The sequence below is a fragment of the Sander lucioperca genome, chromosome 2 (genome assembly GCF_008315115.2).
Source record: "Sander lucioperca isolate FBNREF2018 chromosome 2, SLUC_FBN_1.2, whole genome shotgun sequence".
Lineage (NCBI taxonomy): Eukaryota > Metazoa > Chordata > Actinopteri > Perciformes > Percidae > Sander > Sander lucioperca.
The window spans coordinates 39,021,891-39,163,802 of record NC_050174.1 but is presented as its reverse complement, the minus strand read 5'-3'; the positions used below and the strand labels follow the sequence as shown (position 1 = coordinate 39,163,802).

Sequence of the window (141,912 nt, the reverse complement as noted above, 5' to 3'; positions counted from 1 at the left end):
CCTTTAAGTAGAACTTTACAGATGTGGAATCAGTTCTTTGTGATGGTGTTCCTCAAGGAACATTGTGTGGTTTGCTGTGGTTTAAGTTTAAAGATCACATACTGTACTTCCTCAAAGCTCTTTTACATTTTAAGGTGTAGCAAGCAGGTTCATTACATTATAACAGATCCTTTTCAAGCTGCTTTATCTAAAACAAAAACAAACTGGGGAACAGAAGGGGAACATCAATTCATAAAAGTAATTTAATGAGTTAAAATCAGAAATGGTTTATTTTACAAATGTATGCCCTTGAACCAAAGTTCATTTTTGTCTTGTTATTATGAAATGTATTGACTGATTGATTTTATCCTATACCTGTATCAACAATATCTATGTAAAGTTAGCTGACATTGACTAACATTAGACCATAAGTTACTAATCATAACGGAAAAGAAAGGTTTTAGCAGCAGAACCCCTGCGTGTATTTAACTGAGCATGTTCTATTACTTAGAAATTCAACTTTTCATTAATTTATTATTGCTGTACATCTTTTAGAACTGTCTTGATTCCACCTCCTGACAACAGGTCTCTAATCCAAAAACCTGTCTTTACTTAAACGACACGACCTGCTTAAATAAAGACAAGTAATTATTTCAATAACTAATAACCTGTCATTCTTGGACTGCTGTTTCATCTTTCAGCAACAATACAGTATTCTGACTTAATGCCTTCAAGGATCCTCCAAAAAGGCTCCAGTTGGTCACAGACAGCCACTTCCTCCTGAGGCACAAATAAACCTTCCCTCACCTCCTGGAGGAGCATCTGTCTGGGCCTCCAGCCCTCAAGGACCGGACAAGATGGCGGCAGATGAGCAGGGAGATGCTCCATTTGCTGCCGACAGGATCCATTTTTAATGCTTGGGGGCAATTTAAAGCCCCTTTTAATTACATTTTGGTCCCAGTATACCAGGAGTCATGGATGGAGGGGATGGGAAGTGTTTGAGTCTCACTGGCCTCGTAGGTGCTTTGGTTCTGGTCTGGGGACCTTAGTGAGATGCTGGAGTTGACGGCTGATCTCGGCACTGTGAGTTCTTTATGAAGTCAAAAGTGCCAGAAGGGAGGATGAAATGGTCTCCACGTGTGTCTCTCAGGGACAGATACACTGACTGAACTGGCTGGAAAAGCACTTTCCTGCAATTATAGAGGCAGCAACAACTCACGCACGTCCCACCAGTGGATCACCATGATGGGTCAGGGCTGTAGACATGGAGAGATACTGACACGAGTGGATTGTTACCTCTCAGATGCTCACCTGAATGGATCCGGGTGCAGTAAAGTCATATAGAGCTGCTTAAGGTTTCAAATTAACAAATCATTGTGTAGGAAATGAAGGCAGCAATGACGTAAAACTTCAAAGAACTAGCTTTTGCATATGCGCCTGTTGAGTAACTTTTATTGGAATGAATGGATTGCAAATTTGGAACACGGTATTGAGTTCTCGTAATACATCCATGGTGTGTAATTTGGATTATCTTTTTAGTTGAGAGTATATTGGCCATTCATCTTGGTTTGTGCTGGGCAAAGAATATATTTCAGCCCTGTACGATGAAGACAGAAGGTGAATTATTCGATCAGTGCTGTGGATTGTACACAGCCTACACAACATCACAACAAGAAGACTCCAGTAGTTTAGTTTTGGAGGACTCACAAAAGAATGATCTAAAATTGAAGTAGCAGGGCCGATATATATCCTGACTTTTTAGACCTTAGTATAAGACAAGCACCAAAAACTACATTTCCCATAATGCAGTTCAAACTGATATATCCCTAATGACATGATCAGCGTTATTTTTTAAGACTTGACAAAGCTCCCTCCAGAACCATAGAGGACATCAAAAACTGTTTTCGCAGGCTGAGTAGTACTCCTCATAAACTGATCCGATCAAATTCCCCTTGACAACGAAAACTCCCATAGACTCCCAAAGACTGTTTGTTTGCTTTTGTTTGTTGAAGATTATTTTTATAAGTTTTAACCATCAATTCAGTTTTCTACTGACAGCATTTTTTTGATTTGTTTAATTGCTGAGATCTGTGGACATGGAATCTGTAGAGTGAGCAACACAAACAATCTCACAGGTTGTTAAAAAATGTTTTATTAAAACCACGTATTTAATAGGTGAATGTTAAATGTTTTATCTAAATCATTAAATGGGAACATGTATTTAGATTTCGCAGAGCTACTTCATGGTTCAACTCCCCATACCTACTGTGGCTGTATGCTCATGGAGTTTTTTTATTGCATCATTATTCACAACTGTACAGACACTTTGGGTGTTTTCACCTTTATTTTCTTTCATATAATTGTTTCATATACAGTAATATGGTTAATGGACAAATCTTAGAAGATACCCCCAGGTTGTAAAATGGCTGAATTTACCAAAAGACGTTTTAGACCAGAGAATTCTTCAGTGTGAGATAGTCAATGTTTTTGCTGTAGCCAGAAGACCTTTGAGTGCAGTGTCTGTTCAGCAGCATTATCCTTGATGCCATGCATCATCCTCTGTATCACAGCGTGTCTCTGTTTTTCTGCTCCCTCCCCTCGGCCTGCTGTATCTGAACTCTGGCCACTGTGATGCATCATGGCCTCTGTTTGATCAGAAGGGGTGCCGTGGGCCGAGGTTAGCCCAGGCTCAAACCAGGTCTTCTCAGTCTCTAGCCTCTGAGAACATCAGGGCGTTTAAGACAGTGATGAAGTCTTCCCTCTGGTGGATTGGGTCACGTTGGCGTGTCTGTCACTTAGCCCGGCTGACTCTCCCCTCTCTATCTCCTTCTCTGTCTGCCTGTCAGGATGGCAGATGACAGCGGGGGCCACCAGGGGACCGCTGGCTCCCGGTGAAGCATCATTTGCTGCCCTCCGTGGAGAATCCCCCCACCAGCTGTATTTCAAGACCGTCGCACTGCTGTCACGGCAAAGACTCCGGCAACAAGGCGAGGCCTCTCCCATAAAACATCAAAAGCGTCCGCTGCAATGAAAACACAAGCGAGGGGGGCCTTGTCAATCTTTACAGCCCCACTTCTAAGTGACTGTAGCCCACCACCACGACACACAGCTTCCACGCTATTCATTCATTTTTCATGCTGCGCGGTCGATGATCCAAAATGTGCCATCTATTCTGCAGCTGACATGTCCAAACGTCTGAGTTACCGTATAATGCCGCACATAACGGTGCTGTCTGTGAAAAGTTTTATGATATGGAAATATGCTAAAAGCCTCTGTGATGAATAGACCATGAATATACATTATGGGGCCAGAAATAACACTAACACAAGCTGAGTGAATGCTTTGTTGTGGACATTCAAAGCCTTTTTGACATTACACTAATATTTGAGTGATGTGCCCTCATATTGCTATACATGAAATACATCTTTAATAACTATGGCAAACATTTTTAAACCATCTTTACTCTTTGACATTGTAAGTAAGGGTCTGTAGCAAGACTTAGTTGTTGGCCTTTTTATTCTCAGGTCCAAATCATTCCCTTGTATACAACATTGATTCAATAAAGTAGCAACAGTGCATGTTTAAGTGTCCATGTTTACAGTTTTGTGTATCTTCATCCCACCAATTTGGGCTCCAGATCAGAAAAAAAGCTCATATGGTTGTTTCAGATTTCACTTCAATGAGGACTTGTTGATTTGTTAGTATGAAGACATTCGCACACACATTCACACACACACACACACACACACACACACACACACACACACACACACACACACACACACACACACAAGGTGGTAGTACTCACCACCACTGACCTTTATACCTTAAAAGCTAATCCAAATTTTGAAGCCCCCATGAACTGACATCTGTGCAGAATGATCACCCAAGAGGTGACATTGTTTCAGGATCACCATTTGAAGTCACCATTTGAAGGGTTCTTTAAACATCAACACTACATCAGCAGCACTGTATTCACGTTTCAATTACCCCAAGCCCAAGTTCTGACTCTAAAACAGCCATGTAAAGAACTGAGGAACATCCAAAACATCCTTTGTAAGCAAAAATATCTTCACTGTGAAGGTCTTCAAGTCCACCTGGTTCTCACAGAGATAGAGACATATACACACACACACACACACACACCACCCCCACAGAGATGAATCCTGTATGCATTATGTCCAGACTGACACGTAAAGAGGCCCTAGATTAACTGCTCCCCCCTCCAGACTCTTTTATCCCCTCCGTTCCAGGGGCCACGCTCATTTACATAAACAGATAATCCTTGATAAAAATTTCCATTAGACAAAGGTGAAATGGATCAATTTCTGCTGCCAAGATAAATCTCACGTTTTACACCGACAGGGTCATTACACAAGCCACATTTCAGGAATAATGTATTTAAAAAGTCCGCCGATAGCGGCCATTTCCCGCTTTCCAATTACCTTAAAGAAAAGCTTATTCTGTGGACAATAAAGCACATTACGGCACAATATGATACAGTCCATAAAGATCAGCGTGTTTGATGAGAGGTTAGCGAAAGCTCAGCATATTTCGGAGGGGATGTCACAACCCCATGGTTATCGCTGACACCTCGCTGTGCTCGCCATGCAAATGTCCTATTACGCCCAGTCCAAATAGATTAAGAGGCCTGTTCAGAAATAAACAGTTTTTTCCTGGTTTTTTTTCTCTCTCTCTCTCTCTCTCTCTCTCTCTCTCTCTTTCTCTCTCTCTGTGTGTGGTGAAGGTGGGAAGAGAAAAAGATGGGAGGGGAAGAAGATGGGTGGGTTGGTTGAGGTGGAGGGGGTGAGGTGGATTGACAGGACAGCGAGGTGATGCAAGCAGTACGGGGCAGGGAGAGAACGAAAAAACTCATTAGTTTGCTTCCACCCCAATTCGCCACTCTGCATTTGACCTCGAGACATCCACTCCTCTGCATGCCCTGCCCACTCACCCACACCATCCACCCCCTGTCTCTTATTTTAGGTGAATCACACTGCAGGGTTTGGATAGCCAGGGAGTCGGAGTGAGGGGGCCGCCAGACAACGGGAGCTGAATAAGGCTTCCTCCACACTGCAGACACAAACATCAACTGGTTTCAAGATTTTTCTAGAATCGTTTGTCTGTATCCTAAAATAATATACTCAGTGCTAGGGCTGCACAATATATCGTTCGCGAAAGGCTGCGACATATCGTGTTAGACACTCAAGAAAATATCAGTAGAAAACGTACTTTATAATGTAACTGTCATTCTTTTATTAGTGGGGCCTTTTATATTTAATTCCATGTTCAATTTGTTCAACTAAAGAATGTTGGAAATTATTTCTTTATATCTGTTTTAAATTCAACAAGCAATTTGTTGTATTTTAGCAGAATACTGAAAGTTGCAGAAATGCAGAACTTAGTACACTTTATTTGTTTATTTATCGCAAGTAATATCGTTATCGCTATATTCAACAACGTTATTGCATATCGCATATTTTCCTCATATCGTGCAGCCCTACTCAGTGCCTGAATTGGACCAAAAAAGGTGCCAGTACCCTAATTCAGCAGTTGCATTAGAGCTTTACAGTTCATTCTTGACCTCGTAAAAAGCAGTTGACCTGTAGTTTTCTCAATTGTCAGGGAAGGTGTTCCTGTTATGTGACCACCTGTTCTCACGTGACCAACATTTCAGGTCATGTGTGACCATGGCAACTGGGCAGACTTTATTTACCGAGAAAAGCTAAAAGATGTGGTTTACGAAGTTCGGAAACACTAATGCCTAGTTCACACTATACGACTTTAGCCCAGATTCTTTCTCAGACGCATCCGAGATATCTAGCGGGCTAAATATCTGATCCGGTCCTGTCGGGAGCTACAGCCAATGAGAGCGCAGGCACCAGTTGAGGGGAATCCTGGGGGAGGGGTCGCCTGTACCAATAGGAGTTTTACTGTATGTGTTGTATTTGCAACACAGGCAAAAGTTGTTGTTGCACTTAGAAAAACAGGCTATAAATAATAAAGACGTTAGGAAACAGGCTATTTTGTGAACATGCGTGCCAACAACATCAAAACTAGAGACCTTCATGGGATTACACCAGCTGCAACGCCAAATTAGGCCAGGGGCGTAAAGTGTGAGGGACACAGCCCCTTCCCCAATTCCTACTCCCCTACTTACGGCACCCTTGCTCGGACCACACCCATCTTTGAACTCAGCTTTTATTTTGATCTTAACTACACACCTGTAAAGTTTTGTGGCTGCATCTTGCACGGTTGTGACGCTACCGGCGTGACAAAATCTGGCCACAGACAAACAGACACATAAACACCTGGCAAAGTACTCAAATCCTCTTCTGTGGTAGTTACCGCTACAGTATGTGTCTCCAGGACCACATTTTGTCATTACACACACAGACACACACAGACTCACACCCACACACAGACTCACAAGTGGAAAACAATACCTGCGTCGCTGTCGCACCTGGTAACAAGCATGACTACATAGAAAGTTCTGCGGATTGCTAATGAAAAACTCCTGTCTCTCGCATGATATAACATCATTTCACATGTCACTTCTTGTGTCTGTTCTCTAACAAAACGTAGCAGACAGACTCATCAGGGATTTCTGGTGAAAGATCTTGTAGTGTGTGCCACAACGACTCTAAGACTCCCGATTACAAGACAGCAAGTTGTGTAGTGTGAAGAGCACAGCAATCTGGCAACTTTGAAAGTCCTGTAGTGTGAACTATTCTTTAGTAGGTGGACCTGGTGATAAGAATTCTTTGTTAAATAGCTAGAATGTTCCCACTGCACTGGCAGACATTTTTTACTTGTTGTAGGAAAATAAGGCTTTAAAGGGAAATTCAGGATTTTATCAGAGATACGCTTGGCCATGGAGTCTACTCATTTATAACGAAAAGATTGTGTTACAAACTGGAGGTGTGGAGTTTGAAAAACATCAACATTTACCAGGCAGGGAGGGTGCAATGAAAGACACTATCTAAGTTGACACTATCTATGCAACAACTAAGTTGCTTTATGGGAAATGTAGGATCCAGTAGGATGCCTCTTCAGGCAAAACATTTTTTTACTGTAGTACAATTGTGATTGCAGGATTGTTTATTTTAACGTGCCATGTTTACACTGTGGTATTCATAATTTTTTTTTAAGATTATTTTTTGAGCATTTCAGGCCTTTATTTTTATAGGACAGCTGAAGACATGAAAGGGGAGAGAGAGGGGGGAATGACATGCAGCAAAGGGCTGCAGGTCAGAGTCGAACCTGGGCCGACTGCGTCGAGGAGTAAACCTCTATATATGGGCGCCCGCTCTACCAACTGAGCTATCTGGGCGCCCTGGTATTTGTACTTTTACATGAGTGAGTAATGAAAGATTACATAGAGTGAATATGGCTCCCATGAACATACAAAGGTACCAAACTAGATCCAAAGGCACTCTGCATATATGTGAATGGTGTTACAATATTCAATTCTTAACAGGGAAGACATTTGATTGCAAAGCTGGAACCAAACTTAAGTTCATTTACTCAAGTACTGTATTGTAAGAACTATACTTTCACTTGAGTATTTTCATTTTGTGCAACTTTGTACTGTACTCATATATAATTCAAGGACGACATTTCAGAAGAAAATATCCTTTGTATTCTGTTAAATGTATTCGTAGTCACATTGCAGATTAAGTTTTTCACATGCTAAGTATGCAGTAAATTCACACATGATGCATTGCTTAATATTTCACAACAATACTAATATAGGAGTCTTTTTGCACCACCTATTGTGGACTAGCTGCAACATTAAAGTTCTGCTTACAGGTCAATGCATCAATAATCTATAACATTATTATTATTATTTTTTTTTAAAAGATTATTTTTTGGGGCTTTTCCCTTTATTATAGTGACAGCGGATAGACACAAAAGGGGGAAAGAGAGGGGGGATGACACACAGCAAAGGGCCGCAGGTCAGATTCAAACCCGGGCCACTGCAGGACTCAGCCAACATGGGGCGAACGCTCTTACTGGGTGAGCTAGAGGCCGCTCCAATAATCTATAACATTATGACTGACTAACATTATGTCAGTCAATCATGAGGACTTCTACTTTTGTTACTTTAGGGTACACTTTTCTGCTAATACTTCCGTCCTTATAGTATACTGTACCATACTGTAATAGAGTAATTATACATTGTCATATTCAGTTAAGTCAAATACTGTAACAGGATTGAGTTAGAAACAAAAGAAAGAAGTGTATGCAGTGTCCTGTATTATTGTTCATCTGGACTTTTTGACAGCACTGACAATATATTATTATTTAGTGATAGTTTACATCCGTACAAGTAAAATATGATTCCAAATTTGGAAATGATCATGGATGCTTTGGTATGAACACAGCCAGAGTGCCTGAAACAGATCCAACATGACCTCTCCTGCGGTGACAGGTTCAGGGCTAACCCCCCCCTCTCTCTCTCTCTCTCTCTCTCTCTCTGTTTCTCTCTTTCTCTCTTTCTCTCCATTATAGAGACAGAACAACCCTTCTGCTGTGAACAAATTTTCTTTCTTTTGTCCTTGCTGGCTGGAAACCCAAAATGTCCTCTTTGCCTCCAACCTGAGGACGCATCCTTAACTTCTGAGGTAATTATTTTGCATTAAGACGAGCAGTCATTTTTTTTCGTGGCAGCATGTGCTGTACCGTAGACTCGTAGGGTCGACATGCCTGCAGAGATGAGGGAGGAAACAAAAGAAATCAGCTGCAGAGATCTTCTCTGTCCCACCAACCCACACCCCCACCCACCCCCCAACGCCAGGAGACATGAAACCCATTATCTTGATGGGATCAGGCAGCATCCATCTTAATACTGGATTGCATATGATGACAATGATGATCCTCAGAGCAACATGCCACCAGCTAGAGAGCTTCTTGGTGGCAGGTTTGGAGCAAATCTCATGAAAAAAAATCCTACTTTTAAAAAAAAAAAAAAAAAACACTTACAAATAGGCCTGGCTTCTATCTCAATCTGGTTTAATCCAACTGTGAATTATTTATCAAATGATATATGTGTGGTAGTCTGTCCATCTACGCATCCATTTTTCATCGTCCAAGGGTCCCAATCCCGTCATTTCCTTAATCATAACTTCAATTATTGCCCCGATCTAATGCACTAACTTTTAATAAATCATACCAGTTAAAACAGCCCCCAATTGGTGTGCTATTTATTATTGGCCTGATGCAGGAGCCAGTTCTGGGGGTCTCACACACTTAAGCTCATGCAGGGAGTTGATGTCTCTGTGGAGGACCCAGACAGAGATACCATAGCGCCACCTGCTGCCTTGAGAGGGAAGTAGAGGTTTAATTTTCCTCTTGTCTCTGATTCATTGCTCGGCAGCTGTGAGTCTTTTGTTGCAGCCACACAGTGAAACAGCAAGTAACTGTGTTTAGTCTGTGATTTACTGTACATAAGTCACTTAGCAGCTAATTCAGACATTTATTCTTGCTTTGGGTGGTTTAGTGTTATTTTATTTGCTTTTAGATCATTTTGGGGGCATTTTAGGTCTTTATTTGATTTGTACATGGGGCACACGCTCAACCAGATGAGCTACCCAGGCGCCCCATTTTAATTGCTCTTAAATATAAAAAAGCACAGAATAAGTCAAATTATCCATGTAGCCAAGAGGATGATGAGGATGTTGATTAATTGAATTGCAAAATCTCTAGTTTGAGTCTGGTCATCTTTGTTACATTTGTCATTCCCCCTTTTTTCTCTCTTTCTATACTGTTAGCTAAAGTAAAAAATGATTTAAGAAAACACATAGCATATAAAAGAATATAAAGTGATAAAAAAAAATTAAAAAACACGAAAGAAATGTAAACATTGCAATTAATCATGCTGCATAATACTAAAAGGATGACTTGTTCTGCTCAGTGCTGAATGATGGGAAAGAAAAGTAATTTAGCATTTTTTGTATTCTCATTTTTTATTTGATCCCTCCGCAATCTAACTGAAAAAGTAAAAGGGGAAAGAAACTAGACAAACAATGAACAAATTACATACCTTTTTAATGCAAAATTACAAATGCTTGCTTGTGTCACATGTTTATATTTCTAATTTTGTATATTGCATATCGGAGGAGCCGACGAGCTGGATCAAATGTGCATATTTACGTGGAAATATTAATTCTAATGATGATAATATTTATCATTATATTTAAAGTGGCCACATACTGTACATGCAGTGTCTCTTCCTCAGTGACAGACAGATTTGATTTATCCGTTTAATGTTGTTTCATCTGAAGCAGCTCATGTTCAGTGGGTGGCCTTCTGCTGCTGGCCTTCTGCAGCAGGCACAGAGTGACCTCCACAGGACGCAAACTGAACTGCAGCCTGATGAGGCAAAACACCAAAATGATCATTGATGATTATCAACAGCCGCTCAAGTTCATTCATTTTTACTTCTTAGTTATTGCAGCAACAAAATCACAAGAATCACAGAGTTAATCAGAAAATAGTTTATGTGTAATGGATACGATGGAGTTGTCTATGCTTATGTGTTCTTGTTTTATGCTTATGTGTTGTATTGTTGTATCTTATCTAATGTTTTAAGCCATCAACCTGCTAGGGACTGCAGATGAAAATTAGCCTGCATGGCTAAATCTGGCACATTTACATGTTGGACTTTGTGCTCATGTTGATTAATGTGTGTTGTCCCTTTTAAAATAAAGAAAATCTATGAGTGGCACTGAATGAGAGTCTGTTAAAGCTATATTGCCTAGTTTCTGTCACCCCCCCATGAGGAATTTTAAATAATGACAACAAAATTGTATTGCCCCCTGCAATTAACGTCCATAAGTTTGATACATTTCACTGAAGAGGCTGCTGTTTATTGCCCACACCCAGAAAGTTAGATTCTCATTCTGGAAATGAATTCTCTCCACAGCAGCTGAGTGATAAATAAGAGACATTACAGATTACTGCAGTAGTTTCTAATGAATCTTCTTGTATAGTTTGACTAAATAGCTACAGAATGAAAACGGTTTTTACTTTTAACAGTGCAGTTCTGTGCTTTGATACTGAGGCATGTAGTGTTGTGGTGACAGAATATAATACATTTCTGTGAGAATGTTCAGCATAAATGCCAAATGCAGATGTTTGACTTCAGTGCTGCATGCTAACAGACTTAGTATACACTATGTCTCTCAAATGAATGAAATTAAGTCTTGTAACATCTCTTAGGCTCTAAAAATAGTATACATTTTGAATTACATGCAGCCAACCTCCTACGTATGTGCATCATTTTGCACAAACTAGGATTTAAAAAATAAATTACTATAAAGGTCCTAGCCATGATTTAAAAAAATACGGAGGTCATGAGTCCAAATTCTGACAATACAACCCCCAAGTCAAAAATCTTGTGTAAAAATATTCGGACAATATATGTTTTTCATATTTCATTACTGCTCAGTTATGATTCTCTAAATACTATATTTCCACACCACTAGGGATACAGTATAATTCTGACAGAGACAAAGTTCATCAATTCATTTGATTTGTTTGGATTTTTGCCTACAAAGAGATAGTCTTTTTTGACATGTTAACATATTAAGTCTAAAAAACATCAGAATGTAAATGCCTCCTCTGTTTTTGTCTATTTAAGGTATTTATTAATTGTTAATATTTTGCACCTTCATCCTAACCGTTTGGCACACTTATTTTATTATTGTCTTCATCTCATGTATTCTAATCCATGACAGAGGACGTTTTTAAGTGTATACACTATACAGAATGTATGTGTGAAGCCACAGACAAATTGCCAAGTGAGTGGACAATAAAGATGTCTAATCTACAGTAAAATTGAAAAGGCCTAAAAAGAGCTAACAACAGAGACAATGGAGTCATTTACCATAGTCTCATTAGTCTTATATTTGGCCAGAGTTAACAGTGTACTCAAATGAATGTCCTTCTGCAGGATAATTAAAGTTGTAACAAGTGGTGCAGAAAACATGAAAACTTTCTGTCTCATCTGTGTCTGAGCATGAGGGAAAGACAGCAAATATACGTGTTGTGATCTAAAGGTAATGTCTGCAAAAACGCAAACAAAAATCCAAATCCACATCATGTAAGAAACCTGCTCTCTCTGTCACTCACAGCACTTCATCTCAAATGTATTTGAGCAGCTGCAGGATTATGTGGCCCCAGCCTGAAACAAGTAGTTTTAAGTAATTTATTATTAAATGTGGAGAGGTAGATAAGTACAAGTAACAATCACCCCAAAAAAGTGTTTTTTGGTTTTGAAAAACACACCATTACATCATTTTTAAAATCTAAATCTTCTTTGGAAAACTCAAGAAAACCAATCTGCGCCCCATGTAGCCCTGCAGAAAGAGGATGACTAACAGCACATATGCAGGTCTAATCTACAGACAGTTGTATATTAAATGGTTTATTTTGGGATTGTTCTGGAAATAAAAATAATAAAGTACCCTGCATACATACTCTGTGTGTCAAAAAGCTTAAACAGTTTGAGTCTGAGTGGTGAGGATGGGCTTACATTTTCTGATCCATTAAGGATTACCATGAAGTTTCGTCCAGCTGCAAAAAAGTGCAACACATCGCAGCAGTTGTTGCTGTTCGGAGGCATTAATCTCATTCCCAGCAGCAGCTAAATGTCCTAAAACCACTACACTGCCCTCCTCCTTAATCCCTCCACTGTTGTAAAAATTGTTTTTGCTTTTCTTTGGGATCCAGGCAGGAATTACAAGATAGGGAACCAGATGTATCTTCTAAGACTTAAAAAAAAAAAAAAAAAAAAAAAAGTAAAAGGAAGCCCGGGATTTAGACTAATGCCTTTCAATATTGTTATACAGATGAAACTTGACCAAAAAAAAGAAGTACAAGGAGACTAAGTAACAATGCCATTTCATTCCCAGAAAGAGCTCAGTGGCCCAGATGCTACGAGGATAGATGCAGACATTATTGCTGGAACATTTGTTGATGCAACATTTCAGTTTTACTTCTTTTTTTCCCAGTTTGTGATGTATTGCTCTACATATGGCCTCCAAGCAGAACATGGTTTGTTTTTGTATGATATTTTGTGCCTAATAGCAGATGGTTGATATTTTATCTATTTATTATTTGATCATGTTTGTGGGCATCTCTGTCTTCCGGTCTCGTTAATCAGAACTGCGGAGAAAGCAATCGAAGGGGACACCCGTCCTATTCTGGAGATCACTGCATCATCAAAACTTTCCTGGCAAGACTTTGTTCTACATACAAGGTTTATGGTTTCTATTCATTGTACTGGCTTTATATCTTTAACAGTCAAAAACACTTCTTAGACTATATGTCTCTTATTTATATAGTCTCTTTCGGATGTTCATGGAATGCCAATGTTATCAGGCGTTGCGGATTTCGGTCCATTCACTTCATCTCCCAACAGACACACTTCTGGGCATAGTGATACATCAACATTTAATATGAAAAGTAATATATTTTGAACTCCCCAATTTTTTGTCTTATTTCTGGGCAGTGCAATTTCAGTTTTTAATTGAAGCAAAAATAAATAGTTTGTTTCTTCTTTTCACAATGAATCAGCAGCACTATATGAGCAAAGTTTTCTCTTATGCGCAACCTGACGGAAAACCATCACAAACTGTGTCTGTTTTCTGATGGATTTAGTGTAGTCACACATTTTAGAAAAAGAGAAACACCTGTTTCATGGATGAGCCATCATAGCCCTGTAAGAACTTAATGAAGGGGTTCCTCAGGGAGCCCAACGAGGCTCCATTGTGATCAGAATACCAATGAAATTCCTTCAAGTTAGAAGCATTTGTTTTTGATTTGGTGAAGTCTTGACATCAAGATTAAAACTTTTGTTTCAACATCATACAATTACTATATTTCAATGTAAAACAGGTCCTAACATGTAAACATATAGTCACTGTATTGCTGTTGTGTAATATAAAAATCTAAAAAAATATTTTTTATTTTCAGCTAAATTAAGGTAAATTTTAACCTAGTCTAGGCTGCAAAATATTATATATTAGTGTTCACAATCTGTATAGAGAAAAACCTGATTTTATATGGTTTTTGGTATTGTTTCCTCATAAAGATCTTTTTGTAATGGCGGGTTTCTCAGGTTGGTTCTTTTCAGGAACATGTGAATAGAGTATTTTCACACTGTGGCAGTCTGACTTCACCCCCCGCTGTGTAGGGAGAGCAAAGAGCTGTCCCCCACACTTTGTGTCAAGGCCTAAAGCACGGTCAGCCAGAGACATCCAGACGTTCTCGATGTGAAGAGAAGAGGACTGGAGAGGAAGAGAAACTCTGTGTGTCACAGAAGGGGGGAGGAAAAGGCAAGGCCGCATCAGACGACTGCCGAGCTACATCCAAGTGTCAGGGCCCCAAAATAGTGGCGAGCAACGACCAGACTGAAGACACCAAACAAACAACAGCTCTCAAATCGAGTAAACATCGGCTAACACACAAGACATGACAAACTGTGAAGCCTCCCTCTGTCTTCCGGTGTCGTTAATCAGAGCTGCAGAGAAAGCAATCGGAGGGGACACCCGTCCTATTAGAGGAGGCTGCAGCCGTCTCTCCCTTCCTCTGACCGGAGTCCTCGCAAACACTTTGCCTTCGAAAAACGTTGACAAGCTCCCTCTGTGTGGTGCTGTGTGGACACAGAGGACAGAGTCTCGTCTCCAGCAGATGTCTTGTGGCGCAGACTATAAATAAAGCCAATGAGACCAGCCGGCCGCTGACGAGCACAAGCCGCCGCGAGGCCGTGTTAGCTTTGCAAACGGCCTGTCTAGTCTTGGCACGGCAGGCGGGCTAACATTTGGCGGGCCCCGTGTTGAAGCCTGTGATGCCTGTGGGCTTTGTGTTTAGGGTTGGAGAGGAAAATAAAGATTCTAGCCCCTAAATTTGAGGTTTTATCAAAGTTGTTTTCCGTGTTGGGGCAGGTGGGAGAGGAAATGGTAGAAGCTGAGGTGCACAAAGCTCGATAGAGAGCATAGAGGTGCCTGGGGAAACGGAAACATGGATGCAGTGGAAAACATGTCATGCATTGTTAATTTCTCCTCTGTGCAGTAACAATTTAGCCAATTTAGCAAGTGTTTAACATCAGTGAGAAGAAGTATAACATCCAATGTATTCACCATAACGTAATGTGCCAAATGGGGTGCAACAGTCAGATAGGAGCGCACCAGTGTAGCCTTGTGTTTCATTGATGACCCTGACAATCCCAAAGGACATCGGTGGCCCGGGGGCCTGTCTGTCTCTATTTAAACCACTTTAACAGCCCCTTGTTTGGAAAGGAGAGACTTTCATTTGCCAAGACAGTGTAGGCACCCTCGATTAAGATGTAATGCAGTGCCGTTTTATTGCACATTTCATTGTAGGACGCACCCACAGTTAACGCTTTAAGAAGGAAAATGTCCCACGTCGTCCATAACATGGAACACTTACAGCATCTCTGTGATAATCAGCACAAATGGGATATTTTGACACTGATAAAATGGCCGATACACAAATCACCTCCTGCTTTTTTGAAGAAACATTCAGCGTATAAGCATGAGCACTTTAATTTCATGTTCCATTACACGCCATCTAAGCGCACAATTACATCGAGGCACATTTCTCTACGTCAAGTCTGACAGAAAAATGGAGGACAGAAATCAAAGACAAAAAAGGGCCAACGACAGATTGCCACAGTGAATCAGTGAGGAGTCAGGAAGAAGGTGGTGGGGCGGGAGACGAGGAGTCACCCTTATGAAAAACCTCCGTTAGAGTCCACAGTGCATGTGAGAGGTGTGTCCTCTATCATGAATGTACCAGGGTCTGGTTTGATGGCTGTAATTCACTGCAATAATAGGGGTGGGGGGGGGAAACTGTATATACAGATACAGCATATTGCGATATTTTCCGTGGCAATACTGTATCGATACACAGACGTCAAGTATCGATCTATTATTATAACACCATTGTGTAGCAAGAAAATTGAAGTGAGATGAATAAACAGAGACATTTATCTTTTTACAGATGTTGACAAAGTTTCCTTTTGGGGACATAATTTGAAATTGGGAAAAATTTGAATTTGGAAAGAAAAGTAATAAATTGCTAGTCTGGCTATCACCAGACCAAGCTCAATCTTTTAAGATTGAACATTAGTCTGGGGAGTCTGCTCTGTATTTTCTACTGCACAAGAGGCGTGATCAACGAGCATAGTTCAAATGACTCTGTACGCAATTGGAAAGTCCTTCAACCAATCAGACCAACGATCCGGGTGACATACTTGCCTTTGAAATCTTTTTAAACAGCAGCGACAGCGGCATCAACAAGTTGCTGCGCTTCGGTGGCCGCCATGTTGAATGTAAACAAAAAGCTGCTTGCTGTGGCTTCTCTATTGTCATCGTGTTAAACCCGCCAATAGCGCGCCAGGTGGATAAGCCAGTTTATGATTGGTCACCGCAGATTTGTAACAGAAGAAGGTTAGAAAAATGTACAGGTTTCCAGCCTGAGCTGCAGGGCGAAATCAAATCGCCGGCAGATTGGGCTGGGTTTACCCAGTCTAATAAATTGCAATATATTGCAGAATATTGCAATATGTTTAAAATCGCAATAATATGACATAAGTATCATGAGGCCTCTGGTGATTCCCACCCCTATGCGATAACCTAAAGGAAACACCCGGAAACTCGCCTATTAACCCTTTTTGACTTTTCTAAAAACTAATAAGAAAGAGGAGGTATTTACACAGAATGTGTATTCCTTATAGTCAAAGCTATAACCAGGAGAACTTAGACTGCATTGAATTTAATAGAAGAAAACTCTACCTTTCTCTTTATTGGAAAACATCAACATTTTGGTAAATATACGGATTATCTTTCTTGCCAAGAGTTAGATGAGAAGATCATTACTCAATGTGAGTTAAGATTGTTGCCGGAGCCAGGTGGCTATTAGCTAAGCATAAAGACAGTTATATTGTACATATTTCTTCTTTTCATCCATCACAGTTTATAGACAGTGCCCTGGCCAAACATCCAGCACATAATTGTGTGCACACATTTTATCTGTGCAGTGAGGAATTATTAGTAACTTTTTGGGTGTACTCATTTTTGGTTCTGGCAACAAAACTGTCTGATTGTCTGGTCATGTTTCATAACTCAGATCTTATTCAAATAAATTGTAATATACACTGGAATTATCCTTTAACTTGACTTTCTTTTTGTGTGTCATGGTGGGGGTTTTGAGAATCGCTGTCCAGTTAGAGGATATTAAAATTGTTGCTGCTTCCTTGTTGTATTAAAGCGTAACTCTCGCCAAAATGCAACCTAGGGTCTTTTTGTGAATGTACCTGAGTCAGACTTTCATTTAAAAGCATATTTAGGACGGAATCGCCACTTTTAAGATTTACCGTATTTTCGTTTTTCAGTCAAATGGCCTTTTGAATGGGAGTGCTAGGGACACTTTTATGCTAGCCTCAAAATAGCTATTTTTAAAACACTAAGAAGGCTCGACACAAACTTTGCTTGAAGTATCGCCAGGGTCTCTACACCTTAACGAAAGCATTGTCAACATTGTTTGTGTACCCAGAGTTTACTAAAAAGAAAGGTTTTAAGCAACTCACATTAGCAGTTGTTGTTTACACTATCCGCCATTTTCCCAGTCAAAAATAGGCAATCTCCGAATACGAATGAGAGGAAATGTCATTCCTATATGAGGCTCCTTTTTCAACTACAAGGTCAATATTGTGTTTCACTAACGACAAAACAACGAATTATCCGTGCATTTATATGGAACTAAGCTTTAGGAGCTTTCCATCTTTACTCTCCTCCCTCGACTATTTTTGACTGGCTCGATAGACGGCGACCGGAAGAACAACAGCTACAGTGAGTTGTTCAAAATCTTTCTTTTTAGTAAACTCTGGGTACACAAACAATGTTGTCAATGCTTTCGTTAAGGCGTAGAGACCCTGGTCATACTTCAAGCAAAGTTTAATATTGTGTCGAGCCTTCTTATTGTTTTAAAAATAGCTATTTTGAGGCTAGCATAAAAGTGCCCCTAGCACTCCCGTTCAAAAGGTCATTTGACCAAAAAACGAAAATACGGTAAATCTTAAAAGTGGCGATTCCGTCCTAAATATGCTTTTAAACGAAAGTTTGACTCGGGTACATTCACAAAAAGACCCTAGGTTGCATGTTGGTGAGAGTTACGCTTTAACTGAAAAACATGACAGCACAAGAAACACAAACACCAGGCTTTAAAACACCTAGAAACTTTTTTACTTTTGTTTTTGTATTGCCAGGGGCAAAAATAACTTAAGTCAGTGCGTTCAAAGTGTAAAATGGGTATGTGTTTTAAAACTGATCATTAATGTGGGGAAAAGTAAGTAAAAGGAAAATTAATATTGTACATTTTCCTCTATGTGTTGCCTCATTTGTATCAAACACTGTCAACTGTAAGCCTACAAAATCAATTAATAACTGAGCAGCGACTGCAGCAGCAGGAGATTCTTGTTGTTTTGCCCTTGCATGCATGAGTTACTATCTTAACTTGGCAGCTGACACTTTGCCAGAGTGGATGTGCTGAGAGGTGTATTAGAAGTGATAATAGAGAACACACTTCCAGTTGAGAATGAGGCAATTAAAGAGGGGTGTAAACAGCAGAGGGAGAACTGAGTGTGACTTCCCTCCTGAGGGAATCCTCCCAACATCTCTCACACCTGAGAGGTCTGCGGAAAACGCTCGCTCTGATGAGGATAGTGGATGACAGTTAGCGACAGGAGGATGTAACACGGTCGCACAGCGCAGCGGGATGACAGCCAGGAGACTGAGAGCGGGATTATGCAGGCCTATATTTAAAGACATTTCAACATACATTTATACATTTTTAGAGCAACGTGCAGGTGGAATTTTCTACTAAATTTATAAGTAAGCTTTCATGAAAATGACCATTTGAAAAGTTAATGCAGAAGATGCAGAACTTATTGGCAAAAATTCCGTTTTGGGCAATGCTCTCTAAAGCACTTTTTTTTTTTTTATCAACATTGCGTTATATTACGTAACATAAGAGAGTCTTGTCCCTGCACTGCCTCGGCAGAATGTGCAGTAGTATGTGGTAATGAGTTTGAGTGGTCGGGACTTGGTGTGTTAAGGCGCTGACACACCAACCTGATTATCAGCCATCGGACAGTCTGGCGAGGTCGGTGACACGAGTCTGTTTGGTGTGTTCCGTGCCGTCGTCAGTCGGAGGAGCCGTTGGCGTTCATTTGGGCCAATTTGACTTGTTGAATCGGCCAGCTGGCAGTCGGACTCAATGACCAATTACAGGAAATGACGAGCGGGATGAGCGTGACAAATGCCTCTCAAAATCTGATGAAAATCTTTTAAACTGACCTTTGTCGATCTGAAATGAAGACAGCAACTACATGGCCTATTTCTTGCTTAAAATGTTTTCAGAAACACGTTTCGGTGAACTATTCTCGTGAAATATGAGATTGTATTCTGAACGAGCCGCCATTATGGTCTGGCTTTGAAATTCAGGAGAAGCCAGACCCACGTGACGCATTCGTCCAATCAGCTGCCGGTTTTAATTTTTTGGGTGACAATACAGATTAGCACCGCCTGCTGTTATGGAGACGTATTACGTCTCGCGCACGCGCAGAACGTACGCTCAAGTCGGCGTCGCTTCGGTGTCTTCCGAGGCACTTTTTTGACCAACTCGGGGAGATGATCAGTCCGACTACCTTTTCTGCCGACGGTCGGTCGTCGGGTTGGTGTGTCAGAGCCTTTAGTCTTTTTTCTGTAGTTTTACATTGCATTTTACCATTTGTCAACATGGTGAATTATTGTAATTGTGCAAGCTACACCAGCCTGTCACGATGTGGAGTTTGAAGTTTACAGAAAAAGGTGAAATTACTTCACTGCTGCATCTGTAACGAAAAACGTGGCTCATTTTGGACAGGAGGATTATGTTCCCAGTGATAGGAGCCACACCTGCATATTCCAGCATACTTTTAGGTTTAATATTTTATAAATCATGAGACCTTGCAAGAAGCCTACAGGGCAAAACTTCAGGGGGTATGTAGCTGTTTTCACAGGCCGAGTTGCTGCTTGTGACAAATAGCCGAAGTTGAACTTAATATGTAAAATTGGTGGAGTGCACCTTTAAACCTTTAACACATACATTTCATTACACATAAATGTATTTTCTGGCAGGTCTCTGATGTATCCTGTCTAATAAATTCAAAAATGGCCCATAAACACCTAAGTAACACTAAAAGTAAGATGATCTGGATAAAGGTCATAGGTCACAAATAGTAATAATGCTACTATTTTTAAATTATATATATATATATATATATATATATATATATATATATATATATATATATTTTTTTTTTTTTTTTTTTGAAATAATGTAGTGTGCTTGTGAAGTCCTTTACCACAAAGGTTACAACAAACAGCAAGTTAAGAACATGACATCAAGCATTAGTGGACAAAAAAGTAAATTGAAATAATAAAACATGCAGATAGGCTACACTTGGAGGGCTTCTTATGTCCTGATATGTAGGCTAAATTATAATAAATTATTATAAACTGGCTATCAGGGTACAAAACTGGCAACATCCACCAGCCAAATGCTGGTAAAATATGCAAGTGGCTGGTAGATTTGGTTCACTTACCAGCCAAAAAATAAAAAAAACCAATGGCTGCTGGTAAACATTCAACATTTAGCTGAAAAAAAAGTTAATTTTGCACCCTGCTGGCAATTAGAGACCACCAACCAGTGTAGGGAACTGTTTTGTTTAATAACGTTTACATTGTTGCACTCACTATAATGCTTTTGACTCAATGCTTTTGACATGTTCTTTGAAACTATAGTTCGATAAGAAAATATCTTTACTTAAGAGTCCACGCACGTGCTTTATCCAGGGCTTTCAACAGCATCTCACAGTCTTCATCAGCGGAGTTTGCTTAGTTGACATAAGTAAAAACTATAGCTAACAAACTATGGTAAAGGTAAAAACGCTGCATGCTCTAGCCAGCTCATGAGCTCAAGAGCCACCTATGTCTGGGTCTGTTTTCTCGTCTTTTTATTCAGGCAGTCTTTTGGGACAGCGGAGGGGTCCGTTACTGATGACGTCTCTGGTGATTTGGAAGCTGTTGTAGCCGAAACTTGATACACTGCGTTGTATATTAAATTAATGTTAATACATTTAAACTAATGCATAGTACGTACTATAAGCCACAAAATGGAACAAATTGCACATATACAAAATTGAAAGGTGAGTTTGTTGTTAATTTCTTGGCTCTAAACAAAGCGGCATGTTAGCTAGCCTCTAGTAGCCTGTTCAGACAGACTCGAGCTGTAATTACCACTAGCTGCCAAACTGCTTAGAAAAGTCTTATTATTTTAAGATTGACTTGGTTAACGACAGTATTATTTACCACCTAAGGCTTAACCTAAAATGGTTTCTAGATCAGTTGTTTTTTTGGGTATAGTCGGCTGGTAATAATTTACAAAGCAGGCATGTTATATCAACAAAATCACAACTTGTCTTGATCGTTATAATCAGTGACACAATGGCATCTAACGTTAATGTGTCAACTGTATATTGGTATGGAAAGACTGGGAGTTAAATCGTTTCTAGAAATATAAACTTAATTAACAAGTGCTTGTTTCGGACAGTAATTGGATTAATGTTTGGACCCTGGGGCTTAGCACGTACAAAAATGCGATGGTACTGAACGGAGTTTGGTATTAGTTGTTCTCCATACAATTAGAGCGGTGGCTCCACCTTTTAAACCAGCCAATTTGTGTTAGCTTATATTAGCTCATCTAGGTTCTTTCATACAGAAAATATGGAGAGAATCAGCTTTCCCCTGATGATAGCTTTTGCTATGTTCTCCACTTAAATTTAGGAAATCACCAAAGATGCCCTTTAAATGAGTGTGTCACTTGTATTATTGCTCAACTGGACAGTAAAAACAACTCTTCCACCTGCCACTGGCTGGTAGAAAAGGTAAACTTACGAGCAAGCCACAGCCAAACATGTAACAGCATGTAATTGACTTTTCATGTAGGATGCAGCCTCCATTGGCTCTGATCTGACTTTTTGTTCTCAGTTTCAGGTCAGACTAAAACAGACTCCTACAGCCCAGCCATGCCTCAGAAACCCCAAAAGAGCGCCCAGACTTCACACTACATTGAGCTGGGAGGTTATCAGTACTGGCCTGTGCTGGTGCCTCGAGGTATCAGACTGTACACCTACGAACAGATCCCAGTGTTTCTGAGGGAGAATCCCTACATCACAGATGGATACAGAGCCTACCTGCCCTCCAGACTGTGCATCAAAAGGTAAGACGTAATGTTGCAATGCTTAAGTTGTGTTTTCTCTTGACTGCTGCTCAGGGAAGTCAAAGTGCAGAGTTAACTCTAGATGTTGGCTCAGGGATCTTTTAATCAGCTATCTGTTGCATAGAAGTGCTTCATTGCATTTTTGCAGTTAAATCAGAATTTTCGTCTTCTCAGACTACACTAAAACTGCAAAACTGTGTTTACATAATCATACATTTTAACAACAGATGAGGTGGATGATTTCTTTACAACTGCAAGAAAACAAACAATGTCTTTTTCTCCGTGGCCACTGTGGCTGGTGCGTTCCTCTATTGTTTTAATTGCCTTTCTTTATAAATATTTTGTAAAATTAGGTTGATACCCACATATATCCTACAGATAGGGTTTCCCATTTGCCTATTTAATAACAATATTTAAAGTAATAGTTCTGCTTTTTAAAGTGGGGTTGTATGAGATACTTATCAGTCCTTGCCGCCAGACAGCCATTTCCTCCAGTTTCCACAAAAGTTTCCCCTCTCCCTTTTTCGACAGTCTCAGTTCTTCTTCTGTATACTCCTATAAAGGGTATCCTCTTGTTTTCACAGTGACGTAATTTGCTTGTTGCTGTCATAATCACTCTTTTTTTTAGAAAACATTTTATTATTTACTTATACTTGTTGTCTCGGCACAGTTGTGCTTATGCGTAACAATACAGAAGTTCTATATAGCGTACACTTACACTGATATGTTTCCTTAGGTCGATCTTTTTTAGGGGGCTGAAATATGTTTTTCTGCTTGCCCCGTGCACAGCCTACATACCTTAGCTTCCATGCCTCTCCTTTCTTCTGCTTCTCCAAACAAGGGGCGTACCGACCCTAAGGTAATACTCTGACTATGGATAACTACCTCAAACGACCCCACATGAAAATAACCGAACTATCCTAACCCCTGACAGCGTGATTGGTTTTGATTCATTTTTATTCTGGGAAGTTTGTCAGTCAGTTTTAGCAGCTAATTACACTAAACTCATGTTAACCTTTGGGTTGACTTCCTGCATGTGCATACAGCATCACTATGTTGAATTTAAATACTGTGAGCTGTGCAGTTGAGATTACCTATCTCAGTCTGTAGTAAAAGATGATTTTGTGAGGAGAATAACACATTTTTTATCTGAATGATGACTGTTTTAACGTTCCTCTGTGCAGCCTCTTCATTCTGTCCAATGAGACGGTAAATATCTGGAGCCATCTGTTGGGCTTCCTGCTCTTCTTCTTTGTTGGGGTTTACAACATGGTCTCAGTGCTGCCGGCCATCGGCGCCTCTAAAGAGGACTACGTCATCTATTCCATCGGACTCTTCTGCTTTCAGGTACAGGACTATGTTTTCCAGTTCACTTTAGCAATGACAGTTGGTAGAACACAACTTTGTTGCCATTAAAACACCATATTGAAGACCTCACCCACACCCGATTTACGATTTTTAATCGATTTTAAAAATAAATCAATTGCATTTCTTTTTACCATTAACACTTGAAATGATAAAGGCAGTTGACGATTACAAGGTAGTACAAAATAAACATTGTCCTAAACGATAAGTAAGGGTTAATGCCCAACGAGGTGTCCGTTGTCAGGTATTAATGACAATGGCGAGGCGTGAACCGTCCGCCGAAGTCCATTAATACCTGACAGTGGACACCTCGAAGGGCATTAACCCGCTTATACCATGGTCACTTTTAAAACATTAGTTTATATTTTAATTTGTTTTACAACCGAAATCTAAAGTTTATCCAAACAATAACTGTTTCCCTGGTTACGCCTGAGGGTTGGACTAATAATAATAACTTGGATTTATATAGCGCCTTTCAAGGTACCCAAGGTCGCTTAACAAATAGGGGGGGAGGGGGGTTAGGGGTCAAAGAACTTAGTAAAAAGAAATGACTAATACCTGGAACAATCATTCCCATCCTATAAGGTTCTTATGCAATGCAAACGTTGTTCACTCCTCCAGGAAATAGGAAAGACCTTAGATACGACTTGCCTCCCTTAGCAACGGAAGTTATTTATAGTCCGCTCAGCTCGTAGAGCCCTTCAGATCAGCCAGAAAGCTAACGCTATGTTAGCAAGATCCAAAGTCAATAAAATTGTGTACAGTTGGCAATCAGTAAAAATAATCTGACAGTATGTTGAACAACAAGCTAGCTATCAGCCATGTCATTGTCCCCAAAACAATATAACGACTTTTAACGAACAATTTTATCCGCGATGTTTCGCTCTGAAACAAAGTCAGTTCAGAGGGGAAGTATAACTTACTTCTTGCAGCTTGTGTGTTAGTGCCATCCTGTGGTGTTCAGAGGACAACTTGGAAATAACTCCAATCAGAATTGAGTATTCACCCAGACTTTGATCAAATCAATTTTGAATCACTTTTTGAGGCTAATTATTTGCTCAATTAATACAAAATAAATAAGGATTAATTGCAAAAAGATATTTCAGGTTTCTGTCATTTTTACATTGAGCCAAGTTGACCTAGGCTGGGCTTGTTATGTTACAACCAGGTTTCTCCTTATGTTGAGCAATGTGGTGATTTCCAATTCCAAATATCCTGGAAACTGAATACGTGACAATTGCATGGTGTTACCTTAATCTCAATGGTTACAGAAATACATCAGAGCTTATCCAAAATATTAGCAGTTCTTCTCATCAAATGAAAAATAATCAGTCCAGCAGTTGGCTTGACCAGGCTTCACAACCAGAGTTTTCAAGTCCAATTTAAAAAAAAAAAAAAAAAAAAAAAAAAAAATATATATATATATATATATATATATATATAATCAGGGGTGTGATTCTTCCGGATAATTCCGGAAATCCGGCTTTTCTGACCTGAAAATGAAGCTCTCGTAAATCATGCAAATCCGCTTTGGGGGGGGGGTGTCGCAAGGCACAGGTCGGGGGTATTGGTAAACATACTCTGACTCATGTCTTCATATCACTCCGCAAGTGGTCCATTAATTTGTCACGATGTAACTTCATTCAAAGCAGAGCTTCACCAAAGAGCCTGCAATCGTTGCGGAAGGTTATTTGAATAAGAATTTTGGACGTGTGGGGGCGAACTATCTTCTTAGCTGAAGCCGACAACGGGACAATATTGTTGCATGTTGGCAATGCAAGCTGAAGCGATGTAGCAGATGACGTTGAGAAGTTGCAGTGAGGAATATTTTAGGAGCACCATTTTCGGCAGTGCAGAAAGGTAGTGGCCCACACTAACTTAGTGTTGAGCCGGGAAACATGGCTAAAAGAGCTCTACAGCGAAAAGATGTGCTGGGCGAGCCGTCAGTCGGTCGAAGCTAAAAGAAGCTAGCTGGCGTAAGCTGACAGCTGACCAACGCTACCAAGTGATCGGCGGAGACAGGGAGTACATGTATTTGAAAGAGTCCGGCAGTTGTGGTAGACGAAGTCGGGATATTGGATGGAGAGTCCACTGAAGTCCACTGCGGTCTGAAGGGCTAATCCTCGCTAGATCACTAGCTAGTCGGGAGGTTGACAGCTAACGTTAGCCAGCTGAAGCTAACGGTGAGTAACGTACGTTACACAGGCTGGCAGCAGCACAGAGTCCAGAGTTGATAAGTGTGTGTGTGTGGGGGGGGGGTAGAAAGGTGTTGAGAATGACCAACACCTAATCTTAAACTTAGTGTAGCTACTTAATTTGCTACGACCCGATCAGAGGTTACTTAAATTGAGACGTTCAGTCAAAATCAATCACGTCACCTTCAAACGGGATCTCTGTTTGCAGGGTTCAGGCTGGACCCTCCCGGTGATCATGCTGCTCTGGGGGACCGGCTGTACAGTGAGAAGCCGCTGCTGACCGGCGCAGAGCTCTACCGGAACTCCGACTGCTGTCTGTCCGCGCGGCCGTCTGACGGCATCAGTATTAAATTGAGACAGTTTCATTAGCGGTTAAAAACGTCTCGCGTTAAATAGTAGTCTAATTCGGTACAGTTGGTTTTAACGCCTGATGCAAAGTGTAGGCCTATTAGGAGTACACATGAAAACCCTGAACAAGCAGCGTCGCTCTGCTCTGTCTTTCTGCTGTGCCCCATTCACGTAGTAGTTTTACACTATGTAGATTAAACTCTGCAATTAATCCGCGGTTCACATGTATGTATGAACTGTGGTGGTCCGTTACACTCTTTTCAACACTCTATTCAACATCACTGATTAAGTAGCCTAAGTCAATCCAACAAACAACTGGACTTTAGGGTCAAGTGTTGTTGTATCCGGCCCATGTCCTGGATGTGAAAGCCTCCTTACTGGACTACTGAATATAATAATATTCCATTATATTTTGTATTTTGAATTGTTACCTGCCACCAGAATTTTGTGATTTCCTTGCAATAAATATTGACATTTTTACCATAAATTGGTGCCTAAAAATGTATCAGAATGCAGGAATTGAAGTCATTTACCCTCAGAATTTCCTGGGGGAGGACACCCAGACCCCCTCCCCCCCCTGCTTTGTGTGTTCCCGCAAAGACAAATTCTGAGCAAGGAAAAACCCTGAAGTATAATCACAGACAGCCATAAAAAACATTTAAATTGCAGAGTTAGAGTTATAACTTAATATGTACAGTGTCAACAGAGAAACACGGACAATTGAACAGACAGTGACAACATACATACTACATACCTACATACTGTAGAGAATGACAGTAACAGCATACAAACGGCATAAATAAAAATTTGTTATAAACGTGTGCTCTTTAAAAAGTAGAAAGCATTGTTTGCCAGTTACATTAAATGTTCAAAAATCCGTAAATGTCCGTGGGTGGGGCTGCATGGGCGTGGTAATGTGGGCTGGTGTGGGTGTGGGTGTGGGTGTGGTAGTAAGGAGAAAGAATAGGAGAAGAAAGTTTGTGTGATGTGGACCTGGTCACCACAGACCCAAATCTTCTCAGCTGTTGCTACTGTCATATGCTGCACTGTCTCTTCATGTGGCACTATTATTTATATTATAACAAGGTAATGCAATGTGTGATCAAGTGATGACTGATTAACAGTAATGTAAATGCTAAATGCCCTAATACCTACATATCATGTAAGACTCAATTTCTCCATTTCTTTGCACAAAACTCTCCAGAAAGTGCCATTTAATGGTTTATTTTTTTTTTTAAATGAGGGGGGGAGGGGGCTGTCGCAGCGTCATGGGTGCGCCGTATATTTTCCTGCTTTTTTGTCCTTTGCCAATCACACCTATGAGATATATATATATATATATCATAAAAAGGCACAATTTTGAGATGAAATAGTTAGGACTTGTCTTGTTAAATCATAATATTTTCCTACTTGTTATCTCGCGGTGTCACATCCTTTGCTGCAGTAATACTCTCCCCTTGTTTCTCACCATCCTCAGCTGTGTATGCTGTGTTCGGTGGGTTATCACCTGTTCTGTTGCCACCGCTCGGAGAAGACCAGCCGCCGCTGGATGGCGCTGGACTACGCGGGGGTTTCCATTGGCATTCTGGGCTGCTATGTCCCTGGAGTCTTTTACACCTTCTACTGCAATAATGTAAGTTCACCTGCAGCCTGCAAGTCACTTCTCTGGTTTATCTTGATTTGTTCTCTCTGATTTGTCTCTGTCCCACTTTCTCCCTCTGGAGCTGCATCCAGAGCTTCAGTTTTAAATCCTTTAAGGAAACAAAAAGCTAAATGTTAAAGCTGCTCTCCAATCCTCTGTGACTCAGTCACGCTCCGGCTCAGTTTAATTGTAAATGGCTTATTCTCCTTGTGGAGTCTAGATCATGCAGCAGATGACGGGCAGAGCAGACAAACTGCTCTACTGTTTCATATCTTGTTTCCATATATTTACCCTGTACCCGCTACTCCTTATCTTTTTTTTCTCACTCTTCAGGCTGCTGTGGTTTAGATTTTTCCTTTCTTTTGAAATGTTTTGCAACTTTTTACAATACTACAATACTGTTTTTTTAATATATTGAAAAAAAGCCAACATTCTCAAATATTTAATTTAGTCTAAATACGACTGGTAAAATTATCATATGGTCCATTCCATTATCTTGATCATCAGCCTGAATTCTGCCTGACATTGTGTTCCTGTTATCCAATTTTTTTGTGTTTGGGGGGGTTGTTTTGTTTTGATCTAACCAATCAGTAGTGGTCGATTCATCCGTCCTTCCAGAAGCTGTGGTAGCTGTTGTTGAAGCAGTTCAGTCAATGTTTTTCAGGGCAATCGAAATCTTCAAAGAGAGTTTTTATTTCATAAATTGACTCGCAACAACCTGTACTGCTCCATCCGTATCATCCATGCTTGTTTTTTTTTTGTTTTTTTTTTGTTTTTTTTTAGTCTTATTTCCTGAGTCAAAAATAAACTTTAAACGACAAATTGATGTCTTAGATTAGGGACTGTCTGATTAGAGAGTAGGTAAACAAGATTATGGGTCTGACCAGATATTTGATACTCGATCCTGCAGTACACAACTACATTTTGAGTATTAAGATTTGAGAAGAAGTGAGGCTTATTTACTCTTACACTCATTGCAGCTTCATGCACATCATAGATGATGTAAATATGTTTATGTGTGAGCGTCTTTGCACGGATCATCACTAAAACGTCTAACCACCGTCCTCCCTGGAGACTTTTAGCTCAACATCCTCGGCCTGAGATGGCGTAATTGAATAAAGCTGAAGTGAAGCCCACAGTCTGGCTTTGCCGATTGACTCATTGTTCTTGGTGAATAAGCAACACGACACCTTTGCTGCGCTCGTCGTTTGGAAAACAGCCTCTGATGACAGCCGCCCACAACCATGCTATTTTTTTTTCCTTTCCTTTGCTATTTTCTTTTTTTTTTTACTCCTGAAGTATTTGGCTGTGCTCTTTACTGTTCGCTTTCCCCCGCATATTGGAAGCGCCGGGTTATTTTGCCCCCAGAACGCAGCTGAAATCTGCTCCAGCCCAAACCAGATGGCTGCGTTCATGAAGCGGTCCATCACTCCTGTTCCCCACCATATGACGTTCGCAAGTCTGGGAGCTGTCTCAGCGTAGGGGCCCCCACCTGTCCTTGCCAAGAATGGGGCTCTGCTTCTGGGTGGCTCCACTCCTGTGGCACGCCAAGTCCCTACAGAAAAACCTGATTTTTATATTTAGCCAGTCAAACTCTTGTCTCGTCAGAGTGGTTTAGAAATGTAGATTTGGAGAAGAGAACGTGGTGTCTGTTTAGAGAAGAGCTTAAGAAATTTGGCTGGACCTGAGTTGGGCCTTGTTCCTGGTGCAAATTTATTCACTGTGAAATTCAGCAGGACTCGTCACATGAGGACGTGTGACTGGACGGAGGCCTACATCCATACAAATGGACAGAAGGGACTGAGACGAGGCTGTCCAGACTGTGCACAGTTACTTATAGAAGTTCAAGTAACAGTGAAGACTCTCTGTAGGTTTAAATATGATTTGAAAAGAGACCTTTGTTTTAAGCACCTACTAACATTAATTTTCACTGTTTTATCGAGGAAGTTTATTATCATATGCCTTTTGCAAATAAAATAAACCAACACGTAAAGATCGGACAATCTAAAGTGTTCATTTAAAAACAAAAAGATGGGTAATTACCAAGTGATTTGGATCACAGAAAACAGTTTATGGCATTAATAAACAATAATAATTGTTTTCATTCTTGGTCTTATTTTCAGTCCAACGATCAGAAAACGGTAAATCACAAGTTCTTTGAGCCCAAGGTGAAGTCTTACATTTTTTTTATTTTTTTCAACCAACAGTGTAAAACCCAAAGATATAAGATTTGAGAAGCTAGAGTGAGACAGAATATGGCATTTTTTGCTGGATGCATTATTGCTCTGTCAAATGATTGCTCTCTGTCACTCTTCTCTACTGTCACTAATTATAAAAAAAAATTGAACTCAAGATATAATGCTGATATAATAAGTACCTTGAAAAGTCAAAGATCCTCCCCGAAGCTTTAAAAATGTACCTTGAATACAGATCATGAAATGTATTGCAATCCTGTAAGAATGGGTTTCAAAGTTACAATCTCAAAGATCTCCGTTTCATTCTCTTTGGCGGCACCTATGGCGATAAACAAAATAGCAGCTGTGTTTTTGGATCTCACTTCCCAGAGATCCAAACAATGTGGCCACAGACACCCAGTACTGCAAATGCAAGGGCTTTCAACAGTGGGCTCTATCACTATTGTGTTGATAGTGACTTAACTGACATTTATTTAAATGAAAATCTTCAAGATTATTACTTTAATGCAGAACAGCATCAGCAGTCCAGTGTGCAAAACATCCACTACAGCATGTTGTACTCAACACAGAAACATTCTTATTTGGCTTACTTTCTGCTTTACTAGCTTTTTTTCTTTTTTCTTTTTGAAAGCTTAATTTTATTTTCTTGTATGTCTAAAAGGTTTTATTTTGACACAATCTAACACATGTAAATGAAACAGAAAAGCCTTAAAATGTACTCGCTTCATAGGAAATGTGAGAATGTCCTAATGAGAAGCATCAATGTGTGTACTGTGAACTGGAAGGGGGTGTGCGTAGCTGTGTACGTGGTGTGATTTGACCTTCCTGTCCCTGCAGTACTGGCGGCAGGTGTACCTGGTGACGGTCCTGGCCATGATCCTGGCGGCCTTCTTCGCTCAGATCCACCCTCATTACCTCAGCAAGCAGTGGAAGCAGCTGCGCTCGCTCATCTTCTGCGTGGTGGCCGGATACGGCCTCATCCCCACCGTCCACTGGATCTGCATCACTGGCGGCTTCTCTTCAGAGCTCGTCCAGGTGAGCACGCTCAGTGTTGTCACAGTAACCATAATCAGTTTATTTTGAGAGGTTAAAGGTGCACTATGAGTTCCTGCATGGTTTCAGCGCGATTTCATTTTTGTCTGAAATCGTAAGCGTCTCTTCTTGATCCGCTAGCTGCGTGTCCCCTGAATATACTGTGAAAAAGCCCGGTCTCAGGAGACAACACAGGGGTCGTAAATAGAGGGTGACACGGGAATCAATTGTCGCTCCCATCCCATCCCAAGCCCACGAAAATACTCCCGTCACATGCCGATCACGTGACTGCCCCCCCTCCCCCCACATAAAAAAAAAAATAAAAAATTGCAAAATCCCGAGAGAGACTCCCGAATCCCGTCCCACTCCCGTTTTGTTTGGTTAAATGAAACGTGTGGAAAATGTTATCTTTTATGTACAGACAAACTACACCCGGCACATGTGGCTACTGATAATAATAATGCTCTGAAAATTACCATAGTCCTTGGCTTGTGCCAGTGTTGCTCTGTCTCGGTGCAGCTAAGGACTGGGGGTACAGCAAGGAGGCGGAGCTGAGGGTAGGTCGTCTGAAAAAGGAGAGCCACGGTATGGTTGCAAAGTGCCTTGCCAGCAGCACACGAGCACACCGTCTCATACAGCTGCACTGGGGAAGAGTCTTCGAGGACACTTTCAATTGCAACAGCTTCTTTCCAGAATCCATTTTGCCGACTCTCGGTGTAGTACGAAATGCTTCGCAATCTTTGGGCGCACTCACCGCATTGCAGCGTCATTTTTTATTTAATCTCTGGCCCCGTTGATTTCTATGCTCTCTTCCATCCCTATCACGTTACCAACAGTGAAATTGACTCCCGTACCGCGGGACTCCCACGGGAATACCGTGACCCGCTGGAGTCCCGAAAAATTGTCACCCTCTAGTCGTAAACGTCAAACAAACACTAGGGGCACAGCTCGCTTGGAACCTCGACGGAGGTGATACTAAAAAAAGCAACTGTTAGCAGGTACCAAGGACTTTTTTTCGTAATGGAAAACCAAAAAAGGCGAGAGAGTCGAGGCGAGTCGAGCAGGTACCATGTAATGGAAAAACGCCATTAGTCATGACAGTTACGGAAACATGGGGGGAGGGGCGAGCTTGCTCTGTTTTGTTTGGTATTTACTTTGAACGTCAACAGAAGTGACGTCATGCAGGAACTGATAGTGCACCTTTTAAATTTGATGTTGAGCTGAGTGAACAACATATTTTCTAGCTGAAATCATTTGTTATAAAGAAATATGAATGACTAGTTTCTTTGTGGAGGTTGAAGGTTCTGGAGATGCATTGATGTATGCTGAACTTTCTTTATTGACTGATGTCAGCTGTGAAAAGTAATAACACCCTTAAAAGTCTTTGACTATAATAATTATGCAATTGTGGAATTGTTATTCTTGTCAAGTTTTCTTCCCAATTTCATTAGCGCTCGCACTTGAAAAGACAGCTCTTGCTAATATTTTGACTCAGACAACAGGGTGCTGAACCGTGCTTCTCTAATGTATTTTGTAGCTGTTGGTCCACCCATAGGTTATATACACATTTCTTCCCTTCAGGCTTTTGTTCCTCGAGTCCTGGGGATGTATTTCATCGCTGCATTAGCTCTCATTTTCTACGTTTCAAAAGTTCCTGAACGCTACTTCCCGGGTGAGACTACTTTTTGATTTTCTCTGTCACTTTGTTCTTCACTTCACAAATTGTAATGATTACAACTGTCTGGAACAATGTTGAGCTCCATAGATGATCAGGAATGATCAGTATTATCATACTAACCAGTGAATGTTAAAAAAGCTGCAAGGTTGTAGTTTTACTTTTGAGGGAAACCGTGTCCAACAGCTTTGCTAGACATGCTAGAGTCCTATTCGTAGACTTTAGTGCAGCTTTTAGTTCTATGAAGCTACACATTCTCCTGCAAAGACTAGCCAATATTAACATAGGCCTAGATAAGGGTCTGATTCTCTGGATCAGAGACTTTCTCTCCTGTCGCCCTCAGAGGATATGTGTAAATGGCATTTTGTCAGGAGTGCATACCATCAGTACAGGCTGCCCACAAGGCAGCGTTCTTTCCCCTTTGCTTTTCTCTCTATTCACAAATGAGCTTTCTATAAATAATAGCACCTTTAAATTGGCCTTAGTAGGCCTCTTACAAAAAACTGACCCCCTTGGTGAGGCCTCGTATCTAGCACGCATAAAGGCCCTAGAAGCATGGTGCAATGATAGCGAGCTAGAGATCAATGTGGCAAAGACAAACGAGTTTCTCTTTTGCAAAAAACAAGACCCAACAACAGAGCCAGTTTTACTTATTGGCCTAGCAGTTGAAACTATGGGAACGTTTAAGTACGTTTAGTAGGTACGGTTCTTGACAACCATCTGAGTTTTTTAGATAACATTATATGTATAAGAAATGCTCATGACTACTCAGTCTCCTCAGAAGACTGAGCTGTCTGGGCATCAGTGCTCAGATTACTGAGCTAGTATACACCACACACATTAAAAGTGTTTTAACCTTTCATCTCTCTGCTTGGTTTGGCCATTTAAGCTGCAAACTCAAGAACAAGCTTAACAGGATAGTGTCAATGGCTAGCAAAATAGTGGGGAAAACCCCAGAAACACCTGACCCAAATATACACTGACAGAATGAGGGAGAAAGCTAGGAAAATCACTGAAGATAGTACACACCCTCTTTCCAGCCAGTTTGAGTTCCTGAAGTCTGGGAGGTGCTTTCAGAGTGCCTCTGGCAAAAAGTGTATTTAAAAACATCCTTTATTCCAAATGCCATCAGTATCCTCAACCAAACCAAGTCACAACATCAAACTGAGCTGCTATTTTAATGTATTTAAGCATATTTATTCTTTTTTATCCTGATATTTTCTTTTCTTTCATTTCATCTTTTTATACTCCACTTACTATGTCTGAGATGTTGTCTGTGTGTTTATCTGTCTTGTATGTATGGTGAGCCAAAGAAAAATGTCTACCTTGGTGGACAATAAAAGATTTATTCTATTCTATTCTTTGAGCTTGACAAATAATGTCAAAGATTTTGTTTGTCGAGCATGTGTCGAGCAACAGTTGTGAAGGTTGATGATCAAATCATACTTCAGCTCAAGCCTTTTAACTCATTATTATATTTAAGTCTGTAAAAGTAACACTTTTATAAAAGACAAATGTTTAAGAACCTGTCTTTATATTCAGTATAGACAGTACTCTGTGTCAGCAATATGTAGCCAGAGTCAAATTGTCAGACACTGGTTTTATTTCCTGCTCTTTTCCACCTCTGTGATGCTGCTGCAGGTCAGCTGAACTACCTGGGCTCCAGTCACCAGGTGTGGCACCTGCTGCTGGTGCTGATGTTTTACTGGTGGCACCAGTCGTCGTGCTTTATCATGTCGTACAGACACAGCCAGCCCTGCCTCGACGCATCCCACCACGCCTAGGACGCTGCTCTCAACGCTGGGATCCCTGACTCTGTTAAACTGTAAGCAGCACTATTACTTTCAAGCTATAAAAAGATATTTTATACAGCATGTTCATGCGGTCTTAAAAAGTATTAAAAGATGATAAATCAATTTAGTGACAAATATGGCCCCTACCTGAGGTATAGAATTTTGTAGCTTGTTTTTAATATATCACTTTCTCCAAAGATGTTGTATGCTAAAGTTTGCTATACAAGACTTTGACATAAAAATATAAAAGTCATAGTATAGTATAACATACTATACTATGACTTTTTCATGACTATTTATGACATACTATACTGACTTTTTATAACTTTTTATGACATACTATACTATGACTTTCAAACATACTATACTATGACTTTCAAACATACTATACAATGACTTTTTATGACATGCTATACTATGACCTTTTTGACATACAATGACTTTTTATACATTTTTATGACATATTATACTATGACTTCTTTGACATACTCGTGACTTTTTATACATTTTTATGACATACTATTCTATGACTTTTTATGACATGCTTTACTTTGATTTTTTTTAATACATTTTTGACATGCTATACCATGACCTTTTATGGCGTACTATACTATCACTTTTTTACATGCTATAGTCAGACTTTTTATGGATTTTTATGACATACTATACTATCACTTCTTATGACATGCTATACTTTTACTTTTTTTGACATACTATGACTTTTTATGGCATACTATACTATCTTCTCTTTACATGCTATACTATGACTTTTTATGAATTTTAATGACATGCCATACTATGACTTTTATGACATACTATACTATGACTTTTTATGAAATGCTATACTATGACTTTTTATGAAATGCTATACTATGACTTTTTATGAAATGCTATACTATGACTTTTTATGAAATGCTATACTATGACTTTTTATGAAATGCCATTCTATGACTTTTAATGACATTCTATACTATGACTTTTTATGAGTTGTTTTGAAATACTATACTATTGACATTTTATGATAATTGCATCCTTTAATTCTTTAATTGTTTAAACCATTGTTTTCTCTCTTTAGGGTGGTGAATGGCTGCAGTATATTCCAGCATGCACAGGTACAAGGCGAGGAGACACCATGGACAGGCCTTCAGTCGTTCTCCGTGTCCCCACAGATGGACACATTGGTACCTGTCTTCAGTCCACCTGACCTGTGGAGGAAACCATTAGACCGTGACCGCCGGGATGTGAGGTGACACATGTTGAGTTTGTTTAAAGATAAAACAGGACCTCTGGCTGAAACAAGCACATTTTTACCATCTTATCACCAGAAACTCAACTCAAACTACAAAATCTCCCGAATTTTCACTGCATCCAAATTTACATAACTTTAAAAGCAGCTTTCATCACAGATGCAGCGGCAAAAAACAAGACTCAAATCAGTAGCATTTCCTTTTTTTTATAAGAGATAATGTTTTCTCTAAGTGCCTGTTAGTGAAACATCATGTAAGTCTTGTTATGTAAAGGTTTGCTCTGAAGGCCAATATCTCAACTAAGTCACTCATTTTTTTTAAAGGTTTATAAACAGTGGTTCTCAATCTGAGAAAAAAAAAGAAATTTAAAAAAATAATCTATTTTGAATATAGTTCCACTTTATGATGCTTTTAAAAGTTGTTCTGCCTGTAGGCTTCCTTCATTAAGTAATCAAGTAAAATGACCTTAAAAGGGAAACTTAAATGTTTTAATGTCAACCCTCTGCACAGATGTTCAAAGTATGTGTGGAAATCTTTTTACAGTGTTAAGAGCTGTGGAGCTCGACCCAAATCCTTTCCAATAGATTCATTTTATTTCCAAACTACTAGTTGTACAAGTTGTTTGTGGTGAAACTGTTAGGTATTTCCTAATGAGAACAAGCAAAAACTAAGCAGTTTTAATTCATGTTTAGATAGGAAAACCAAAGACTGCTGTGGAGCAAAGCTCAATATGTTCATCAGTTTACATTACATTTTGATTGTTCATTTTGTCCATTAGTGTGCACAGTATTATGTTTCTCACTGCTGAGAGACAACAGATTGTTTTAATCCCAGGGTGGTGAAATGTACTTATTCTAAATACAGGTACTACACAGAATCATGAACTGTACAAGTACCTGGTCCTCCAGAATGTAATGTTTTTCTTTTCATGTATTGGGCTGCAATGCCTCAGTTCATCCTGGCATTTATATCACTTCTGCACAGGATGTTTGAGGGGAACAGCCTCACTGTTCACTACTGGAATGTTTTCTTTGAGAAGTCCAGTTTATTAAAAACTGCGCTGAATCCCCTACGAGATAAAATTGTTTCTAATTTCTCGCTCTCATATCTTAATTTTATTATTTTTCAGCACTAACCGGTGAAAGTTAAGGCTTATTAAAATGGTGAGTGGTCAGCACGGCGTCTAGGGGCTGCTATTAAGACTTTTAGGCCTTTTTAAACTGTGTCCCAGTTCTAAACTAATACTTATGTCTACACATGTTGACAGTGCATTACTTAGCAGTTTGTACAAAAAAGTACATTTATTTCTTGAACACTAAAAGATACTGTATCGTTTAGTCTACGTAACATACTGTATATGCAACTGACAAAAAGCCCGACATTTCAGTTGCCTATATGTATCAGTGTTTAGCCACCTGCACTACACTGTCTCTACATGTGCATTGTATACAAGGCTTCGGACAATTTCAAATCACTTTTTTTGAGCGGTCTGGGGATGTAGCACCACTCACAATTTTCTACTTTTCTTTACAGCAGTGAGAACATCCTTTCCATTTAAAGAATGCTCAAAAGTCAATTGACATATTCTATGTATTCTTGCATGTTACTGTAATTACTGTCAAGTAAGAATTTGTTTGAAGTTAGGACACAGTTTTGTTTTTAAAGATTAAAAGCACGGATTTAACATTTTTAAAATCTGTATCCACGTGCATTGTAGTTCATATTTCAATGACTACTTTTCTCCACACTGTACATTCAGATGACTTTACTTTTTCTCTCTATAGTTTAGTACTGTAGTAACAACTGCTTTTTCTGCCTGAACTGAACTTTCGTTCAGACACAGTAAACCCCACAGTCTTTCTCCAGCTCACTTAGGGTGATGTGCAATGTTAAAGGTCAACTGTTTTGTTGTTTAATTGCTTCATTCCAAAATGCAACACAACCATGGTGGATAGTCATATTTTAACTTAAACGCTCAGAATTTCAAAAAAATAAATGTTTAAATGATCTCAAATGTTAGTTTTGTACTTTTGACTCTTAATGTTCATGCATTTCTGCTTGCCATTGTTTAATTACAATATCCAGTTAAATGGTAGCTGTCTCATTTTGGAATGAAAGTCATTTGTTTTGTGTGTAATATTCAATGTTTGTTTAAGTTTTAGGCTGAGACAAATGTTCTCTAGTGTTAAGATTTCAGATTGCTTTTGTTGTTCTGTATTTAAATTATTCATTATGAACCTGCTCTGTACTGTTTGTAAACATGTTTTCTTTGATAAGCTCTAAAAGACATCAGCTGTGTGTCTAAGACTCGTTTTGTAGCAGCGGAAATTTTGTATCTTGTCTTTTCATACCTGAGCAATCAAACTGCTGAACTTGTAAAATAAATAAAATTAACCATGTACTGTTTAAAACGTGTTTGTTTTAAATTCCACTTTACATCATCCACCTCAAGCACTGAGAGGACTCTTTTTTTTATTGCATCAAACAGCAGTATAGCATGATAAATACAATATCAGATTTAACCTTGTGAAGAAAAAACAAAGTTGTATCAAACGGTTCCACTGGTGAAAACACGGCAACCTGCAGGTTTAATTTAAACAAATGGTTGTGGAGGTAAATGCAGTGCTTAAAGCCGTCGACGTAGAGCACACAGAGAACTAGTTCATGGGAAAATTCAATGCCGAAAAGTGCATTCATGAATACTAATAACCTGATGACACATCACAGATTTCTCAGTGGGTGTTGAATTTTGTTTCGCTTTATGAATACGCCAATTCACATTCTGCGTTAAAGAATAACCGGTCGTATTCCTTATTGTTATTGTCAACAAATAACAGGAAAAGACCAAAAGTAGTAAACTACTTTCTGATCCTACTAACGAGCCTGTGTATCCAGCCTGATATTCCTCTTTCTACTTTATTTTGACTCAATCCCGCATACACCGTCCTGCTGCCCCAAATACTCACTAGAGCACCAAATGTAGATTAATCCGCTGCTGAAAGTAGTCCCCAACCAATGCACTATTTAGTCCTGTTTGAAAAACATTTGATTAAAAACTATAGTGCCCAACTCTTTTAGAAACAACTGAACCTTTTGTTAATCAAATTATATATTTGTAGTGTTTTTTTTAAAGGAATAGATTTGACATGTTTGGGGGGGAAAAAAATGTATATGCTTCCTTACTGAGAGTTTGATGGGATGATCGATACTCTCACATCTATCCCTTTCATTGTGAAGCCTGAGCCGGCAGCAGCTTAGCTTAGCATAAAGACTGGAAGGACGGGGGAATCAGCTAGCCTGGCTCTGTCAAAGGTAACAAAATCCACCAGCACCTTTCATGGCCGAGTCTTAACGTGACCATGAAGTTTCCAGGAAACCAGAGGGACCCGAGGATGTCGCTACTCCAGGCCAAGAAATAGTCTCTTACATAACCCCCTGTAAAAACAACACCACTTTACACTGATTACTAAGCTTTACATGTGCTGGCGGGCAGATTTTGGTACAGTTGGATACAGCCAGGCTAGCCATGTTCCCCGTTTCCAGTCTTTATGCTAAGCTAAGCTACCAGTCTCTTGACTGTAGCTTTACAGATATAAGAGTGGTACCAATCTTCGAAACCATCCCTCAGCAAGAAAGTGAATAACTATATTTCACAAAACATCGAACCATTCCTTTAAAAATGTGCTTATTCAATGGGAACCAATGTGCTTGGGGTGCCACAGACAGGAAGTCAGAAAATGTTGGTTTTGGTCTTTTCCTGGGATTTGTTAAGAAAAACAAAGTATATACAATACGGCCAGCCTTTTCCTTTAACTAATCGTACGATTCCCATTTATTCTTAAGCATAAATTATTCTGAAAATGTTAGGAGCACTTCAGCCGTGTTTCCATCGGTATATTTAAACTCATACAGACATGTACCTAATAATTAGATCTGTTTTGCGTTTCCACCGCAGACAGTATTCTTACAGTATATGTAGGCATTGTTGTTACCAGATGGTTACAGACGCATCAACCCTGGAAGTAGCGCGTTATTTATAGTTTTTACATTTCCTCACTGCTCCATCGCTGTATTTCCTCTTTACCAGTGATGCAGAGGAACATCTGCACCAATCAATGGACTGCAGTTTTACTAGCTACACCTTTTAGTATTGGATCATCGTGCTTGATTTGTTAACAAAAGGGCAACGATAAAAATGGGGCAGTAAGGAGCGATTCTATTGGTACCATCCCCAACATTTGATAATGGAGACGCAAAAATAACCATTTTAATGTGTAACGAACTGAACTGGACTGTTTGGAGGAAACACGGCTTTACATTGCTGAGAAAATGGCGGTACAGCTTGTGAGTTTTTGAAGGGGTCAAAATCTGGTGATCTAAATTTGGCTTTGTGTTTATTTTCTTATTTCTAACAGAATGTGTTGAGTTAAAACTTAACAAAATAGAAAATTAACATTTCTTACCTAGATGTTTACTGTACTGAAAAAAAGTTAAAACAGGTCAGAGCCTAAAATTAAACCATACCCAATTAACAACTTTTAAAGGAAGTACAATAATTTGATCCCTTCTAGTATTTAAAGTGTAATGCAACACATATCACAGCCACATTTGGTTGCGTAAAGACTACTGTGAAATGATGTATAGAGAAAGAACTAGAGAAAGATCTAATAAGGATAAAACAAAGTGGTTAAGGTCAACTCCCGAACGATTCCGCGGACATGAAAGGCCAACTGGGCCGCCTGTGTCGTGGTTTCCGAGGTACTGTGCAGCAAGGCAGAGCCCAGCTCAGGTAAGGCTTTGTGGTGCTAAAAAACATATTGGTAGATCAGAAGGCAAGCCATAAAGAGCTTTTTGCAGCGAGTCAAGCGGTCAAACATTAAGCTTATAATCACAGTACGATTTGAGTGAGTTTTCCGTTCCGGTTCAAATGTCTTTACAAGCGTTAAGATGCAGCATAAAAGGCTTCTCAGCAAACAGGTACAGCTAAAAGATATGTGGAAACATCACTCACACTCCACAGGATTTAGGTTTTTAGGTATTCAAACAGAGAGATGTATTAAAATGTTCTTTAAAAAAAGAAGTGTTAGGACATCGTTAGCTCGTTGATTGGTTGAAGATGAAAAAAAAGCTCAGGGGTTATTAATCAGCAACTGGCAGAGTGAGAAGACACAAGAAAAAAAGTCACTGCTTTGTGGGAAAAGGTGCAGCTCCAAACGGGTCGAGGTCCACCGGCTGTGAGGGCGTTGGTGGCTGTTGCTGCTGAGGTCCCCTGTGGCTGACCGTTTCTGTGAAGGGCACCGCCCCGAAATCATCCATGCTGCTGGTTCCTAGAGCGCCGTGAAGGGGGCCGGTCCAGGACTTGCCATTGGCTGTGCCCAACTCACTCTTGCCGTCAGCGAGTCCTTGATACTGGCCGTGTCGGCTGCCATCGAGAGGATGGAAAGGTTTGGCTCCAAACGGGTCTAAAAGGGCCTCTTCTACCGGCAGGGAAGCACCTTTGTCTTTCCCTTCAGCCATGGTTATATCAACACTGATGTTCTCTTTAGAGTCAGAGGTGCTAAGGAACTCGTTGCTGCTCTGCGAGTCTCTCCGGCCAACCTTCTTGTGTCTGCGGACTCGCTCAGGTGTGCGGTAAGTTGGCTTGTTGGTCTTGCGGCCTCCGGTCGGCGTACTGTGGTGGCGTTTGCCATTGCTGCCGCCTGCTGTGGCCTCCTGCTTGGTTTTTCTCTGGCGTGATGACAGCTTCTGGAGGCTGCGCTGTTTCAGCCTCTGCTGCTGAGGGCTGGCCGACTCCTCAAAAAACGGCTGAAAGATGTCTTCTGCACTTCTAGACGTGGTGGGAGGCGGTGCGGTGGGGCCCGGCTGAAAGGGAGAGAAGCCAAAAATGTCAATGCCCTCAGGGGAAATGGGCGGTGTTTGGCCCATGGGAACATCACTGCCACTCCTGCCCGACTTGGAGAGGTTCCGGTTGAATGGCGCTTTGGTAAAAACATCGAACTCGCCCGTAGCTTGCTGCTCATGGCTGACTTGCCTGAAAGGCGCTTTGGCAAAGATGTCCGAGCTTTCTGAAGGCCCGACAGGCGAGGTTCCTCCGAGGAAGGGAACAGAACCAAAAACATCGACAGATCCCACAGCTGGAGCAGCTCTCGCTCCGCTGGGAGACTCAGGAGGGGTGATCAGAGTCATGGCCGAATCCTTCTGAGGACTCCTCCTGGTGGCGGCTGAAGCTGCTTTAGTGGCCAGAGCTTTCTTTGAGCGGTTCTTGACCCTGCTGGGGTCGTAGTCTGAGTCAGAGCTGTGCTTGTCTTCATCCTCCTCTCCCTCTTCCTCAGAGTCCATCAGCAGAGGCCTCTGTCCTAAATTCTCTGGCTCAGTGTCTTCACTGTGCTCACTGTTCAGGCCTTCTTCTTCCTCCGGCTCTTCGTCCTCGCTGCTTTTTGGCGAAGGTGGGTCAGACTCGAAGTCGCTGTCAGAATCTTCACCTGGTCTGCAGTTGCTCTTTTTGCCCAGTTTGTGCTCCTTGGCCACCGCCGGCTGCAGATCCTCTGCAGTGGCAGGGATGAGGGCAGGAATGCTGACTTCCTCATTGGTCTGCTCAGCCTTTATCTCATCGGTACCTGCAGAAGCAAGACACAAATGAGTTAAACCGGGCTTTCTGTATTTTTAATATTCTATGTGCATTTCAAGTTTTAACCTCATAAATTAACAAAACGACTGACAGAAGGAGAATCTTGGTGCCAGAAGTACAAGTTTTCATTTCCTATGTATGCAATATGTGGCATTACTGAAACAAGAATTGGTTTAGGTTTGGAAGTCCACAAATACAAATTCCAACAGTTTGTCCAATACTGAAGCAGAAGGAGCAGCGGAGGCGAAATCATAAAACTCAATATGGTCTAAAAGCTGCTCTGACTTCTCTACCCTGATCCTGCAATAAGAAGAGCTTAGAGGCAGAAGAAATGAGACGCCCAAGATTCACAGTTGCTTTCAAATTTAAAATCTCTGGGTGAAAAGATTCAAGCTGCCAGTCACTTCCTTCAGAGTTAAAAAAATAAAGCTTTGTTTTGCAATTACTACTCCTTACTTCTGCATTTCTATAAATCCGTACGCATTTTTGGCATTTGCTAGAAAAACTTGTGCCTTGTGTAAAATTATTTCCAAGAGTTTGCATAATGATAATTTAGAAATTAGCCTAATTAGCGAGTGGATAGTCTCCAATTATATTGAAAATAAATTGTGCCATACACAATGAGCCAATTTATTGTTCCCTATTAGTGGAAGCACTATATTAGAAAGCAGAGAAAGGACCCCCCGCTGTGAACACGAGAATGTAAACCTCTTCACGTCTTCCAAACTGGCAGGACGTGATGACAGATTAGCCAAAAGCTGTGTTGTTGATAAATGAAACAAGGCAGCAATCAAAGTTAAAAGTAATAAAACATATTAACGCAGGAAGCAGGGGGTGCTCTGCATCTGTCCGCTCCACCCGACTGCTCCCAGATTATAGCTTGTAATCACCTCTCGGAGGGAGACAATCTCACAATAGAAACATCTTTAATCACCAGAAAAGATGTCAGACTGACACACAGATTTGTTTTGTCGATGTTCCTTTGAGTGGAAAGCTGAAGGATTACATGCTGCGTCTGATCTTTTAAAGACACCAATAAGTGGTGAAAACATGCATGCGATTGTTCTCTTGTCTGATGGAAGATAAAATCTGTTAGAGACGTCTGACAGCAGGAGCTTAGAGAAGTCTCTTCTCTCACGCAACAACTCCCACTGATCCTAGATTGATTTGATGAAGGTGCAGAGAGGCGAACATTTACAAGGCCGAGTGACTCGGATTACATAATTTCTCAAAATACTGAGAGATGAAGAAATGAGGACACTGATCAGCAGAAAGTAAAATAATAAACGTCTCTTGGATCAGCTTGTATCTTTTTCTTCTCTTTTATGTCGTTGCATTGTTGTAAAACGGTCGTTGAATACCTGAAGGTGTTGGTCTTATTTCACTTAGATTCAACAGTATATCATTAGTTGTTCAATTGTGCCATTGTGGCTGGAATTCACCTACATTCAAAAATTAAAACACATACTTAATACTGTATAGCACATTTCCCATCACATCCACACTGAATGCAAATGCTTCTTCAGTTTTAGAGAACTGATCTGGGACTAAGGATCTAATTACTGTGATTTTTTTTACTAACAACCCACTGGGGAAAATCACAGTCACTTTTAAAAATTTAGGTTAATTTGTTTTTACTTCAACACAGGATTTGTGTTTTTGAGAGGAATGAATGGAAGGTCAAATTGTACTCGGTCATACTGTTTATGTAAAATGGTTGAGATAGTTCTAGATTTTTACAAATTGAATTTTTGTCACGTCACTGCAGAGGATTTATACTTCTACAAAAGGAAAGAAACATTTCAATTACACCCCACAGTGTATCAGAAAATGAACTAAATCAGAGGATCCATTTCTAAGCCGACTTGTTTACTGCTTGTATGTTATTGTATAGCGAGCTGCTCTGTACATTTAATCAAATAACAGCTCAGCTCAATTATTCCCCGATTGTTGCCTTAAATTCATGAAATTTTTTTTGTTTTTGTCACATGCCTCCACGGTGAACTAAGAATCCAAAAAGAATCAAATATAATATAAATAAAATAAAATATATGATGAATTGTAGTAATAGAGGGCCACATGTACTGAACAAAGGTTTCTTCAAGAATTAGAGGTAACACAGGGAGTAATACAAATGATCATTTTGAGGGTGAAGTATTCCTTTAATCTTATTATTCTAATGGAAATTCAATTTCAAAATGAGAATGTAAAATATTTAAATTTGCTTCAATCCTTTTATGGAAATATTTCTAAGCCCAAATAGTAATTCTTTGCTGCATAAATAAAGTTGTACTTGCATACAGGACATTTTAGCCAAAATCAGTTGGGGAACATAAAATGCTATCTTACAAATAGCTACGGAGTTCTTTGCTATCTTAGGAAGACATTCTGATGTTTCTACTTGAATGAGCAATCTTTAACTGATCGTGTATTGCAAATTTTGCAACAGCACAAGTGAAATAACACTACAGACAGGAGACAATGAAGTGTACAATTACAGGCAAACACGAAGAAACCTGCAACTGGGCCCTTCTGGAGGGGGAAAACAGTCCAATTGAGGCAGGGAACAAATGTTAAACTTTAATTTACCACACTGAAGTTGAACCTGAACGATGCATGCCATGCATCTCAAACCGTGAACTGCTTATGTTTTAAAGTGCTCATATTATGCTCATTTTCAGGTTCATAATTTTATTTAGAGGTTATATCAGAATAGGTTTACATGGTTTAATTTTCTAAAAACACCATATTTTTGTTGTACTGCACATTGCTGCAGCTCCTCTTTTCACCCTGTGTGTTGCACTCTCCGTTTTAGCTACAGAGTGAGGCATCACACTCTGTTCCATCTTTGTTGGGAGTCGCACATGTGCTGTACCTAGATAAGGACTACTAACCATTCAGAAGCAGACTATGAGGGCGTGCCACGCACATTATAACGTGTGACGCACGTTTGTCACAGAAGTAAAGGCTGGACTACAATAGAGCTGTTTGGAGCAGTTTGTGAACAGTGTTTTCTGTTGGAGATGGCAAGTCCCTTTGGGGTGGCTTTTTCACTTTGTAAACCTATAACATGCAAAAAAAGATATAACACAATAAAGGGAAAAAGCCAAAAAGCATAATATGAGCACTCTAATGTTTCACACACCTGTTTGTGCAGACAAACCATCACCATCATCTGCCTCGGTGTACATTTAGTTTGCGTTTGATTGGACGAGAGAGAGCTCAAACAAAGACAGCCATGTTAAAACAGGAACATCTTGCACATGGTGTAGTGGTGGAGAGACTAAACTTTCCAATACTTTAAAGAGCTATAAAAAAAAGAACCAAGGTGAATATTGATTTTCAATGTTTTTTTTTTATTTATCAGTAACATTATATAAAGAAATACATTCACACTCACAGTATGATACAGGACCTTTTACATAGTCTGTTGCAAAAACAAGATATGTATAAGACAACTTATTGATCTATAGTTTGTATTCTTTCTGCAGGAGAGCAGCAGCTTCTAATGAGGAGGAATTTAAATGGAAAAGTTCCCAAAGTTTTAGTGATCTGTTGTGGGGCTTCTAGCAGGGTGTATAACTGACAAAGAATGCTAAGAAAGGGGGAAACCATACGCCAAGACAGAGGATAAAAAGCACAGAAAACTTGCAAATGTAAACAATATACAAAAACATATTCCTTTCCTTCCTCGCACTTTTGGAGAAAAAAAAAAAAAAAAAAAAAAAAGAATATTAAAGTGCAGTTAATGGCTCTGGTCGTCTTTTACTTTTCATTTTGGCTTTGATGGTTCGCCTGTCCACATTATATAGATCCATCCACCAATACACATGAACAAGATGTTTCTGAGTATGGCTGTTTTACTGAATGAAAAATGAAAAGAAACAAAGCAAATAAAACTGAACTGAAGCAAAGTTTTCCACAAAAAGCCCAATAACAGCAGGCAGTGATATGAGCTAAAACATGAAGTGGAACATTAACTGTTCCGCAAACTTACCTTCAGCTAAACACAGGACTTATACCAGTTAATATATTTGTACAAAAATGTGTATGATTCATGTCTGCATGGATGACTTAGATGGGTCACATTCTCACTTGCTGCTTTAAGGCGGAATAACAGCAGCACAGCGAGGGTTAACAAACATACAGCCCTTTAGGAAAAATAAGTAAATAAATTCACCATTTTGACGGATATCGTCACTCATCAAGCATTCCTTTCAGCACAACAATTTACATTTACACCACTGAATGTGCCATAAGCCAGTTGTGTGCAACATAACAAAATAAAAAAAATAACACGGTTTAGAGTACAAAGTTGTGTCAGTTGCTCATGAAAGTCCTATGAAGCAGATCTACTTTATGTGGGAATTATGCTCCTAACATCAGGTACTTGACCAGCCAGCACACTGCTTTCTGATAATAGTGCATTCCATTTGTACTCGGAAGTCGGATTTTCCGAGGTCAAAGTCAGAAACACGCCCACTGACCTCGGATTTCCGAGCTCGGAACTAGGGCAACCACTGAGTACCATAAGGCTAAAAATCCAACATGGCTGCTCGGTGTATCAACAGTTGTGAAAGCTGTAGTAACAAAGTTATAAGCACTTCTGTGTTATTTGTGTCTCAATAAATCAGTCGTACACAAAGTGCTATCCAAATTCTATCTGTGGACATGTTATGCTGTTTGTATGCACACAAAAAACAGCGTAATGTGTTGCTATTAACTGGTAATGCTAACAATGGCTAACCGGGCTAGAGCTAATGAAAACAATGAAATGGTAAATCGAACGCATTCAACTCTGATGTGACGTCATTCCCAGCTTCGGCTTCCGAGTTCCGAGGTAAATGGAACACACTAAAAAACTCTTGTCTGTTGGCTGGTTACCTGAAAGGGTCGAGAATTCGTCAGTGCCGGATACGTTTCCATTTACCTGCCAGCTAGTTTTAAAGTGTTTCCTTTGATCCAAACTTTGTAAAATTGAGGAAAACAATTTAGACAACATTTAGTTTTTCAGCTAAATGTAATCTGAGACAAAAAATAAATACATGCAATCATTTTATACTCAGTGAGGGAAAAAAAGCTCCGTTAGCATTGTCGGCCAGGTAAATGAAAATGCCACACAAAGGCATTTTGTATCTAGAAATGGAAACTTTTTTTTTTTTTTTTTTTTTTTTTATAAGACGCTCTAGCTTAATAATTGCAATAAAACGAGATGAATTAAAATGTGCAGTCACACCATCAGCAACTTAACTAGGGTCATATTAACTAAGATTTTCTGACTAAAGACCCCTCTGCATTATGCAACGACACTTATCTTGCAGGTACATTGCATGTCACACTGTGAGATGGTTCTTATAAAATCTTGGTCGCAAATCGGTCAGATTGTACAATATACATTTTGAGGTCTGGTAAATGTTAGTGCTATGATGTAAATAGGAATATAGGAAATAAATGTAAGTGAAAAGTCATCCATATGCACTGCTCTCACTATTTAAGTTCCAGCAAAACAAAACAAACTTTGGCCATGGTCCTGGATTTATTTTACGTGCACGGCAGCTGGATACTCACAGAATCACAAGATCATGCGAGAATTGTTCAAAACAAAACAATGGCAGACGTGATAGACAGATGGTTCAGTTCCTGCCCTTTTTCAAACAGTTCTGTGTTAACAAACCATCTGACGCATCAGGTTAGGATTTATTTGGAGCATCCTTAGAATACATTAATGGCCGGGGTGCTGGCACTGATTTTTTTTTTTGTTTTTTTTATTTAAAAATGGCACTTATGTCACATTGGATAGAGTATTTTGTGTCATTTCAAGTCATAGTCTCATTGGTCGCTATGTAGAAGTGGGTCGTAGCAGCAGTCACATTGTGGGAATTCCGTCCAAAGTTGTCAACGCTGTCAGAAAATCGACACAGACGGTCTTTGGTCAGCAAAGCTCCAAATCAGCTGACTGATGGTCTAAGATTTCACCACGTTTCTCAAATAAATGTCTGCTTTTAGTCAAAAATCGCACATTGTGTCAGATCCTTTACTATTTTATATATAGAAGTCCAGTTAAAAAGGAGAAATGACTAAATTATGAAACTTAAGCTCCTGTTAGAGTAGCTCTGCCTTGGAGAAGTTAGTTATTAATGCAAGTAAAACACAAGCTGATCAAACACTGGTGTTTGATGTCGACCAAAGTTCACCCAAATAAAAACGGAGACACACTAAAACAAGGAGAAAAAAAACCTGACTGATGTCTGATAGTTGCCAGTGGTGTGTTTGCACAAGGATATTTAAAAGATCACCTGCAACCTAAACAACCAACTGACACTGTGATGGCACAAACGCAGAAAGCTAATAGGCTGATCAAAAATGTTAATTTCCTCATGCCAGCCTGTAGGAAGAACACCCAGTCCAAACAACGTGGGTGTGTTTGACCCTTCTGGGTTTTAAATTCTGTACAAAAGTCCCTTCAATTTTTTATTTTTTTTTCCTTTTTTTTGGTTTTCCAATTTCAACTCAAATAGAATTTTATATTCATTATTATAACTTAACAAGTGAAGACAATAAAATATTTCCACACCTACATTCAAGTGCTTAGAGGGTTATATTGCATCATTATATTGTCTTATTCTACTCTAAACTGTAGCCACTGGACTTGCTCCCATCAAGCCTGCGTGTTTAAGAACACAAGATGAATTTACTGTAGAAAAAAAAAGTTAACTCTCCCTCTCCTCTAGAAAATATCTACGTGTTTTAGCGCTGATACTGTTAAATTATTAAACATATAGTCTGAGTAACAAACAGCGTTTCTAAACTAGCTATCAAAACCCATTCACATTTAAGGAGCAGGAAGAGTACAGAGGCACAAAAGCTTATTGCTGCCACCGACGTAATATACTGTATGTAGAAATACTGCACTTTTATATTCACATTATACCAAGGCTATGGTCTGTGTCGGGGTTAAATCTCACGCAGTCTGAGTGGTTAGTTAAGCCGAATGAGAACTGATTATCAGGTGTTGTTTGTTTGTTTGTTTGTTTGTTTGTATGTTTGTATGTATGTATGTATGTATGTATGTATGTATGTATGTATGTATGTATGTGTCAGAGTCGACATCGACCCCCACAGTTAAGTGCACAGTCCACACGAGTAACATTTGAGGTTTCGTCCCAACAATAAAAAATAAAAATAAAAACATTTAGAATTCTGAGAGGAATCTTTGCTGTTTCAATGGCCAAAGAGGGGCGATGGTGTTTCAATGTAAACAAATGGCAAAGAGCCACAACTTTGGAAGTTCAAGTGTTGTCTTTTTTTTCCCTAATGGAGTTGATTAGTACCAGGGCTGAGTGATGTTTGGGTTAAATTGGTATTCGACAGACATTGTGGATGTGTACAACATCATGATGTACATTTTTTAAGGTTTTTTTTAGAGAGTGAAATAGGACTTTATATGTCCCATGCCATAACTTATTTTATTTATATAATTATTTTACCTTTAGTTCAAGTGTAATATAACATAATTAGTTTATAAATTTAGATAGATAGTTAATAGTCACTTGTTAACTGTTTTTTTTAAACCATCTATAAACATTTTTTGGGGGAGCAGAATTAGCACAAAGCATCAGATTCCAAAAGCTACATCCACTTATTAACCCTTTTCTTTTGGTATGAAAGCAAAATACAACCAAAGAGGCAAACTTCTTTAGGACGCGAGCGGCAAGTAAAATTAAGTGTTTAGCATTAGCTGAACACCTAATAAAAAGGAACTTTACTAAAATAAGTATTTGTTCCACATGGTGCTCTTAATACATTCTGTGAAATTCTATTCTCAAATAATATAATATTACAAATCCATAAAAATTCAACAGCATAAGAAATCAACAACAGTATGCTTAGGATTCATGAAATGTGTTCGCTCAAAGCTGTGTGTGTGTGCTGTTTTTTTTTTGTTTGTTTTTTTAATTAGATGGCCTATTTGTTAATTTTTTAAATGTAAATTTTGGCATCACTCAGCCCTAATTAGTAGCAGCCATGTGTCCCATTGCTTAGCCTCGTTAGGTTCATATTGCTTTTAGTCCCGATGGAACTACAGCAAATTTATGCACCTGTGTTCCTTGTTGGGCACAGTGAGTTGGAAGTTTTTTATGCACCGAAAAAAAAGAAAGTGTAATCCTATGCAAAGCTCCTCACCATATACGTTATAGTGAGAGCCCTATGTGTTAGTACCTTGTTCAAGCCATTTGATCAAGACAGGGGAATGTCTGGCAGATTTTGTGCCTTGCTTCACCCAGTGAGCTATAGAGGAGATTCAAACACTTCTTCCAGCTGACTTGCATAAGGGTTTGTTACAGCAGGGCAGTTAGAAATGACCACCACCAAGCCCAGTGTTAAAGGCCAGAGCTGACTGCAGTGAATTAAGAAAGTGCTTTAACTTCACTGATGCATCTGCTGTTCCTGCTCTTCCTCTTAATTTAGTCACAGAAGATCCTCGACTCACCTTTTCCTTACAGTTTATACTGAAGAACTAATCTGCCGACCGACATTGGGAAGCTAAACAAAAGCCTAACTGATCATTGGTTTATAATGCTCCACTGTGGGGTCTGTGTGGCATAGGAGCTAGGAGCAGAAGAGCTGGACAGGGGGGCAGGAGAGGGCAGAGAGGGGGGGCAGGTGGCTCCACAGTGTTGGGTCTTCTCTGTAGAGACTCCTCTAAGACTTGCCTGCGCTGGCCACAAATGGGACTGAGCCGAACAGGTCCTCTGGTGGCAGGGGCTTGGCGGAGGCAGCAGGCTGCGCTCGGTCTGTTTCCACACTGGCTGTTCTCTCCAATGGCTTGTCTATATGTAGGAGGAGAATAAACTTAGATCATCTAAGGCTGTGACACCAAGACATGTTTTTTTAAAACCACAAGGACCCTGTTGTAGACTAGTAAGCATTTAGAGACAAGAAAGCACCGTCCAGGGCTGCACAAATTGGACATTTTTTGTGTCTTTAGTAATGCTTAAGCAAAATAAACAGCAGTAGATGGATACGAATGTCTTTCTTTCACAAAAATGTGTTATTGGTTGATACAAAATAGCAAAAATGTAAACCAAAACATTCTCTATCCTTAAAAAACATGAATCTGCGCAAAAACACTAAGCACTTCCATAAAATGACACTACAATCCGTTACATGTTTGAGATATAAATAGTTAACAAACTATAAGGAAATCATAGAGGGGGTCACTTGCTTGCTCTGAGCATGTCAAACTCCCGGTCGATCAGCTCCTCCTCGGTCAACTTGGAGAAGTTGTCCTCTCCGAAAGGGTTCCAGCGTGACATGTCGGGGGGGTTAGTGACTGTACTGCTGCAGCTGTGAGAGGGTGGCATGAGCCCATCTGAAGCAAGCAGAGGGTTTCTACTGTGGAGACAGTACAAACAGAGACAACCTGTTATAGGTAGGATTCACCTCGAGGACACATTACTGTTACAATAATGACAGAGTAGTAAGGCTGTGAGATGATACATAAAAACTCAAATCTGGAAGTTTACTGAAGAACTCCCGGCTCTCTACTGAAAAAGTCTAAAGGGAATTGTCTGACACATGCAAGTTCACAAATCTCAGACAAACGTAAGAATATAAAATTGGCAGAAGTTAAAACTTTTGCACATAACGTAAGTAAATACTGTCCTTTTTCTGCGCCCACTGGCCTCTTTTAATGTATTCCTTTTATTATTATTTTTTTTTTTTATTGGCAGGTAAGCAAACCTGATGTAGCATACTAGTTCAGTGTTTTACAGAAGAGGGTAAAGAAAAAGAGAAAGTCTTTGTTTCTCTCAAAGTGAAGCCTGTGAAAAAGTTTGGGAGCTAAAACACACTAGCCGCCTGTATGACACCATTAATAAACAATATTACTGCAATTTGGGAAAACTAAAATGATACCTTACTGTGGAAAAAGAAAGTGTATGCGAGTGGTCACTGGGCTATCTATCAGAAGAGTAAGTACATTTGGATTTTTTTTAAAAAGATCTATTTCTATATTGATTTAGGCAATAGTTGCATACAAATTTAATTAAAACCTTCGGTAGAAGGAAAAAGTATTAACCTGAGCTTTCAATGAGAATGTGCAACAGTGAAAACTCTTGATTCTCGCTGAAGATTCTACTGTGTTATTTGGCTTTGAAAAAGCCATGGAAATGTACTTAATTTTCCTCCATATAGAATGAGACATGTATGCCCAACAATGTGATAAGTTCAGGGGACATTACCTGGGGTTAGTGTATGAGGGATCCACAGGGGACGGCCCCCCCATCTGCCCAGCTCCAGCAGAGGGCGTGGTTGCATTATAGGAACCCAGCGGAATCTGGAACTCAAGAGGGGAGGACATATAGGGGGGAGGCTGCTGAGCGGGGTGCTGCTGCTGCTGAGGTTGATTATGTTGATGATGATGCTGCTGCTGTTGCTGCTGCTGGACAAAAGCCTGTTGGTACTGGTGCAGCTGTTAGGGAAGGATAAGAAGGAGAAGAGGGGGAAGGGAATGAGGGACGGACCTTTGATTTCAATGGCGCACAATGACGGCAACACGATGATGAAATGTTGTTAGAAACCAGTTCTGGATTTGGAAAGCTGGGGACACAGTGGAGGGGAGGGATGAAGGAATGAAAGTCAAACAGCACGTAGGACACCAAACTGAACAAATTAACTAAGTTCCAAATGCAATAAGGATCACCTCAAACACTGGCTGACCAGTTTAAAGCTACATTCATTGAATTTTGGGGAGGTAGAAAATCTCCAAAATAAGCTGACTGATAAAAAGTCTTAACATAGTTAGCGGTTATGGATAGCATTTTAACTGCCTATTTACACATCCAGCAGAAGCAGAGCAAGACTAGCATTCTTTTGGAGCATTCACTCTCATTACATTACATGTCATTTAGCTGTTGCTTTTATCCAAAGCGACTTACAATTGCTATATATCAGAGGTCGCACACCTCTGGAGCAACTAGGGTTTAAGTGTCTTGCTCAGGGGCACATTGGTTGATGTATCGCAGTGGGAATCAAACCCGGGTCTCCCACAAAGGCATGTGTCATATCCACTGCGACATCACCAACCAATATCTCCAAACTCTCCTTATAGCTATGGTTTGTTCTCTGCCAGCTCCTTAGAAAATATCGGACTGCTTAGCTGCTAAATGTTCCACTTTCTCCACTAGCTCCGTCACCAGATTTCCCCTGATGGATCTGGATCTGACTTCTTCAAAACAGGCTCTTTCTCTACTAGAGAACACACATTAAAATGTGTTCTTATACTCAAAGATCTGTAGCCACAACAACCTATAACTTGTGTTTGGGACCACCAGAAGTATCTAGCAGTACTGTTCGGGGACTAAAGCTCAGCTATATAATATAGCAGCACAGTGCAGATCTTTGAATATAATGTTTTTATGTGAATTCACTTAAGGAGATACAAACTTTTAAAGTGCTAATATTATGCTAATTTTCAGGTTCAGAATTGTATTTAGAGGTTATATCAGAATAGGTTTGCATGGTTTAATTTTCAAAAAACACCATATTTTTGTTGTACTGCACATTGCTGCAGCTCCTCTTTTCACCCTGTGTGTTGAGCTCTCTGTTTTAGCTACAGAGTGAGGCATCGCACTTCTGTTTCATCTTTGTTGGGAGTCGCATAAGCGCAGTAGCTATGTAAGTACTGCTAGCTAGTCAGAAGAAGAGTATGAGGGTGTGCCACGCTAGACGCTAGGCGAGCATTATAACGTGTGTTACAAAGTGACCACATTTGTCTCTGAAGTAAAGGCTGGACTACAACAGAGCTGTTTGGAGCCGTTTGTGAACAGTGTTTTCTGTTGGAGATGGTAAGTCCAGGTGGACTTTGGGCTTTTTCTCTTTGTAAACCTATAACGTGCACAAAAAAAGATATATAACAAAATAAAGGAAAGGGAAAAAGCCAAAAAGCATAATATGAGCCCTTTAAAACTCAAAATGAACCTTTTAATATGGTTCATGTTTCTATTTTTTCATGCTTCTGACCAGGTTCTTGTTTTTGTATATCTTAATTTTGCCATTGTTGCTCCATCTTCTCCTTTTTCCATGTTTTGTCAACAAACCATTTGTGTAAAGCACTTCTACACACACCGCTGTTGCGCTTTTAAAGTACTGTGCAAATAAAGTTGATCTGTTGTCATTACACCATATTACAAATTTGCAGTCACTTAGCAAAGCTTTCTTGTCACAATAAGGAGCAGGTCTAAGATCACAGAGGAAATAGTGTTTTTGAACATTTGGCAGGTACCCTGGGAATAAGAACAGTGATTTTTAGAAGTGATCTCTTCCGCTGTCTGTGAACCGCTTCATATGTCAGGATGCAACATAGAAGAAATTGCATGATTTCACCCTCTGTTCGATCCCCTCGTGGCTTCGCTCAGACCAGATTGCCTCTGAAATAAAACAGATGGTACGCGTTCGGTGGGAAACAGACTAAAAATTGTGCCGCCCTAGCAGGGCGCATTTAGAGGACCTGTGTTTGTGTGTTTTATTCAGTAGTCACGTAAATACTAGTTTTCTGAATATTTGGACAGAGTCTGTAGGAAGTTTGAGCGTCTGCTTCCAATGCTGCTTGGCACAGACGTGAAGCAACTAAAGAGGACTGGCTGCCAGTGTTTGGAACAGAGAGAGCATTTTTAGGCCATTCTGACATTAAATGAAATATTCAGCTCAGTGTTATTTCATGCTGTGTCTCCATGTGTTTCGCTGTCATTTGCTCAAACTATTTATTGCAGTTTTGGATCAAATCTTCTGCTCTGAAATTCTGTCATGATTTTGAGCTAGAAGCATCCTTGGATGCTTGAATGAGCTTAAAGACAGGGTTGGTAATGTTGAAAAGCTAGCAAGATTTGAAATTAGCATCACCTCGGGGCTCCGCCTAACCCCTCCCCCTGCCCTCGGAGCTCCGATCCACACACAGACGTGCACAAGCATCGCTGTGTCGCTGATTCAGAGCAGAGCAGAGAAAGGAACCGCAATTTACTTCATGTCTTATTCACCGGTAAGCAAACAACTAATATTATCATACCGAATGTTTAGAACAAATGTGACTACTGACGCGCATTGAGCTCAGACTCGTACACGAGAGGGGTAGAGTACGCACAGCGGGGGAAGAAGGCATTTTATTGGTTATTTCCAAGCGGACCGCGAGGCAGTGATTGGCGGGCGTTTTAACAGGATTATAGCAGCTACAGATGACAGATCTTTTTCGCTCCTTTATTAGAGCCCACAAGTTATTTATTGCTGTCTGGGTGTAAAGACCATTTCAAACAATATATAAAAAAGTGTATATTGGAAATAGTTACCAACCCTGCCTTTAAACACAAACAAAAGTAAGTTGAATTTGATGGATGTCCATTTAAGCACAGACAGCAAATCAAATTCAAGCATTGGCCTTGTTGCCAGTTTCAGAGCCCTGACAGAACTCACCATAGCTGTGTACTGAGCCTGGGCCTGGGCCTGAGCAACCTGCTGCTGGTACATGGGCTGCATCATCATCTGCTGCTGCCGCTGCTGGAGGAGGGCCTGCTGCTGCTGCTGCTGCTGGAGGAGGGCCTGCTGCTGCTGCTGAAGCTGGAGGGACTGCTGCACAGCCTGTTGGTACTGAGGAAGGGTTGTAAAGAGATTCAAAACATTTGTTTTAGTGACAGTTCCAGAATTGCTCAACCTAGAGCTGGGCGATATGGAAAAAAAATCAAATATCACAATATTTTTGACCAAATACCTCAATGTCGATACTGATACGATGATGAGACTATTGGTGCTTTCACAAAATATTAACACGACAGTTTTGATAAATAATCACCAATAATGTGGATACTATGACTATGTGGATACTATGACTAAGTGGGTAAAGGCAAATAATAAAACAGGTAGTACATCTGGTAGATAATTACATGACTTTACTGTAATGCAGCCTTTAAAACCAGGAAAAGACAACATTTGTGTCATATGACGATATTATGATATCCAAAATTTAAGACGATATCAAGCCTCATATATCGATATATTGCCCAGCCCTAACTCAACTCAGTGGTTGAGTTGTGCTGTATGTTGGTAAAGTGAATGTACCTGGATGTATTGGAGTTGCTGTGCATTTGCATGTTGTTGCTGCACTGCTTGTTGTTGTTGTTGATGGTGATGTTGTTGTTGTTGTTGTTGTTGTTGAAGCTGCTGTAGACGCAGGTCACCGGGCTGGAGCTGCTGCAGGACTCTGTGTTGCTGACTGCTGGGCTGGGGCTGCATGGATGGCTGCCCAGAGCCAGGGGTGGGAGCTGAGTGGATAGGTGTAGATGGATGGATTTATTACTTATTACAACACAACATTGAGCACAGATGCCCACACATGTAAACTTTATAACTGAAAGTCTTGGTCTATATCGATGGCGTTTCATTTCCGGGATTGCTCCAGTGCCGCTGGAAATTCTGCTGGATGTCCCTCAACTTCCGCTTTCTTTGTGTTGGCATTTTAAACTCTGGTCAATTAATGAGGACTATGGTTAACTGCTCCTCAGATCTCTGTAGGGTAAATCCAGACAGCTAGTAAGACTATCTGTCCAATCTGAGTTTTCTGTTGCACGACTAAGACAAATTTTTAACGTACACATTCCACCAAAACAAGTTCCGTCCTGATGCTATTTTGTAGAGGCACCGTTGCGCCGTCCGGCGCTTAGCTCCGCCCAATACGATTATAATTGGTTTAAAGAAATGCCAATAAAACACAGCAGGTTTTTCTCCCATGCCGGTAGCTGTGTGGACTAACCAGACCCTCCTCCGTAGCACTGAGGAGGAAGGTCTGGCATTGCGAGAGTAGTGAAATCTTGAAAGTTGACTTTTACTACAGTACTTTGGCTTTTCAGCAGCTTGGTCATCTTGAAAACCTGAAACATCACATGTGCATTTTCAAACGTGTACTAGTGACACATCCAAAATAATCATACAAGGGATAATACTTAAAAAAAAAAAAAATCTATGATAAACTTGATTTTATTTTTTACTGTAAAAACCTTGCAGAAATGCCATTTTTTATACTTTGTTTGTCAAAAGTTACAACTTTAAACAAACTTTAGCATTCGGTTTACTCTCCTCTAATACATACTCATGTACATACATATCTTCATATAATAAACTAATGATAATTCCTTAATGTTATGGTCTATTTTCTTTTACTTTTTTTGGTTTAGAGATAAGAACATTCCTTCAAGATAATGTAAATTTCTATAGACCTTAAATATGAATCTCACTGATGCTCAACAAACCTTTCTGGCCGTTGCTGACGGGTGCTGAAGGCACAGTCATCTTGACAGGGGTGACAGTGTTGGCGAGGGGCAGGACGTTACTGTTTGCCGCTTTTGGCCTCTGTCGGGGAGCTATTGATGTTTCCGTCGGGCCCACAGCGTCTGTTATCCTGGGAAGAAGTCAAAAGTTGTTGTTATACCAATAAAATCATGTCCCTCAACATGTGGTGTATGTACCACAAGGTTTGTACTGTGTGCTATCCTGATGTGGAATGTGCTGTCCCAGATATATGTTAAAGTCAGCACCAAACAGTGATCTTAATTGATTCTTTTTAATTAGCCTGGGAAAAAAATCTAATTATTCTTTCCAGCAAAGATTTTAATTTTACTGTACCATTTTGTAATGTATCTATCAGTCCTAGTGCTAGTTTGTATATCATAAAAAAAAAAGTCAAATAAGAAAGAAAAAAAAAAAAATTACCTGGCTTTCGTCATGCTTTTCCTAGCTGCGACCTCACTAGCTGTTAGAGGCTCTGGTAGCGACGTAGGGATGGGAGAGTTCTGGAAAAATGAGTGGAGAATTATGTTAATAGGCAAATGACCGCAAAGGCTAAAGCCACACTGATTGCTTCATTCCGGTGACTTACAAAGAGATTTGGCACTGGACAGTCTTTTCCAGCTAATTTGAAGGCAAAGTAGGACACTTGGTAAATGTCTGGTCTCATCTCCTGGTCTGGTTCGAGCATATATCCTGAAAAAGACAGAGGTAATTTCATACAGCATCAGCTTATGTATTGCGGTTGATGTGCATCTTCTCCATTTGGTCACTTGGTGGAGCTGTTGGTCACATAATAAAAAAAAGGAAGATCCACTGAAGGATGCACTTAGTGAAGTGGAATGACTTGAAAATGATAAATAACTCCATTACAAACATTAACCACAAACTTACTGATTAAACAGTGCAGCTTGAAGGAGAATTTGGAGTTATCTGGAACGATAAAGGTTCCGTCACATATGGCAACCTGACTCTCCCCAAATGGAAGTGCGAAGAAACACAGCTTGTACAACAAGCATCCAAGTGCCTGTGGAGAAAACAGAAACAGTCTTGAAAAACACCTGACACCCTCACTAACTTTGAAGGCTGAGTAGCACATGAAATTGTCAATGCCAGTGCCAACATGATACCTGAGGTTTAGTACCGTATTGTATTGCACAATATACTTTTTAAAACAACCTTTTGGAATTTAATGTTTTTCCATAAAACCCTTTTTCTACTTTTAACAAAAAAGCCAAACATCAAATGCATCACAGCTTAATTATCTATAAAGGAACTTTGCTTAAACAAAATGAGGGCTGGGTATCTTTGGAAAAAAATTACCTGTACCAATACGAGTACCCTTAAAGTGAAACCGATACCAACAGAGTACTTCATTCGGTACCCATCACGTGAACAGAAGCATCTCTGCACGCTGCCATCTCTGTCAAATACACCGCACTCGACTTCACCACACCACGGACTGTATGGGCTGTAGCTGCTGCGGTAGCGGGCCAATCACACGTTGCATTAAATCAAACAACTCTTGCGATGACTGGCTGCAAGCTAAACCATAAACATTTTTAATTTTTTCCTAGATCTGAGTACAAAAAGGATTGAATGCATATGAAGTGCTGAGAGGTTTTGATACTATTTGGTACTGGGTTATTTCGGCCGATACCTTAAAAACCTATTGAGTACTGATACCCAGCCCTAGTTGTTTTACAATACACATATGATATCTGTGCTGTTTACAAGGCTAGAGGCATATCACAAATACAAGATATATACATGAAAAACAAACTTCTACAACCACAACATGTCAAGTACAGTCCATCCTTGTGGGAAGTGAAGCCCTAACCCTGGCAATGTTGTTGCCATGTCCCTACCCACTGAGCTACACAGGCCTGCTAAACAAAGAATTAATGTTCCTTATCTCACCGCTTTTAAAATTCAGGCCAAGAGTCTGGCAATATGGCTGTCCAAACAAATCCACATGCAGAAGTGCTCTGCTCCCAAATCATATATGCAGTTGCTGCTATATTTGGCTCTGGCATCTTTTTTGTTGATGGTGCAGTTGGAGATGAAAGAGACTTTGGAATTAGCATTAATGGAATGTTTTTTCCTTTAAGCGCTCTATCTGAAGACGGATATTCTTCACAGTCCTCCGCTCAACGAGCTAATCCAGTCTGATACTAAACTCCTAATCTGAGTCAGACAGCTCATCCTCCAAACCCAACCCCAAAATGCATGGACAAATGCATATGCCATTTGTGTGAGGCAACAATGTATAAAACAACAGACTTTTAAACACCTGGCTAAACATAGAACAGGTAGTGAGAATGCAGGGGGTAGTCCACAGGAAGTTAGTGTTTCTGTTGCACGTCCCACAGAGGTTCCAGCAGCCAGAGTCCTGTTTAAAGCTTCTGTCTATACATCTCATACACCTATCACTGCAGACTGATACATTTATCCACAGTCGCAGAATAAAGTAAATATAAAAAGACTGGTTTCAGTGGCTGGAAGTTAGGCAATGTGTAAGTGATTATACTAGAGTTGTTCCAATACCAGTATCAGAAATGCCTCCCATACTGCCTAAAATTATAGATCGGGTTTCGGCAAGTTCATAAAGCCTATGCACCAATCCGATATCACATAATATAGCCCCGAAAATAATCAACTTTAAAGTAGTTTCACCTGGATAAAATGGCCATTTTCCCAGAAATCAATTATTCTTCGCTGCTCTAAAACAGTAGCCTGCATAGAAAGTTGCACTGTGCTGCCACTGGCAACTACTGCTTTTAGAGCCAGGTAGAAGAATTGACTTCCAGATTGGTCTGCTACCAGAGAGTGTAACAGTCAGTCAGAGCTAGCGTTAGCAAAATGTCAGCAATTTGGCAATATTTTACACTGGAAAATCCCACCAGCAAAACGTTGTGTACAGTATGCAAGCTTCAGTATGGAGGGGTGGCACTAGTGTTGCCAATTTCAGTTGCACTAACCGTTGTATACTGTTACTGTGAACAGAAAAATACTTTGCACATCTATAACATGAGACAGGTGCGTTGGAGGGGGACGAGTAGGTCAAAAGTAGCAAAGAAACTCCTGCACACAAACGTTTATCTTTGCAAGTTAGACAGTGTGTGGGAGTGTCTTTGCAACTTTTTTTTACTGTTACTGTACCATTTAAAATGTTAAATTATTTACTAAAAGCAGCTGCACTTTTAAAGAAATTGTTGAATTGTCTTGATTCAAAGTTGTAAAACAACAGAGTGTGAAAAGGTCTGTGCACACGTTTATAATGCACATGTCCCATCAACAGCCACATCTTTATATGCTGGTTGTTTAAACTCCCTGGGTGAATCTATTTACACCATTCCTCAAAATGGCTGCTGTCCAAGCCCTTGCTCCTGCCTCTCTACCTTGCACCTTCAAAAAAAAACAGCCGAGGCCTATTTCACACAAGCTTATCGAGGTCGTCAACTGTGCCTAATTATCTCAAAGGGAGGGAAAATAGAAGAGGACAGGCAGCAGGGAGAGAGGAATAGGATGAGGCGGAGTGTTGTGAATGATGTTGCTCAATGTTTTATGAGAGAAAAACACTGTTGGAGAGCTGATGGAGGCAAGCCAGGAGACAGACACAGACAGAGAGACAACAATGAATCAAAGCAATTCAGTTCAATGTATTATAAAAAGAATAACTCCAAACATTAGAAGAAACGATTGAAGACCTTGATATAACCATAACAGCATCAGGGAGTTTCAACATGGCAGTGAATGCACAAAAAGAAAAAGTTTGAGGAGCTCTAAATGCAATTAGGAGAAAATGTTATAATTTCCAAATTCCAATTAAAATCTAACTTAAATTATTTGATAGTGTCATCCAGCCAATTGCGCTGTTTGGTAGTGAAGTATAGGGTCCACTCAGTCATCAGAGTTACACCCGTTGGGACAAACATCCAACAGAATCTTAACGTGCAGAATTCTGCAGATACATTTTAAACATGCACAGAAAGACACCAACAAACACATCTAGAGTAGGATCAGGCAGATACCCACTGATAATTACCATTCAAAAGAGAACGCTCAACTTTTTTTAACAAGCTGAAATCCAGCCCCCGAGGCACCCTCCACTTCAAAGCCCTCCAAATTCAAGAGCTGAGCCCAGAAAAGAGTCCCTTATGTCAGTTGGTAGAGAGGCTTACTGCCCACTCTGACCCGCCTCACAACAACACTGCTCTCCAAACACCAAGAGAGAGACGGGGAACCTGTCAGGGCAGAGTAACGCCCAGGACACTGCCAGGACAAACCAGCACTGCAATGTCATCTCACACACACACACACACACACACACACACACACACACACACACACCTTACCCATATATCAGCCTTAGTGGTGATGGCTTTCCCTGCATACAAGTTAATCATCTCTGGCGCTCGATATGAAAGGGTTGTGTACCTGTGAGAAACAACAAGAAGAAGGAGTAAGTAATACAATTTATTTATAAAGCGTTTTTCACAGATAAAGTCACAAAAGAGCTTTACAAGGACAAAAAACATACAAGAGAACACAACACATTAAAATGACAATACAGGAAGAAGAAAGAAGACAGTGGTAGGTCAAAGTTAAAATGACTAAGCACCAAAGGTGGATAGGAATTAGTTGATTTACTCACACTATGTACTTTAGCACAGTTTTAAAGTAATTGTTCCCTGATTTAATGCTATTTTATACATCTGCTTCAACACATTTTTAAAAGGGAAAATGCATTTTTTTTACTTTAGTACATTCTTTGCCAGTGAAGGTTATTATTTTAATATATAAAACATATAATAAACTTATAAAATATGATGAACTGGTATAGATTTAACTTTTCAAAAATATATAAAAGTGCTATGTTAATGCATCATTAAACCTTCAAAAGTTGATTTTTTTTGGCCACTTGGGGGCAGCTGAAACAAGTTGCATTTCATACATTCATAAAAATATTGATCTAGCTGATTTTAAATTAATCCAATAACACCATAATAGACATTCTGAAAGGGGGCATTGTGCATTATTAAGTAGTTCTATTTTTGATACTTAAGTGTATTTTGCTACTACTTCTGTAGTTTTGCTACAGGAGGCTTTTACATTCAATGGAGTAATTTTACATTTTGGTATGGCTACTTTAACTTAAAACCATTTCTTTCTGCACTGCTGCGCACACTCATCTTTGATGACAAACATGTGCTTACGTTTCCAGACAGAAATAAATTACCAAAATCTTGCAGCAAAGGTTGCCTAGTTCATCTCGTAGTGTCACAGAGAGCCAGACCTTTTGTTTCTTCCTTCTGATAATAATCAAAGCAGCTGGTTGTGTTTGGAATGAACCCAGCTGGGTTACAAAAATGCAAGCACTGTCTGAGTCACCACAGTTCAGAGGCTTTCTGTATGACCAGAGTCATGAAGGGGAGTTTACACACGGCCATATACTGCCGATAAGCACCACATATTGCAGCTATAAATGTCGGTAAGTTAACAGGCCAGATTTGAATGAACTTCTGTGATTCGATTCTGTGTTTACTTGTATAGTTATGCAATTATATGCCAGTACAGCTCTTTGACTGGGAAACAGAGCTATTCTGATCTGCAAGCTCACTCATTTGCTTTGTGGACACAGGCCTCGAGTTGCAGCAGGTTGTGTGCAACATCGTATATGATGGCAATCTGGCCACATGAAAGTTTTGTTTTAGGTAGGAGTATTCTGACGGCCTAACAGTGGTATGAGTAAAGTGTGATTACCACAGGTTGATTTGTTGGCCTGGGATGTCCAAAATCATACGCCTACCCTGTTAAGATAAAGGTAACAATACCTTCCCCTCCAATAAATCTACCAGTTGATGGCCATTTTCAACCAGGTACTGAGGAGACCAGGAACTAAATTTGAAACTATAGCCGCTTTTCAACCCAAAGTTCTTGGGACCTTTAAGTCCCTGGAACTATTGTTAAGGAAATAAAAGGTTCCTTTAGCCCATTGTTGTTATAGACTATTAAGCAATGCTTTATTGAACTGCCAGATTTTTAAACAGGGTTACTTTCTAGTTTCTAGGATCCAAAATGTCCACAGAAGTAATGTTAGCTGCACACTGACTGACAAAAAAGTTTTATTTCTCTAATTCACAGCTCCATTGCTCCGCCTCATCCCGAAGGTTCCTGTACTCTCAGAAAGTACTACTTTTTTGAGGGGTAAAAAGGCCCTGGAAAATGTCCCCAGAACTTAATTTAGACCCTTGTCCCTGCAGTCGAAACGCAGCTAATTCCTCAGATGGTTCTTAGTTCAGAGAGAAAGTTACTACGGTTGAAAGGTGGCCTTACAAGTCGCTTTTGTGCTTTCCTGTCTTGAAGATGAGGACAATTAGAACAATTACAAGGCAGCATTATCGTGCTATTCTTTGCCATTTTCTTTTGTGTCACAGTGTGATATTTGCATGAATGATGAAAAGGAGACGCTTTTGAAAATAACTGCATTAAAACAATTAACAAATAAAGTTAGATTTAATTTCTCTAAATTGCTCAAGCTCACACTCAGAACAGTCTCATGTTGCCTCATCCTTTTTTTGGACTAGTTGAAAAGTGGGCTCTATAACTCTGTTGAAACGGCAATAACATTACAAGAAATTTCCATTCCACAATGCATGCTGTAACAATCTTAAGGCAACTTTGACCAGTAAGTTAAATTCAGAAGTGCAAACTCTTCCATGATAGATCTAGGGCATATCTCAGTAGCAGGGAGTTTTTGAGGAGGCAGGAACTAGAACGGAAACTACACGTCTGTGCTGTCGAAATGCAGGTTTACTTCCTGAGATTTAAAATAAATAGTCCTGGGTTTCCCCCAAAGTTCCTGTGGTGCCAAAACAATAAGTTCCAGCAGCCAGGACATACATTAAAAGTGGCAAGTAAATATTAAGGTTTTACTAACTACTGTATTGAGTAGAGATGGTCCGATACCATTTTTTGCTTCCCGATACCGATTCTGATACATGAACTTGCGTATCGTCCGATACCGAGTATTGATCCGATACCAGTGTGTCATATATTTTATTATGTTTTAACAGCTGTATACTACTATCCCTGTATGGATGTGATATGATTTCTATCTTAAAGCAGCCATATTATGCTCATTTTCAGGTTCATAATTGTATTTTAAGGTTGTACCAGAATAGGTTTACATGGTTTAATTTTCAAAAAAACACCATATTTGTGTTGTACTGCAGTGCTCTCTCTCACTGCTGCAGATCCTCTTTTCACCTGGTCTCTGTTTTAGCTACAGAGTGAGACCTCTTTTCTTCTTCTGTACTATCTTTGATTGCACTGCACATGCCCAGTAGCTCAGATGTAGATCATGTCAGCTAGCTAGCTCCATAGACAGTAAAAGAAAGGCTGTTTCTACAACTTTGGTCAGTTACAAGGCAGGATTAGCTGGGAGACTTCAAAATGAGGGCGCACATGTAAGTAGTTCTTTTGTAGATTATGGTGAACTTGTGTGTGTTGTAGCAGTGCTTTGCTATTGAGAACGAGGTAGCATGCTAGCGTTAGCCATAGCGTTAGCATGCTAACGCTACGAGCTAATGGTTGCGGTTAGCCTGCTCGTTTCGGCTTGTGACGTCACAAGCCGTGCCGATTTTGAACAGCTCACCCAGAGACTGAAGGCAGGACACATTCAGAAACCGTATCTCACTCTAAACAGCATGGGTGGATTTTTTTTCAAAGTTTGTATGTGTGTGGAAGCACCAGAGACACAACATAACACCCCAAATCCCAGAAAAAGTGATTTTTTCATAATATGGGCACTTTAAACTCTTTGTGAAACATGAACAAACACAAACAATGAATGCCACAGAACTTTCTTTTTTTATCCAGTTTGACAGTCAGTTATAACGGAAAAAGAACATAAACTACTTTAAGGTAGATTTTCTTTAGGGCTTTATTACATGGTATCGGATCGGTGCATAAACTCCAGTACTTCCCGATACCAGTGTTTTAGGCAGTATCAGAGGCGATACCGATACTGGTATCGGTACATCTCTAGTATTGAGTGACATGCAGAACATACGTACTTCTTAATTTCATCCTCTACGGCCGTCACTCCATCTTTATGTGGCAGCAAAATCTTGTGAGTGGAACTGCCGAAGTCACACAGCACGTAATTTCCCTGGTCGTTCAGCAGGATGTTTTCCACCTGGTGAAAAAACAGACAGAGGTTTTAGACTTTTTAATAAACAAAAAAAGCATAACTAAAAGATTGAAATGAATGACAACTACATACATACACCAACAACAGAGTATAAATTGACAGATGCAGTTAAATGTATCTTTGTCTTGGCTGGCTGATTTGTGAACGCAGTGTCACTGATCATCTAATAACCGTGCTGCAACCCCAGAACTTTTGGATCTGCATTTGCTGTTATTTGTCAGTTTTATTATAAGTTTCCCTATAACAGCTTGTTATGTGTAGAACTGGTATGACAATGACCAAGCAGCTCCTTCTCTACGGACTGCACCCTGTATAATTTAATAAGGGCTACACTGTGGTTGTGACTGAGACACATCATCCCATTAAAATTACATCAGTTTGTGGCAGACAGATGAACAAACTAACAACCAAGCCGAAGCTAAATCCCCATCTACATCACAATGGGCATGGACAACAATTAGTGGATAAAGTTGCTTATAAAAACGCAAATATTCCACTAAACTGAATTAATACACAGTGATGGAGTAGTAAGACAAGCCTTCATTACAGTAATTCTCATCAAAGCTGTTCTATGGCCCCGTAAACAAAAGGCAAATTTCAATAACAAGTCAGTCTGAAAACAGATGTTTATTTATTATCAGATGTGTTTCTATTTGGGGAGTCAGGCTTTGTTCTTTTTTAGAAAACCTTTAGGGCCACAAAGAAAAAACAGCAAAGAAAGGTATGAGGAATGATTGAGGAAAGGCTAAAAGAAATGAAGGCAGGTGGAGGAAAAATGGGGGAAAAAGTAGCAAAGAAAGAGGAAGCGACAGAAAGATGAGACTGGCTGAAAGTGCAACAATGGCATAAGATGTAAAATGTAAGTGAACATCTGAAAACAGAAAGCCATGCTGTGACACAGAAGAGAGAACGATTTCAAACTGTCCAAGGAAACGCTGAGCTAATGAAAGCAACAGTGTCTCAATACTCTTGACAGGTCGGGGTTAAGGGGCTTTTTTTTTTTGCACTCTCACTTCCCCTGGCGATGCGTGACTGGGCCTCCGTGGTCTTTTGTGTCCCTGCGATGTTATGTAAGCCATGTAGGCTGAACAGATAGATACAGACAGCGAACAGAGGACAGGCCTGTGAGGCTGAAGGGACTGCACTGTTTAGAGGCTTGTCCAACTGGACAGAGTACAGCGACCCACTGATGGGGCACTGAGGAGAATTCAACTAGGGTGGGAAACTACCACCGGCCTCCAAGCATCAGCAAAACGAGGGTAAATCTGGCTCATAGCCACCCTTGATTTGAAAATCTATTCTGAAAGCCACGTAAGCTGAAAGTTAGTGAGGTATTTCAAGATGTATTAGCTATTGTGGCCCTGTACAAAGAGTAAGTTTGGTGCAGAAGGAGAAAGAGGGTGCATGGGCAACAGACGAGGGGGGTATGGGACGGGAGGAAGAAGAGGAAATAAGAGAGCAAGCTGGCATAGGAAGCAGGGAGCATAACGAGCTGTGAAACCAAAGTGTTCTTTCTTTCTTTCTTCTGCTGACCAAGCAGATTTACATTACTTAAGTTTATACACATTAGGGCTGGACAATTAATCAAAAATGTATCAACGTCGAAATTCTGAAGCTGTTATCGACGTATTTTTCACGTGACGATAATTTCGATAATATAATCCTGTTGATAGGCCTACTTTCTCCTTAAAAACATTCTACCGTGTGTAGTCACGTCGCCCAGACCAGTCAGCCGCATTGGAAAGCATTATGGAGGATAACTCAAACACAGAGTCTGAGTCAACTGAGCAACTTGTGCCCAAAAAAGTGTCTGTCGTCTGGAAAAATGTCTGGCTTCAGAAAAGATGATTTAGAACAACGTGACTAATTATCGTTCATTTATAGTTATCGAGGTAAAATGTGCAATTAATCGGGATTTAGATTTTAGGTCATATCGTGCAGCCCTAATAAACATCATCTGACACTACATTTGCAAAAAAACTGTTCAAGTAGCAAACCACAAGTTCCTCTTTTTGATTTTGTTGACATCTTTGGAAATCCATTGCTGTAGATTTTGTGCAGGGTTAGGGGTTTCTGTTGAGGAAGTTTGTAGGTGACACGCAAATCTTTTACCGATCATGGTAACTCCCCAGATATTCTTTTACTTACTTTTTTTCTAATTTGTTTCTTGAATATAATTTTTTTTCCCTTTTTCATGACCAGCCCAACCTACTAGGTGTTAGGTACAGTGAATAGCCTAAACAATCAGTCGATTAATCACTCGGCAATCACATATTAAAGGATTTGACAACAATGAATGGTTGAAGTCATTTATCAAGCAGAAATTCCACATGTGATGCTTTTCTTTGTTAAATATCTCTGTAAATTGATAATATTTCAGTTTTGGACTGTCGGTCTGACAAAAAAAAAGCAACCTGAAGATGTCACCTTGGAAATTGTAATGGGCTTTTTTGTAGAGATATTACAGAATCAAAAAACACAGATAATCCTTAGTTGCATCTAACCAGTAAATGAAACCTTACCTTGAGGTCTCTGTGGATGACGGGTGTCTTGCATTGGTGCAGGCGGGCTACGGCCTCGCACGTGTCACAGAAGATGTGGAGGACCTCAGCCTCACTGAAGCCCACATTCAACCGCTGGTTCATCTGCTTCACCACCTGACCCGCTGCAGGAGAGAGGTGGAAGGACAGCTTTAGGACTCAGGTCATCAGTTCAGGCTGGGAAACCAAGTACCAGCTAACTGGGATAGTTTGCAGTTGTCTCATATACATGTGCTTACATTCACAGCCTCGAGGTGAGACGATTAAAACTCAATATTTCCAATACAGCAAAAGGCTTAGATCTTTTGTTATTATCTAAGTAAGTCGGCTACTTTTTTTGTGACCATACAAATAAGCCATTAAAATAAAAAAGGGAAATGTCATGTGTCATTTGAAGCTATGACGGTATCTTCTGCTTTTAGCTTACACGCACGGTTCGAGGACAATGGTGTGTGCCAGAAAGTGTAGGCAGACGGCAGAATCAATGTTTCAATCCGTTTCTAAGTAAACTAAATATCTCACCATGTAAAAGCTGCATCAATTTGATTATTTTCAGTAACCAGAGTGATGTTTGCATGTAAAAGCGAGCTGCCACGATAAATAGAGGTGCCACACAAAGGACAGTGGCAGCAACATACCATTAAACTATTAGACATTAAAAAAGCCACAGGCCACTTTAACTATATAGCTCGATAAACCAGATGTAGATAGTTGGCGAATGCTAGAATGTATTTATTACCCAATGTGCAGTGAAGCTGGCTTTACTTTTGGAAGGCATTGCTGTGTAACTTCCATGTGGTGATTTGATGAAGACCAAACATCATCCACCATCTTAACTACAGTGTGCGACAGGGACCAAAAACATATAAAACTCACATTTGGAAGAAAAAGACATTTGTGGTTAGAAACCATTCCTTTGGTTTTGCTTTAATTTAAGGTTTGGTTTCATTTAGTTTATTTGTCCCAAAGTAATCCTAACTAACCCAAATAAAGATATTTTAAACAGAAACTTCAATGCAGCTGAATTATAAGAGTATAAAACATGGTGTCATGTCATGGTTTCAGGACATGTGTGTATTTTCAAACAGAGAGGCTGTACAGTACCTTTACAGTATTCCATTAGGATCAGGACCTCCCAGACGCTGTCCGACACTGCATTGATTGTAGAATCCAGGTAGCCGACAATGTTTTTATGGCCTGACAGCTCCTTCTACATATGGGATGAACAGATGGAACTGATCAGGACAGAAAGTCACACGAGTATTCAAGAAGAAGAAGAAGCTATACATCCAGAATTTAATTGTTACGGACATAGCTCCGACTACAAAAGCCTCAAAAAACACATGGTAGCTTTTGAGGCATTTACAAAGGATATATGTGGATTGTTTTTACACAGTTTGCCCCTTTCAGTAAGTGCTGATGAGCATTCATGTTTGGACTTGTATAGTATCGCTGCTATATTTGTTCAGCAGAGGGATGCTGCTAGTCAATGTTTTAATTTAAAATGAAGCATGAAAGACTTCAGACTGGAATTGCGCTCTGATGTTTCATGTCTTTTAAAGTGGTATACAGTACGCAACTACAAATGTAAACTGTATTAAAGAAGACAGAGAAGTCAATCATGTTAGATAAGTTACAGATAAACCAATTACATTGCCCAAAGCTGCAAGCATTTTAATCAGATTTGTTCAGGAAAAAAAAACATCAAAATGTCTAACATTGAAAAATACAAAACTAAATTCTGCCTTATTACAAGCTATGACGTGTATATATCTCCTGGTTTTGCTATGCATGAGCAGTGTTTATAAATCTATGGAAACCACATCCAATTGCAAACGACCATAGAAAAATTGCTGACGGCGATAGTTTCCTCAGAGAACACATCCCAAAAGGTAAACATCCAGCTGAATTTAGTCTAGTCTCGTCTTTGTAGTCAAGCTACTGTGTGGCAAGATTGTCTTTTGTATTCCTTTATGTTCCTACGCCATGCTGAGCTCTTAACTCCACTTATCTTTCTTAACTTGTTTCATTCGCTGGATTAAAGCATCACAGTGTTGTATTTGTTGGTTACTAAATGCCAGCATGACAACACAGACTTGCTGTGTGTTGTGGAAACTGACACACCTAAGGCAGCGTCCCAATGGGCCAGAACTGTGTCAATGTTTAAGGTCAGCTGTGTGGATGAGTATTACACAGCTGATGAGGCAAGTAAAACGACACACAAAGCTGGCCAAACAGCTCAGAGTGAGCTGTTCACTGACACACTGGGGTCAAACGTTCAAGACGACACATCTGCTGTTGTCCACATAGTACATGTCTGCTAGTTTGAAGAATAAATGAGAATATCTAACTTTGAATGACATAAAACACCTTAAATTATCTGCCGTAATCGTGTGAGTTCCAGCTCTTTGTAATAGATCAAACGTATCAGCCAATAGACCAGGTGCATTAATACAATGTCACCCAGCACACAGCCAAAAGGCTTTTGCTCTTGCCAGACTGGAAATGCTGGCAAACAGGATGGGTTAGGAAGATGGAATGAAGCCATTTATACGCGCCTTGCTTTATGAGAGCATGCATCTTTACGAGGACTTGTGTCCCATTTTAAACAAGAGTTATGTCCTTAAATTAAATACCTGAAAACTGAGAATGCCCTCATGACATTTTCAGATAATGAGCACAGTGCAAATTAGGCCCTCTGTGCACAAAAAGCGAAGCCAGGGAAGGATTAGAAGGAACACTGTTGACAATGCAGCCGAACAGAGGACTAAAATGGTGTGGAGAGATCAGCAAAATGACAAGCCAATTCTTTTAATTTCAACTCCAATAAGCTGTGTTCAATTCACACAGCAAATTTACTTTTCAGTAAAAGTTTCTAATTTAACATTACCACCATCTAGAGCTGCACTGTGTATTAGATGACAGTTGGCACCTTTTTTTTTTTGGTGGCTAAAATACGTTCAGCTGCTGCCCCCCCACAGCAGTACATTGCTTATCTCCCGTTTCGGTACTCCGGCCTGCTTCTCTAAAGAGGGGGCATGCCGTCCCCCATATAATATACTGACTATGGATAAGTACCTCATACAACCCCATTTCAAAAGATCCAAACTATCCACTTAAGCACAGGTAATTCTATATCTTGATTTCCTGTCCCATGATTAGTATTGTGTAAATCAATACACAATGAACATATTTAATATAAAGCTCTTGCAATAAAGACAAGCAGGAAGAATTCAGTTGGGTTGAGAGACAACGTCTCCAACTACTCCAACCAAACACTGTGACGCCATTCTCACCATGATAGTGATCTCTCTCTTGTATACATTCAGGTCTGGGACGTTGTTGACGTACATCCTTTTGAGAGCGCAGCGGACACCGCTGTGCGTACGAGCCAGAAACACCACAGAGAAGCCCCCTGGAGAAAAACAAGCTATCAAGTTAGCATTACATCGCATTCTTAAAAGTATGTTTCACACATGAAAATTATTTTAAAAAGGGTGGTGATTACCATGGTTCACACAGAGAAATTGCTCACTGACTAATCACGTTACATTATGCAATGGTTTACACAAGACTCAAGTCTCCACATTTAAAAAACAGACTTTGGCTAATGTTCCTTCATGACAGCACCGGTGGTGAAGACATTATAGGGTTATTGTACTGTTGCAAAAAATGTACTTGTTCCATTACAAACTCCCCCCCCCCATGATTATTTATTGTTTTGGTCTTTGGTAAATTCTGATTGTGTTTTAATTTTGTGGTTTTAATTTTTTTTGTTTTCTTTTGCAACATTGTTGATTGTATGAGATAAATAATAAATCAAATCAAACAGACATTTCATGCCGAAGTGGTCTAGTTGTGCGGTTTAGTGGACAACAAGTAGGCTAAGCTCATTTAGCTTGCATTGGACTAGTCTGGCATTGCCAGACCTTCCTCCACAGCGCAGCAGAGGAGGGTCTGGCGAGCAGACACAGCATTCTGGGATGGGAGAAACACGTGCTCTGGTTTATTGGCATTTCTTTAAACCAATCACAATCGTGGCGCTAAGCGCCACACAAGTAGTGATGCCGCTGCAAAATGGCCTGGGGAAGGAACTTGTTTGGGTGAAACGTGTACGTTCAAAGGTTGTTTTAGTCGCGCAACAGAAAACTCAGATTCAACATATAGTCTAGCTAACTGTCTCAATTTACCCTGCAGAGATCTGATGGGCAGTTAACCATAGTCCTCATGAATCAACTGGAGTTTAAAATGCCAACACAAAGAAAGAGGAAGGTAACAGACATCCGGCTGAAATGAAAGACATCCAGCGGAATGTCTGGCGGCAGCTGAACAATCCTTGAAGTGGAACGTCGTGGATATAGACTAGCATTGGACCAACTTCAAATCGGGTGTAATCCTGGAGTAAATGAAGCTATTGGCCTTACAATGTTAATATGAGAATTATAATAGTTGTACATCCACGGTATTGTCACTGTCCTGTGTGCCTCTCTGGTGAATGGACTCTGTCTCATTCGGAGGGGGTCACTGAGTGGTGGGCATCAAAGTCTGAGACTGAGTAGGAGAAAAAAAAAGGATCAACAATGGCACACTTGTTGCATAAAAAGTTACCTTAGGTCAGTTGAAAAACAGCATGGATTTGGATTGGAATGAGCAGACATGGAGGGGAGCTGAAGTGACCAGTGGGCACAAAGGCCCTCACTGAAGAGTCCATCAACATGACTTTTAAACAGATCTCAGAGGCTGTGTTGTTGTGAGGACAGTGAAACATAAAAAAAACTGTACAAATAAGTAATTCAGGTTAAACCTGTGTGTCCCTGTGTTGACAGTAAACATTAGATGGGAGACACAAAAACAAACTGAAGTGTAGTGCTTGCTTATATGTAGTAGACATAAGCAAACACTGTAGCATCAGATAAGATGAGGTAAATGATGCCATATTGCAGCAAAGGGATAAACAGGCAGCTGATAATAAAGCGAGGCAGATCATTGGATATGTAAATGAGAAACTATGACCCGTCAAACAACGTGGCGGTTTTTGCCTCATTTCAAAAACATCTAAGATCCCGGTGATTTTTGATGCCACTGATCCAAAGATTAGCATTTCTACTGCTGACACTCGCAAGGTTAGCTGCATATAGACAAATGATTGATTTAAACTAGACAATATAAAATGTAAACTGCTGATGAAACAACAAGCAGCTTATAAAACATGCTGATGCTGCTGAAATGGGTAACCGAATGATAATAAATAGCCATTACAAAGGAAACAAAATAGAGGAACAAAATTATGTCAGGTTATTTAAATACAATAACTTGAAATATCACTGATGCAGCGCAAAAAAATTATTTGAATAGTTAAAACAATGCAACAGAAAAGCTGATATTTGCTGCATTTATGAATAGAGCTACCCAGCAATTGTATCCGCAGACCTGCTGCCATCTCAAAAACAGATCAAACTGAAACGGAAATTCTGTCAAGACAAAGTACAAGAGCCAAGGCTGTTTACACCTGCTGGATGGCGTTGTTCATCGATTTGCCTTGGCCTCTCTGTGTGGTAAGGTAAGCTTGACGGTCACTCCAAACTGCTGGGCCAAGCTTAAATTGATTTCCTGTAACGAGGCAGCTGAGCCATCTAGAGACTTGGAAGAGTAGGAGTGAACTTCTTTAGGCAAAAAACGGAATCATATGACAGTCTTGTGAAAGACTTTTAACAGCAGGATGCAGCAGGACAAGCTTCAAGCTGAAACTCATAGGTGATGCACAGTCTGCTTAATGACCCTGCCATATTAGAAAAAAAACTACCGGTGAGTCATCTTGTGCAAATCTCAAGCTTTACTGTTTGACACAAAGATGTAGGATGCTGACGTAGTAAAGATCAAACTTTAGGCAAGAATGGAGGCAAGAAGATGTGGGGGTTGGATGGGTAGGATGACAGATAACAAGGCTAAATTCATGTGCTCAGGCAGTGGGCCAAAAGAGCAGGCTGTTTAAGCACGCATGGACAAGATACAAAAGAACAGCTAACCGTCGCACAAAAACAGGACAAACTGGAGAGCTACACTTAACCCTGACAAACAAATTCATTCCCACTCTGTTGCCTTAGAGCAGACTATATGATTCAGGTTGGCTGAGACTGTGACTTGGAGTGAAGTAAAGTCAGATTAGGTGTACTGATTATAAGATTATTTCAGTCTGAGAGATACGCTACTGGAGCAAATAATCTGCTCGTCTCTTGTCTAAGACTCCAAGGTGTTCCAACTACAAACATCTTGTTATTCTCTACAATATACTACAAGGTCAAGATTTGTTTTGGTCAGAGAAGGTAAAGTGCGCACAACAGCTTATTTCTCCGAAAAAATACTTTAACAGTGGAAATACACACAACGTTTCGGCCCACAATTTGGCCTTCCTTGGGTCAGCTTAAAGGGGCGCTATGCAGTTTTGGCCATTTCTTCGCCGTTTTCTCGCTTTTTGCTCGCAGGTTTCTCTATAGAGCTCCCCCTACAGCTTCAGAATAGATATTCGGCAGCTCCTATGTTTACTTGTGTCTGACTCCTCGCTCGGTCAGTCTGCTGTTTCCTCTTTCTCTGTTCCTCCGACAATGCTTTCCTAGCTTTCTGCTTCTTTTTTGCCGGCTCAGCCATGACGATAGTGTGAAAAACTCCATCGCTACCTTGTTAGCCAGTTCCTGAATGGGCATGTGTGTGCAGTGCCGTGAAGCAATTTGTTACATCGCGTGACCCAATATTACGCGATACTTCCTGATGCTGAGGCCAGCAGCTCGTGGTTTTTCAGCTCACAGGCCCTAGGGGGGGAGCGAGACGACCACCATTCAACTCGTTAAAAGTCATATAACCATTCCAATGACTCGGAAGCTGTTCAGTTCAGGTAAATTTAGCTTAAAAAAAAAACAAACAAAAAAACTGCATAGTTCCCTTTTAACACCTGAAGAAGGCCAAATGCCAAATTCTGGGCCGAAAAGTTGTATGCCTTATTTGCACAAAGTATTTTTTCAGAGCATTGAGCTGTTGTGCAGACTTTACCTTCTTTGAACATTCCCTTTTTTGTCCTGCACCAGCAATTACATGGATGTGCACAACATCGTCTTTTTTTAACAAGATTTGTTTTGGACCCTCAAAAGTGGCAAAAACCATGTAGTGTACACAGCTGCAAAGATTAATCGATTAGTTGTCAACTATTAAATTAATCGCCAACTATTTGATAATCAATTTATTATCGGTTAAAAATTCTCTAATTCCAGCTTCTTAAATGTAAATATTTTCTGTTTCTTCACTCCTCTTTGGCAGTAAACTGAATATCTTTGAGTTGTGGCCTTAACAAGACATTTGAGGATGTCATCTTGGGCTTTGAAAAACACTGATCAACATTTTTTCACAATTTTCTGACATTTTATAAATCGATTAATCTAGAAAATGATCGACAGTTTAATCCACAATGAAAATAATTGTTAGTTGCAGCCCTAGTAGTGTGCATTAGACTTTACAGAATATACACGCATTCTTACACTGAATTGTTGACAATCCTTCCTGTGATTCCCTGACTCCAGCTGTTAGCAGTCTGTCATTAGAAACTGACTATTTCACAGATCCTGGCAGCCGGCGTTGTGCCTCCGAGGGGAGGTGGCTTTTGGAAAGTTAGGAGAAGACAGAGGCCTCAGCCCAAGCCATCCTACCAAATGCTTCATGTCTGCCTGCTGGCCTGCTCTGGGACTGACTGAGGCCATATGTTCCTGGATCAGATTCTCACTAAATCACTACCCTGGGGCTTTTGTTGCCTCCCATGACTATGCCAGCCACGGAAGTGGTGCACTATTGAGTGTATTATTCTCCTGAGTGGCTCTTTTAGAGGGGCTTTGTGCTCGGCATACCAACTTCCTGGACAAATAAGGGACACCTAAAACAACATAAAAAGGTCCCTCACTGTACAGAAGAGTTGTCGGTAACTTACCGACAGTAACTACACAGATGCAAACAATAACATGCTATGTCAGACAAAGGACTTGTGTGAGATGTGTAAATAGACTCAGAGAAACAGACTGGGACTCTCATGTAACCCCAGTACTGTTTTTCTAATGAAACAAAAATTATAGATAGATAGATCCCAAATTGGGAAATTTCAGTGTTACAGCAGCAAAATATGAGACACACAGCACACACAGAATATACAAGAAATAATAAATTGGATTAGAATACAAGAACAAATATTTAAAAAATAAAAGATAAAAAAAAAAAAAAATAAAAAAAAAAGAATGTACAAATGTATATTCAAGTTGGGAATACAATTTACAACCTAATAACAAGCCTGACATCAATGACTTAAAAAGAAATCATAAACGCAGTCTACAAAAACAAAGCAGGGATGTTATCCTATCTGGGAGGTCACTTATCCAATTTTCTTAGTACATATGTTATTTTTTAAACCAAATCTTAATCCCATTCAAAAGCTACTGTTTTCATCACAGGACAAGTGGTTCTCAACCTGGCTTACAAACCTCAGAAAGGTGACAGCTTCTTACTGTACAGCATGATGTTGAACTGTGATAACAAGTGATTATGATTATTTATTCTTTCTTTTAAGGCTTTTTATTTAATTACTGGCAAGATCCAATACGGTTGGGATGCAATAGCCAATTCCAATGTGGTTCCAAAATACTTGAATTTTGTTAAGCTTAGCGTCTGACATATCTCTTTAAAAGTCTTTTATAAAATCTTTCTCATCTTTTATAAAAATCGTTCCTGTCATTTTAAAAAGGTACTCTAAGCGATGTCACGCGTTTTTTAGGCTACAACATGTTTTGTCACATACAGCAAACATCTCCTCACTATCCGCGAGCTGCCGGTCCCCTGAACACACTGTAAAAAAACATGGTCTCTGTAGACAGCCTAGGGTCCACGCACACCAACAAAAACCCACAAAAGTGGTCCAACCTGGACCATGCAAACATACATAAACCGTGTTCCAGTGTTCAGCAGAGATGTTCACAAGTCATTTTTTGCAAGTCCAAGTCAAGTCTCAAGTCTTTTGCCATGAGTCCAAGTCAAGTCTCAAGTCTCTGGCCATCTGATCTGTCCCTAACACTGTATTGTTAAATCTTATGAATTCAAAGCATGTCCTGTAGCTGTCACATCATATGGATACAACTATAAAGATACAATTTGCTTGTTCCCAGCATTAGCACAACACTTTTGCAATGGTTAGCTTGTTACCTGTGATGATATGTGCTAAATGTAACGTCTCTTTCACTCAAAAAAATGTCGAAGTGGAAATCAAGAGAAAAGTGGCAGCGCCACACCAGTTACAGAACAACATGCATCTCAGTGTCAGTCCAAATTACGCACAATAAGCAGTTTGAACTCACTGATGTAATGCCATTTATTTTCTAAGTGTTAGTACGCTCAGTGAAACTGAGTCCAGCGCGAGGGAGACCCGACTCAGAGGAGGAGAGGTTAGTGAGGCCAGCGTCTCCACGGCAGGTGCGCACGGATCTGCTGCGCCACGCATGGATGAAATAATGAAATAGTAAATAGGGCTACAGTAACAGAAATATGTGCAGAATTAAGACAGTCAAGACGGCCCAGTGTTTGGTGGACCGGGTACACCTTGTTCACTTAATAGCATACAAATCATCCACGGCATCAATTACGCATCACCTGAGTTTGCCCACCCGACTCAGCGTTTGTTCCTGGGGAGATGGATCTGTGTGTCCCGCCTCCTGTGCGCCATGGATTTCTTAGCCTCAGCGACTACTAACTATAAAGATACTATTTGCCTGTTCCCAGCATTAGCACAACACTTTGCGATGGTTAGCTTGTTACCTGTGACGATATATGCTAAATGTAACGTCTCTTTCACATTAGTGTGTGAGTGACTGACCTATTTGGATGTGTTTTGAGACGCCTGATGAAGTCCGACGTTGTTGATGCGGCATCATTTATCTTGGTGCCACACACCTTGTATGTAGCTGTTAGCTTACTGCCACGGTTTACCAAGTTATTGAAAGCAAAACTAATGACAAAAGGCACAACTCCAGGAGGACTTGGTATCGCCACCTGCAATGCATTTTTTGACGGCGCATGCGTTACGTTGCACATCATGGCAAAGGGCAGGAGACATGCAGCTCGTCATACGTTTCCCCGTATATGCGCCAATAAAAGAAAATAGAAATACATTAATACATTTAGATTTAAAAAGCAATAATTGTATGAAAACAGGTTGTTGACGAGTCTCGAAGCTCGAGTCCGAGTCAAGTCTGAAGTCTTTTGGGTCGAGTCACAAGTCAAGTCTGAAGTCAGCTGTTTGTGCGACTTAAGTGCGACTCCAGTCCGAGTCTCAGACTCGAGTCCCCATCTCTGGTGTTCAGCCAATAACGGACAAGAATGATTTGGAGGGGGGGGGGTTAGTGCGCTGAAGCACAGAAGGGAGGGGACGGGATGAGGAGGAGGGAGGAGCGAGCTAGTCTTCGTTTTGTTTGAAAATACTTTGAACGTCAACAAGAAGTAACGTCACCCAACATTGCTTAGAGCACCTTCAATTAGCGGAAAGTAATTTAGCTGAGCAAATATGTAATGGGTTAGTTGAGGTAAATAGATTTGAGATATGGTATTTGAGAGGATTTCATCAATGCAGTTGAACCCCAAACCTATGAGCCAAGAGGCTGTAGCTCATTTAGAAGTTAATCTGCACATTTTCTTTCTGTATTTCATGAATCATCTGCCTTCTCATGTCCTTACATCTCTTTGCAATCTTTAACTCACTAAGACACAATGATTTGACTCACACAGGTTTTTGCTTCAAGTTTAAAGGGGCTTTACTCCAAATACTGAAATAAACAGCAGGATGGGATTGCCTCCAGGCAGCTCTCACAGACCGCTCTATCAAAATAAAGAACATAGAAGTTCGGATTACAACACACACAAAGGGAGGGTGACTTCATTCTCTGCTCAGGACACCATTACTCTAACTATATATTTAGTTGAATATCGAGTACAGCCCCTTTAAGTTACAGACTGTTGAAGTTTCTTGTGCACAGAAATGTAACTGAATTCTTTCAATGTATTAAAGTACTGCTGATGGGCATGTCTAACGCTGGTGCTCAAAGCCCATTAGTCACATCTGACTGTTATTGTACCTCCCCTCCAGCTCATCTGTTAGCTGGCTGCACTGTGGAGAGGAGATGTAAACACTTCACCGTGAGGACATGGTCAGTTGTCAGTGACAGTTGGAGGAAAACCCTGAATCTATCAGGCCAGGAAGAAAGAAATGGGGGTACTGACCTTACAGCCTTGTACTGGGCGAGCAGTGTAATTACTGGAGAATTTTTCCCTGGCCCTGCATCCAGCGCTAGGGACCCTGAAATCACTGCAAAGTCTGACTAACTAGGACAGTCACAGACAGCCCACATTACAGCCTGTGGAAGAGGCTTGAAAAAGGATCTCAACAGCCTTTGCGAAACAGATACTCAGCATGCCTAGTGATATAGGCAAGAAAGAAAAAAAACTACAAAACTGGAAGAGGAGTGTCTCAGCAAGTGAGGATTATAGGATTTAGTAACATGCAGCGAATGGAGATGATACGTTTATAGTTTCTGCGTAGGCACAAGGCACAGATGTTCTTCCTCTTAAGCATGAGGTCATCTGTGATAACAGACCATTCTCTGACCAACAGTCTTCTGTTCACATCTCTCTCTCTGTCTATTTCCCTCATTTCATCCCACAACTTCATACTTAAGTTGGTGTGAAGTCTTAGCTTGTTAAAAAACTACAAACTAAGAATGTAGTTCAATTCAAGTGTCTCCTTCAGCTGCAGAGCTGCTTTGAAGGGGGGAGAATGCCACTTCCTTTTGAGCATGCTTAGGTATTTTCTCCTGGAGCCCCTCACCTCCCCTACAAGTCCTTACAGCTTAAGACAACTTAAAGTGGCCTCTGGTTCGCACTACATTACAAAAAGTGTGAAGGATATCTCACCTTCAGTTCAGCTTGCAATAACGTTTAAAATAAGTAAAGGTGGTTATGAATACTGGCATGTCTTTTCTCTTATGTGAGTGATGAAACTGTTCTACTTGAAATGATGAGAAATCATGTGAAAAGTAAGCATTGTACTTTGTGAAGCAGTTCAGTTTTCTATGCCTCCTTCACCTGCAAATCTCCACTTGGCCTTCTTCTCCAACTTCCCCACAAGAGATTTTTGGGTAAACTCTCTAAAAGGAACACAAACCCTAAAAATGTGTCAATCTGTCCACTGATCCCAAATGAATAGGGTGAATTACTTCAACAATGTCATTCCTAAATAAGATGCCAGTTATTTTTCCAGAATGTTACAGGCTATTTTATGGCTTCGGTGACAATGAAGACAATGAAACATTAAAAATTATTTAACATCAAGACCGGGACCAACTTAAGTTCCCAATACAATTTGATTACAACTAACGGAGACAACTGCATAATAACCACTTATGGCTAAACATATCAGACCCATGTACTGATCATTGTTGGTCATTCAACATAACACTGACCTAAGAATTTAAGCTGTTGGTGTCATAATCAACCAGTCCATTTTGGTTGATGGAAATTAACCAAATGGATTTCTATCAACAGGCTTCAAGGTCTTGCCATGCTGTGCCAGCTGCTCTCGGTAATTACCAATAATGACTTTTTGATCTCCAGCGCTTTAGCAAATCCTTGAGATTTGGTATCATACAGACTAATGCAGGATGGACTTTTGTTATTGTAATGAACAAACACGCCATTTGGTAACTGTGAAACTGGTGTTACAACAAGCCTGCAGAGCCAAAGGTAAACATACGTTTCAAAATGTAAGAGAAAAAAAATGTCTGTCCGGTTCATTCTAGAAATCCATCACAGACCATCCACACTGAGATCTTTCACATTCTTCAGGCACTGACAGACATCAGTTTGCACTCATAAAGCCCTTGTAAGCCACTTTAGGTTAACGACTATGTGTTAAAAACACTGCTAATCGAGTCCATAAAAGTTACACTGTAGCAACATTCACAAGAAGCATCAGTGGCATAGGTTATCAGCCTAAAAATAGGCATTCACTTGCTTTTAGCAAGCAGCTGAGAGATTCTGCACTCTGAGCTTTTTCCTGACTGAACACCACACCAGCATGTCATCTTTTCCAAACCTTTCAAGGTAGAAATCCTGCATTGATTTTTAGGAAGATACTGCTCTCAGAAAATGGCAAAATTCTGATTCTAAATGTATAGCAAGTTCATTATTTTCCAATGTTTTTGTATTAAACAAAGATAACACTGCACTTTACTTATGTCACACGTGTTTCTTATCCCTTTACCAGCGCTAACCTACAAAACCTTAGTTTCATCTTCCTGCCAAGTCAAATAGGCATGGCCATAGCAAGGAGACAACCAAGGTTGTTGCAGGTCAGATATTTTTAAACTTTTAGAGGTGATGGTGGAACTCTGCCAAAACACAAAGAAGATAGTGGGATGCTGCAGGCATACTGTACTAACATGAATGAAATATGCATTTATAGAGGAAAAACAGCTGAAAACCTCAATCTGGCAAATGTTCCAACATCTAGGAGTGTGATTTGGTCATAAGCATGCTGATCGCATTTCAATGTTACCAGTTTTAGAGGAAACACATGTTTCACTCTAACTGTTAAGAGTTCAGTATGCATCTTAAATTTGGATCATGGTTTGCTTGTCATATTTGCTTGTTGATGAAAATGTGGTCAGTGAAGTAGTCTTTTTGAGAATTTAAAATTATTCAGAATGGACCCCCATGGAAAAGAGTTTATGAATTATCAGTATCTTATGAAGCTCTGTTGTGTGAAAATAACCCTTTCCGGAAAAAAAAAAATTCTTGTAAAAGGATGCTCTGTTTTTAGAAGATCCTCTATTCAAAAGACTCTCCACACTTACAGGTATGTCTGCTCTGTATTAAGCACCACACTGCTCTACCTCACAAAAGGACAGGTCACTTTCAGCTGGCAAGTGCCTTGTACATCTGCTTAGTACCACTGCAGCGTTTGAGCATTACAGCATTGTATTAACAACCTCTGTCAATCTATTTCTTTCCTATGATATACAACTGTCCAAAATATGTAAATCTGTTTGTCCCAATTGTGGCACCAAAAGATTTCCTGTGGAGTTTTTGACCTCTCATAGCGCTATAGAGTCATTCTTTTGCACGCCTACACACACACACACCGGTGGTGACCAATGGTTTCACACTATTCCACTGGTCCACAGTTGGCAGTAACATGACCAGAAATGCAAGAATGGGGGCGCTAGTTTAGCTCACCTGGTTGAGCATGCGCCCCATGTGCAAAGCCTCACTCCTTGCTGCAGCGGCCGTGGGTTCAATTCTAACCTGCAGCCCTTCGCTGCATGTCATTTCCCCTCTTTTTCCCCATTTCTTACAACTGTCCTGTCTAATAAAGCCCTAAAATGCCCCCCCCCCCCAAAAAATAAAATAAAATAAAAAATAAATAAATGCAGCAATGCACCAACAAAGGCAGGGAAGACTGCAAGCAAATAAACATGGATGTAAACCATTGCTGGATTTAAAATATGTTTTAACACATTGGCTTTGCAAATGTTTATGAGGAAATAAATGCATTCAAAACATTTACACATGTATACAGAATGCATTTTGGTGAGTAGCACTGAATGTAAACACAACTTTTGTTTGCAAGAGCACTGTACAGGGCACCGGAAGAATTCGTGGCACTCTGCTTTCTAGATCAGCTTTCTCACCTTTTTTTCAGTCAGGGCACCCCTAAAAAATAATCAAAATCTCAAGTCACCCCAGTCTAAAATGTATTCAAAAACGAATATGACAGCCAATACACGCACATATGTGGTCGTGCGCCTAGTTTTAGGATTTAGCTTTTATATAATTTCACCTTTTTGTAACATCATTGTTATTTGATATTTATTTTCTCATACCTGTGTTGTTGCTTTTTATATCTTAAAATTGTTTTATTATTATCAACCTGTTTTTATGACTGGTATTAGGGTTGGGCGATATGGAGAAAATCAAATATCACGATATTTTTGACCAAATACTTCGATATCGATACCGCAACGATATTGTAGTGTTGACTATTGGTGCTTTCACAAAATATTTATACAATGAGATTTTTGATAAATAATCATCAGTAATGTGGATATAATGACTAAGTGGGTAAAGGCAAATAATAGAACAGCTAAAACAGTCTGGTAAATTCAGAAAATGACATCACTTTACTGTAATGCAGCCTTTAAAACCAGGAAAAGACACCGCTTAAGCCATATTACGATATTCAAAATCGAAGACAATATCTAGTCTCATATCACGATAGATATAATATCGATATATTGCCCAGCTCTAACTGGTATTATCCTATTTTCATCTATATTAGACGCACCCCACTTGCTTGGGCGCCGCTAACATATTCTGATTTTGACGCCACCCCTGACAAAGCCAGGAGGCACCCCAGGGTGCCGCAGCACCCGGGTTGAGAAACCCTATTCTAGATTACATAACATGTTGTGTTCAACATTTTATAGTACAACTACTTTGCCTTCATAAAATAGTCTAAAAGTGGCAAAAGAATAATTAAACAAGATTACAAACCTGACCAGACATTTAATGCCAGCTTTCATTACATTACTACATTTTTGATACCCAGCCTTAGTTTCTGTATACATTGAAATGTTGGCCAAAATGACCAAAGAATAAAAATGGGTCAAAACTACAAACAATACTGTCTGATGGAGGAAATTGGGAAGAGCCACAATAAAATCAAACCGCAAAGCATCAGTCACAGTGAAGGTTTTCAAACAAAGAAAAAAGCCAAAAGAGGAAGTTTGAGTAATGTCCCGTCAGCATTGTAACCACCACAAATCTAACTCTCCTACCTCCCCATAACACGCACCTTAATGTGGTGTGCACAGTAACTCCTGCCTGGCAAGGGAGAACTGCAAACACCACTGCAGACTCTTTGTCGTACGAGTCACAAAACTGTCAAGCTGGACTACATTGCTCCCTCCTTATTCAGTTTTTATTCTTCCACTATGGTCTTTGTGTAAAGTACAGGAGCCTTGACTGCAATGAATCTAATTTCTACCCCGACCCAGGTGAAAGATGCAAAGCTCTTTTAAAAGACAGATGCAAGTGTGTGAAGTCTTTCTGAACAGCAAGTCCATAAAAGGTAATATGAGGAGGTGCAGCAATGAGTGTACATGTTTTTGTCATCCTGGCCTTAGTGAGCTGGAAGGTTCTGGCAGTCAGCTCACATACATCTTTCCTCAACATTGTTTACAGCTGAACCGACAGACACAAGTGGCTGTGCTGGGCTTGAAATTGGGAAAAGAGACAGAGATGATGCAGAAAAAAAAAGATACATTAGGGTAAACAACAACATCAGTTGTGAGTCCAAGTTCAACACCATCCTGACATCCAAAAAAGAAAAGAGGAGGTTGCTCTCTAAATGTGTTAGATTATCTGATGATGTCTTTGAGGTACCTTTCCAAGATGCAATGCATTTTCTGACAAGAAAACTATATGTCCATGTTCATAAACGTATGCAGGTTTATGTTCATTACTTTAGACCATATAAATGTCCTAGCTGTGGTCTAAATTAAACAATCTAATAGTCAAAAACGGCTAAAAGGGAATAAAGCCAATAGTATCTACTGTTTTTATCCCCTTTGAGAAAAGTTCCCTTTGTCTCATCACAGTAACATGAAAACTGTTGGGGCATATTTTAGGATACTGCCAGACTGCGATGAAAAACAATTGTCATTTTGTCAATAGAGACTGCAATCACGCTAAATAAATGCCAGGATAGGTGGGTGTCAGTAAAGGTCAGACTATAAAATGATTAAAATTTTGCCCAATGTGGTCAGTACAGACTAAACCACGGGTCTTTAGTAGCTGTGTAGGTAAGTAGTAGAGATTGCAAGGGCCCATAGTTTACATTAAGTTTAAGTTAAACAAAGAAGCTACGCAAACATCAACAAAAACTGATTAATCTGCTTGGGCCACTTTGCGCTTCCCCATATGCGTTTCTCAAGTTAGAGCAGTTTTAGTTTCTTTGCAGGTTTTTTTTCCTGCATAGAGAACGTTTTGGCACCCCCCAAAGAAGTTTTTAGCCAGCGCCAAAGGAAAATCACAAGCGCCAAAAAGTCTTGATTTTCAACAGTCCGCCTCGATCTAATCCAGAGCTGCTAGGCCTATATTTTACACATGCAGCTATGAACTCTCCGCTGTGAAGCTAGCGCTAATGGGATCTCAGTTAAGCGTGATTTATGCTTCTGTGTTAAATCTATGCCGTGGCTATATACGTGGAGGCACGGACCCTACACCGCCGCCGTAGCCTGACGTGCACCTCTCGAAAAATTTAACTACATGTCGTGGCGACACACATCGCTAGGCCGTGGCTTGGTAGCGTTGCATTTCCCCCTACTCATTTCCTGGTTCTCCTCCATAAACAACATGAAATCAAGGAGAGGGTTACCTTTTCCTGCTACAGATTTCCCACCGTGGTCAGAAAGCACAGGGGAGACACTTTGTTTCTCTCACTATGCCTCTAGAGTCGCTCTACCACACACTCCCCACGCACACGCACACACACACACACACACACACACACACACACACACACACAAGCCCTGCTATTTTCCTAAAGAGATCCACGCACACACCAAGTATAAACTTCAGGCCAATTACGTAGGCTACGGCGAAAGCTCTGCGTCAAGCCTCCGCAGAACCATAAATCACGCTTTACCGTCCACAGTCAGGCTGTACCGGACTCTCCCGTTAACCATGCTGCCCCGGAGGCCGGCAGCCTAACATAGGATTCTGAAAGATTCTGTATAAAGTTGTGATTAAAATCGGGGTTCTTCTAGCAGTTTTTCAAATCGCAATTTTAACATAAAAATGATTAATTGTTCAGCCATTTCACTAAAAGTAAACATGACAATATGTGAACACTGCAAAAAAAGTGGTGCTGTTGGGGTGAGAAAAAGGCCAACAATTAGAGACTTTTTAGCACTATAAATTACTCACCACAGGCACCTAGAGCGTAGGTACAGCAACACTTCCAACAGCCAGTATACTTTCAGGCTGTAGAGACAGCTGCAGTTTTATGCCTTATACGTGTAGATTTAAACTTTGATGAGTCACGCCTGCTCTGTTAGATGCACACTAGGTATGGCTTGTTAACTGACAAGAATGAATCAAGTCTTGCAGAACACCATTTGATGATGACTATATCCATGTTTGTAGGATACTGAATGAACGTATGTCATATGTAAAAACTGAAATCGAACAAACATCAATTGAACTAACTTTTTTGTTGCTCTAATTTGACATTTCACCCAGAAAGAAATGTGTTTATACCAACAAGCTGATCAACACCAACTTGTTTTCAGTGGCCACGGTCATTAAGGGTGAGGCAATCGTTCATCACTTCTGACATGTCATCAAATTGAGTGCAGCCATGACTCATGCTGGAGTAAAGTGAACTCACAAAATGGTCCTATGAACTGTGAGGACCTACGATCTGTACAACCTGTACTTAGTCTCTCTAGAAAAACGGACCTTGACTAGGAACAAACCTGTTTGTTGTTTTTTTACACGTTATGGCAGCTTATTGACGCTAGACCTGAGCATTACATTGACTTTTTAGAAATTATTTATCACACTTCACACATAAAATCTATCTTCTGGTTATCAGAATACTCATTTCCATGTTGACATCAGAATGAGAACTACAAACCCCAACAAATTCCAATGAAGTTGGGACGTTGTGTAAAATTGTAAATAAAAACAGAATACGTTTTGCAAATCCTTTCCAACCTATATTCAATTGAATACACTACAAAGACAAGATATTTAATGTTAACTGATAAACTGTATTGTTTTTTGCAAATATTCACTCATTTTGAATTTGATGCCTGCAACACGTTCCAAAAAAGCTGGGACGGGGGCAACAAGAGACAAAACACACCCGTTTGGAACATTCCACAGGTGAACAGGTATATTGGTTATGATTGGGTATAAAAAGGAGCATCCCAAAAGGCTCAGTCGTTCACAAGCAAGGATGGGGCGAGGTTCACCACTTTGTGAACAACTGCTTCAACAAATAGTTCAACAGTTTAAGAATGTTTCTCAATGTACAATTGCAAGGAATTTAGGGATTTCATCATCTACAGTCCATAATATCATCAAAAAATCCAGAGAATCTAGAGAAATCTCTGCAAGTAAGCGGCAAGGCCGAACATTGAATGCCCATGACCTTCGATCCCTCAGGCCGCATTGCATTAAAACCGACATCATTACGTAAAATATGTTACCACGTGGGCTCAGGAACACCTCGGAAAACCATTGTCAGTTAACACAGTTCGTCGCTACATCTACAAGTTAAAACTCTACCATGCAAAGTGAAAGCCATATATCAACAACACCCAGAAACGCCACCGGCTTCTCTGGGCCCGAGCTCATCTGAGATGGACTGACGCAAAGTGGAAAAGTGTGCTGTGGTCTGACGAGTCCACATTTCAAATTGTTTTTGGAAATCATGGACACCATGTCCTCTGGGCCAAAGAGGAAAAGGATCATCCAGATTGTTATCAGCGCAAAGTTCAAAAGCCAGTATCTCTGATGGTATAGGGGTGTGTTAGTGCCAATGGCATGGGTAACTTGTACATCTGTGAAGGCACCATTAATGCTGAAAGGTACATACAGGTTTTGGAGCAACATATGCTGCCATGCAAGCAAAGTCTTTTTCAGGAACGTCCCTGCTGATTTCAGCAAGACAATGCTAAGCCACATTCTGCGTTACAACAGTGTGGCTTGGTAGCAAAATAGTGTGGGTACTAGACTGGCCTGCCTGCAGTCTAGACCTGCCTCCCATTGAAAATGTGTAGCGCTATATGAAGCACAAAATACGACAACGGAGACCCAGTATTGTTGAGCAACTGAAGTCGTACATCAAGCAAGAATGGGAAAGAATTCCACCTACAAAGCTTCAACAATAAGTGTTCTCAGTTTACAAATGCTTATTGAGTGTTGTTAAAAGGAAAGGTGATGCAACACAGTAGTGAACATGCCCCTGTCCCAACTTTTTTAGACTGTGTTGCAGGCATCAAATTCAAAATGAGTGAATATTTGTAAAAAACAAAGTTCAGTTAACATTAAATATATTGTCATTGTAGTGTATTCAATTGAATACAATGCAAATCATTGTATTCGGTTTTCATTTACGTTTTACACAATGTCCCAACTTCATTGGAATTGGGGTTTGTAGATGACAACCTCTGACCAACAACTAAGTTCTGAAGAAACTGGCAGACTAGAAAATAATTTGCTGTCCACAAGAAAATAAAACCTTGGACTGGTAGAAACTTTCCACTCGGTTACGCAGACTTAGAAGTCTACAGTCCTTTGTTTATCATAGTAAGGGAGTTACAATGCCAGGATTAGTGAATTTACAATGCATACAATTCTGAAGTACACCCATCATTATTCTCAGACAAACCTCAAGTTCAAAGAGCTGCAAGCCCATTTATAAAAGTTGTCCTTATGCAATGTAAGTACAACCAAATATTTTTTTTAATAAAAAGACACAAGAGGTATTGCCTCGTCCCAGTGCACTGCTGCATTTGATTTGAATCATGCTGCATTAACAGTTTAAATCCACTAAATGTAATCCTAATGATACATATGGGTCTCAAATAGTGCTGAGAAATCCACACTGATCAAAGACATAAAGCTGTCACTGAAAGTAAACTGAAGTGAAATATTGTACTGGACTTCCACATCAATGTCCTTCTGTTTGGCAGTCTCCCTGTGACCCGAATTCACTCCCACATTTGGCACAACGCCCTCCTCACATCGGGCGATGATGAATTGGAAGAAAATAATTAATTTGCAGTTTCACAAAAGCGAGGAGGGGCTGCCGCGCAGAGAGGCAGATACAGAAGGCCTCAATGAGCAAGCACAAAGGCAGCGATGCCAATCACGGGACCAAGTGCTGCGTCGTACCAGCATTCTTTCTACGGTGCTAGAATAAGACAACAAAGGGGCACAATGTGCCTATTCATCACCAGTACAGTATGCTAATAATGTAGATGGGATGCAATCTCACCCCTCCCCTGGCAGAGAGGGCGGATCAAAGAGGTCATTCAAAAAAAAAAAAACATTATCAAAAGTAAAGACCTGACCTGCACTGCAATGATTGATGGCAGTGACTAGGGAAGCAATTATACATGCACTTGTTTCAATGAAATTACAGTGGTATTTGTGTATGTAACAAGTCTACAACATTTTGGGGTTAGCAAAAGACCTTTCCAACTCAGGGCTAAGTGCTAGTCAAATACTCATCGTTCCATGTATCTACTTTAAAGTGGAATTGTATCATGATGATATTGTGTTATTGTTTCACAAAGCTCAGCTGTCCAAGCAAAGTATCATTAAACAAGACTAAAAGTCTACAGCCATGCTAGCAGCTCTGTAAGGTTGTATGTGCTTTGAACTAGACGCTAGGTCAGCATGCTAACGTGCTCAAAATGGTAATGCTAACATGCTGATGCTAAACAAGTATAATGTTTACCTTGTTCACAATCTTAGTTTATTATGTTAGCATGCTAACATTTGCTATTTAGCACAAAACACAAATTACAGCTGCTGATTGGAATGTCAGTTTCCAGGTATATGGTCATAAGTGAAAAAGGCAATTTTTACATGATGATTGCGCAAACAAAACATCAGGGGATCACCAAAGTTATTACAATTTATCTTTAGGGGGCAGCACATCGCGTGGCAATCCATCCCATAGTTGTTGAGACATTTAAACCACAACTACAAATGTCAACCTCATGACGGCACTCAAATCTATCCTTTGGAGACCATGAATGTCTGTACAAAATGTCATGGCAATCCATCAAATATGTTAGGCTGTGTTAAGACACATTTGAAAGGACAAAACTGTCGATCATAAAAGTTGAAACTAGTCTGCAATGCTGTTTATTAGTCTGAACCAGGGCAAAGTTAAAGAGGGCCCTCCAACATCGCCGAGCGCTTTTCATTTTATCTAAACCGTGTCAGACTCAAAAGCTAATATTGGCAGATATCTACAGTATATTTACTTAACATTTGGTTTTAGCTTTCATTTATTGTAATCTCTATAACAAAGCAAACACCACAAAAGAAATCCACAACAAAGACCTTATCAAATGTACTTGTTTCTAGTGGTAATGCACTTGCATCAATTTATTTTATTTTGTAAATTTCTAGTTGTGAGACGCCAAAAACTTGTTTGGTCGAATGCATGGCGTTTGTCAAGATCACAAGTGACAAAGGACAAGGTGAAAGAGTTTCATGTTTACTGTGAACTTAGCAGCTATTTGCATGGAAACAATGTTTGCGTTTCTGGTGTTTACATGATCTGTGGCCTGTCATGGCCAGGGAGTCCCTGCAACCAAGGCCAAATGTGTTACACTAACAGAGCGCCATTATAAACCCCAGTGTAAACGGTTCAAGATTCTGCTGACAGCAAGCAAAGTCAGCATGTTCAGAGAAAAAGTTTTTTGTTTTGTGACAGGCGTGTGTCACTTAAAATGCACATATGCAATACTCAGAGGACCAGTCAGCTGGGAGTCAAGCTTTCCATGAAGAAGGTTAGAATGACGTATGAACAGACACCAGGAACCACTACGAAGCACAATGTCTGCAGAACTCTGATGCTTAGAAGATGGATTTGACCCTAATTAGAGGAGGCAGTGATGAATTATAACCTTGCTTGTAAAACCTCAAACACAGGAAGTGAAACCACTGAGCCAAGGTCTTCCTGTTAATTAGAAAGAGGCCCTGAACATTGTAACATGAATTTACTAAACACATGCAAACTGTTTGCTTTGTACCTACAGTGGGTAGGCAGGTACAGAGGTAATGTAACGTGGCCATGGTCTGGTGAATAAATAACAGTGATATAATGGCTATTACGCAAGTTAAGCTGACAACAAGACATGTTCCAGAGGCAGTTATCTGTTAACTTGCTTAGGGGCTGTTTCAGCAAATAGCTTGATTAAATATTCTGACTGCAGGTGCAGAACAGTTTGTCTGCCTGACTTCAAGCACCATAAATAAAACCAACAGAGGTGTATTTACCAGAAAAACTGGCTGCTTTTTCTGGAATAAAGGAAGTGGAACTGATAAAATGAAGGGTCAGTCAACCAACATGAACACTCAGTTATCAATTCATTAGTACACCTAGCTATAACTCATGTAGTCATGCAATAAATCCTACATTTATAAAGGTTATAGTTTTCAGTTTCTGTTGAATCTGTTAAAGAGAGGTGTTGATTTAACAGGTCATATTGGAGGCTGCAGTTTGGGGTGTTGTGGAATTATATTGTGTTATTCTGACAATTGTTGTCCACCCCATTTATATCAATGTGGGTAGGCTAGATAACAGAAACACCTCTCTTCCTAAAGGCAATGCAGTTAAACAGCACTGCAAACTACATCCTCCAAATTGATCATAAAGTTGACTCAGTACCTCTCCAAAACAGTTTCAACAAAAACGTATTATAACCTTCATAATGATTTATTGCAGGACTGTTGTATGAGACTGCATTAGTTATAGTAAGGTGTACCTAATAAACCGGCAACTGAGTGCAAGTGAGAAGGGGTGAGATCTGTGGAAAAAAAAAATGTACTATACATTTCTAAAACTTAAAACCATATTTCAAAACAACAACAGTTAGTAAGCGTCTATTTTGATGGCCCCAAACTTTGTCAGGCTTTTTGCTCAACAACCAAACCCATAACTCATTTCCACACATTTCCCAAACTTACAGGCCCTGATGTGGAACCCCAAACGATAAGAGTTAGAGGAGAAAAGGGCGACATGCTCACAGATGCATCCTGTTCCTACATGTCATTTCTGTGTTCCTCTTGGAGACAGCAGCAGATAGAGCTCAAGAGAAACCACAGAGGCTAAGGGGGAGTGGAGGGAAATGACTACGTTCCTACTCAATGTAGGAACTGTCTAGCTTTGCAGATAGGTCACTGGAAAAGAAATTGCCAACCACATGGCGTCAAGAGAACTTTTGAGCTTGACAAAAGTCTCATTTTGAACATATTTGGGCAAGATGGTATCTTTGTTCAAAACCTGATCATTTGAACATGTTTAATCAGTTTCTCTTCTACAGAAAACTATAGTTGTGTGTTTGGCTCTGAGTGAATCTCATGCTTTTCATTAAACCGGCACAGCTGCCAGATAACAGTTAAGCATCAGTCATATAAGTGACCCAGTGCCACACACTGTCCAGCAGCAGGCCTGATCAAACTTGTGCACACTGATGAACCTCCCTAGATGTCCTCTGTGAAAAGATGGAGAGGATACTAAATGACACAATTTGCCTTATCTGGTACGATCGAGAAGACAGGAAGAAATAGATCAATATGAGCATCAGTTTAAACTGTGGCTGTGCCTTGTCTGATTTTAGCACGCAAAACTTTTTGACGAGGAAGAACTGCTATCATGACAGCCCCGGTTTCCCTTTACACATAAAACCTCACGTTATGGCAGACTTCTGCAGTTGGTTCAGATTTTGCTAACAATCTGCAATGTGCATCCTCAGGTATATTAATGAAGTCATTGGCTGTGCATCCGAGGTTAAATGTAAAATAATAGATTGCACTAAATGAATAACACTTGAAATTTTAAATACAATCTTGTAATCATGCCTGGTGTTTTCTGGGCCACAATGGCAGGTAAATCCCCAAATTAACCTTTACACGCCAGTTTTGTAGCATAGTAGGTCTTTAAATAGAACAGGACTTCCATATGATGGCTGGTTACCTGCCAAGTGGTTCCGGGCACAAACCCCCAAACCTCAATGAAGAATTAGCAGCAGTTGGTTGGTGGTTAGAGTTCCTGTTGCTGAATGGGCAGCACATGATGGGACCCACCACTGACAGAAAAAGTAAAGTTCTCAGCTCCCTATATACTAAAGCATCCTCAAGCTATGTAAGTGTGTATTTACATCATGAATTGCAAGTGAAGCAGTGGAAGCAATTCGTTGTTTTACTACGGTTACTGTCAGAGTAGCTTTTTCTGTTCTTGCCTTTTCTGGAGTATGTTTAATGACAGTGAATTTTAGTTAAGTTTCAATTGAAAAATCACATCCAGTTGAGTGCATATGCTGTCCACCCATAAAATAAAATGGGTAACCTATTTCTATACTGAATCACTGAAGAAAAGACTAAATTTGGTTCAACTTAATGCACTTTTTTAAATTTCTTACTTAGACCTGGATTCTACCCTTTCTGCCTTTTGATGCTGTAAATATCACATCACATGTTTTTGCTTCTGATAAGCATTATGTTTCACTCTGAATAAGTCTCCAAATAGCTATTTACTTGAGTAGAATTTACAGCTAGCCCTTTAACTCCTACCCAATGAGGAGCAACATCTTGCTTTTGGTGTCTGACTTCAACGTGTTGGCAATTTCTAAATGCAGCAGACACTGTAAGTCAAATGAAATATACAATTATACGATTAACTGTGCAGCCCAGACACGCACAGACACCCGGCTCTTGCCTTGGAAAAGAATAATGAGCAAAGGTCACAATGTAACCGTGAGCTCTAGCAAAACCAGCCACAGCCACTTCACATGATTATATGATGACACAGACTCATGACTGCTTGCAGGAAGGTGTGTGTGTGTGTGTGTGTTTTTATCTTATTTTTTGAGCCAGTGAGATCAGGTTTGCAGTTTGACTCAACAGCATGTTTACAGTGTTGAGTTACTCGAGGAGACACGGTAACTAAACGTCTAATTTATTGTAATACATTTGTGAATATTGATTTGGTTATTATTTTGACTAGCCTTTTCCAGTAATGTCTCATTAGTACCACCTTATTCTGTAATAAAGAGCATAAAAATATGACTTTCCTGTGAAGACCCTCATGAGCAATTAGCCGTCTAATTGGCTAAGCTGGGGCAGCTCTATAAATCAAAGGATGTTTTTAATTAATACACCGATAAGCACTAAACCATTTGTGAAAGATGAGCCGTTTTGAGAAACCTTTTTTTTTGTTTCCACACTTCCTCATTCTCTGCCTGCCTGACTGTACATAGAGGAGAGTCTCACTTTAACAGATTTGAACACAGGGTTTTGTGCCATTAAGGAAATGTCTAAAGTTTCCAAGAAGCCTGTCGACATCCTCAAGAGCTGTACTGGGTAGGCACAGCCATTGCATAAGACATCCTTTATGTGTTTATCCAGCAAGCACTGTTGTTACTTGTTTTAAAATGGTATGCAATCTAATCAAATTAGTTTAGGTTAAGACAAAACTGTAGTGTCTCTCAGCCAGTATATGGAGAACTTAGTGTGTTCATTTTAACAGCTGCAAAGACAGTAAAACGTTTCATATTTCCATTAAAAAAGTCCTCATGGGACAAAAGCAAACTGCAGAAGAACTTGCGTGAACATGTTTAAGTGGTTTTGTTTAATGGCAGGATCTTAACATGCTGTATGTTGACACAGGAGGCTTGAACCGTTGTTACACTGGGGGCCAACCCCCCAATGGAGAAGCTGAAGCAGGATGTAAACTACAGCTGTATGGGAAAAAGTTACTTTTTAAAATCCAGCTATGGACCAAATCCCTGGTGCCAAACTTTAAATACCAAAGCGTTCTCATAGCCTGGAAGAGGAGAGCGACCTATTTCAATAACTATGCATGTAATTTCTAGGGGGAAATAAGCAGATGTGCAAATGTTTAGTGGGGGGAAACGGAGCTTTTACTGTGGAGTGCAAACCATTTACCAACCCATAAAAGGAACAAAGCTGGAGGAGTTGCATCACTGCTGTGTCTGTGTGAGTTATTCTCTCCAAACAGAAGATGACGGGTGTGTCCCAGAACATATTGTGGTGCTTAATGTGAAAACATGTTTACTGAGCAAACACTGTAATGCAAATCTTCTACTGTACATACCCTCTGCAATAAGCTCATCCACGGTGACTTGATAGCGGCCGACGGCAAACACTTTCCCGAAGTAGCTGCTGACTCCGGAGCTGGAGCCGGACGCCCCTCCGAGCCCGCCGCTCTCGGACTTTGGCATTCTGGAAAACTTCTTCATCCTTTACTTTCTCTTTCAGTCCGGCCACCAAATGCAACCCCTATTTTGTTCCTATACTAACCACACAGTCCAATTTAACTCGGTTGTGTCCGACGTCCCTATCTACTTATCTGTAGTCTTTTCTTCTCCTGCATGCTCCGCGTCTGGTTCTTCTGGAGGGACTATTAGCTGTCGGGTGATACGACATTAAAGTACAGTTAATATACGGGCGTCACGGTCGTATGATACAACCACGTCGGTTTCCAAAAGCTAGCACCGGTGACAGTATCCACTCACGAATGGCCAAAAAAAAAAAAAATATGATATGTTCGTTAGCTAATGTGGCACATTACTGTAGCTGGCTGCAGCCGTTGCTAGCATAGACTCAGCGGTGTGCAGTCAGGACGCTCCGCCAACAATGAGAAGAGGGCAGGGGAGCGGCACAACAATGCAGTTGTCACCGGTGTTGATAACACCTCCTCCGCCGGCAACGGATCCCTCCCGGGAATATATCCAGCCTTTCAAAATTAGCCTCGACGCCGTTATCTTCACACACCGCGACTTGGTCACTTCACTCGGGCGAAGCGGCTAACGTTAGTTAGCTAGCTCACTAGCTGCGGGAATTAGCGGCTAACGTGCTTCGCTAGCAGCCACAGCGATTCCTCCACAAGCCGAGCCACCCCGAGTGCAGGTGGGCTAACAAAGTAGGCGGCCAAGAACCTCACACGCGTCTCTTTATAATTCTTCCCTGCGAAGACGTTTTCATGAGGTAGCTACACCTGTGTCATCTCCACTCACCTCAGTGTCATTTTAAGTCAAACTTCTCGTGACTCCCCAACTGTATGCTACAAAATAAGTGGGTGGTTTGTTATTTACCCAATAAGAGTGACAACCTAACCTGACGTGGCCCCGCCCCCTCCTATTGTTATGATTGGTGTAAGTGAACAAAGTATGGAAGCCCATTATTGTCAAGAAGAGAGAGACAAATGGATGAATGAAGTTCTGCAGTCACAGTGTTCTTGCTCAAAACACCTGTAAACCTGTTGTGTGATAAAATAACACAAAACATTGTAACACATACATCCACTGTACCTGTAAAATAATATATATTTCTATTGTTTGTTATGTAACCTAAGCACACTGTACTGTGAAGCCACCTGTTACATTAATCATTCCGTATTTATTTCAGCACCCTTTGCACTCTGCACCATTGCACTATTGTCTTACTGTCTAAAAATGTCATTGTTGTTTGTTGGTTTTATATATGTATATACTTTTGTATATAATTATATCTGTACATAGTAGTCAAATGTTTATGTTCTACCTTTGTCCAGCTGTGTTGTCCTTATTTTTAGCTGTATGTCTATTTCTGAGTATGGACATAGGGAGTAACGAACGACTGTCCTCCCCGGGATGACGATGGATACTGATGAGCTGGGCTGCTAGTGACCGAGATCACCAATCGGTCTCACCCTGACAAATAGACCACATATTCAAAAATCTAAATGGTTGATTTTTCTCTAAAATACTTGTCACCCCCAAGTCTGTACAAAACAGCTCCTGAAGCATCCAAGACCAAACAGGCAGAGCAAGAACTGATGATGAAACACAAGTCTACATATATTCTGACTTACCACAAGTCCTTATTTCAATGCTATAACATTTTAATGAACCTTTTCCTTTTCTTGGTGGCAATGTGCTTCCATAAGAAGCACCCAGACAATACTCATCTATTAAGTGGTGGCCTGAATGAGGAAGGAGAGCAGACAACATGCTGGAAAGAATGCAGTGCATGGAGAAATAAACAAACCTCAGGCTATACTAGAGTAATGTGTTACATTTATCATTTTGTTCATTATTAAAGATCCTTATCAAAACTGTGTCTTTGTTCTGCCTGTTAAACATTGCTGGTCTATTACTTCCTCAGTAGTACTACCTCACCCCACTCCCTAACTCTCCACAGTGGAAAAAACAATGTCATTTTTCACCTGATACTGCTAATGAGGAAGTATGACAGCTGCCTCTGTGAACTACAGGCTTTGTGAACAAAGGCATGTATGTGTGTTGGCTGGGGATTCCACCTCATAATACTACACACTTTCATTCCTTTGTAGTCCAACTCAAGTGCAACATCACCCAAAGTTGCCTCTCTCGTTATTTAGCCTACTAGAGATTTAAAAAAAAAAAAGAAATCTACTTCTGCAAGTAACTGGTCACAATTACCACATTCAGGTCAGTGGTTATGGGGGGAGCACATGGCTGAGATAGGGATTACATAAGAGATGAGGAGGAGCAGAGCAGGATCAACCCCCATGTCTGGACACATCCTGTTTCTGGAGGAGGGGGATCTTTCCTCTCTGACACACTGATTGTTGTCTGGCTGCATGTGAGGTATATGCTGCCACCTGTTGGTGCTTGAATACACAAATGCACATAAAACGTACAGTACAGGTAGATCATCATTCAGCAAGTAGATGCATTAACAAAAATCCATCCTGCTGGAGTGTCTTTGGGCAGAAATTTGAACCAGTTCTAAGGCTGATCTCTGACCTCTTGGAAGTTAAAGACGCTGCTAAGGGGAGTCTCCCAATTGGTGTTAGCTTCTCTATGAGTTATTGGTTGAAGTGAACTGACCTGAAACTTCTTTGTTTGGCTGCTACTGTCATCTGTTTTCATGTCTTCCTGTCCCCAGCATTTTCCTACTGTCATGCCAACCTCCTCTTTGGCCTTCCACTTTTCCTCTTGCCTAACAGCTCCATCTTCAGCATCCTTCACCCGATACACCCTGTCCAAACCATATCAATCTCGCCTCTCTTGCTTTATCTCCCTCTAGTACAGTATACTCATTCCTATTCCTGTCTATCCTCTCGTCACTCCCAACGAAAAACTTAGAATCTTCAACTCTGCCACCTTCAACTCTGCCACCTTTTCTGTTTTCATCAGTGCCACCGCCTCCACACAAGTGGTGTAACGATACATCGATCTATAGCACTATATATTAATTCAGTCATCAACGATCCAATATTATCGTTATAAAGTGAAAATGTCGATACATATCTGGAAGAGCTTAGTAATGAAATTGTCAAATCATATTTTAGTTGCTTTTTGTAAATATATATAAATGTAACTGATTGTGTTAAATGGGCTTATGTGTATCGTTCGCAGGCCCCTGAATTGAATCAAAATCGTATCGTGGCAGACTTTGTGATATCAGTACAGTAAATAATGTATCATTGTCCAAAGAATCTAAATAATATTGTATTGTGATAACCTCTGACCTGAAACGCCAAATGAAATATGATGTGGTCAAGTTTACCAGACCTGGAGAGGAAGTTTGTCTTGGACACGTCTCACATGGAAAATATAACAAAAACTACTTAGACAAACAAGCCATTTGCTACAACTTCTTAAACCAGTTGTTCCTAACTTGTACAGTAGGTCCAAAACCCAAAAGGCATCTCAAGATTAATCTAAGGGGTCAGAAGATAATTATAAGGATACTAAAGGCAAAGCTCTTACACAAAATGATGTGCATTTTTGAAATTCTCAAATGCCGCCCGTGTCTTGGTGGAAGTTCTGGAGCAACAGGCTATACAGTAGGTGACAGTCATACAATCACAGCAATTACAAGGGATTTTGCAGCTTCATAGAAATGTAAAGGGGAAATTTAAGGGAGAAATTGACTGTTTAAGGTGTTGATGAAATTCCTGTGTCCTCAATAAATCCCCAGGAAGATTATGGAGCTGGTCTATGCTGTACTTCTGAATGGAACTCTTCACATGGGAAAAATATAATTGGGGAAATTTCACAGACAAGCTTACATTTCCTGGATTTGTGTCAGAGGGGATAAAAGTTCTGCTCTTGAATTCTGGTCTGTTACACTTTACACTTGGCATCACACACCAGTTTGGAGTCTGAAGCGCAGCGAGCGATGAACTTGGCCTACATTTCTTATACTTTTCCCCTGTGAGTGTCATTTTCTTCGCTGGAGCGCCACTGTGAGAGCACACATTGTCACAGAAGATACAGTCACAAATTAGAGGCTTCATGCAGTCTGATACAAAGAACTACAGTAATGCAAAAACACAAGTCTTTACTAGTATGATAACAAAGCTATCAGTCTATGTAGGAATGTCTGAGGGAATGTGATTAGGGCATAAAAAAAATGCACAAGGTCACTAAAAGTTCAGTATAGGATTAACATAAAATACAACAGCCATTTAAACAACATTATCTCAGTTTTGCTGTCGTTAAACCCGACCCCCCCATTTTACTTAAAGCATTAAGGCTTTTCTCCGTTTTCGGATTCTTCGTTTCTCAGTTTTCTTCAAGAATTCAAGGCAACTTGGGGTGAGTAACTGAAATACAAATGAGAATTTAGTATTCCTTTAATTAAAAAAACATAGGTTGGAACACAGTGAGCCTCCTTTAAGTGAAGGATTACTTTGGTTTGTGTATATCCTCTTCCAACATTGTTTGTTACCTACAGTCAGCTCTTTAATTAGCCAGGAAGGAAGCCCCCCCATTGACCCTATTTAATGAGACAGGCTGCCCATTATTTAGGCCAAAAGTCATGTATTAATGACTTACAAACATTTTATCTGCATGAATAATTGCTTATTGTGAAAACATTTAACATTTTTTTAACAGTCTGTCTAAATAGGTCACACAACATGGCTCGTGAAAACAGTGTCTATAAATATTTTGTGTGCTGATAACATCCTGTTTTACTGTCATACTGTACACACACACACACACACACACACACACACACAGGGGATGTGAAGCTGTCAGAATATAAAGATGTATAAATGTAGGCCTGCAGCCTCTCTTCCTGTTTTCCTTCAGTTCAGATAAAGGAGGGGTGTGGGGGGTTGTTGGGGGGAGCAGAGTGGAGGAGTCTGGGTGATTACTTCGGCTTTAATGAAGCAAATTGCTTTGCCTTCAGGCTCTCATCTACCTCAATAGTTTGTGAGTGTGTCTGGCCTGAGCTTAACTGTCGACTCCCTGCAGGACTAAAAGACATAAAGACATGAGGTGCCCCAGAAAGACGCTGAATAGATTTCATTTGGCGGGGGTGAGAGACTGTAGCTGATGTTTTTTAACAGCATAAATAAAATATCCAGGAATTTATGAAACATTATATTGCCTCTCAGAGGGTTCATGTCCAAGTAGAACGTAACTTAATAAATGCTTTAATACCCAGCAGGTTAGATTAATGTATTGGTCTGTAATGGTTTTTTTCAGCTCATTCAGAAAGCTGCTGCTAATAGTCCTAACAAAGTCCTGCTGCTTGTCTATCCCTTAATGGCTTTCGACCCAAATAAATCTCGGATTGTCTTTTACCACATGAACCTAGCCTCTCAGTAGTCATCAGTAGTAGTAGAGGGCGCTCCCACAGTGCAAACTAAACATGAAGAGGCAGCATTTAGTTACTGAGCTTGAACAAACCATATATATATAAGACCACCTTTAAATCCAGATTAAAAACTTTTATGTTCTGCACTGAACCTTAAACACACTTATTGTGAACCCTCATCATCATGAACAATCTTGCACTCCCATCTTGTATTGTATGCAAGAATTTCTTCCAGTCTGCCACTATTAAGGGAGTGAAAATCCAATAAGAAGTTTTGACCTGATAGGGACACTATGGGGAAACACAAAAGCCACCAAAATCTTAAAAACTAAGGCTATAACATTACTCCAAATTAAAAGACAGATCAAATCATAGACGTAAACACGTGTTGGGGGAAGGGGAGGGAGGCATCTGAATTTCATTATTTTAGATGGAAGTTAATCATTTAATCATCTAAGGATACAGTATGCTCTCGACGGGCGTTCCCATTTTGCCAAACAAGTACCATAAGTTACTTTCATTTGCCTGAAAGGAACCAGATATTGTTTAACTTCATTGCTTTTTTTAAGAGCAGAAGTTTTTAGCAGCTAAACTTTACTCTTTAGATTTACAAAGAGGAAAACAAGCTGTGTTTGGTTCTGCTGTCATTCTGCTCCACTTTCCCAATAGCAGACCCTTTCTGATGGTTTTCTAACATTTCCTACACATATATAAATGATACTATTAGTACTAAGTACTAAGGGTCAGAAATGGAAGTTAAAAAATAAATAAATAAATAATAATGAATTACTGAGCTATGGAAAAGGGGTAGGATTAAATAAGTGTAAACTTCTTCCTGCTCCTTTTCAGACATGTCTATGTTGGTTATGTTTCTAATTGTTTATTGAATGTCTTGCTTATTTAACTTATTTGTACATTTCTTTGATATTTTGTTTGGTTTATTTTTGATATGTCTGAAATAAATTTCTTCTTCATTTATACCTTTGACTCCACTGTTTGGTTCAGGGCTTTCAATCGTCAGATGTGCCTGAATTACTGTAGCTATATGTGTGCAGATATTCTCTCTCTTCACAAGGCCGTGCTGCATCATTAATCACAAGGCTGCTGCTAATGAGTCGTATTGATTTAAAAAAAACCCTGTTCTTCTGTAATGGATCAATTGAGCCCGTTTTAGTATTGTGCATTGTTTTCCATTTGCAATTCTAAGGAATTATAACAGCACCGAGGTCATCAGCATCCAATATTTCATTCCTATTATAGATTATTTAGTTGCATCTACTGTCAGGAAACAGCTCTGACCTTTGACCTAAGAACCTTTGTCTGTTTTCTTTTTTTTTTGTAGATCAACTTTTTATTATTTTTATCTACCACCCCCCACCCTCTGCGGTGTCGAGGAAAACAAAACAAACAAATAAACAAAAACAAAAATCACACCTTGCCTAGTCACTCTCCTTTAATTCTTGTGATGCTGAGGTCATTAGGTCTGATATTTGTGCTGCTGCTGTGTTTTTACATAGGTCTATAGTCGATGACTTGGCTTTGTTAATCCTTGTTGTAGAGAGCTCAAGCATAACTATGTCTAGAAAATACGCCAACCACTGTTTTATACAAAATGAGTGGGGGAGGGGGAGCCAGCGTTGAGCTATCATTTTCTTGGTTGCGGGTGAGCCGGCTAGCCAAACTTTCTTCTGTCTCCCAAGCAGGTGTAATTTAGAGTTGTCATTAAGTAACAAAACAATCGGGTCAGTAGGAATTCGACATCCTATCACATCAGATATTATTGATGTTGTTTTATTCCAGAACTCTTGCACCTGTTCACACTCCCAGACCATATGCAGGAAAGTTCCAGTTTGTTCAGGTTGACAGAACGTGCAATAGGGAGTGGGAATGACTTTAGAGATGTATTCTTCTGAGGAGTCCAGTACGTCCTATGACATATGTTGAAGTGGATCTGCTGGTGATTTGGGTTCTTGGAACAATGGGAAATGTTGTCCCAAACTGTCTCTAATTAATTGTGTTCCCCTCAGGGCTCAGCTCATACTTCCATTTCCTTGCTATTGGGAGTTCTCCTATGGATACTTGCATCAGTTTAGCATAGATCTTGGATGCTAACCCTCTCACATGAAAATCAACAAACCATTTAAAGTGCCCATATTATGAAAAAAAACACTTTTTCTGGGATTTGGGGTGTTATGTTGTATCTGTGGTGCTTCCACACACATACAAACTTTGAAAAAAATCCATCCATGCTGTTTAGAGTGAGATACAGTTTCTGAATGTGTCCTGCCTTCAGTCTCTGGGTGAGCTGTTCAAAATCGGCACGGCTTGTGACGTCACAAGCCGAAACGAGCAGGCTAACCGCAACCATTAGCTCGTAGCGTTAGCATGCTAACGCTAATGCTAACGCTAGCATGCTACCTCATTCTCAATAGCAAAGCACTGCTACAACACCACACAAGTTCACCATAATCTACAAAAGAACTACTTCCATGTGCGCCCTCATTTAGAAGTCTCCCAGCTAATCCTGCCTTGTAACTGACCAAAGTTGTAGAAACAGCCTTTCTTTTACTGTCTATGGAGCTAGCTAGCTGACATGATCTACATCTGAGCTACTGGGCATGTGCAAGTGCAATCAAAGATAGTACAAAAGAAGAAGAAGAAAAGAGGTCTCACTCTGTAGCTAAAACAGAGACCAGGTGAAAAGAGGATCTGCAGCAGTGAGAGAGAGCACTGCAGTACAACACAAATATGGTGTTTTTTGAAAATTAAACCATGTAAACCTATTCTGGTACAACATTAAAATACAATTATGAACCTGAAAATGAGCATAATATGGCTGCTTTAATGACAATGGGTGCGGCTCAAGACTGTTTCCCCATGGCACTCCATAACATTTTAGGGCTGATCTTAAGCGCAGATATAAGAAGAAGGATGTCCTGAGAACCTCAAAACTAGCTCTTAGATCTTCAAAACTCCTTTGTCTGTTTTCTATGTGCTTACTACGCATTCATTCTTCTAATGAGATCCGTGTTCTATGGAGAGTGTCGAGGCCCAGAGTGCATTCAGCCAGTGTTCCCCACCCAAGTTAGCCACAACGGATATACATATAAGAGACTAATAATTGAACACAGTGTTCTAATGGTCAATTGTTGATTCTTTCTGAAAACAACGGATGTCATCTGAGTCCATTAAGAAAAAAATCAGATGCAGTGGTGGAAAGTAATGTTGTTTTTTTAACGCCATATTCTGTTTTACATCTCCTATAATGATTAAGGGAAGCAAACACTTCCATTATTTTCCATGGTTTAGAGTTTCCCCCCTACATGGCCTCTGTAAGCCTCCTAAAGCCCCCTGGGGTCTGCAGACCTGCAGACATTTACAAAGCTGCTGCTGAGTCAGTGCTGCCCCCTGCTGGTGACTTTGATGGACTACCAGACTGTTAGTGTGCCGGCGAGTGAAGACAATTCTAAAAACAAACAATTTCACCAGCTGTTTATGGGGAGTAAAGAGAAAGAAGAGTAAAGAGCTGAATATGATAGTGATAAAGACGAAGAGTGACACAAGATCAAATGTAGTAATTCATCTTGTTACTGACAGGACTACAACAGCCACATTACTGTGTTAACAAGTTAATTACTTGATTTCTAAGTACACACTGCACACTACAGTAATATCTTCTCCTTACACTTATTTCCACATATTTGTAATGTAATAATCTGTTTTAATTAGTGCTTTTACTGGTGTGGTGAAGCCTTGTTTTAGGGGGCAGCAATTTACAAATGTTTTCCTATTATTTCCCAGGAAGTTTCCTGTAAAGAATGATGTAATTTGGTACTAATTATAGGGAATCACATGAATTTAAACCGTCCTAAATATGAATTAACTATTTTATTTGTGGAATTCAAAGGTTCAGCGGACCTGCTTGTGCACTTTCTACATTATGCAAGCAAGTCATTGAATTATATAATTAAAATGACTGTAACTACTACAAAAGTATGTAGCTATTTGTAGTACACTTCAGAGGAAATATTAAATTATTCAAAAATGCAGGACACAGTAAATAGTCTCTTAATGTTGTTTTATGTGAACAATTGAAAACCATTTGATTCATTCCATAAGCTAGAAAGGATCAAGAGAGAGGGTCAACTGAGAAATTCTACACTACATGGCAGCCTCTCCTCTCATATTTTGATAATGTAGCCACTTAGAGAGAAACAAAACTTTTCTATTATTCTAACCAGTTGTACTGTTACAACAATGTCAAGGTACAGATACAAGTTGTTTTATGTGACACATTGATGGAGAAAGGTAGACCAACTTGGGGTGGGAGATTGGGTGGATTTTGAGTTTTGTATGTGTTTTTTTTTTTTAATTGTTATCATTGTTGTTGTTGTTGTTGTTGTTGTTATTGTTCTCTTCTTTCATCTCCTTTGTTCTTTCTTACTTCTCTACCTTTTTCTACATGTGTTTGTTTAAAAAAATAAAATAATTAATGATGGTCACCCATGTAAACGTACAAGATTTATGTAATGTAATGTAGTGATGTATTCCAATAAACAAATTTATAAAAAAAAAAGAAAACCATTTGATGAATGATAACTCTACCGAATAAAGCGTTCATGTCATTATTTAATGATTATTTTTATTGATGTATTTATTAATTTGTTGCATTTAGCCTAAATGATAACAATTTACCCAATTAGAAAGTCATAAAAAAACATCAAACCCATTATCAGAAATTACATCTATCATGTTTTGATTCATTGGAAAATATAATATATTATATAACAGTTTTAGCCTTCTGATGCAAATTAAAACGGTCACATTGATTTAATAACACAATGGACAAACATTACACATAACATTACACATAACACACAAGTGTATCTTCTTTTATGGAGATTTTCAGCAAGGATAAACTCATTAATATCTTATAAAAGCCTTTTTTACTGTGTACTTTCTGCACTACTGCTTATTTTTAAGTTTGCGCTAGCATTTTTTTTTGGTCAAAATCTTCAATATTTTAAGAATTATCCACAGGCAGAAAAAAAATAACACCAATAAAGCATGTATGCATGGAAAAAACATGTCGATGCTAGTCATCTCCTCCACAAATTTGAAGCAGAGTCTTTTCATATTCCCCTCCGCAATCAGACTGAAACAAAACAGAATTTTATATTAAAACTTCAGCCGACATTTCTTTTACAAAAAAATCAATCATTGATGATCTGCATGCCTCTCCAGACTTTTCACTCTCCTTCCATAATTTCACATGACGTCTGTCTTTAAAAGCTGTCTGCAAAACAAGTTATTAGGTAGTAATTTGAAGTTGAAAGTAAATTAGAAGTATCAGAGAAGAACAGCGTGAGTTCAAGAGGAGGCAGATTTCTCCTCGGCCTAGTGTACGGTAGAACTCAGGCGTTAGTCGTCTCCTCCACAGATGGCGTTCACACACTCCCCATAGCTGTCCGACAGATCTGACTGGAGGACACAGCAACACAAGCCAGGAGAAAAGTGTCTTACAATCACACTGACCATCTAACTAAGTACATTTACTTAAGTACAATTTTGAGGTTCTTCTACATTACTTTATTTACGCTATTTATTTTATTAGCTTGAAGGTAGTCTGGCTCAATGGATGTACATTGCTGGGACAGAGCCTGACATCTGGCGAGTGAGAGACACGCCGGATGTCCCTCCCCTCTTGCCCAGGACGGTTGTTATTGGTTTAAAGAAATACAAACAAGCCAGACCGTTTCCTTCCCCTACTCCAGAATAGATGGGCTGTTGCCAGACCATACTCCAGCGCTGTGGCGATAGGTCTGGAAATGCGAGATTAGCTTGAAAGTGCCTCTGGGAAAGATTTGTGTGACTAAAATTCCAATAATCCCTCCAAATGATAGCTACTTGTCAGAGAGGCTGAGCTAACGTACAAACTTACCAGCTACAGCTGTAATTACCAAGTGATTGGCTGGATGTAGGCTTTCATTTACCACCTTGGACATATAATAGCTGCCCTTTAATTTGCCTCTTGGGCTGCAACAGGTGGGTGGTGTCTTTTTTTGAATCTCTAAATATTTTGTTTGAGAACTAGCGTCCCAAATCCACCTGTGCAACCACAAGATGCAAAATAAAAGATAGAAAACATCCAGGAAACCTTTTCCATATAGGGCGTTCAGAAGACATATAGCTAACCAATAAATAGGCTTTTGAGTGTTTTCTAAAGGGTTAATAAAGTCTCATTAAATGTTATTCCAAATGTTAGTAACATATTAGTTGTGTAAAATGAAGAGGTGTTCAGGCCCCTTTCCATTTTCCAACAGCCCTAGTTATCTAGCATATATATATATATATATATATATATATATATATATATTTATATATTGCGATCTCTGAGATCATCCTTCAAACTATGATGACTCATGAAACTGTAATTAATTATATATTAATATAATTAATTAAATAATTAATATAATTAATTATGTATATTAACAGAGGCCAGAACCAAGCAGATCAGGCTCCGTCAAGTCCTCTGATCACACTCAATTTGTAGTGAATTAATGTTGCTGTACTGTAGACAAAACCAATGCAAGGATCCTATTAATGAAATGTACTGGGATAAATACTAAATATACACTTAATATACTGTAGATACTTTCATTCAAACTTTGATAAGAGTAGTTCCTCACCTTGATGGCAGAGTGCAGTGAGTATTTGTAGAGTTTCTTGAACTCAGTTCTGATGTCCAACAGATCGATCTCAGACCGGCTCACCATGATCCGGGTCAGAGTCTGCTCGTCTGTTCCACCGCCCTGATAACACACGCACGCACGCACACACACACGCACATGAACACAGTATAGTAAATACATCATGAACAGTTTGACTGACATTCCCTTTAGTGCACAAAAAACTTTTTCATGTTTCATATTTTCTGGAATGCATACACAACAAAAACATATTTTTTTGAAAATAATTGAAAACAGATATATCTCATTTAGTAAATGAACCCATGATGATTAGTATGTAATACATACTGTATAAAATTATGTAGTATGTTATTTGCGAAACATGTAATGTCTTTTTTGACATGACCGTTGGGTCAGGAATTTTAAGTAGCTTAAAATGTCCAAATAATTCCTTTTGTGAATCCAGCTCAAGTGCGGTAATAATTCAGCAACCATACAGTAAACGGTGGGGCATCTATACATCTATATGCTGAACAGCTTCATTTTATGGGATAAGATAAAATAAGATAAGATTTTATTGTCCCGAAGAAAATTTGTCTTGGACAAACAAACAATATCTGCTTTTTAAAGCGTTCAACACAAAATAGTGCATACATACATACATACATACACACACACATAAAGTACACAGACACTGATGATGGACTTTCTTCACATAACTTCTTAACATAACTATGTTGCTATGAACTGGATATTGTTTGTATAGTGATTTGCAACTGAAACGCATATATCAATATAAACAGAATATTCACCTTCATGCTCACGTACAGGCGTTCAGCAAAGTAGGCCGGTACGCTCTTCACACATTTCACTGAAGGAGTAGCACAAGTTGAACAGTACAATGTGGTTAGAAACAGCATTTACACAACTCTTTTTTCTACAAGAGAAAGTGAAAATGATATGACAATGTACAGATTTGTTTCTCTAACAAAGTAAATTCACTCTCGATGTGGGGATATACACTACATGACCAAAAGTATGTAGTCAACCCAAAATTACTGTGACTGTTGAATATATTATTATAAAAACATGGGCATTAATCTGCTGCCATTCTGTGAAGAATTTCCACAAGATTTAGTCCACATACTTTGGGCCATATAGTGTATATGAAATTAAAACAATTAAAAGTTTAAGCGCATACCGATCGCCACCAGTAGCTCCTCCAGCTTCCCTGACATCTCTCCTTCAATGGTTTGCTGCAGAGTCTTTCCACTGATGTTCTTGTATTCAACAAGAGCTACACGGAAGAAAAAATCTCACTTTACATTTCCGATCATTCTATATTGACCATCTATTGTAAGAACTTAATTCGAGTCCAGATTAAACACATTATAAGTTAAGCATGACATACTTTGTCTCAGTTGAGGTATACTACTCTGGCAGAGGATTTCAATGAATTTAGATTCATCTGTGCCAAACTTCTTCTCCCCTGCATTGTAAAGGGTCTGTATAGAACAAAAATAATAATATACTCATCGCAAAGAGAGCCAGCACAGTACATCGAAAAACATTTTCCCTTTGAAACCAGTTCAAACGTGCATCATATACTGCACCTTGGCGTCTTCTTTTGCCTTCTCTGTATTTACTGTGGTGTCCGTGGCCCTCTTGCCCTGGAAAAAAAAATAAATAATAAGACCAGGCACTCTGTTCCTCTCATTTTAAGCCTTACATCCCTTTTCAAACACTCAAACTAGGCTCCCATCAGTGGCTTTACATTTCCAAAATCCTGTTGTGCAGACACTCCTTGTTCAAACCAACAGAACTTGTTTATTATCCCTTTTATGTTTAGTAATTACTGTATAATGACGAAGAATGTGATGAAGGGACTTGTTGTTTTGTGCAGTTCACCCTCACCAGTATAGATATGTGCGCCCCTTTTGCCATTTTTGCCCATTTTCCTCTTGTGTCGTTTTATTTTTTAACTATTATTTTCATTTTATCTAATTTGTATATTCATATTTGTGTATACATATTCATTTCTGTCAGAGGAAAAGAATAAAAATGGAAATGTGATATGTAATAAGCAAATGGGAGGAGATTCCTACAAGAATAATCAAGAACTTGTTAGTTTAATTCAGACTGGGAGATTTTACTTTATTATCTCTCGAAATATCCATCTAACTCCACACGGTCTTCACTTCACAGGTCTTATAAATCTGTATCTGGACACACTGTTTACAGCTGTTGCTGTTTCTATTGTGATGACAAACCTCGGCCAGGAGGAGCAGCGCTTTGGAAAAGTCTCCGGAAACTTCACCCTTCAGATCTTCAGTCAACTTCTTCTTTGTTTCTGTGGAAGAAAACATCCAAAACAAACTCATGATTCAGATATTTGAAAAGAAAACCAATCCCAAAACAAGAAATTCCTACTTTCAAAAAGGGCCAGACAATAGATGAAGGGTCTTAGGAATTAAGGCTGTTCAGTTGCAATCTTTACCGTTGAAATAGGCATCAGAGAGAGCTTTGATTTGCTCGTTGGATCTGGAGGCAAAGATTTCAATCAAGACGCTTTCTGTTGTCCCAGCTCCCTGCAACGTCACACAGTTACTTTACACATGGAGCTCACTGTCTGAATGGCATTTACATCATGAACAACAATTAATGAACAACAAATTATTTCAATAATAATTTATGATAACCTGTCTTTCCTTAAAGGAGAATTCCGGCCAATTTTTACCTGAATCTTGATCGCTTGATCGAGTACTGTCGATAGGAAAACAAACCGAGCAAAATCGGTGCTAGCAAACTGGAGTTGCTGCAGCTATGTCCAGAGCTCCCAGTTAGCTAAAATGCCAGTTGTCGGGGCATCTTATAAAGCGTGTCTTTGTGCCTCTTAACAGACACAAACACAATTAAAATGTCTGTGCAACATGAACAGGGCCCTTATGTGAAAACAAGATGCATTTTCAACTCAGACATTGTGAAGGAACCGTTTAAATTCAAAGTTTGTAATGTCACCTGTCTCGATCCTGCCAGTAGCTAGCTCAGCCTGTTAGCCGGCCTGCTAGATTCAGGAAAAAATAGGCCGGAATTCTCCTTTAATAAAATTTTTTTACCAGGGAACAAACATCCTTTATGTTATGAATTGACTAAACTTAACTTAATTATCACTTGTTCTGTGCGTATATACTTCACATAGTACACTGTATTGCTAAATGTCAAGGCTCCCTGCTTAAATATGCCCTAAATTAACTGTTTAATCATTGATACAAGGTCAAGAGCATTAAGTAACAGTTGGGCTTCACTTTAACTAAACCAATTCCATTCACATTTATTTTTATTACAAAAGGTTTATGTTTTCTTTTTAAGGTGTAAAATGAAAGGGTTTTCTTTCTTACTGCTTAGACAGGTTTCATTTGATGTACTATATTCAGTTCCAACTCCTCAAGCTGTATGTATTAATACATGTTGTTGAGGAAATAGTTCTGTCACCATCAACATGTATTTGTGAAGTTAAAAAATAAAACTCAGAAACACCAACTTTTGTGGCCTGGATCACTTCACGGCAGTCGAACGCTGCAGGAGGGGTGACGAGCGCCACCAGCAGCTCCTCAAAGTTACCGCTGGTTTCTCCTTCCAGGTCCTTCACTAATGTCTATATGACGTAAACAAAACCTGTTTTACTTTTCAAACAAAGGCACACTCACACACAACCACACCCATGTAAATACACCCAGGTCTGGCCTACAGACAATCACAGGCATGTTACCAGAGCACACGCAGTAACTGGGGCAACTATTTGTCATGTTAAAGCTGCACAAGATGATATTTAAAAAAAAAAAAAAATTAAAAAAAATCAGTTTGACCTTAAATCATAGAAAGGGATGCCCTGGTTGAAAGATTCACAATAAAAAAAGAATATCAGGTGTCATGGAGCATATAAAGGAAGTGAACTGCAACTGCTAACAATGCATCTTTGTCTGTACATGAAACAGACTGTGAAAATAAATCTCCCTCATGGGACAATAATTATCTATCTATCTATCTATCTATCTATCTATTAATCAAACCACCTGCCTGTAATCTGCAATCAAGCCACCTTCACTCCACTCTGCATAAAAGCCTGGTTCAGCTCCCCACTCTTCGCCAGATCGTCCGTTTACCCACAATGATAAACTGTCCCAGCCTCTAAGAATCTTCACTTTGTTACCTTGTTCTCTGTTTCATCCTGATCCCATCTCCGTGTCCTGTTCCTCAGACCCTGTCTCCAGCCATTTCCAACCTGCCCTCACCAGCCTCCAGGAATTCCACCTACTGACTCTCTCTGTCCATCTCCACTCCAGTTAAAGGCTCTGACACACCAACCAGACGGCCGGTCGTCTGCAGAAAAGGCAGTCGGACTGATCAGTCGGCTCCTGTCTCTCAAAAAACTCTCGGAACACCCCAAACGACGCCGGCTTAAGCGTACGTTCCGCGCGTGCGCAAGATGTAATACGTCTCCATAACAAATCTGTATTGTTGCCCAAAAAATGAAAACCGGAAATGAAGGAACATCTCTCTAGACCTAGTAAACACAGAGCACGCTGTCGTCAGTCATTTTTTTCATCAGAGAGTGTTGATAGTAGTCAAGAAGGATCGTTGTTGTCATTGCTCGTTGAATGGAAGAAAATATGATGGCTAGTAATAAGAAGATACTGGCGTTGTCAGCTCTCGGGCTTCTTCTTGTGGAAGAAGCACTGATTCGCTAGTAAAGGGCTAACACTTTACCAATCAGATTGGTCATTGAGTCCGACTTCCCACTGGCCGATTCAACAAGTAAAATCGGCCAAAATGGATGCCGACGGCTCCTCCGACTGACAACGGCACGGAACACACCGAACAGACTCGAGTCCCCAACCTCGCCAGACTGTCCGACGGCCGATAATCGGGTTGGTGTGTCAGAGCCATAAGACGTCACTCAACACTGCCTCTGTATTTTTGATGAACTTTTCTGGAGCAATAAAACTATTTTTGTTCACTTCTAAGTTACGGCTTCAGAGTCTTCTGTCTGCCACGTGGGTCCAACTATAAGAACACTCGTTATGACAGATATCTTACTTTGCCAGTGTCTTTCTGATAAGCTTCACAGATGAGCTGCCTCTGAGCGCTGCTTCGATGGGTCAAAACGTCAATCAACGTCTTCTCATCGGTGCCTGAACATTTATAAAAGAAACGTGAGGAGGGACATGAATAAACATGAACAAAGTATATACAGCACATACACTTACCACATCCATATTTTACACAGTCTATTGGTAAAACAGGCTGCCCACCAAGGGCGTTTTTCTCGGCCACGGTAGGGCCAAATGTTTGTTTTTCGGGGGAAATTGTTAGGTCTCTTGTTTGTTAAATTATAGGATGTGGTTAAAACCTACTGTAAAGTGTCCTGAGATAGCTTCTGTTATGATTTCACATTATAAATAAAGTTGAATTGAATGTTTACATACCTACACATACTGCTATGTTATGTTATAGCTAACATATGTTTTATGTTTAACTATAGGGCTACATGCTGATGTTTTATCATGTAACAAAAATAGCATTTTTACATGTTCACAGTCACCATGTTGCTAGTGGTGCTAAAATAGCAAGTAAGGCTTTTTGAGTGTGTACAAAATTGCCCCATATTGAAATATATAACTATGATTATTATGAATACTTCATTTAGCATATTACTATTGTACATTTAGCATGTTAGCATACTAAGTTAGTCTCAAAATTGTACAGAGACTCACTTTATTTTACTGAAATTATGTTAATTTGTGTATCCTGGAACGACTACATGTTTATACAGGCTAATGTGTGTGTGTGTGTGTGTGTGTGTGTGTGTGTGTGTGTGTGTGTATCTGTACCAAGTCCTTTCATGGCCTTCTTCAGAGCCTTAGCATCGCCTCCTGCATTAAAGTTGGGTATGGGCTTGATGGTTCCTCTCTCCCCAGTCTGAGGAACAGACAGTTTGTATTGTTTTTCTCTTTCTTTTGTGATTTAACAGATGTCACAGCCTGAAATGTAAAGTTTTAGTTGGACCTACTTTTGCTGTGAAGGAAGAAGGTGAACTCACAAGAGACTCCAAGTCATCCTGCAGAAGGTTTAACAGTTTTGTTTAAAATGTACGATCAGTTAAAACCATATAAAATAAATACAATAAAAACACAGAACTTGGCTCACCCATAAAGACATGATGACAACAGGTTCCTCAAGTTCCTCTGTAAAAAAAAAAAAAAAAAAAATACAACATATTCTGAAGCTTTCTTGTTATTTTAAGGTGGAAAGCTCTTTTCATAATGTACTCTCACCAAACTCTCTTCATAAAGCAGCACAAATTCAAAATTGTTCATACTATGGCAATGCATTATGTTTAGTATGTACTATAGTGTCAGTTTACCCTGTCTGCTGTTTATTTTTCCTTTTAATGAGTTAGAGCATGTTTAGTTAAGGCATTACGTGAGTTTACAGTTGTCTTGTTGCTATGTTACAGCATATTTAATCTTAGATTTAGATTTAATCTTAAACTGAATTTTTTTAAATAATAAATAAATTCTGAAATTAATCACTGAGCTCAATTCATTTTAACAAATGGCCCGCATATTCCTTCTGTCAAGTAGTAAGTTAATGTAATCGTGACCTCATAGCACTTTCTTATAGTATTTTCTTTTCATTTTCATAAAATGTGTGATATATGATCTATTGCAGCTCTATAATGTTTCATATTTTATTTGATATCTGTGTAGCAGGTCCAGATCCAAACCCACTATACCTAGACTTGTCAAATCTGGACTAGATTATCCCAGAGAGGCTAAGAGTCTTAAAAACACAGTTTCAGATTTGTGAAAGCTTTATTCTATTTGTGAAAATGCAATAAAGGGAGATTTTACTGTTTTTTTTTTCATTTTCAAATCTAAAAGTGTGTTTTAGACATAATTACTAATTTACCTCAATGACTAACACTCTTTAAATACAGTAAGAGGTTGAAAAAACGGAGGATCAGTCACTCAGCAACGTAAATTTTGTTTCCCTGCTGAATCGGACAGTTTTAAATTCCCCTTAACTGCCGAATCGGAAGCTGCGAATCGGAAGCCAACTTCAGCGTCGTACGTCGTCGTAAACTCCCCATATAAGACTATTGAAGTTTGTTTAGTGATAGGCTGTAAATTTAACATATCATTTCATATTCAACTTGCTGTCAGCTGTCAAGTCGTAAGTAAGCGATATAGATGCACTGCGATTCCTTCTTACATTAAAGTGTTAGAATAATACATTAAGATTTTACTCAGGTTAGGCCCATGATGAGTTCATGAGAAAAGTATCACCTGTGTAATAACCTCTGCTCTAAACCTTTATTAATCTGTTACTACACCAACAGTTTAACACTAAACAAGTGCACTGTAAGACAAGACATTAGCTAGAGTTAAAGAGACCAAAGAAAAGCTCACCTGATTTTAGTTTGAACCGGAAAAGTGTTTCACCACACCTTCAATCTCTGTGGAAACTGAATATCAACCTGAAGAGTCATCTCACCACGCCCACTCTGCACCTGCCTGGTGCTACCTTCACGGACGGCTCAGACATTTCCAGTATCTACACTTAAGATGGGCTTGCTTTCGAAAATAATGAGATTTTACATCATTTTTTATATGACATATAATATGTAAATTACTTTATTTTTTGTTAGGCCTTGTGCATCACTTGGGACTGTGTTAATGCATATGGCATAGCCTATATTTTGGCAAGGGTTAGTTTTTTCCCCCCGAATTTTGGAAGTTCAACTTCAGCTCCTATAATAAGACCATAATAAACTGATACTGTTAAAATACAGACATGCAGACCCAATGTTTGATCATACAACCATTACAGCATACAATCATGCATTCTATTATACCAGGCTGTTAATCTAGAGTTCTACCTTTTCAATTTTATGTTTTTTTTATGAAAAAAAACAACAGTAACATTATGTAGGGTTAAATTCTGAAAATGAATGAATATTAGTGAAGACGATAGTGAAGATGAGGACTGATGTTGGTTAAAAGATACACATCCCATTTTGTTGAGTGGCATCAGCAAATGCACAAATGCTCACATTTGACAGACGCCCAATTCCAAAGTGAGCCCCGAGGACTAAGGACTAAAGACTCACAGACTGAATTGATCTCAGGTGCTCGGTAAGTGTGTATTCAAACTCTCACCCCCTTTGAAATTCGACATTGGGACAACCCTACGCCCTTAGGTGTCAGATTTCATTTTTCATTTGTACTTTTTCTCCAAAAATGAAGTGATTGAATCTAAAATCCTGAATAAACATTTAATACAGATATGTAGGTTTCAAATAATTCTTTTATTACTAAAAAAGGCACCAAATACAGTCATCATGTAGATAGCATCGTAGTTATTTTCCACAAAATGATAGCACCAAAAATATATTGTTATTTCCCATAATTTCCTGTTCCCGTGTTGTTTTGATAGGCACACAGTTGAAAGAAGACAGGAGGTGGGATCAGAGAGACGAATGGAGACAAAGACATGTCAAGATCTCACATGTGAAAACATTTTTTTTTTTTTTCAGTGCTCTCCAACCAGTGTCATACACTTAAAAACAAACTTTACATCATGGGTATATCAGTAGCTCAGCTTAACATAATCATAATCATCATAAGAGGGTAACATATTAATACATAAATGAGAAAAAAAAGAAGGGATTTTATGTCTTCGGCGGAACGAAGGCAGATAGACACACATCTCTTATAAAATACATCTTTTTAAAAAGGGATTATTTTCATTAGGACAGTCGTAAGGCGAAAGCACTCAGTCATGTGGACGGGATCAAATCTTTTATCAACCGGCAGCGTCTGATTTATTACAATCACATGGAACTTTACACTTTCTTTTTCATTCTTGGAAAAAGAAAAACACTTTGGATGATTCGCTTTGAAATTCATGAGGAAAAATACTGCATGGCACTTAATATTGGCAGCTATCAGAGTACAGTACGGACAAAAAAAATAAGAATATCTGTTAAAACAAGAATTATGTTTGTTCAACGTGACAGTACAAACGTCTCTAAGTAAGGCTTGAAACACGCGTTTAAATGCAAACAACCTTCCTGCTCATGAGGGAACGATTTAACAAAAAGTGATGGCATAATTGCACTTGAATAGGTATCATTCATTTTTGTTATTATTTACACTGCACTCATTCGGCCTGGGGGCGATAGCAGCACACTGTATGTGCTTAATACTTTCACATCGGTCAGAAGCAGCTGCAGCCGATGTAGAAGTCCTTTTGTTCTGTTTTTGTTTTAAGAGCTAATATATCTGCAGAAACAGTGCATGATACCTGGAGGATCAATACAGAAAATGAGGACTTCTACACTGGCTACCACTCCACAGTAGTGACATTTAGAAGCAGTGAAATGACTCAATACAGCAGAGAAGTGTTTTTGTTGAAAACAATTGCCAGTGTCTGAGCTACCAGTCACCATTTTGGTGCTAAAAAAGGATGTAAATGTCAAGTAAAACAATGATGAGATTAACAACATCATATAGTACTGGATGATCAGGTGCAGATGTTTTGGCTGTTTCACGCAGCTGAGTGGTTTGTGGATTCCTGAGGTAGCCCAGTTGCAAAATGATTCAAACGCTGCGTACCTGTCTGCACGTCAAACTCTTCCCTTTTTCAAAGTGGTATAAAAATACATTAACAAACCTCTCGTTCCTTAAGTACAAACTTTCTTTTAGAAAATACCTTATTTATATTTTACTTCCTCCTCTTCCTCTCCTCTTCCTCGTCAGTGTTTCAGACCTCAGTGCCGTCGTTGAGGTTGTTGTGGAGTTTGACTTCCAGGTTGACCTGTTTTACCTTGGCTTTGCTGTTGGCGTCCTGGTTGCGGTTCAGGATGTTGATGTTTCTCACCGTGCAGTGTTTGGTGCTGAAGTTCTTCTCCACACACTTGTCCATGCACACCTCCACCTTGGTGTTGAGCGGATACTCCTCGTACACTTTCTGGGCCTTCTTGCTCTTCTTCTTGGCTGAGCGGCGGCAGCGGCGGTACAGGAAGCAGGCAGCCAGCAGGACCAGGACTAGAAGGGTGATGGCGGCAACGCCCCCGCCCACCGAGCTGCCCACGTGGGCGTTGAAGGTGGCGGAGGGCCCGGCCTCCAGGCGGAGCGACTTCATGTTGGTGCCGTTCTTCACCTGGTCGCCCTCGTTGTCGTAGATCAGCGACTCGTCCAGCGTCAGGCGCCCGCTGCGATCCACCAGGTCACGTTTCGGACGGCTCAGCTGATATGTCAGCGAGCGCTGAATCCGGGGGCTGGCGCGGGACTCCGGGCTGATGACATAAATGACCTGCAGGTACCACTGGTGCCCCGCCTCTACCTGTCAATCAACGGAGAGAGAGAAGGAGGGCGTTAGCTATTGAAGCAGCCAGCCTTTAATTCAGATTCTGATTCATTAAATCGGATCCCATCTAATGGACTCCCATTCATTTTCTCTAAAGGCCATTCAGAAAATGACAATATATCCTGTTATTCTACATTAAATTATCGAAATTAAATTAATTAAATGTAAACATTACATTCTTAATATGTCACCCCATTAAATTGAGAATATCTCTTTTTCTTAAAGGTCCAATGTGTGGGAATGCGTTGAGATCATATATCACAATCAACTCTCTCGCGCCACGCAGTTCAAAGTACGTATTACAGCTACAGTAGCCTTCACGCTTCAAAAAGCCAGTCTCTTGATCAATATCCTTTTTCTTTTTCTGGGCGAAGAAGACTCCTGTTCCTGAAATTTGGATATTGAATACGTGTGGTCCTCCATGTTTCCTTCTTCAAACTTGCTGGGGCCGGGAAGCTACGATACCCATTAGCAGCATTAGCAGCACCTGTGAGTTTATCATGTGACAGCGAAAACACAAAAGGTGGAGCAGTATGTCCTGTATGTCCCTTACCGGCTAACGTATTTCAAGATAGTGCATGAATATGGAGCGTCTACCCCAGTTCATGCAAATGGAAATGTAAAATTTCAAGCCAAAAGGAATACTTGGAATTGATGGTGGTGGTAAATATTCATGAAAAAGGACAAGTTTGTGAACGGGAAACACAGATTTTGATAATGAACAACTAAACACGTTACACACTGGACTTTTAAAGTAATAATCCCGAATATTTTCATTTAAATAAATGTGTGTTATATCACTGTCTATCGCTAAATGAGGTAATACAGTGGTGACTGAGTTTTTGGCCCACTGATGAAAGCCCTTGCATTTGCAGTATTACCAACTGGGTATCTCTGGGAAGTGAGATCTAAAAACTCATTGATGCAATTACCGCTTATTGCCATAGGTGCCACTAAAGAGAACGAAACAGAGATCTTTGAGACTGTTACATTCAAAAGGTAACCTTGAACCTGCATGAACTGATTTTTGGCCCCTTGGGGGCAGAGGACACAAGTTGTAAATCCAGCATCAACATTTCATCATGTGGTGAACTTGTTGGCAAACAGTAGCTTATTTACACATCCAGCAGACACAGATCAACATTAGCATTTATTTGGAGTCATGTCTGATGAACATAACTCTAATATTCTCTAACTCAATCTCTCTCTTATAGCTCTGTTTTTGGTCTCCACCAACTCCTAAAAGCCTTAGCTGATAAATTCTCCACTATGTTCACTACATTGTCACCAACTTTGTCTGTCTGCTGTTTGGTGCTGAGCAGGTAGAGTACAGTGGAGTTTAGAGCTTTTCTGTGAAAATATCTGCCTGCTGCAGCTGGAAACAACCCTGATAAGAGCAGTGACTGAATCAAAAACAAAAGTAGTTAACCGGAAAAACTAAACGGTAACATGGTAACAGTGATGTCTCGGATTGGTGGAACTTCACTTAAGCTTGTGGGGAATAAGTGGTAGAAATGAACTGAACAGAGGAGCGTAACATTTCTACTCAATGAAACTGAAATCAGGAATGTCTGTAAAATTAAATTCAGGAAGCAAATGTTTAAAGCTATGTCCATCAAATCACTCAAAGGCTGAAGAGGATGGAATATCTCATCACAACACTGTTGTAGTACAGCTGGCTCCACACACCTTGTAGAGAGCATCGACCTTCATTGTAAAGCCGTCGACGCCCGGCATGGCTGCCATTGTCTGCAGCTCTGGGATGTCTGAGGCAAAGTGAGCCTCGAAGGGAACGTCGTGGAAAAAATTATCACATACGTCTGGCTGTTTACGATCCTGTAGAGGAAACATGAAGAGGGAAAACATTCAGAGCACTTAACTTGTCTTCCTTATTCTTGTTTTCATCTGTTGGACGTTACGAATCATTTTGAAATTCAAACAACGGCTCTACATAGTGACATTCAAGAAACAATTTGTCTGCAGCATAGTACAGTGTAGATGCAGGGCATTAAAGCAGCATTTCTGCTGCACATAATGATGGTTTGTTAACAACAACCCCCCGCATCAGAAAGATAATTTACATGGTGAAGACCGTCAGTAGTGTAAATAACCGACAGGCTTTGAATGTTTTCGAAATGAGAATGTTTTAAGAGGTGGGACTGGTCAGACTGGTGTGACAGGTAAAAAGGCGGGATGTTAGCCTACAGGAAGAATAAGGTTATCGTACGTCATCTAAAGCAAATAAATCCAAAGAAAATCTAAAGTGCTCTTTCTCTTTGGTTATAGGGTTAGACTGATAAAAAAGGGTAAATTAAGTTAATGTTTTCTAACCATAAACAATAATGTACAGCACTTTTCTTAACAGGTACACTGTAATGTTACTGCTTCTCTTTTTTTAATGTAAATGTAAAGTTCAGCGTCCATTTTATGAAAATGTTATGGTTGCATCTTTACTCCCGCTGCCACAGCCTTATGGAGCTAAAAGAGTCTCAATAAAGATAAATACACACACTACATTCACATATGCACACACAGGATTCATACATGCACACACATGATTCATAAATACACACACAGGATACACAAATGCGCACAAAATTCACAAATACACACACAAAATTTAAAAAGCACAGAAGATTCACAAATGCATACGAAATTCAGAAATGCACACAAAATTCATAAATGCACACACAATTCAGAAATGCAAACAACATTTACAAATGCACACAAGATTCAGAAATGCACAGGACAAGATTCAGAAATGTTTTTCTGATGCACACACAAATATATCTTGATTTACAAACTGCTTGCGGTCTGTGAACTTCACTGCATTTGTGTGTGAATTTTGAGACTGTCCTGACTTGGCTCGACACACAAATGCCTTTTTTTAAACAGGGAATGATCTACAACCAATCAGATATCTCCCTTGTTTTAGCCAATCATAAGAACGCACCCCACGTGGGGGATTGTTTACTTATAAGCCAATCACATGAACGCGTTCACACAGCGCTATATGAAAGTGGTGTAGGAGTCATTGGTCGAACTTATAAGTCAACCGGAACTTGCAGACAGAGCAACAACCAACAATGGGACATTTTTAACAATTTTCACCATCTTATTCATCATTAAATTCACATCTGACAACATTTTAGGCGAGAAATCAACTATGTAAAGGTCAAATATGGGCCGTTCTACGAATATTGATGGCTAATTGCTGTGTGTGAGTGAGAGCTCGGTCAGCGAGCTTGTTACGCCCGTAATCTCTTACCACAGGTTCCAGTTAATCTCATAATGTATATGTGTGTTGAGTTATTTAAACAAACGATCATGGAAATAAACGCCTCTTGTCCACGAGTCTCATTGATAGAGCCTGCGGCTGGATGGAGCTCTATCAATGAGAGCTAGCTAGCCTCCTCTTAGACCTCTGAAACGAAACCCCTAATGTTCACAAAAATGCATTACATTGAAATCGGACACCATAGTTAGCTTTATAAGACCTTGGGGTAGATGTTCTATAAGTGGCATGACGAAATTCAAACTGTAAATATACGAAAATTATGCCGAAAGTGTAGCAACGATCTTTCCCATAGGATTAAATGGGACACATAGCTAGCCTAGCGAGCAGCTCCTCCAAAGGAGACTCCTAATGTTCACAAAAATGCATTAAATTGAAATCGGACACCATAGGTAGCTTTATAAGACTTTGGATATAAGTGGCGTGATGAAATTCAAACTGTAATTAAAGCTGCAAGCAGCGATGGACGGGCCCTCGCTCCTCTGCACGCGTCGGGGTTACGGGCGGTCGCCGCTCCTTGCGACCGTGCATTTGCGTTGCACTCAGGCACAGCAAATCGTCACCAATGAAAAGGGAACTCCCTGTAGAGTTCAATGATACCTCACAGAAGACTCTACATCATACAGTTCATTAGCTGTGACAGGGGGCGTGGCCAAAGCATAGGGGTTGGGGCAAACCTTTACCAATTAAAAAGAAAGTCTCTGCTGAGTTCATTGATACCTCACATAAGACTCTACCTTAAATGGGTCACCAGTTATGAAAGGGGGCGTGGATAAAGCATAGGGGGCGGGTCAAATGATGACCACTGAAAAAGTAAGTCTCTGCTGAGTTCATTGATACCTCACATAAGACTCTACGTCATACAGTTCATTAGCTGTGAAAAGGGGCGTGGCTAAAGCTTAGGGGGCGGGTCAGATTATCACCAATGAAGAAGGAAGTCTCTGCTGAGATCAACAATACCTCACACAAGGGTCTACACCAAACGGGTTTAGTTAGTTATAAAGGGGGCGTGGCTAAAGCTTAGGGGGCGGGTCAAACCATCACCAATTAAAAATTAACTCTGTGTTCAAATGTTATGAAAGGGGGCGTGGCCTGACAAAGTGGGCGTGGTTAAAGTATAGGGGGCGGCTCAGTATCACATGTAGACCACACATTAAAAGTTTCATGTAAATCGGATGATGTTGGTCATATAAGGCGCATTTCCTGTTGCCAGCAGGGGGCGCTATGACCAAAAGTCAAATACGGCCTGTAGGTGTCCTCAGGCCTGGACCCTTGTCAATCGTGAGAATTTTCGGGCAGATACAACAACGTACACTCAAGTTACAACAACTTCGTTGTTCATCGCTCAACACTCAAAATGGCCGCCACGCCACGCCCACACCGTCTGACGAAAAGTTTTTCTTTTAATAACTTTTCATCTTTAAGGTGTTAGGATGATAGAGACCAAGTTTGAAGTACATCGGATGAAATCTCTAGGAGGAGTTCGTTAGTATAGCACCTTGACTTTTAGGTCTACTTCCTGTTGCCACTAGGGGGCGCTATGACTTTAAGTAAATATCGACCTTTATTTGTCCTCAGGGTTGGACTCTTATGAATCCTGAAAAGTTTCGAGCCAATCGGACAATGTACACTCGAGTTACACCCACTTCCTGTTTCGGCGGCGAAACGCACAAAATGGCCGCCCCGCCACGGCCACGCCCTATGACGAAATTTTTTTCTTTTAACAACTTTTCATCTTTCACTTTTTAAGATGGTACAGACCAAATTTGAAGTTGATCAGATGAAATCTCTAGGAGGAGTTCGTTAAAGTACGACATGTGGAAATGGCCAAAATCGCACTAATTTCGAACTTTCAATTCAAAATGGCAGACTTCCTGTTGGGTTTAGGATATGGCTCCAATGATGTTATGTGTGCGTCTTGACTTGATACACATGTGTACCAAGTTTCGTGAGTCTATGTTAAAGGCACTGCAGGGGCTCAATTTTTGTAACTTTGTAGGTAGCGCTAGCGAGCCATTTTTACGCGCCGCGGAGCCCCGAGCCCCGGTCGTCCAATAACCGAGAAACGGTGACTTTCACTGGGTATGGAGTTTGCCGCTTTCTCATCAGACTGTGTGGAGCTCCTAAAGTTGAGCAAAACATTACGTGAACTACTACGAGAATGGATGATGACTCCATCCACATTCATATAGCGCTGTGTGAACGCGGGGTGCGTTCTTGTGATTGGCTAAAACAAGGGAGATATCTGATTGGTTGTAGATCATTCCCTGTTTAAAAAAAGGCATTTGTGTGTCGAGCCAAGTCAGGGCAGTCTCAAAATTCACACACAAATGCAGTGAAGTTCACAGACCGCAAGCAGTTTGTAAATCAAGATATATTTGTGTGTGCATCAGAAAAACATTTCTGAATCTTGTCCTGTGCATTTCTGAATCTTGTGTGCATTTGTAAATGTTGTTTGCATTTCTGAATTGTGTGTGCATTTGTGAATCTTCTGTGCTTTTTAAATTTTGTGTGTGTATTTGTGAATTTTGTGCGCATTTGTGTATCCTGTGTGTGTATTTATGAATCATGTGTGTGCATGTATGAATCCTGTGTGTGCATATGTGAATGTAGTGTGTGCATTTATCTTTATTGAGACTTTTTTAGCTCCATACAGCCTGGTTTTTCTCCCAGCAACAATTTGCCTAAAGGCCAGGGAGCGCCATGGATTCTCCAACCGTGGACACAGGCCTTTACCTCAACTGAAAAAAAATCCTTTCCCACAGATTTTATTATGAAACAACAGCAGGAAGTATCAATTTTCAGTAACAGCTGGAACACGTAAAAAGGACGGGGTAGTGGAACTGACCAGATTTAATTAATCAGTGATTGAAGCAGTGTTTCTGTTCAAATTAAAGGACAATTCCGGCGCAAAATGAACCTAGGGGTTAATAGCATATGTGTACCGAGTCGAACGCTCTCTGGGATCTGTTTTCATGCTAATCGAATGTGTCTGTAGCTTGAAACTAGCTACCGCAAGCCGGGGGTTAGCTGCTAACGCTAGCTAGCTTTCGGGGCACAGGGTAAATCATTATTTCTACACCACTAACAAGGCTCAACGAACGAACGACGAACGCTGTGCAACCAGTAACCAGTATCATGACTTCTCATGACTGTTATCCAAGATGGCGGCCGCATGTAAACATTAATGCTACTGTCTTTATAATCTATCTTTGTAATAAACTGTCTGTACACTTACAAAGTTCTCAATGCTTCGGTTTGCATGTAGGGACCCTCATTATGCTACCGTTTAAGTGTGGTGCTATTTTGAGCCTTGTTAATAGTGTAGAAATAGTGATTTAACCTGTGCCCCGAAAGCTAGCGTTAGCAGCTAAACACCTGTTTGCGGTGTTCGACTTGGTACACATATGTTATTAACCCCTAGGTTCATTTTGCGTCGGAATTGTCCTTTAACATGGCAACCATAATGATGAAAATAATTTGTTATATCCTCCTTTTATTGTTCATAAAAACCTTCGGCTGTTATGTAACATATTTTCAATGTCAACAGAGTTGTTCAGATAAAGAACACCGTCTGAATCCTCAATATGTATGTATTTATCATTAACTAATGATCTTGGTAATGATATTTACCCTCAGGTTGGCATACGCATTATGAATAAACATTCACCACAGACCAGAGTAAACAGAACACAACATTATTTGTACCAGCAGCAGGAAGCGATGTTTGAGGTGCTTGTTGGGCTGGATGCAGCCGTACTGCGGCCCCTCGTTGTACAGCGTGCCTGTGGGGTCAAAGAAGGGCACGTATCCGTCCCTGCCGGTGCAGAGGTAAACCTTCTCCAGCTGCAGTTTGTAGGCTGCGTTCAGGTTCTGCTCAGGGTTCCACAACACCCTGCCATACAGAGTCTGACCTGCAGGGGCAGCAGAGGGACAGGTTGTCTTTTGTTTGAACGTGTGCATAAAAACTCAAACCCTCTTGATCTGCGACTTAAATTAAGTTAAAATTTACAACTTTATCGTGTTACAGAACTTCTTAGTAACTCATAACATAATAAATATAAATAAATGCAGATCCCACACCAATGAAGCAACACCCAAAGGCCTCACAAATGTAAAGATAAGAGGATTAAATATACACAAAACACATTCATTTCTTATAATGCATATAATTTGTCTGTATATGATTGGAAAAATAGGATTCATGTCCAGAATATTTGATGGATCTTTTGTCAAATGAATCACCACCTCTGCCACCTTTATTGGGAAAAGGTTTGGAGTAGGAAAAACCGAAATAACAGGACAGTGTATTATGAAAATGACAAGAAAGGTCAGTAGGGAATCTCCTCATTATCTTTAGTCAACTTTTCTAAAATGCTGTTTTCAGAAGGTTAGTTGTGTTTCTCTACACGTACCCATTGAGAACGCTCCTTTGTAGTCCATCTCAGCCATAGAGACATCAGCAGTGGCGGGGTCCATCATGAACACCTTATCGTTGTTACACAGCTGGAACTCCGTGTTGAGGGAGTAAACCACCGGAACGGGCCGGTTGGTCTGCTGGAAGGCGATCGGCACCAGAAACCTGTTGGGGAGAACAACAAGACAGTTCAGTTTTGTTGTCCTGTTCCCAAAATCAAACTCATCCTTTTTTTGTTCTTTGATGGAATCGGATTGATTGGTATATGATTGTGTTTCATCTTTGTGTTTTCTTTGATTTTTTTTTTTCATTTTTTTTTTTATTTTTTCTTTTAAAGATTATTTTTTGGGCATTTTTAGGCCTTTATTGACAGGACAGCTGAATAAATGAAAGGGGAGAGAGAGGAGGGAATGACATGCAGCAAAGGGCCGCAGGTCGGAGTTGAACCTGGGCCTGCTGCGTTGAGGAGTAAACCTCTATGTATGGGCGCCCGCTGTACCAACTGAGCTATCCGGGTGCCCCTTTATTCTTTTTTAAGGTATGTTGATTGTTCCAGATAAATAAATAAATAAAAACGAAACGGAACTAAACAATGCACCACCACCAGGCTCTTTAAAATATGTCATTATCAAACTCAAGACTGTTTGGACTCAAGTTGGACATCAGCAAGGACGTACTTCTCTGGAGCGTGAGCCGTGCAGGACAGAGGTTTGTCACCGGGGTCGATCCAGGGCTGAGTGGGCTGGACGGTGCAGGGGACCAAGAAGACGGTGTACTCTCCAGAATAGTCCTTCCTGTTGAAGGATTCACAGTAAGACAACACAAAAGGATTATAACCAAGGCACAGTGAGGTACACTGAAGAATTGAAGGGTTGATCTCAAGAGCAGATAAAAACCTTCAGAGGTTAAACATATCACTTGAGGATTGTCACAGAACCATTTTGGTTGTTCCACAAGGAGCATTCCGAAGCTCCCTGCAGCAAACATAACATCACCCTCCAACTAACATCTTCTTATGTCATTTAAAATGTGTATGGCTACTGCGACCATTAGCTGGATGACATTGCATTTTGAAAATATTTTACTCGATTCAACAAATTGTACAAAACTAATTGTAACAATCTGAAAGTTTTTCTAAATCTTGAAGCAGCTTAACAGGAAAAACTCCAATATTCCCCTCCAGCTGAACTAATCAGTATTATTATATCAGTATGTCTCCTGTTGCTCCCTCTGACTATGGCTGTGGATGAACTGAATGACCTGCTGTAGGAGCTGGTGGCCCTCCACAGCTGGTACGGTGAGTCAAAGGTCTGAGCGCTCCACAGCAGCTGAATGTCGAACTCGATGCCTCCGAGGTGGTCGGGAGCCATCAGGTGGGACTTGTGGCCCGGCAGAGTGTGGTGTTCAGGGACAAACTGACCTGGAGGAAGGTAACCAGGAAGAAAAGTGAGATGGAGAAGTGCACTTCTTTGCTCTGAAGTGGACTGGCTGAGAACATCCTTTGCTTGACACGAAAAGACTCTGCTGTTGCTCTTCATCCATTAGGCCACCAAGTCAACAAAGTATATGTGTGGTATAATAAGAGGCACTGACCTCTAAATTTGGCGTGGGTTTTGAACTCAATCACCAGCCGTCCGTCTTCTCTGATGTAGATCCTGATGATCTGCAGTCTGGCTGAGAGGACGCTGTCAGTCTGGATACCTGCACTCAGAAAACACCACCCGAGGAAGTCAGAAGTCAGAGGTCAGATCAAGAATAAAGCAAAAGTGCAACACTGATCAGATAAATAAAACAACCCAGGGACCACAAATGCAAATTAGCTATATAGTTAACTCTGGCTCAGTGTTTGTTGTGCATGATGCCTGTTAAATAAACTAAACTAAGCTAAACTAAACATAATAGGATCCTGATCATTTCACATAATGTGCCAGATGTTTGAAAACATGGACCAAATGCACATCTAAATTAACATTAAATGAAAGTATAAAAACATGTTAACTGTTTAAAGTTTTACATTTTCATCTTGTATCTCCTCACTTATCTCATATCCAATATAACTACAGGGGACCCTACTCAAAATTAGCAAAACCACAATATACATAAACAACTATGTCTAGTCACAGTGTCAAGTATAAATGTAGAAATCCAACTTCATATTTATGTGTGCTGAACCTCTTCTGCTCTGTTTTCACGTTAACTACGTATACAAATTAAGATCTGCTGTTTTTAGTAGCTTTCAAAATCTGTAATAAATGTTTCATAGTCACTCTAGAGACTTAGTTAATACACAAATTTGGGTAAACTGAAAAAGGTGCATGTAGATCCAGAAGAAATGCATAAAGGGAGACTTGTAGTAACTTTGCATTATGATTTGCTCATAAAGAGTCAGTTTATTTTGGTCCTGACCTGTCCTCCAGAGCACGGTGTCGTAGAAGAAGGAGAACTCCATCTCGGTGTGGTGCTCCAGAGAGGCCCAGCCTCTCGGTGCTGTCACGTAGATGTAGGACACGTAGAGAGGAACCTGCACCGTCAGGAAGGACTGAGCCGAGTCCCGAACCTGGAAGAAGAAGAGTTAATGTTGGTTCTCTACCTGCAGACTGGCACCCATCAGGGGGGTCACATCAGGGTTTGAGCAACTACTGTCAATGAATGAATATCTTATTTAGATCTGACCTGCACTATGATCGATGGTCACAGATGTAAACATGTTTAACTTTTTCTCTATATATTTTTCAAATTGTCTTCACCAAGGACATACTACTCTTAGTTTATATATTAGCATAGGAAACTGAATTCTATTATGAATAAAAACTGATTAAACTTGCTAGTTCATTCTTGACCTTATAAACAGCAGTTGACAAAACAATCTTCACTTAAGGTCCATTTACAGTACTCGCTTGTTCTAGAGCTTTTTACAGCACTGTATGTTGCATGTTGTTTCCAAGGAAAAGAATTGATTGTCAAAGTCTGCTTAAAAGTTTTAAGCAAACATGGACATGAAGTCATAAAAGTGCTCAGAATAAGGTAAAGTTTGAACATCTACAGTTCCATGACAAATAATCAAACTTTTGATGAAGACTGTGTGATATGGTCAAAACCCACGGAAAAAGTAGAGTAGTGGACCTTGAGTAGAGTTCAATCAACAACATTTTGGTGGTGATTTAAATATTAATCTTAAGACAAATATCAAAAGCTACTCAGTCGAGGTGTTTGCTACATAGTTTTGTAGTTCTAATTGATAACTTTGACTGATTTAAAGCGCAGCGACTCGTATATTGTGGTCGCAGAAACAACTGGCCCTTGACTGTTCTCGTGTACCTGGAAATCAGCGGTGACGGAGCCTCCGCAGACGTCGATGAGCTCCGTCATGTCGTAGTAGGCATCAAAGGTCCAGATGCAGTTCTTGAGGTTGAGGTGCTTGTAGAGCTGGATGCTCTTGGCCTCCCGGACATTGGGGTTGAACTGGTAGGGGCGGTCGTAACCCGGCCCCAGAGAAATGCTGTCATAGGACACGTCATCCAGGAAACCCGTCTCTGTGGAAGAATGCCGTCAAAGTTTGTCTTAGCTGAAAAAGATCCAAGAAATCTTTGTGCCACGGTCACTGAAAATGATAGTTTCTGATTTCAACAAAGATCTGGTAAAAGTTTAAGCACAACTCTTAATTCATTGCACATGGTATATTACATTGCAAGCAACTACATAAACAATATGTCTGCTGTTTCAGCTCTGATTTTAAAAGGATTCACAGGAGGTCCGTGTGTGTTTGAGTGACTGACCGGAGAGACCCTGCAGGTCTTTGAGGGTAACCAGGTTGGAGCAGACGTGCTGCTGCCTATAGATTGACTCTGACAGCAGGAAGTGAAGGTTGTGCAGCGGCATGGTGGACACCAGGGGGAGCATGCCGTCCTGATGGGGGATCTGCACTGAGATATGTATACTGAACACACAGGGACACACAGAGAGACATTAACAAACAATACATAACTCGTTGCTCGAGACTTTCGTACAATTTAAAAAGCCACTGGTTTGCTCACCGGTTGGGGTGCTCCTTGTGCTTGACGTCCAAGTATTTGAGCGTGGCGATGAAGGACTGAGCCTGGAAGCCCCTGGCGGTTCCCGTGGTAACAGGCGTGTGGCAGATGGAGCCATCTGTGCCGATGGTGGCGATATTGCTCCTCAGTGGTGTTCCAAGGTGTCCCGCCTTATCCCTGGCCTGAGCAACGCAGCGAACGTGGAAGCGACGGCTGAAATAAATACTGTCCAGGACCTGAGGGAGACAGCAGAAAGGATGAGACATGAGAGACGGCACAAAAGCGGCTATTCTGGGTTTTTTCTTCTAATTGGTTTTACCAGGAAAATGTTTTCATTTATAGAGCCATTTTACCCAGGGATTCTGGGGAGACATTTACTAATAGCTGGGAAGTTGCTGCCTCTATCATAATGTCGAAACTGGTCATGTTGTACTGATGACTTTACATTAAACTATTCCTTTTCAAAAATCCCAGCTCACCATATGGTTGATGCTGGTATATGGTGTGGTGTCTGTGACTGTCTCGAAGGGGGACCGGGCACCGCTGGTGTCGGTGGGCGCCGCCACTTCCCAGGAGAAGTGAACTTGGGTCTGGTTGATGCCAGCCTCCTCGCAGCGCTCCTTCATCACAGAGTACTTGGGGTAGTGAGGGTCACAGGGGGTGACGCACACCAAAGGGTAACCTGGAGAAGGTGTCTTCTTGCTGCCCTCCTTGGTCACCTCCTGGACGTGATCGTAGTCGGCGAGAGAGACCACCTGAGGAGGAAACAGGATGTGTACTGATTACATTTTTTTTCCTTATAGGAATTCAACTTTCTCATTTATTTCATTGTTTTTATTTCAACAAATGAGTTGGGTAGAGACTGCATCACACTGCACGAAATGAGGTTCCTGCTAAGGTAGTAAAAGATATTTAGGGTAAAATCCCCCACCACATAATATGGCATGTGAACATAGCTGTACGCATTGTAAGTGGTTCTGGTTAAATGAATAAGAAATGCTAAAGCCTGTGAACAAACTGTTAAAGGAAAATGTTGCCCATGTTTCCTGTTGGAGTAACTGAATATGTAGTAGAGGAGAGAAGGGCTTTTACAGAGAGTGGAGATGTTTCTGCTTTGTAGCGTCAGTAGTGCATTGTAGTGCTTAATACATTTTAAGCTCTCAGCACAAGCTTGTTGTCCTAGTTTGTCCCACTGCTCCTGTTTCACATCTTTATGTTCTGTGTTTGTATCAAAAAAGACAGACTTGAATAATTAGTTATGTCACTATATCATTTAAAGCCCACTGAACAAGTGAAATGTTCAACATTTCTTACAATAGGTGTGGCAGGGAGGATGAGGCTGCCTGAAGCCTCCTGGTCCAGAATGGTCACTGTTGCCGTAGTGATCTCCCCGAGCACCGCCTCCACCGGGTCATCAGGGCCAAGGACCAATGAGAAGGACTCGTGCCACTCTCTGTCTTCATTGGACAGAATCTCCACTTTGAATAGGATGTGGTCTACCCCTACAGAGGGAAGCAATGAGGGATATTAATGCCATATTTAATCTCAGTTTGAATCTGAGATTTACAAAAAAAAAAATCTCTCTTAAAAGATGTCACTTTTTTTCTGTGAATTTTCAGCACTGACCAGGGGTGAATTTTAGCACTCGGCTATTGGGATTGTAGTCGACTCCAGACTGGGCTGATCCGTCTCGGGTGCTGCAGCGGATCTTGGAGGTCCGGTCCAGATCCCCGCCACGGATCACCTTGATGTTAAGCACCTCGATGCCATCGGGACCAGGAGGCTCTCTGACCTGATAGGACACCTGCTCAAACTCAATGGTGGGAGCTGGAGGAACAGAAGAGGACTAAAGGTCAAAGAGCTGCCCTCTAGAAGTTGTACTGTCCAATATGATTTGCACATTAAATACACACACCCTGCGTTCCAATACCCATACTATATACACTTGGTACACTTTAGTATGTCAGAAAAAGATTTAGTATGTCCCATCACATAGCATCTCAAACGCAGTACGCCGAAAATACCAGGATGCCCTACTACATCTGATTGGATTTTGCAGAGCAAGAGGGTCAAAGTTCAAGGCGCAATGATATGGAGAAGAAGTATGTCCCGATTGTATGCATACTGCATGCAACAGTACATACTTTAAGTAAAAAGAATAAGTATGCGATTTACAACTCCGTCTAAGTTGCCAGCAATGATAAGACGTCATCGTGAATTGGGCCTTTTCAGAAGAAAACAACACACTGATTTGGATGAGGTGCTTTTGTGCATCAGGAACTAAATTAACATTTTACCCCTCTCCCCTGGCTCCGTAATATATATTTTATATATATATATTTTTTTAAACCTACAATGGCCATAATGCCATCGTAAGTATGTGAGCAAACGCAAACCATGCTAATCTGATATTTTTTTAAGAGTGTAGTTGATGTTGTACTCAAAGAATATGTATTTTTCAAAAACAATATTCTAACTTCTTAATAAAACACACTGAGACGATGATGTATAGCTTTCATGAGCTAGAGAAAGAAGAAAAATCAAATGTTCTCTCTGGAACAAAACAGAGGTGCCAAGAAAGTTCAGCTGTCAGTGAGAGTACATCTATTCACCAGAAAGCTACCTGCTGTATGTGACTTATGAGGCGTCTGCTTACCATCTTCATCATTGGTGATGGTGATGGTGACAATGTCGCTAGCGCCCACCATGGCACCACTCCAGTGGTCACCCAGCGGTGTCCCAAGATGCACCTGGAACTCCTCTTCGGGCTCATAAACAGAGTCATCATTGATGTGAACGGTGCAGTTTTTTACCTGAAAAAAATAAAACATACACAAAACATTTGAATGGGCAGGTAACTGACAAAAAAACATACAAACAAATTTGATCTACTTTAGATGAACACATTGGACTAAATTCTACCTTCTCTCCTTTGAGGAAAGTGATGCGCGACTCGTCAGCATTCCTCCTCTCCTCGAAGTCGTCCATCACCATGGCTGACATGGTCCGAGTGAAACAACGCACCGATGACTTGAAGGACAGGTCTCCTGTACGGATGATGGGGATGTGCAGGACGCTGTCTTTCTCCTTCACAGTGTAGGCGCTCTTCTCAAACTGCATGCTGGGAACTGAGAGAGGGGATGATGGCTGTGAGAAAGCTGATTATGCATGTGAGGTATGTGAGATGTCAGAAGCCTCAAATGAAAAGAAATGAAATGCATAGTTGCATGCTGTGACATTCTTGTGTCCACATACTGTCCTGGAAGGTGTCAGTGATGACGACGTTGGCTTCGTAGGGCTCTTGGAGGACAGCACCTTGAGGAGAACTGAGGAACACTACAAACGACTCAGGTCCTTCGATGGACGGGTTCTGGATGTCGTCCATGATGGTCAAACTGCAGGTCTGTAAAAAAGGAGAGCAGAGTATTAGCAAGGTTTCTAAAGGTGTCATAGGCCAGGTCTTCTGTTTTAAAGGTAACGAGGTAGGACACAATGCCTTCTTTAGTTCAATATGTTGTTTTCTGGGTTCTAAAAAAAAATACCAATGAAGAGTGCATTTCATTAAAAATAGTCATAAAGCTAAACAACCCTGGTAGGCTTCTCATTCTGCCTTTGATGGACTTGTTGGACATGTAAATATGTTCATCTTTAAGAAATTAATGAAGAGGCTTTTTATATTCTTTCTTATCCAGCTGCCTTTGATTCAGCACTTTTACACAACCTTGCTCTAGGTGAGAAGTCTCTGCCCTTACCTCCTCAGTTCTTCCAGGTTTGAACTCCACCTTCTTGGAGCTGGGGATGTAGTCGACCCCTGGGCTGGCTGAGGGGGGGTCTGAGGGGCGGGTGGCACACCACACAGAAGTCACAGAGGACAGGTCACTGCCGTGGCGCAGCACTTGTATTTCAATTGTGCCTAGAGTGTGGAGATAAGAATGAAACGTAGGTTTAAAAAATATGGGAATACTTTGTAAACAGAATCTCTGTATCTTCAAACTATAGATGCAGTGTTTCCGCTATAATTGTACAGGTCTGGCGGGCCAGCAGGATAACGTAAACATCCACCAGGCCAGAAAAATCGTTTGTTTTAATGCAAAAAATAGTCAAAAGTCCATTGTGTTACCCCTATATTCATTCTGCAGCTTCGCAACTGTCTGTGGTTAGTTAACATCTGTAACAGCAGGCTCAGTAGTGAACAATACGCTAACCTGCTGACGGTTTTTGTGTTTTTAGCTAAGCTGGAGAGTATTCGGTTAAAACAGATTGGTGATGAAGTTTTGCCCTCATTATTCTCCGTGAAGTTTGCTGAAAATTATGTAATGTAGCGTTTTATTTGAAGTGAGCACTGCGCTGGACTCTGTTTAAAAAAAAGCCTTTCAAATGCTACATTGCTTGTAAGGAAATAACGGGAGAAATAGGCAAACCGGCTTTAAAAGTGAAGTTTTCTTTTTAAAGTGCTGTGCGGTGGATCCAATTCATGCCGATGTGAAGAGAGGAACTTTAAAGTGTTATGTTGAGAACTAACACTAGCTTTAAGTAAAAATGCTGCTAAAAGTGATAGTGAAGTAAATGTGACATAGTGAACCATTGACAGCAGTAGCATGCTAATTAATAAAAAAAGGAAACTATACATCCTGTGTTTTTCCACTTCAAAACATGTTCTCTGTTCCAAAATAAATAACTAAAAAAAACAGAATGAATCTTGTTCCTACAAATGAGATGTGTAAATGTTCAGGGAGTATGCTGACATTCTGTTTCATGTGTAGTGAGAGGGTCAGGGGTCCACAGACACTGCACTACTGGCAAAATGTTAATGCTACACCCTCAGATCGTAGATGTAGCCGTTATGAAACTTCCCTTTCCAAAGACAATTTGTAACTCTTCTTTGAATGTCCTCATGGAGATCATTAGATTTTTACATTTCCCTTAAATAATATAGCCAAGCTATGACATCTGAAAAAAATGTGCAACTTCAAAGAATTTCTCTTGGGGATAGAGAAAAAAATGCACCCAAAAATGCAGAAAGAAAAAATAAAACATACAACTACTCTATAAACAGAAACAGCTCATACCAGCATCTTCACTGAAAGTAAAGGTGGCGTTCCCGAGAGAAACCGTTGATGCATCGTTGGGTCCGTCGATGATGACCTTGGCGGATGTCACGTCCCCGATGCGTGCGTTATCCGAGGCGTCCGACAGCACCACCTCAAACTCCTCAGACAGCTCGTACTCGCTGTCGTCGATGAGCTTGACGTCGCAGGTGGACATGCTGACGCCGGGGCCGAAGATGACACGGTTGTCATTGGTCATGCCGCGGCTCTTGTAGTCGGAGCCGGACTCCAGAGCGTGGAGGCTGCTGCCCTGAGCCGATTTGGCCACGGTGTAGCAGAGAGCCGACACGGTGCTGGAGGTGTCACCTGAGTGGAAATGAGCCAAGAGAGACAGGGTCACCGCTGGTCATATGTTGCCTTCCATATCACTGCTGCTTGGTGTATTGGTGTTTTATTTGGGGACTTTATTCACAGCACTCTGTGCCCAAATATAGACATGTTTGCTTGGATTTATGTGGAACCATAAAAGTTTGGTTGGTATTTTTTTGCCTTATCTTTAACATGCTTACTTGAAAATGTCCAGGTAAAACCCAAAAACATAATGGAACCTGATAATATTTAGTTTATTCTTGAAAAGTAATTTAAAAAAAAAAGAAAAAAAAATTATTCTTGGCGATTCATTTTCTGCCGATTGACTAACTGATCACGATGAATACTGTCTTTGGTAAAACTTTACTTAAGGGTATCTATCTACATAAGAGTGACATGACATGACACAGTCATGACACATGAACCCTAACCCTAACTTGTCATGACAAAAAACGAATGACAATTACTAAAAGAAGCGTTAGGGTCATAAATGTTTATGACTTGTTTATAATGTTTATGACACGTTCATGACAGTGCCATGTGACTCTTATGAGATACCTTCAAGTAAAGTGTAACCCTGTCGGTAACACCATTTGGTATCTGACATTAAAAGTTGACCTGCTTCACAGTCATGCTGGCTGTACATTCATTAGGTTGCCTCAAATGTTTAAACGGGAATACGGGTGTGAATACATCACTTAGTGTAAGCCTCATATGGCCTTAAAGAAGTGCTACAATAAGCAGATACAGAACATATATTTGCAAATATTTTTCTGTATCTGCTTATTGCATATATTATGTAGGTAGCTTTCATTTAAATAAAAAGTGGAAAATGAAATGAAGTGGTTAATAGTCAAAGAGGTTAACAGAGATGTTGCAGTTTGCTGAGTGCTCTCTACCTTTTCTCTCAATGGGTGCGTGGATGAAGCCGGTGCTCTCGTTGACATGGTATGTCTTCTTATCAAACTGCAGAGTGGGTTCGTCCTCGGTGTCGTTGATATTGACGATGGCGCGCGTGTTTCCGCCCAGCAGCGCATACACAGGCATGCTCAGCTCCACGTGGAAGCTCTCAGTTCCCTCAAACACCTTGTCGTCGTTGATGACGATGGTGCACACCTTGGTGTCCTCACGCTCATCAAACTGTACCTGTTAGTTAACATGATAATGGTCAATATGTATATCGGGTTATGATTGAACATATAATATCTAATGGTACCAAGAACGCAGACCATGAAGGACAGAGAATAGAAAACAATTGCATTCTTTTCAAGATCAGTGATCTTCTCATTGATACTTAATTATTTTGCTGTCAGTTACTGAATTTATATACCAATGTTATATCCAAAAAACTTCAATTGAAAGCCAGTTGTAGAAGAAGGCTGAAGCGTTTACATATTGTTGTTTCAAAATTTCCAGCTATGAAAATAAAAAATAACAGCTGGTCATTGGTGACGCACGCTTACCTGTCCAGCATATTCCACATAGTCCTGCTGGCCTGGTCGGGATCCGACGCTGCTGGTGGAGGTGGCGCTGCCCTGTTCTGTGCGGCAGAGCACGACGGCGTACTGGTTGAGGTTACCTGTTCGCTTCACCGTCACCGCCACCGTGCCGGCCTTCTCACTCACATTGTAGCTGTGGATCCATCACAGGAAGTGAGAGGTTATTTTATTTTTTATTTATTTTTGGCATTTTAGGCCTTTATTTGAGAGGACAGCTTAGACATGAAAAGGGAGAGAGAGGGGGAACGACATGCAGCAAAGGGCCGCAGGTCGGAATCAAACTGTGGGCGCTGCGGAGAGGACTGAGACTCTGTACATAGGGTGCACCCTCTACCAGGTGAGCTACCCAGGCGCCCCGGTTATTTTAATTACGGATGCTGGACAGGTACTGACTGGTATGACTTTTGGATAACAATGCGATGAGTTTCTGGATAAAGTAATGCCATTTCAGGAAGTTTTACGTAACGATAACTTTCTCGGGGTAATTTCCCAAACCGTGAACGAATGGATGTTGGTCTTGGTAAACGCCTCACACATGATACAGACCTTTTGTGCTCAAAGCTGACGAGTGACCACTGGATGTGAAAAACGTTGTCGCTGACCACATTTGGTTTGCTGTCTTTGACCAGGAACTTGAAGTTGTCCATGGTTTCCTGAACGTTCTCCTGATGCAGCACGTAGCGGATCAGACCCAGGTTGACATCAGCTAATAAGAAACAAGGTCAGATTAATAATGATCAAACACTGAATTCCTTTATTTCACTCTTTCTTCTCATCTTTTACATTCTTTTCATGTCACAAAGTGGATGTAAACACAACGTCCTTGGGCATCAGTTTATTGCAGAATGTAAATATATACAGTATATTTGTAAAATAATGTTTCAAGCATTGCAACAGCTCATTGACAGGGAGAACTACATTTTAAGAATTGTCCTATAGCACAATTAGCCCTGATCTTTACCCAGCAATGTCACTCTGACCTGACTGTGAGGAAGGGGGGCAACTAAAAAAAACTGTTCCTACAGGGGTCGAATCTTAATCGTAAAAATCTTTGTTAAGAATGAATTCTCTGTGAAATAATGATTCCATGTCATTTGCAGCCTCTGGCCTTTTTTCATTACGAGAGGAACAAATAAAAGTTGAAAATGAAGATGAAAGCCATCATTGGCTCACAATTTCTGCTCATTTATAGCCTACCTTCCAGAGTTCAGAGACAAGAAATTACTTTGTAATTGAGGGCTGAACGCCAAAAGAAGGGCGAGAGTCCCCGTGCTAGAAAGATGTTTAAGTGACCTTCAGGAAGTTCAGAATGAACACTCTTGCACTTTGAGTGAAAGAATATGGCAGAATATGAGAGTTATGACATGTTGACATCACCCACTTTATTCACATGTCTTCTCTCTCAGGGTAATAATTTATTTTGGTTATTGAATCATTTAGGAAATGATGTTTACAAGCTCCAATGCAACACATCAAAGTGAGTGCTTGCGAGCTGCACTCCAGCCTAGAGAATCAACATTTCACAAAAGCACACTGACATGGATCCCTTGCTGCAGCCTAGAGGTGGAGATAAGCAGGCTCATGATGAAAACACTGCTGATTCAAACGGCACTTCGGCTGGGAAACAAAGTGGAAGAAAAACACTGCCACGGTTGCTGAGGTGCCCTTGAACAAAACTTTCAGTAAAGAGGAGACAGAGAGTGTACAGGCAGGGAGGTGGGGGTCAGGTTTGCGTCCTTTCCTTATGTTCTTTACCTTTAAACCCTTCTCCTTCTGACTGTGAGGACCTGTTGAATTTAGTGGAGTCCCAATTCAAAACTTCACTGTGTTAAGTAACTGTTTAACCCTCCTCCTCTACTTTCAAATTGGTATGAAGTGTAATATAACACCATGAATTAGCTCAAGAAAAAGAATGAACAGGAAAGCGCATTGATGCAACATCAACCTGGATAAAGGGTAAATAAAAACACGGTAAATCAAAATCTACATACAAAAAATATATTTTTTCTGACTTTATATCACTTTTGCCTGTCTCTTTTGAAATGTTAGCTACTACATTTAAAATACTCCAAATTAAATCATTTTAGAAGGAAAAAGACCAGAGCTTGCAATTAGGGACCACAAGCAGACATGGCTTCATTTTAAGGAATCACACGCCAAAAGTGTTAGAAACAACTGCTAAAGAGTGGCAGTGCAAGGCCAATTACAAAGCTGTAATAACTTATATTACTAATGAGTGTTCTCAAGCCAAAACATAAAAAACTCTCTTTATTTTACTTACAAATAATATAAAATAGCTGATATAAAAGTAGTAGTAGCTTTTTTTGTCAAAAAGTTAAAAATAAATTAAAAATTAAATATTTTTCTACGTGCAATAATAATATGTATCTTCTGTAAAAATTCAACATCAGGGCCTGAAAAAAACCCATGAAAACTGTGTACCTTGTGTGAAGGTGGTGATGGGGTTGCCAGGTTTCAGCTTGCTCTCCAGGAAGCCATGCTTTGACTCTGTTGTGATTTCGTAAACCAGCTGTCCATCATCTGTGTCTGGATCCATGGTCAGCAGCTCCTTCTTGCTGATCAGGTTGGTGGCCTGATGGACGTTTAACAGAAATGACTGCAATAGCCTGCTCTGCCACATTTAGACTCAATATTATACTCTAGGTGTTATTAATAATAATAATACATTTTATTTGGCGGATGCCTTTCTAGATACACAAGGACATCTTACATGTTTAAGAGGGCATAAAAGAAGAAAATACAATAGAATACATTTAGCTTCATAGAAATACATTTAACAAAATCGACAACATCTGAAAAGTGCTAAGAAACGTCAGAAAAGCAGTAAAAAAAGTGTGTCGGGAGGGTTTCTATGGCGATGCAGTACTATGAAGACTTAAAGATTAAAAGCTTTCTTAAAAAGGTAGGTCTTTAAAAAAATCTTTTAATGAATTGACTGTGTATGCCTGTTGAATGTGGGACGGGAGGGCATTCCAGAGACTTGGTGCAGAACAGCTGAAGGCCCTGGCCCCCATGGTGGAGAGGCGGAATGTGGGATGGTGACAAAGAGGCCAGTCGAGGAAGAGCGGAGGGAGCGAGAAGGGACATAGCCTGGTAGGAGGTCAGTAATGTAGCTGGATGCGAGATTATGGAGTGCTTTGTAGGTGATGAGGAGGGTCTTAAATTCAATTAAATCACAGACTTTATCTAGCAAGGCCTTTTTCACCCTCAAGTGACATTTTTAGAACATCTGCTATAGAAAATGGTGGTTGCGTTGTGTTGAGGTGTTTTATCCAGCAGGGGGAGCAAGTAAATTACACATTGTGAGCAAACAGTGATAGAGATTCTCTTTGCAGACCTGTCAGTCACAAAGACACATTCAATATGTCACTGTGATTGGATGAAGAAGCACAAAGCTGTCTGCACAATCAAAGTCACTTCTTGAAAACTGCATGTCTTGTCATGTTAAGGAGTCTGTTGAGCCTACGGACCACTCTGCAACAACCCAGCCTCCTGCACATTCACACCTTTTTGTGTGTACAGTAAAGTCTCCAGTGAAACTAGTCTTCTACTGGAAAACCAAAAACAATGGCAATTTGAAAAGGGTAATTAGAAAGTTGATCTCCATCACTGGTACAGCTGAAGATCTTTGTCTTAATTTCTATCATTTTACACGGGCTCGGGCCAGGCTCAGGCTTGGGCGGTAAATGAGCGGTCAGGTGATGCGTTTCGATTAGCGCGAAAATGGATGCTGAGGAGGTGAAACGGAGGCTGGCCTCTGGAGGACTTATTTTATTTCTTTGTTCCAACTTCCAAGTGACCTATAGCCTACGTTAATCATGAATAAATTATGTTAAAAAATGTATAAATGACTCATTCTTGACAAAAGACAAAAGAGCTGTGTGTGTGTGGCGCAGTCTCCTTTTTTTTTCTCTCCCTTTTCCGTCAAGTGGTAAGTGTGCCCGCTCGCGGTGTGAAGCGCGTGTCCGCGCTATTCTCCGACATGCACTCTAATCACTGCTGATAGACAGCCTTTTGTACAGTTGGGCTGTAAACAGGTTCAGGCTTTTAAAAAGCTTTTTTTTTTTTTTTGTCAGGCTCGGGCCGAATTCTGTCGGGCTCGGTCCTTTTCGGGTCTAACTTTTAAGGCCCGATTACAGCTCTAATCACTGGGTCCATTACTCCCTTTTCGGCTATTAAGCATCACCATGAAACACAGCAAAGACTTTTAAGATTATTTTTTGGGAATTTAGGACAGCTGAAGACATGAAAGGGGAGAGAGAGGGGGAATAACCTGCGACCGCTGCGTCAAGGGTTAAACCTCTACATATGGGTGTGCGCTCTACCAGGTGAGCTACCCAGGCGCCCTCTGCAGACATTTGTGAAGAGGAAGACTTGTACCTTGTTGTCCATGTACTCCAGCCACTGCAGTCCCAGGTTGGTGACGATACGCGGCGTGCCATCGTCAACTGGCAGAATATCGATCTTGAACTTCTGTGGAGCAGCCGTCACGATCTGGAAAACCAGAAAAGTTGACATAAAAATGTTTGAAGACATTTTATGAGAATTGAATGGAGAATCAGAATTAACTGCTTAAGCCTTTTTTATATCCAACAGGTATATTGAGATTTTTTTTTAGACATCTGTCCCTCAGATTACTGCCTAAATCCCAATACAATAGAAGTGAATCAAGTTTTATTTGTGGTCATCTGGTTGCAGAAACAGTCTCCTGGAAACATGTACAGCCTACACTTGAACTACTTCCCACTGACAAAAGTTGGGACAACCTTGTATTCAGAACAAGTAGGTAAAACAGAAAATTGATTCTCATGAACTGGATACAGTATAGGTTGAGTGTCATAGTGGCAAAAACAAGCACAGCAGGCTATTACTTTATTGATTTGTCCCCCTTCAAAATGATGACTGAATCAGATAAACTACTCCAACCTTACTGCATTGTGTCCGAGGTGCAAAATGGAAAACAGAAAGAGCAGCCTGTCATCACACAGATGCTGCAAAGGCCAACTTTGACACTTGCCATTTGAAGGATGCATTCATCCAAAATGTATTATAGGAGCTCATGCATTATTTAATCACAGGACAGCTCCA

The 141,912-nt window shown here is 40.2% G+C and overlaps 4 protein-coding genes across 9 annotated transcripts in view; 1 reads left to right on the top strand and 3 right to left on the bottom strand.

Annotated features, from left to right (window-relative positions):
* The first annotated feature begins 21,070 nt into the window (after positions 1-21,070).
* paqr3a (progestin and adipoQ receptor family member IIIa) lies at positions 21,071-38,227 on the top strand. Of its 2 annotated transcripts, none has more exons than XM_031305446.2 (8): positions 21,071-21,256; positions 22,104-22,329; positions 23,514-23,676; positions 27,715-27,870; positions 30,912-31,109; positions 32,688-32,778; positions 34,423-34,606; positions 35,650-38,227. In XM_031305446.2, the coding sequence occupies exons 1-7, from the start codon at positions 21,196-21,198 to the stop codon at positions 34,563-34,565; spliced, it is 1,038 nt and encodes a 345-aa protein (XP_031161306.1). In that variant the 5' UTR covers positions 21,071-21,195; the 3' UTR covers positions 34,566-34,606; positions 35,650-38,227. The 2 variants fall into 2 exon arrangements, with proteins under 2 accessions (XP_031161306.1, XP_031161305.1); XM_031305445.2 differs by having other exon boundaries at positions 21,073-21,256; positions 22,098-22,329.
* A 47-nt stretch (positions 38,228-38,274) lies between these two features.
* bmp2k (BMP2 inducible kinase) lies at positions 38,275-96,522 on the bottom strand. 3 transcript variants are annotated; one of them, XM_031305444.2, is made up of 16 exons: positions 95,539-96,522; positions 71,834-71,952; positions 69,642-69,747; positions 68,520-68,662; positions 65,861-65,982; positions 62,138-62,219; positions 58,674-58,806; positions 58,372-58,475; positions 58,206-58,285; positions 57,746-57,894; positions 56,559-56,761; positions 55,917-56,090; positions 52,694-52,923; positions 51,676-51,845; positions 51,164-51,280; positions 38,275-42,438 (listed from the first exon to the last, which is right to left on the bottom strand). In XM_031305444.2, the coding sequence occupies exons 1-16, from the start codon at positions 95,681-95,683 to the stop codon at positions 41,003-41,005; spliced, it is 3,513 nt and encodes a 1,170-aa protein (XP_031161304.2). In that variant the 5' UTR covers positions 95,684-96,522; the 3' UTR covers positions 38,275-41,002. The 3 variants fall into 3 exon arrangements, with proteins under 3 accessions (XP_031161304.2, XP_035853147.1, XP_035853150.1); XM_035997254.1 differs by having other exon boundaries at positions 51,676-51,842; XM_035997257.1 differs by lacking the exons at positions 71,834-71,952; positions 95,539-96,522 and adding an exon at positions 69,277-69,373 and having other exon boundaries at positions 69,642-69,748.
* Positions 96,523-105,762: 9,240 nt separating this feature from the next.
* Positions 105,763-115,302, bottom strand: anxa3a (annexin A3a). 2 transcript variants are annotated; one of them, XM_031305448.2, is made up of 14 exons: positions 115,183-115,302; positions 113,918-113,955; positions 113,781-113,828; positions 113,602-113,689; positions 112,808-112,902; positions 111,252-111,365; positions 110,208-110,298; positions 109,981-110,060; positions 109,324-109,380; positions 109,122-109,215; positions 108,912-109,007; positions 108,523-108,581; positions 107,711-107,833; positions 105,763-106,502 (listed from the first exon to the last, which is right to left on the bottom strand). In XM_031305448.2, the coding sequence occupies exons 2-14, from the start codon at positions 113,927-113,929 to the stop codon at positions 106,443-106,445; spliced, it is 1,017 nt and encodes a 338-aa protein (XP_031161308.1). In that variant the 5' UTR covers positions 113,930-113,955; positions 115,183-115,302; the 3' UTR covers positions 105,763-106,442. The 2 variants fall into 2 exon arrangements, with proteins under 2 accessions (XP_031161308.1, XP_031161309.1); XM_031305449.2 differs by having other exon boundaries at positions 105,763-106,176.
* A 762-nt stretch (positions 115,303-116,064) lies between these two features.
* The window catches only part of fras1 (Fraser extracellular matrix complex subunit 1), a 270,430-nt gene continuing 244,582 nt past the window's right edge, over positions 116,065-141,912 (bottom strand). Inside the window, exons 50-73 of one of the 2 annotated variants that reach the window (XM_031305292.2) lie at positions 141,205-141,318; positions 139,246-139,396; positions 137,350-137,509; positions 136,768-136,936; positions 136,204-136,450; positions 134,957-135,301; positions 133,640-133,800; positions 133,143-133,290; positions 132,810-133,015; positions 132,544-132,700; positions 131,514-131,714; positions 131,202-131,389; positions 130,367-130,642; positions 129,891-130,123; positions 129,633-129,793; positions 129,175-129,389; positions 128,263-128,413; positions 127,450-127,557; positions 127,117-127,276; positions 126,534-126,650; positions 125,855-126,021; positions 125,148-125,353; positions 119,834-119,980; positions 116,065-118,120 (exon numbers count right to left, since the gene is read on the bottom strand). In XM_031305292.2, the coding sequence (XP_031161152.1) occupies positions 117,539-118,120; positions 119,834-119,980; positions 125,148-125,353; positions 125,855-126,021; positions 126,534-126,650; positions 127,117-127,276; positions 127,450-127,557; positions 128,263-128,413; positions 129,175-129,389; positions 129,633-129,793; positions 129,891-130,123; positions 130,367-130,642; positions 131,202-131,389; positions 131,514-131,714; positions 132,544-132,700; positions 132,810-133,015; positions 133,143-133,290; positions 133,640-133,800; positions 134,957-135,301; positions 136,204-136,450; positions 136,768-136,936; positions 137,350-137,509; positions 139,246-139,396; positions 141,205-141,318 (4,770 nt within the window). In that variant the 3' untranslated portion in view covers positions 116,065-117,538. The remainder of the gene's footprint in view (positions 118,121-119,833; positions 119,981-125,147; positions 125,354-125,854; positions 126,022-126,533; positions 126,651-127,116; positions 127,277-127,449; positions 127,558-128,262; positions 128,414-129,174; positions 129,390-129,632; positions 129,794-129,890; positions 130,124-130,366; positions 130,643-131,201; positions 131,390-131,513; positions 131,715-132,543; positions 132,701-132,809; positions 133,016-133,142; positions 133,291-133,639; positions 133,801-134,956; positions 135,302-136,203; positions 136,451-136,767; positions 136,937-137,349; positions 137,510-139,245; positions 139,397-141,204; positions 141,319-141,912) is intronic. The other variant, XM_031305293.2, reaches the window with a different exon arrangement.

Bases quoted from the DNA above. Each gene is read 5' to 3' on its own strand.
- paqr3a (XM_031305445.2), top strand. From the start codon at position 21,196: ATGCATAGTACGTACTATAAGCCACAAAATGGAACAAATTGCACATAT. The intron at 27,871-30,911 runs GTAAGTTCACCT...CTGTCCCTGCAG, and splicing joins ACACCTTCTACTGCAATAAT to TACTGGCGGCAGGTGTACCT. The intron at 32,779-34,422 runs GTGAGACTACTT...ATGCTGCTGCAG, and splicing joins TCCTGAACGCTACTTCCCGG to GTCAGCTGAACTACCTGGGC.
- bmp2k (XM_031305444.2), bottom strand. From the start codon at position 95,683: ATGAAGAAGTTTTCCAGAATGCCAAAGTCCGAGAGCGGCGGGCTCGGA. The intron at 69,748-71,833 runs GTGAGAATGGCG...TCCCATATGTAG, and splicing joins AGAGAGAGATCACTATCATG to AAGGAGCTGTCAGGCCATAA. The intron at 52,924-55,916 runs GTGAGTTCTGTC...CTTCCCTAACAG, and splicing joins AGGCTCAGTACACAGCTATG to CTGCACCAGTACCAACAGGC.
- anxa3a (XM_031305448.2), bottom strand. The intron at 113,690-113,780 runs GTAGGTCCAACT...TCTGTTCCTCAG, and splicing joins CTTCTTCCTTCACAGCAAAA to ACTGGGGAGAGAGGAACCAT. The intron at 110,061-110,207 runs GTAAAGATTGCA...TTTCTTCCACAG, and splicing joins CTCTGATGCCTATTTCAACG to AAACAAAGAAGAAGTTGACT.